At 45.4% G+C, this 142,656-nt stretch overlaps 6 protein-coding genes across 10 annotated transcripts; 3 read left to right on the top strand and 3 right to left on the bottom strand.

The window, feature by feature from the left end:
- Nucleotides 1-385: 385 nt before the first annotated feature.
- Nucleotides 386-4,495, bottom strand: il12ba (interleukin 12Ba). Its single transcript, XM_076162797.1, has 8 exons — nt 4,283-4,495; nt 3,706-3,790; nt 3,028-3,309; nt 2,804-2,906; nt 2,411-2,649; nt 2,151-2,317; nt 1,874-1,995; nt 386-560 (listed from the first exon to the last, which is right to left on the bottom strand). Exons 2-8 carry the CDS (start codon nt 3,788-3,790, stop codon nt 479-481), a joined length of 1,080 nt encoding a protein of 359 aa, XP_076018912.1. The 5' UTR covers nt 4,283-4,495; the 3' UTR covers nt 386-478.
- A 32,203-nt stretch (nt 4,496-36,698) lies between these two features.
- On the top strand, nt 36,699-40,645 carry adrb2a (adrenoceptor beta 2, surface a). Its single transcript, XM_076162849.1, has 2 exons — nt 36,699-36,860; nt 37,166-40,645. Exon 2 carries the CDS (start codon nt 37,166-37,168, stop codon nt 38,408-38,410), a length of 1,245 nt encoding a protein of 414 aa, XP_076018964.1. The 5' UTR covers nt 36,699-36,860; the 3' UTR covers nt 38,411-40,645.
- A 13,522-nt stretch (nt 40,646-54,167) lies between these two features.
- On the bottom strand, nt 54,168-69,585 carry sh3tc2 (SH3 domain and tetratricopeptide repeats 2). Of its 3 annotated transcripts, none has more exons than XM_076162747.1 (22): nt 69,528-69,585; nt 64,558-64,656; nt 63,802-63,933; nt 63,118-63,245; nt 62,931-63,036; nt 62,705-62,848; nt 61,701-61,899; nt 61,500-61,573; nt 60,243-60,438; nt 59,831-59,967; nt 59,671-59,721; nt 59,245-59,549; nt 58,869-59,063; nt 57,924-58,784; nt 57,574-57,794; nt 57,321-57,487; nt 56,995-57,172; nt 56,723-56,873; nt 56,253-56,375; nt 55,938-56,088; nt 55,623-55,819; nt 54,168-55,382 (listed from the first exon to the last, which is right to left on the bottom strand). In XM_076162747.1, the coding sequence occupies exons 1-22, from the start codon at nt 69,568-69,570 to the stop codon at nt 54,444-54,446; spliced, it is 4,797 nt and encodes a 1,598-aa protein (XP_076018862.1). In that variant the 5' UTR covers nt 69,571-69,585; the 3' UTR covers nt 54,168-54,443. The 3 variants fall into 3 exon arrangements, with proteins under 3 accessions (XP_076018862.1, XP_076018863.1, XP_076018861.1); XM_076162748.1 differs by lacking the exon at nt 69,528-69,585 and adding an exon at nt 68,998-69,304; XM_076162746.1 differs by lacking the exon at nt 69,528-69,585 and adding an exon at nt 65,368-65,503.
- Nucleotides 69,586-73,005: 3,420 nt separating this feature from the next.
- On the top strand, nt 73,006-110,013 carry ablim3 (actin binding LIM protein family, member 3). 2 transcript variants are annotated; one of them, XM_076162868.1, is made up of 21 exons: nt 73,006-73,411; nt 80,816-80,953; nt 90,739-90,922; nt 93,723-93,838; nt 96,726-96,852; nt 97,135-97,228; nt 99,554-99,641; nt 99,824-99,882; nt 99,983-100,054; nt 101,064-101,225; nt 101,828-101,857; nt 102,017-102,143; nt 105,779-105,913; nt 106,100-106,170; nt 106,410-106,578; nt 107,785-107,814; nt 108,073-108,128; nt 108,243-108,309; nt 108,412-108,419; nt 108,510-108,590; nt 108,744-110,013. In XM_076162868.1, exons 1-21 carry the CDS (start codon nt 73,399-73,401, stop codon nt 108,855-108,857), a joined length of 1,941 nt encoding a protein of 646 aa, XP_076018983.1. In that variant the 5' UTR covers nt 73,006-73,398; the 3' UTR covers nt 108,858-110,013. The 2 variants fall into 2 exon arrangements, with proteins under 2 accessions (XP_076018983.1, XP_076018982.1); XM_076162867.1 differs by lacking the exons at nt 101,064-101,225; nt 108,412-108,419; nt 108,510-108,590; nt 108,744-110,013 and adding an exon at nt 102,989-103,084 and having other exon boundaries at nt 108,243-108,356.
- Nucleotides 110,014-110,874: 861 nt separating this feature from the next.
- Nucleotides 110,875-132,952, top strand: afap1l1a (actin filament associated protein 1-like 1a). Of its 2 annotated transcripts, none has more exons than XM_076162781.1 (19): nt 110,875-111,034; nt 124,853-124,987; nt 125,075-125,158; nt 125,248-125,333; nt 125,702-125,837; nt 126,050-126,145; nt 126,231-126,445; nt 126,532-126,711; nt 126,814-126,897; nt 127,829-127,904; nt 128,318-128,437; nt 128,513-128,724; nt 128,806-128,951; nt 129,084-129,141; nt 129,800-129,914; nt 130,684-130,851; nt 131,319-131,494; nt 131,578-131,694; nt 132,023-132,952. In XM_076162781.1, exons 1-19 carry the CDS (start codon nt 111,013-111,015, stop codon nt 132,047-132,049), a joined length of 2,253 nt encoding a protein of 750 aa, XP_076018896.1. In that variant the 5' UTR covers nt 110,875-111,012; the 3' UTR covers nt 132,050-132,952. The 2 variants fall into 2 exon arrangements, with proteins under 2 accessions (XP_076018896.1, XP_076018895.1); XM_076162780.1 differs by lacking the exon at nt 110,875-111,034 and adding an exon at nt 120,445-120,583.
- Nucleotides 132,953-133,494: 542 nt separating this feature from the next.
- Nucleotides 133,495-136,194, bottom strand: gabrp (gamma-aminobutyric acid type A receptor subunit pi). The gene is made up of 9 exons (XM_076162782.1): nt 136,142-136,194; nt 135,915-136,027; nt 135,761-135,828; nt 135,375-135,592; nt 135,140-135,222; nt 134,794-134,931; nt 134,555-134,707; nt 133,900-134,093; nt 133,495-133,821 (listed from the first exon to the last, which is right to left on the bottom strand). Exons 1-9 carry the CDS (start codon nt 136,192-136,194, stop codon nt 133,495-133,497), a joined length of 1,347 nt encoding a protein of 448 aa, XP_076018897.1.
- Nucleotides 136,195-142,656: the final 6,462 nt, after the last annotated feature.

The following is a 142,656-nucleotide window of genomic DNA, read 5'->3' as shown; positions in this document are numbered from 1 at the left end:
TACTTTTCACTTCAAGATTGGAACATTGCTATCATCAGTTTCATCTTGTTTTAAAGGAGAGCGGATAGCCTTTGTACACCTACTAAACCATAGTTTTAGTTTAGCTCATTTTTAAGTGTTTTTCCCTTCCACACTACAGTATTTACAGTTTTCTTCAATGACCTAGTAGTAATGTCTTACAGTCTCCCACTGACTGCACTGAACTGATCTGAATTTGTAGAATACACCCAAAGGAACGCGGATCACCTTTTACTTCAGTACAGTAATAAATCATATATCATCATTCATTCTGTAAAAAGGTGAACTGAATGACTGTAAGGGACTGACGGCTTTCATTAGGCAGGAAAAAACACATACAACTGCATTTAAACATGTTTTACTGATTCATTTCTCATTCAGAATAGATAAATATTACAAACGTCATGAACAGATGATGATAAATACAGACAGTTTAATCATATAAATAGCGATGATGTCTTCACTGTGGATGCCATTTATTCTGTCGCATTCTTTCGTGCTGACGCTGACGTTTATTTTCCTTCTTCCCATTTCCTCTTGGTCTGTAATGGAGTACAAATGATAAAGCAATTAGCCATTTGAATGAAATCCATCCATCCATCCTCTACATTATGTGAGCTCTCCAGATAGATCAAGATTGATGGGCTCAAGGAGGTATAGCCATGATATGGAACATATTGTGTATGTACATATTTGTCAGGCCCATGATGGACCTGTTTAAAAACGGTGTGGACAAAGAAAACCAAACTTTGCTAACATGTTCCAGAGCTGCACGGCTGAAGCCAACTTTCCATCACCTCCAACTCTCTCACGATTTAGCTTGAATGTCATTATAGCTGATCGCAGCGTGTTCCAAGAAGCAGTTTTACCGAAATGTCTGGACAACAGATGGGACCACAAGGCCTCAGAACTCCCACAGATACGGAAAAAGGATGGAGCGTCAAAGAGTCGTTCTAGGTTGTTACAGACAACTTCTCTTCCTCCACCGGCAGCACTTTTAAAAAATGAATCCCACTGGACGCGGCCTTCAATAATGTGCTGCCGTCGCTGGCTGTTTGCTGGCAAAGTGGAACGCTCTTTGAAAAAGGAAGAATTTACCTTTCGGAAAAAAGTGCTTTGTCATGCTGCGGAGCAGCAACATGGACGTCTCTCTTGAGAGGCTAGTGATGATGATGATGATGATGATGATGATGAATGCGTTTATGAGTACGATATGACGAAAGCTACCACAACACAACACAAAGTGGCCACCCAGGGACAGACTGGGAGCTGACTTGTTTGTTTTTTGATAAGTGCAGCCCCTTGCTAAAAGTAATTAGCAAGCAAGATAGTTAGCGTGCCAGTCACGACTAACATTAGCATCAAACTGCTCACTGCATGTGTGAACACAGATTGAACTCTGATATCTGTATGTACCTGACTTACAAACACAAATAAATGATATTGTCAATGTTCTTCTAACACAGGAGTTGCAGTTGGCTGTGGCTTCCGGTAAACGGTGCCTGCCTTGTGTGTTCAGCTATAGTGAAAGAGAGAGAGCAGGGGCTGAGGGCGGAGACCACAAACAGAAACCAAGCCGTGTCTGTCTTGGTGATGAGCACCTCATGCCAGAGACATGCAGTACCCAAAGGAGGAAAACGTTTTCTAAATGACAATATTAGATTTTGACCACTCAGTGTTTTGGATGGTAGCGATCCAACAGAACAACACAATGAAAACTGGCAGCATAAATTTGGTGTGCTTTTCTTATCAGCAAATTTATGGTGCACTACTGCTACTTGCGGGTATCAAACACAAGAAGTGCCGACACCCTTTCAAATGTTATTACCACATTACACCACTCGTGGGCGCTCACCTGTATAGGCTCCACTCGCCCCATTGAGAGTCACAGAAAGCGTCTTTGGCTCTGATGCACACAATTTTCACTTTGCGCTTGATTTCAAAGAGACAAGTGCCTGTTGAGTGGATCAGCTCGGTCTATGAGGGTAAACACACACACACACACACACACACACACACACACACACACACACACACACACACACACACACACACAGTGTATCAGTCAAAATGTAAACCACAAGGACATAAAGTTTCTCCTGTCACACCTCCTGGGTCCAGGTTCTTCTTACCTTTGCACCTTTGCAGTCTGTGCACGGGTTCTCAGACCTTCTGCAGTCGTTTTGTGCAATCTGGAAGGTGAGGGGGAAGTAGGAGTGTGGGCTGCTCCAGGAGCTCGGGTAGCTCCACTCTATCATGGTTTTATTGACTTTACTGATCCTCACTGTGTCCGGCTTCACTGCAGAGGGATCAAACAAAGGAAACAAAGAACATTCTCACTAAAATTGGATATACAAGATCAACAGTAATCCCTCCTGTCAGCGAGTCTTACCGATCTCTGACAGGTAGAAGTATTTTGAGTAGCTCTCCAGCAGGTAGAGCCCAGTCTTCACGTAGACGGTGACGTGGATTGGCTGCGTCTCCTCAGCGTATGCGCAGTGCTGCTCATCCACACAGGACAGACAGTGACCGCTACCATCCACCGAACAACTGATATTACGGCGACTTGAGGAGCACATCCAGCGCTGAGCACCAGCGTCCACACAATACCAGGTATCTTTATCTGAAACACTGCACAACAGACAGACAGACAGAGAGACTTGCTGACACATTATTTCTCTTTTCCACTATTGACATGCAAGTGCATTGTCTAATATAAAAAGGGAAGTATTTGTCATTTCAGTCTAAGTCTCTACGGTATGTCACACACTGTCAGCAATCTTACCGTTGAGCTCTGACAAAAGCTACAGTTCCTTCACGAATCGGATCCCACTTCCAGGAACAGTGGAACTCCCCATTGTAATTGTGAGCGAAGCATTTGAGATACTCTGATAACAGAAGTCACACATACAGTAAATGCACAGATGGACAGGAAGTGGAAATTGATCCAAACTCTGCAGAGATAGTCATCAGCTGTAGGAATAATTAAGAAAGGCTAGGTCTTCTGACCTTTATCAGATTTGAGCAGAATCCTGTTTTTGTTGAGATGTTGGATCAGGACCACAGTGTGATTGAGGAGTGATCCGTCCCTGTTGTGGCAGGTGTAGTTGCCTCCTCCGGAGCTCTCCTGGAGCTCCACTGGGTACGAGTTCCCCCTCTGCGTCATCTCTTCTCCGTTCTGTCTCCACACAATGCCTTGACCCCTGTCCTCTCTGCTCAGCACCTCCCCTGGAGACTCCAGGCAGGTCAGCGGGTGGTGACCCCGAGCCCCATTCACCTCCAAGACGAGGACTAAGACGAAATATACACACACACAGACACAAGTATTTTTAGACCTTTACTGATTTATTCAAAATGACATGGGAGCAATGTTCCCTCTAATTTTTCATGTGTCTGGGCATACACACAAGCTCCTTGAGCACATTGAGGAGCACTGTGAGCAACATCTGAGGGGGGGGGGGGGGGGCGATCGTTGCGTAGCGTATGTGACACCTGTCGCTCACTGAATTACATTGCAAAATGGTACAGAAAAGTAGGTTATTGGTCTAATTCATTTACAGTTTATGTTGAATTTTATTTTATGCGCAGCATAAATTTTCTTGTGCGCTGACAATGTGCGAGTAGTGCGCAATTGCGCACGCGCGCAGCTTAGGGGGAACATTGCATGGGAGTAATGGTCAAACGTACCATTAGGCATGAGAGTCCAGTGGCTCAAAGGGTTTTGAGCACCGACATGTGGTAGGAACGCAAAGATGAGGCAGAAAACGATCATCTGAAGAGGAAAAACGCATCAGAAATCATAAATGCATCAGAAATTTCACAAAACAACTTGCTTTATTTTTCCAATATTTTGTACATTTTTAAAGACAACTGACGAAAAATGAATAACTTGCAATCACAGACATCCATTCTCTGATATTCTGTGTGTATATACTAACAGTCAGGTCACTCTAAACTCCTGCTAGATAAACCAGTTTGAAACTTTTCCATCATGCCACAAAAACAAACATCCACCCTAAGAGAATGTAATACTAAAATTGAAAATTAAAAATGGATAATTAATAGATATTATCTTCATGTATTTAGGGTCATAATCAATCTACCATGAGGCACATTTGTGAAAATTACTACTTACAGCAAGCAACATAATAGAGTATAAAAAGCTGACGAACAATAGGAAACGTTATAATGTATAAGGCAGATTTATTCTGCATCTTTTCATTTTATCAGAAAGCTGGTAAACAGAGAGCTGTTGTGTTCTTACCTTTTCCTTAATATCCGTCACTGTGAGAATGAAATGACCCCGACATGCAGCCAGTCTTATATGACATTTAGGACAAATTTCCCCGCAGAGAAAACTCCGGACAGGAACCTTTCGCTATCTCACCGCTCCAGTGTAAACAAACAGAGACACTCAGCCATGGCATCTTTTTCTCACTTCCACTTCCACTATAAGCCTCGCCCAGACAATCCACTCCTTTTTAGACTTCAATTACCCAGAATACACTCCAGGGAGAGAGATATGTGAATTTAGGAGATGTTTTTGATATGCTTCTAGCCTTTTTAGGAACAATAGTTTTTCAAACGTGTGGATGTGTGATGTAATCCTGCCTTGTTTCACTTTTCACTGATGATGTAAGGCAAAATGTGATTGTTTCCTCATTCATCCTCTTTCGTTTTCCTTTGATGTGCGGAACTTTCATGACATGATGACCCGGTTCCCTAAACAGGTTTTTACACATACTTTAGTTGCAACCTCGGTAACCACTGTTTAATACTGAGCTCTTTGTTCATAAAGTTACAGTCACCTGCTGCTCTGTCCCATCACACAAAGTTATTGTTTTTTATGGCAGGCAATAAATGAGGTACCACAGACTAACAACTGTTGGTCTCTATAGAAATATAACTGCGTATAAAATTCCTTATGGGTCCTCTGGCCATTCTTACATATTTAAAGCATGTGGTCCTACTAATATCTCATTACTTAGCTTGTCGTGTTTACCTAGGGCCTGTTGTAAACTAACACAAAACGCTGAACGATGACATCAGTGATGGTGTTCAGTTCAGCTCAGTGTAGCGTACCTGTTGTCAATATGTGTGAGGAAAAAGAAACGTGACAAAGTGAAACCCGGGAAGGGCAGAAAATGGATTTCACAATGTGACATCTGGAAGTGTGAGAAGGACAAAGTAAAGCAAATAAGAGAAAGCACACCATGCAAATGAGATATGATAGAAAAAGTAGAATAAAAGAAACATGAAGTAATTTTCTGTGCAAAATAAACGTTTTGATTGATATTTCAGGTAAACACCACTTGTGCAGACCACTAGATGTCGCTGGAGGACTAAGAGTGTCCAGTGTAAGACGCTGCATCAGTTTCCATTAGATATGAAAAGCTGTCAGATTAGTTGAAGTAATAGTTCAGAAACCTCACCCATTAAGCGCCGGCGGGCTTTCAGCAATTGCATCACGCAGACACGCGCACTTTTTCGGCACAGATTCACATTTAATCGAATGAGGCTGTTGTCCTCACTGAAGTGTCATGAGATGTCGTGCAGCTGCTGTGCGTTACACGGCTGGCCTGCAGACTCTGCATGGGCCTGTGATCCCTGGCTCGCCGCTGGAATTCCTCCCAGATGCTCCCAACCGAAACAGCTGGAATCAGATCAATGCAATGATCTCATTGGTGTGGGTGATGGAAAATTGAAAAACAAAAAGGGAAAGGATACAGTAATGAATAACTGTGGAGAGAGAGAGAAAGAGAGAGAGAGAGAGAGAGAGAGAGAGAGAGAGAGAGAGATGACATGTGGAAGTTCTCGTGTTCGTGACGAATGGCACATTTGTACAGACGAAATGAGGTTGTTTTGGAATTGTTTTGGTTAATTTTCTTTAAACTTGATTGGTATGTGTGAGTGTGCACGTATTTGCTCGTTAAAGTGTCTGGAATAATAACGATCGCATTTGATCATCGACTCAAATACGTCTCTTTCAGGACAGGAAGGTCACAAGTTCCCTCTCTTTATATTGCTCCTGACTGCATTCAGAAGGAGCCTCCCATAAATACAACACCAAATCCATGAAAACATACACTTAAAATAGAAATACATAATAGTTAAAAAAAAGTATGTTTATCCTGTGAAAGACTATCAGGCAGCTGGATGCAAAGGAGGCGACTCATATGCCAGCTACACAAAAACTGGGGGAAACTAAACTCCAAAATAAGGCCTCTGAAATACAAGACCTGCAGAGTTCAAACATCAGATAAGTCCAAAGGCACAAGAAGACGTAAACATGAGTATATAAACATGAGCAAAGGGGTCACAAACACACACACACACACTAACACACACACACACCCACACACACACGCACACACACACACACAGGATCATGACACTATCAAGAGAGCAGTTTGGTCTAGATCAGTATAAAGCTGAAAAATAGTTCTCATGACCAAGTTTGGTATGAACATCAAAGCACTTCAGCGTTATTATGATCATTGTTGTTCCTCCTGTGGCTTCACATCTTGTCTCCTCATCATAAAGACGATTTGCATTAGAGAGCTGAAACAAGCCCTCTCGTATAACAAAGAGACAAAGCTGCGATCAATAAAGAACCGGCTAAAACTTCCATTTCAAAGCGCCACAGTGAATAATTGCTCATTCTATCACCTCTGCGTCCTTTGCATGATCGATCTGACAAGCTGTTTCAAAGATGTTGTACTGTTTGGAAGGCTCCTAATATCAATAGAAGCTTGTTACCCGCCGTATTCACTTGATTATCATAATTGACTGTCACGCTGTTTGTTTGTTTAGAATAATTAGCTTTTAATCAAAACATCTGACAAGCTGAGAAGTATAAACAAACACATTCCACCTCAGGGGTAAATAAGAGCTCAGCGAGTTAGTTACTAAGTTTTAGAGCAGAAGGTTCTGGGTGAATGAGGAGTTCTTAATGAGAGAAACATCCCGCTGAGTCACGCTCTCTATCACCCCCCCACAGGAAAAGACGGGCCAGTGCCGCACCGTTTATCGTCGGCGCTCAGAAGAACGAGGTCACTGAGGGGCAGCCTGGTGGAGAGAAGGGGGACGGTGGATTCGATGTGGCATAATATCACCTTCCAGCAGACTGCCTGTGGAGTTCTGCTTCTCACACCGGGGGGAAAGTTACTCCACAAACAGCTTTCAGAAGACTTTCTCACAATGGCGCAAGAAACTTCTGAGATGTGCCGCTGCTCCGAAATGAGAGAAATTGTCCAACACAAAGACGGAGACGAACACGGGGGGCTGAAAGTGACCATGTCAATAAAGATCTTGCATATAATGGTGCCGCTTTGTAAGCTACAAAGAGTGTTTTTCCCTTTTTTTCTGGCCAATGAATGCCTAAAGAACATTTGAACAATAGACGGGAAGAGCAGATGAATAATCAATAGAGAAACATGTATTGATTGTTTCCATTGTGCACCAAGAGGTAAGAGATGATTATGGGGAATGAGACACGCTGGCAGCTCTGTCGCCAAGAATCGGCTTTTTTTCGTATGCTTTGGATCAAAAAGGAGGCACACGGGCAAAACTCTTACCAACCCAGGCCCTGGTAGGGTTCATGATGATGTGGAAGACTGTAGATCTGTTGTAGATCTTCACAGTGATTGGTATTGCGGTAATTTGAAGTGCATTCTCTTTACTACGGCTTGGATTACTCCTCTGAGATGGATCAGTCATTACATAGCATATATTACAATGTGCCAAACGGGCAGGATTAGTTTCAGCGGATCGCATGGGGACATTTAACTAAAGCCCTGAATGTCCTCCTGTCTTTCAGCAGAGGACTCTAAATGCCTGCGGTGTGTGGCAAGCAGCATTCTGTGGCTGGTACATTGAATAAGGAAGCTGGTCTCAGGGACAAAACGGTCATTATTACCGTCTGACAGCTTTATCAGACTGTCTCATGAGGTCAGTGACTGTAGTGTGTGTGCATGCAGTGTGTGCATCTAAAGTCAAAGAGGATAAACTGCCACTGACTAATCGTCTGCCTTTAAGTGTTATTTTTGCCGTCTGCCCATAACAATGACAGCAGCCAGCCCAATTAACTTTCTCGCTCTGGTCTAATCGACTCCACCTTTGGCCTTGCTTATGCAAAGTCGTTATCTCAGTCTGTTAGACGGCCCGCCAAGCTTTGCACAACGTGTCGCTCGTCGACTCCTCTTAGTTTTTGTGTTATTAATGTGTTTCTTCCTGTTCTGAGGTCCTCACAGTGGCGCAGGTCAAATGTCTGGAGCCTCTTCAGGAGATCTTGGCGCTACGCCTGGGAGCCTTTTTTCATCACTGGGAAGTCAAGAGAAATGTGAGCCCAAACAGACTAAGCCGTACTGTTCAGGGCCAAGTAGGGTAACCAAACCGGACTAGAGCAACCTGCACTGTAGTAATGTTGAAGGGGATGACAGGGGATTGTCATGTCAGTCCTCACAGAGACAGCTTTGCGGAAGTGTTTTTCAGTTGCAGCGCTAGAAAATCTTGCTTACCTTGGAGGTAATCCAGTCTGAAGCATGGCATTCCCAACGTTGTGCTAATGCATTTACACACGTACACACACTTATTCTGCTCAACTGGACCTGCTGAATGATTTGTCAGTTGGAAAGTTGGCAAGAGAGAGAGAGAGAGAGAGAGTGATAAAGAGTGTTTCCACGGTATTTGTAGTGCTTGTCACAAGAACTTTGCACATTGGATTAAAGGTTGTACTTCTCGGATGCGCTCAGAGACGACATGTAATTGGTGTTATTGTTAGCCAACACAATCGGTGATGGAGTATTTCAGTCGAGCCACTCTGTATTATCTGAGCTACGCGGGCTGATAAGAGGAGAGCTTCACTACACGGTGCCAGTGGAAGGTCAAATGTGTAGTGATGCAACGTTATGAACGGCAGAGTCACTCCACAGGCATTGTTTCTGACCCGCGTCGGTGAGCGTGAGTGGGAGTATCGGCGCGGTCACGCGACTCATGAAGATGGAAATGGAGGTGCTGGAGGGTCAGAGTCACACAGTTTGAACCCCCGGGACCTCCCAGGAAGAATTCACTTCACTAGCTGCATAAGTGGTTGACATGGAAGTTATGTATATTTTGACGGTCTGGTCCACACTATATATTAAAATACATATCAAACAGGTCTAACTGCAGTGTGTAAGGCGCAGGGCACAGTAATGTGAATGTGTTGAATAGGCCTACAAGTTTTAAATGTCACTCCATTTGCTGACACCCAAAGCTGTTTGAGCGGGAGTTGTGTTTTGGCATAAATCGGGACCTGTCAGCAGAATGCCGATTGATGACGATCCAGGAGGTAAGATGAGCTGAGGAAACACAGAATCTAACAGCAGAATGAAACCACTCACATGAGAGCGGAGGAAGAATTCTGCACGATTAACAGAATAATGGAAATGCAAGATTCTAGATAAAGACATTATATTTTAAAGCATTAATTTACATGGGTGCTTTTAAAAGACGAAAATAACAAGAAAAAAGAAATAAAAAAGTTAGCATTAAAAGGTTAAATGGAGCCAATATACTGTTTCTGTGACTAAATACTCAACTCTGCAGCAGTGTAGAGTTTATTTCCTGCTTGTTTGAAATCAGCTCTAAATCTAAATAAATATTTCATAATCCGATACTTCGATAAATGTTCCTAATTTCCCATAATCAGGACACTTGAGTCAAGAGACAACAAAGAAAAATATGTTCCCATGGTTATAACTCATGAAGGAAAGTTCATGTAGTCCAATCCATCTGTCCCCTTACATGAACCCTGCTGTTTGCGCTTTCAGCCAGTTTCCATGACATTATTTTTCTACGTATTTTTTACCTCCTTTTCCCCTCAGAGCTCCCACTGCCTCGCCTCTGCTTCAGTTCAAAAGTGCACATTTCCCTTTTTTTAATGTTTAATGTCGTCTGAGTGGTCATAAGAATATGCTGGGGACATTTTTCAAGATTGCCGACTGATATGAATTTGTTCAGGAAATGTGTTTTTGGAATCGTTCGAGGGCGAGAAACTACCTCCACTCAACTCCAAGTCTATACCAGGGAGGCCTACGTGCTGGTATTTGGATGTAGAAGAAGAAGAAGCTTGTGCAAACCTTACGATGATGCAAGTCACATTCTTCAAACATTCTAATGTACAGTTTCACAAAGATCAATGTCCTGGAAAACATGCAATCAAAGTGATAAATAAAAAATACATTTGGTGAAAATGCGCTCTGATCATTTACCGCATTTGAGAGGTTAATTTGTCAATTTAAATTAGAAATGAAAATTAACTCATTAGCACATTAATTATAGTGGAGTTGGTTTGAATTATAAATCATCTTAATAACATTGTGTTTTCGGTCAGATGTGATGCGTTTAAGAGGACATTTAAGCACTTGAGCCAAAGCGTTTCTGTCCTGCCCACACTACTGTCAAACACATCACACACAGCAGGGTTATGAAAGGGATTGAAAACTCATTGATGGATGATTGATTAAACACATACACACTCCCTATAATTATAATTCCTTTGGACAATGCTGGTAATGAGCAGATTTATCCTGCAGCTGCATGATAACACCACACTCCAACCAACACAACTGTACAAAGAATGATCAACATTATGATGTATCTCAGGGCGATAGCGTCCCATTACATTGTACAGGTGTTCATTTACTATTGTCTACTCCCTGTGTATTTAGTCAGATACAACTACTATTAAATATTTTACTCTGCTTAGTTTTTACTGTAGAATGCATGATATTCAATGACACACTGGTATTATCACGTCAACTTGGGTTAACATGAGAAAATGTCAGTCTCTTTTTTCAGAAGAATGACACAAGAAGACTGAGTCACTCCAGACACAAAACTGCAAACACTAAATAAAAGTAGTCATGTTGCAAACGTTGCGCTCTTCAACAACTGCAGATAACGTTCTTCTCATCTGTGATCTTGTTGCTATGGCAACTTCCAGTAAGCGAAAGCCTTGCATCCTGTGTAATTTGTGCTTCAAAAACAAAAGAAGATTAGACAGAATCAGGAGTGATTTGCTGTAAAATTACAAGTGCCATTTGCTGCATAGAGCACAGGCACACACGGTAACAGGTGATTGCTTCCTGCTGTGCTTTATAAACAAAAGGATGAAACTGCATTTCCCCTCCTTCCTGCTGCTTAGGAGACTTTGCTGGCAATTGGGAAACTTTGATTCTATACTCTCATGTGACTCAGCACACGTTCAGATCATTAACATTTGTGATACAAATCTTTACCTACAGTCAAGAGCTGTTAGAGTAACAAAACTATCATGGAAAGGAGAGAAAGACTTGGAATCTTCTCCCTTTGAAACCCTTTGACCCCCTCACTGGTTCAGCTGGGATGCACTCTTGTCTTTGCTTAATATTCCCATTTATATGCAAGTGTGAGAGCAGGTGGATGTTAGTCTATTATCCCTTTGATTGAGATTTTGTAAACAACACGTCAGAGACGAGGGTGGAGATGGAGAGAAATCAGGTTCTATAATTATGTGAGCCCTCTTCCGGAACACAACGCTAATATTAGCTGCTTCTGCTAATGCAGCTTTCAGTTAAATGCGGCATTAGAGGACTCCATTATTCATACGTATGATCTTGGCACAGAGCTGGGTGGGAAAAAAATAAACGGAGAAATCTTCTTCTATATTTTTAAGTAAACCCATCTGAGGAGGGTTTGAACACACTGGGATATCTTAATGCCCATTTAGTGATACATAATGTTGAAGAATAAACAGTGGACGTGTTCCAGACGTCTGTTTATCTGGAACATTTTACACTTTAATCACACACCAAGTTACAGATATGAGTGGAAATGTCATCGGTTTTTGAAAATGTAACTCATATGAGTCATGTTTTTCCTAATTTCTATTTTGATTCAAACATGTCATACAGACTAAGAAACACAAACCAAATCAGTGGGAAAACTGTGAACTTAATGCAGCAGCAGAAGCCTCATTTGGCAACATTTAGACGTCTGCATTAGATTAGAAGCCACACATGCATACAAAATCCTTGTCGAGACACAAATGGAGGGAATAGACGTTCTAAGCAGCGTGGACCGAGGGGCAGACACATCTGCTGTTCCAACTGTAGAAATAGAAAAATCTGTGAACTGAATGCACTCTATTAGAGACAAGAGGAGAGACGAGGAGAGAAAGAGGACAGAAAGTGCAAGATTGAAAATCAGTCTTAGCGGTCCTAACATCCTGGTTTCATGCCCATGACTACATCACCATTTAACTAATTTAAAGCTTCAATCTGTGCAGTGTGGTGGTGTTTGCCTTTCATTGCTTAGGGATGCTCCCCTGCTCTGCGTTTGAGGACTGATCTAAGCTGATGGGTCACACCTGTGCTGCTCACACTAATAAAGACGATGTCCAACTTAATCACCTCAGAACGATGTGCCTGTGTGTATGTGCAACCATCTCATTCCCTGTTATTTTCCCTGCATAGCAATCTCACTCTGCAAAAGCATACTTTACCCTTTGAAAGAAAACAAACATAGCAAAAAGTCAAGTCAAGTTGGATCAGTGCCTGAACTGTTTAATACAACTGTATGACACCTGGAATATTAATACCACAAATTAAACTGGGAGATTTGACTCATTGTGTGCACATTTAGCCTTCTTGATGGACAGCAGGCAATATAAGTGCAAACAGTGTGTAGATGCACTATAATAAAACTCAATTTGTACCTCAACATCGACCTTTTAACCTGTTTATGGTTTTATTAAGGCCTGGAGAATGTTTAAATGGTTTTTGTACCTGAATGAATTAAGAAGTTAGAAGGGCCTGAAAGTATGAAGGGCCCAAAGGAAAGCTGAATGTATTTTAATATTAAATGGCTAAAAAACCTTTCAAATGGGAAGCATTTTCAACTGGCGCTATATGAAAAACCATGATGTTGTGAAAATGCTAAAAAATCTGAAGGAATGAAGCCTGAAGGCCTAAGGAATGGTTTCTGTAACTGAAAGAATGACGTAGTTACAAGCTGTTTGAGTGACAGGTCAAATACTTTCATGCTGCCAATGACACTGCTGAAGACAGGTTGGACCGTGAGAACCAGTAGAACTTCCTGAACGTAGGAGAACTTCCTGAACGTAGGGATGTATTACAAAGGCCAGAAAATAAAGAATTGATGTGTTGGAGAGGAGTTGTCAAATTATTATCATTTTAAACTTGTGATATCTGAAAAACGGTGAATGAGTGGCTGAAGAGAATGGATGATCGCCTGTGCCAATCACAGCAATAAACAGCTTGAATGATCGCTTTAATATTGGGCTGAGTGAGATTCATTATTAACGACTTAAAAAGGTGGCCGTGCTGCGACCAAGCAGCCGATTTTGGGAGCTGGCGGCTTTGCTTCAGCACTTAAGTTCTCATCACGTTAACCAAACACAATCAAGGCTTACATTACCAAGCTTTTACAGCCATTTTGTAATATTCATGACCGGCCTCAGGTCTGATTATAGTCCGTCCACATTATTTCAGCTTTCCTATTTTCTTCCCTTTTTTTCCACTAAAGCCACCAGCATAATCAGGCTTTGGAGGACAGACGTTACACAAGACTTTGTTGAGACTCATTAGACAGCAGCTTTTAAAATAAAGCAGCTCACTCTACCGGATTTTCATTTAGCAACAAGTCGAAACAAAGCACTTACTCTTTCACACGATATGCAGACAGGGACCGCAACTCGGCAACAGTCTAAAGTTTGGGTTTTATCAAAGCCAGGACACTCAAACTGTGGAGAAACTGATTAATAAATGTGTGTTTAAGACTTATTTGCTTTGGAAATTGCTGTGGAAGTATTCTCTCAAGTGTCACAAAATTAAGTTTCATAAATATGTCCATTTTTGCAAGCGACACGGTTCTGGTTTTCAGCTCTCACATGGAATTAAAAACAGTAAAATATATATTGAATGACATATTTTCATATCTGTTTTGGGAGTCTGCAGAGGAAGAAGAAATTCTGCACAACTGGTTTTCGAAAGTTTGTCTAACATACTGTAAGTGCTCAACTTGTGGTCAGAGTGGGAAAAAAGTAAATATTGACATCGGAGAAAGACGAGAGGAGACGCAGAGCAGACGGATCAAATCATTGGTAGCAGCTGTGTGAGTGTATCAAACTAAACCAGCACCATCAGCATCACTCGACCCCCAAGACATGAGACACCAGACCCAGATAAGAGTCCCACTCCATGTTACACACAGATTATATTTAACATTTGCATACAGCAGTAACAAACTGGGAACATTTGAGGAGCTGCCACACCTCAGAAATGCTAATTGAATCGTTTTTATACGCATTAAAACCTTAACCCCCCCCCCAAACTGCTTGTCTTTGTCATGGCTTTTGTTGTTTTTCATTTTGTTATTGTCTCCATCTCTGTGACAGTAATAAATCTGCCAATGCAAATCTCAACCAAAGACGCAGCTCAGATTCCTGTCGCCGACGAGTCACATCTCGTAAAAAGCACCGAACTTTGCCGCTCACGCCCAGCGCAGTATCGCTCATGCAGCTCACCTGCACGCTGAGTGGTTAAGTGTAAACAGGTGCGTGTCGTTATCAAAGCATCTGGGAGCGTCAAAGCTGTGAAATTAGGGAACAAAATGGCTCTGAGTCATATTTCTTGAAAGCTCATCGGCGTATTTGTAAATTTTTTGGCAGATGGTTCTGTTTCTCAGGTAAGTGAAGAAATTATAAATAATATAAATGAATAAGTAATCTGTTCATTTTAAATAGATTTTGTCAATAAACACCCTCTTTATGAATATTTAAGTCTAACTGCGTTTTCTCTCTGCTTCTTATTTTTTACATGTGGACAGTCATGGAAGCTCGTATTTGTTCCGTCAATGCCCCGGCAACAGTGGAACTGCTTTTATCTGATTCCCTCAATTGCTTTGTGATTACATCTATAGCAGGAAAAGCAGAAATTCACTTAGTGACCAGTACAGTAAACGGACCCATTCAGAAACAATGTCCTTTCAGTTCAAATCTTGCTCAGGATATCCATTTGCTTCTATTTAGTTATTTAGTTTTTTACTTTCTCTTTTGGGGAGAAAATGCAAGGCCTCTTCTCCTTAACACCGTCTGTGTGGGCATGGTAACCACACCGAGCTGACACAAAGGTAAACAACAAAGAAACAAATGACTCATCCCCGGAACACTAGTGATGCGCGTCAATTTCGTTCTTTTTTTTTTACAAAAGGTTGCTTAAGAGGCTTTTTGTCCCCGACAACAAACACCGCCCACTCAAATAGGCCCGAACTCCACTTCAGTCCAAACACACAAAGTTATTTATGAATAATACGTCATGGAACGTTGTCTCTGACCTACGTAGTACATTTTGTCATGGAAAACCCTGAAATCTTATTGATCAATCAAACATTGTTGCTAACTCTTTAATTAACCTCTTTCAACACGCAGTAAAGGCACCTGTCTATCCACCGACAACTGTTATTGTTAGGATGCCAGCAAAAGTGTGTGATGACTGCCAGCTGCTAGTGTCAGACAGTCGTTATGGAAATACCTGAGGTTGTGATGTGTAATCAGGCGTTCAAACAGCCTTTATGATAGAAGCATATGCACAATTTTGTTTTGTTTTAAGGTTTGCGACTTGTTATAATTCTGTCTCAGATGTATAATCCTGCCTCAGACATACTTGGCCTGTTTGGTCTCTGCAGGTAGTAAGATAGCCTTTGGCAGAGCAGCATCTCTCTAACATAATTACCGAAGCACTCTCCAATTTAAGCACTTCGCTCAGGCATATGTTGATAGTGAGATTCATTAAATCCGCCCGTCTGAAGCAGCTTTATGCTAAACACAAGCTTTTACCTTAAGAGCTACCGTTTTTCCATCCATTTCCTGACTGAGGTTGCGTCTCCCTGCACGTGTACTCAGTATGTTCACAAGCCACACACACATACACGCACGCGCACGCACGCACGCACGCACGCACGCACGCACGCACGCACGCACGCACGCACGCACACACACACGCATGCGATACAGGCATACGTGCATTGTGAGAGTTTTGCGCCAGTTACCGGTAACTCAACAGACCAGCCAGACCAGTTCAGCTCTTCCTATTCCTGCCCCGCCGGCTACTGACAAACTATTCCAGGTCATAAATACTTGACTGGGGCCATGAGAAAGAGCTGACACATGACAGAGCTGTATTATAGTCAACAAGTTTATGAATTCTGGAGTCGCATGACCATTTGCTCAGTTTGTTTTATGTCAGAATGAAAGAAAGACCACAATGGTTTGCAGTTGTTTGAGGTTACTGCACTTTTAAATCATGACTTGACATGACGTTTGAAGCCAGCAGACTTATCCCTGTTGCAAATATTATGTAGACTTTTCTGTTTGCGTTTGCTGCCCTTTTCATTCTTGCTTTTGATATAATTTGATAAATAAGAAGTCCAAACTTGTGTATTGCTTTGAGAAATGCATACACGGAAAAAAAAAGAAGGCATTTCAGCACAACTTATTTCTTCCTCACAGATGGTGTACAGTGAAGTCTGAAAATGGAATGCCACATTCTAAGCTCAGTGGTATGGAATACAGGGAATGTGTTTGCTCTTCATTCTGCAAAATCAATGAAATGCTGTAGAGCAGGATACTGTGTACACAACCTAAAGAGCTGGACGACTGACTATAAACCCTCATTGTTATTTCTTCTTTGGTGTCGTGTGGTTGGTAAGAAGGGAAGTAGCTTCAGGTATAAATAGTCAGGCTGTCTGGTGGTAGTTTTGGCCGTACGCTGTCCTGGTCTGAACTGGCAGCTATCAGGGACACTCAGGACTGCAAGGGCTCATTTAATCGAAGTGCATATGGTGGTTCAGCGATGGCCCAGAATCACGTGCCCCTGAGCGGAGAGATAAGCTCATACACACCCTCAAGTAGAAGCATGCAGAAACATACCAACATCCAAGCAGGAGACAGAGTTTGTTGGCAGGAGTTACATGTGCACGCATGCACATACATGTGCACTTACACTTGAGTGCTGATGCATTTAATGAGGGTTTCTCTGGGTGGGCCAGAACTTTACAAGCAGTGCTTCTCTGCAGTTTCTGCTTGAATTCTCAACCCTTCATGGCAGAAACATGTGAGCACAGGAGCTGGATTCACTATTGATTCATATGTGTGTGTGTGTGTGTGTGTGTGTGTGTGTGTGTGTGTGTGTGTGTGTGTGTGTGTGTGTGTGTGTGTGTGTGTGTGTGTGTGCTTTCATCATAGGGCTTTGGCCCTTACACAAATGAGTGCATGCAGACAGTTCTTTCAATGTACTCAGTGTTCTTCTTCCTCATGATCCCAAATCATGAACAAATGAAAAGAATGAAGAAGGACCATGTGCAACAGCTTATTTAGCCTCACTTTGAGCAAAGAGAATACACATGAATCGAACATGTGCCCCATTTTAGAACTCACATTAAGATACACTCTTTGTAACGGAACACATTATCTGGATGAGGACGACCAGACTCATGGACATGGCCCGCAACCTTCTCTACTGTCTGGATTCTGTTGCTTTGTGATTGGATTTCAGGTGGGGGTGGGGCTTTAGTCTATTCAATCCCGTTTCCTCTTTGTCAGAGCATCATGTGTTCGATTAAAATAACACAGGAGACAGAAAATGAGGCAGAGTTTCATGTCACACAGTGTCCCAGCTAGGTTGGCTGCATTTGCACCTGGAACACTGTGACTGAAATCCAACAAGATCGACGCCAGACCAGATCTCTGTTCATTCCGCCTGTTTTTATTTGTTGCATTATCATTATTTTTTCGATATCTGGATCCAGGACACAATTTAATATGAGGTGTCAATGACTTCCCTCCTTTTTTTAGCGGCTTGCTAGCACGTCAATGCTAAACGCTAGGCCCCTACAGCTCACTAAATCTGTCATTCTCTCCTGAACTGTTGTGCTATCTCCTCACATGGCATTATCATTCATAAATTTGAGAGCCCCCTAAGACCTTGGTAATCATATATTTTATGAAAGGCTGCTTGTGTAATTGTCTAAGGTAAAGGTATTCCAAAATTCAGTTCGTCCAACATTTTTCTCCATCTTTTTTGCCTTTTTATGACAAGTTTCAGCTAAAAAATAGGTTCAAAGTTCCTGGTCTCGTTCACGGGGCCGTCACATTACCAAACCCAACAAGGGGAGCAGAGTGATTCGCTGCTTTCACCAGGCTCTATTCAGCGGCCACATACTTCTGCCTCTGTGTAGACTGACCGTGGTGCTCTGATTTAGTTGAGCCAGAGCTATAGTTCTCATCTCCTCCTATTCCATGTTCAGCGTCCCGGTAATGATGGACTTCAAAACCGCCATGGGAAAGTGCCGTTAACGGGGGACCTGGCAAAGGTATTCAGGGGAGCTGATGGAGCACTTCCACCAGCGGTCGGGGGGCTACTGTGATAATTATATCTGCAGAAGGTACAATCTGGAAAGGTTATTTCCGTCTGCAGAAAGGCTTATGACGGCTTCCTCTGTGGAAATGGGGACACGGAGAGACAGAGTGAGAGAGACGCACAGGAGACAGAGCGTAAAGGAAAAGATATTACAGGAGGTATTTTGTGTTTTTCTGTGTGTTTACTTGTGTAGAACATCAGACCAACCTGAACGGGGCGCATTGTTTTTCTAACTTCCCCTCATTCTAATGTGTAAAACAGTTGGGAACATTGATGTTGGACCATATAGAAATGCTTCCTGTCAGACAAACCCAAAGGTCTTGAACTACACGGAAAGCCTCATTACACACAACAGCAATGAGTTCCTTTTCAAAGGTCTTTACCAAACTTCTCAGCCTTCTCAGACTTGTAATAACCGGTATTTGTGTAAAAAAAAAAAAGCTTTAGGCACCATTAATCTCGCATGTATCGACGAGGAGCGTGTCCACCGCTGTGAATCTCCTAGCCGTGACATTTGCTGTGCCGCTGGTGAAAAGGTTAATGATATATGAGACTAATTGTACGCCGCTCGAGAAGGAGAGGACATTTGCGGCGCTATTTCTCTCCGACACTGTAACGCGATTTGTTTTCCAGAGTTTTAAGCGACAGCGAGGATGACTCATGTAAAGGCGAGACGAGGTGAAGCATAGTGCTGACAGTTTCACCGATTCGACATTTGTCATCGCAGAGGGTTTATCGTATTATCTTAACACGGCGCGACCACGGCACGATGGGCCGTCCTCACATTCTTTTGTAGCTAGTATTTGTTTTGCTGTACATTTCATGCAAAGATTCAGCTTGTGGATAATTGATTTTACAACAGCCAATACTGAACTTTGCTCTCTCTCTCTCTTTCTTGCCTCACCCAGTCTGAGATATGCTTTATTTGATGCAACGCGGACATTTTTCAGCACTGTGTACTTTAAGGACTGATTGGATCAAAACATCTCGTGTCTCCAGAGTTTAAGCGTTTGGAAACCTTCCCCAGACACTTTGTAATGCTTATTAATACACGGCAGAGGTCCATTCATCATAGAATAAAAGCAGTAAAGTGCAAAGAAAATGAGTTCCAGAATAGATTTGAATTCTGGATTTTATTATATTACTAGTAAAAACAAAGGAGTTTGTGGTACATTCTGCCTTTTTCCAACTGAACAGAGTTGTAAACATACCAAACACCACATGAATCAAGTCTCCATCCCCGTTTATAGCAGGAATAAATCAAAACAAAAACACAACTTTATTAATTTTCTTGTCTGATCATTCAAGCAAATATCTCAGCACAGTTTCTCTGGAGGAGATGGTGTACTTTGACTATTACACATACTAATAAGTGAGTTAAATCTGCCTGTGTGTGCATACCTGCTTTTTCTCTCTCAACCCCACGAATACCTTCAGCCCCAAATGCTGAGTGTGTGTGTGTGTGTGCACGATTTGGGTTCTGTGTGATGACGAAACACATGGAAATAGTTTTGCAAATGTGACGGTTGAAAAAAGCATTTTAAAGCTTGTTAAATCGGCTCTTTCTGAACTTATGTATGGTTTCAGCTATTCTACTTTTCTATATTTAAACCAAGCAACATGATCCGCTCCTATTTTGGTTGGTAAGACACATCATTTTGAAGTGAGTGAGTGTCACGGAATACCCTTGTCTATTATGAACAACCTTCCAAACAATTTTATATTTTGGATTATAAATCACTCAATAAATGAACTTTAATGGGGCACAGTTGATGCAGAGTTGAGTCAGAGTCTTGGCAAAATGGAAATGACCCAATATACTGTAGGTAATGGCTGCATGCTGGTCCAGTTCTGTGCATCTGAAATCCCTGAAAGTGTCCCTGATTAATTCTTTATCGATGTCCCATTATCCTATATAATCTCAGACTATGGGCAACATCCTGATAAAGTGAAGGTTATTCATCTGGTGCTCAACGTAAGTGCACATGTCTGGTTTGCTATCTGGAGAGTGAGTGAAGGCTGTTCTTACATTTCCCATTTACGAGGTTGGGACCAGACAGGAAGAACTCTGTGACCTGGTGAGGGGTGTGTACAGTGAAGGTCAGAGAACAAGAGAAGAGGGTGGGGGCAGGAACTCACCCCAGTCTTAAGGAAATAAGGTTATGGAAAACCTGATGAGAAAATGATGGGGTGAACTTTCAGTGGATGTTGTCCATACAATGCTGAGTTGCCTTTTGACGTATGTCGCAAAAATAGCCTGTACATCAGCAGCTATAAAGTAAAAAAATAAAAGATAACGAATTGCGTTGCGTTGCAGTGTTTTGACTGCTTTGTCTGCTTCTACATGCAGCTGAACAGACACTCCAGAAGCTAAGTCACATATCATTTTGTTTAAGTTAGAGACAGCTTTAAGTGGGTCTGTGTGTTGGATGGCCTGTAGTTTGTATGATTTGCAACTTCACAGAAAAATGTACTTGAAGAACCAGCTTCACAGCACACATTCTCCTGTAAATACCAAAAGTTGTATGTAGCTGTAGTACTACATGTCTAACTAACTTGCTGGTGTACAAGAATGGTGTACAATACAATTAATTTGCAACTTCTGCCTGGAAATGCAGGGATTATGATGGCCAAGCTCTAAATTTACAAATGGAATTATGTTCAGACTCTCATCTATAGACATGAACGTTGGGTAGTGACTGAAAGAATTTGGTTTTGGATACAAGCAGCCAAAATTACATCAGAGTAGAACCGCTGCTCCTTGGTGTTAAAAGGGGCCGTCTGAGGCATCCAATAGGGGGTAGGCTTCCTGGATGAAGTTCACAGAGAGGTATTCTGGGTGCGTCCAACTGAGAGACCTCCGTGCAGAGCCGAAATATGGTACATGGATAATGTTTCCTATCTGGCCTGGGGACACCTCGGGAACCCCAAGGGAGGATGACACAGCCAGGGAGAGGGACATTCGGGCAACGAGCCATCAGTCTTTGGCAGACAGATTGACTAATAAGCGAAACAGTCGTGCGTTTTCAGAGTGAACACGCTATGGCCTATTTAGAATGCGTACCTGCTTTTGGTGGTATGCTTGCTCGTGTTTCTAAACAGTATCATCATCATGTCAAAAAATTTAGAATTTAATGTCAAAAGCGAGCGCTGCGCCTTCAGGGGTTCATATCGTGCCATCTCAAAAAGAATATCACATAATACGCAACAGGTTTTTTGAGATCACATCTAAGTCCTGGAGAGTTATTGCACTACATTTCCAGTGATAACATTTAAGATAAAATTCTCATCAATATGCATCATTTCAGGCTCCAGTGATTGGCCCATCTTAACCGCTGAGAAACAGGAGCAGTTCTTGGAGACGCAATAATCATGTCTCCACCAATTACATACCGTTGCGCTAATCTCTAACATCTGTCAACACATAAAACACTGTGTACAACCTGTTTACAACCTCTGTTCAACCTGTTTACTGGTTGTAAATGTATAGGTAGTAATATCCCGCTCGTAAAACAGCTCCCCTGAGTCAGCTCTGATTCAGATCGATGCTCTAACCAGTCACCTATTAGTCCAAACTCATTCAGGCAGTGTTGCTAATGAGGACAGATTAGTTTTGTAATAAGAATATTCAGGGTATAAAAGGCCACAGTATCTGGTGTCTGCTAAGAATTTGTATTAATTAAGCAGTATTGAACGCTAACACGTCATTCACAATAGCTGCAGGGGGAATTCTCTTTGAGTTTCATTTTGTATTCCTAAATCATAGAGACATAATCTTTCCAGAGGGTGGCAGGGTAAAAGTGATCTGCTAATCTGCTCATCTATGGGAACAGCCACGGTTCTACAGTTCCCGACTTTTTTGATCACGGCAAAAGTTGTTATTGGCGATGAAAGAGGCAATATGGAGAAAATCACACTTTAGAGACAGAATGTACGATTCTGTTCACATCATAGGATGTTTATGATTTAGATATAACACAACACATAATCAGTCAAAGCATGTGTTGTTAAGTACTCAAAGCATTTGTGGCCTCCTTGTACAAACGAGCCAATAGAGAGCCTGAGGGGAAAGCGGGAAACATCATTCGTCATACCTACTTGACTGTCAGGAATGCAATGTGAAAGTCAAGTTGCGCCCCAAGTACAAGACGATGACTGTCTCTTTAACCTCTCTCAAGTAGACACCTGAGAGAGGTTGAAAGCTTTGCACTATCAAATCATTCATCATTCATACTGATCTTCCACTCCTCTTTCACAGGGGTTCTCATCACCTAACCATGGTGTTCTACAGGGATCTATCCTGGGGCCACTGCCTAATTTATATCAACAACTATACCAAAAAGCTCCCAAACATACTGTCCTTGACATTGTTACATTATTTTCAAGGCTTTTATTCAGGGGAGACAACTGTACAAATCCATTCTCTCCAAATGAAACAATTCAATTGTGTTTCTCTTACAAGTCACGAGGATTTTGATGACATCGGGAAACTCCCAGTGTGCAGTGTGACATTGTTTATCTTCGACCTAAGGAAGATTTAATAGCCTGTTCATGAACTTTGGACAAAAGTGTAACTGAGGATGAGGGTTGGAGTGGGTGGGTCCCTTTAAAAACTATAAATACGTTTTTTTATCTTTACACATTCTCTTCTAATATACAGGTAAATCAAACCAAATAACACCCGGTAACCTTTCAGGACGGCACGGTCATGACATGAGGGTGTGGTACACTTCCCACTGGGAAACTGGGGGAAAACTCGGGGAAAATTAACAATTTAGGCATTCTTAATGAGACCATTTTAAATCAATATGTGTTGGTCATATGAAATACCCTAGGTAGAAATGAGCCTTTGTAAAGGATATCCTCAGGTTATTCTTCCAATGAGGCAATACAAGGATTTTCATAGTGTCTTACTGTATTGTGCGTCATTCCTCTTGGAAGTTAGCAAACCTTATGAACATAGATTATGTGCGTGACCATTTGCTGATGCAGTAATTTCCCCCCTCTGATCTAACATGAGCCACTAACTGTAACCCTTTGTGAAGCTTTTACAATACTCTGCTAGTGTAGGCGCACCATCTGCGGATCGAGGCTGACATAGCAGCGTTTGTACTGTGCGGTCTCCATTACCCGGAGCTTTGGTGAGAGTAAAAGTGTAACGTGAAGCTCAGATCATAACCCTTATCAACAATAATCTCTCATCACAGAAAGAGAAGAGGCTCTGCATACATGCAGAAGGCATGTGATCAAGTGTACTGCTGGTGCCAGTGGTGAAACCCTCAAGGGGGTTTTCCAGGACTATCTTTCTAGCTGACAGGGAATTCGGATGAGGCATACTGAGGCCAAAGTCTTTCTCTGAGATTTTCTGCAAACACACACTTGCACACACGTCACACCTCCAAGGAGCATTTTCAAGTTTCTCAGTTCTGCCTTCTATTGCCAGGAAGGTCTGGCAAACAGGCTTTGATCCACACCGAGAAGTTGACAGGATATGTCAAACCATATGTCAAAGAATATTCAGATACTTCCCGCCTGTGTGATTGTCCGCCCCGCCCTGAGTAGTTTCACCTGTTCCTGCTTAACCTCACCTGTTTGTCATTATCCTTGTTCCTTCCACTTGCCAGTATATCTGTGTTCCTGTTCTTAAGCTTTCCGGTGTATTGTCTGCTGTTTGATGACAGTGTTTTGCCTTTTGCTCTTCCCCTGTTGGATTTAGGATTTTATGTGTTTCTCTGTGGACTGAAAGACTTTTTTATTTCTACCTGCTCTTGAGCACTGAGCATTTGAGTCCACATCTGTTGCTACCATTGTTACATTAGTATCCTATAAACCCTTTGTATGTGTTATGACCAAAATGTGTACAGTGATTGCACCTGCGAAGTGCATTGACTGAGTTTCAAAAACACATTTCCTGCCTAAGGCACACAATCACTCACTAGGTGTGTGTTCTTCTCAAACATGTATATTCTCCATACACCCCTCTGTGCTGCCGTCGGTTTGCTAATGAAGTGAGTTAGATGAAAATAAAAAAGACTTTCCTTTTATGACTGCATGGATAAATGTCAGTGTCCCTGAGCAAGATATCAAATCCTCACCAGCTCTGGAACTTACATTAAAAAGAAGAAGAAATGCTGAGAAACCATATTCATCTGAGAAAAACCCTGCAGCAAAACCACACGGAGAGTCGGAGCACATTTGTATCTGAATGGTTTATATCTGAATAACATTAAGATAAGTCATTTTTCCATGGCAATAAAACAAAGTTAAAGGTCATTTTATAAAGCCTAACTAATGCAGGAATGTTGTGTAAGTGTTATTAAAATGGAGTATCCAAACCTGGCCAGACAGGAGTAAACGCAGAACTTAAAGCTGAAAATCTCTAAATGCTGACTACGCTTCAGGAATCACAGACCTGGGATCATTTGAGTTTTGCTGTGATCTCATCATGTTTTTATGAAGCTGTGTTCTGGAGAATTCTATTAATTGCTCAATCAGTACCACGTAAAGGTTGGGAAAATATTTTATTAGTGAGCTCATTGTGTGTCACTGTGGCACGCCAATGTACTTTACCATGCACAAACCTGCCGAACATGTCTATTCTGAGCCAGGCATGACTTCTCATGGATTCATAAGTCATGGACAGGAGGCTTCAAACATTCATTCATACCTTTGAAGAACAGCTTAAAGAAGTCTGCTAATCACCACAGAAACCACACTGTGACATATTTTTACGATGTATTCTGTAGACATTAGGAAGCACCTAGCTCAACATTGCTCAACAAAACAAGGGTGAACGACCCAACCCAACCCAAGCTGTAGCAACTGCTCGTCCGTGAACGGTTATGCAACACCGACTCGCCTCTTCCTCCGGTTGGTATCTGATCAGTGGCAGAAAGTGTGTCTTTTGGTGCAAGAAAAGAGGAATTAGAAGTGATGTCAAAGCAGAAATAAGAAAGAACACCTCCCAGCAGTGGCGACCAGCAGGCCCCAGAATAGAAAGCAGCACTTCCGTTTTGTGCGATTTTTAGACAGAAACACGAACACGGCGTGAGTTCATCGATCACGCGGTGATCCGAGAGTTTGTCCGAGAGGAAATTCTTCTGTACCTCATGCCAGATGGTTGAGGGTGGACTGTCCCTCAGGGAAGACTCGGCCAAATGCAGGAATGTATAGAGACGCAGTTCATTAAAATTGCATTATATTCCAATTCCATACAGACTTTGTGATGAAGCTGTTTAATGCCTCAGCAACCCCTCCAATCTGCACCATCTCACTCTTCATCACACTTCCCTGTTGATTACTGTGTTTTTCCTTTGGCATCCATTATAAATCGACTATTTTTATTAATCCATTCGTTTTGTTTAGATGTCCTGAGCGGAGGGTCACAGATGAGTCATCACCTCTTCCTGTGCTCTTCATCCCTTCACCTGTTTCGATTGTGTCTGGAAATACAACAATGCATCTCTTTACCTTAAATGTGTCAGAAACAAACCCTGCAGCTGCTCCTTTACAAAGCACCTCAGACACTGTTTTCAACAATACAATGGTCTTTTGTAAAAGCCTGGGACAATGAAAGATTCTGCCTTTGCCATTTCCTCATATTGTGAAGCAATACATCACTCTAAGGTGTCCTCAAACGCCTCACCCAAGTCCGTATTTGGTTTCAGGGATGGCATAGAGCTATTATTCAGCATTTCTGGCAAAGGTAAAAATAAAGGTTCATTTCCTTGTTCCGATGTGATTTATTTATTTCATTTTGTTTGTGTCTCTGTAATGTAATATTTAATAGAAAATGCAATATCTGTTAATGTTGGTGTTAATGTTTTTCGTCATAGTGGGATTGGAACACATGTGGGATATGAAACATGTTTGATGGTTTTCTGTGTCAGGCTTGTGGTGGTGAGTGATGGTTTGATTTAAAAGGAAGCTGCACAAATGTCTTATAATGTATTTCCATGGAAACATCAGGCTTTATTGGATTTATTTCTGAATAAAGAGATTGGGCAGCTTTTCTTTTCATTCTGTATGCCAAGTGAGTCCCACACGGCTTACCAGGTTTAACCTTTTGCTGATCTTTACATTACAAGTCAGATCCTCGTCAGATCAACAAAATCTCAGTCGAAAGCTAAGCCGGCAGTCAAGAGTAAATAAACGTTATAACCCGAGCGAGGACCTGTAACGTAATCTGCTGGCAGGCGCTGAGGCGTGGCATTCTTTACGCTCTGGTTCAACTCGCTCACACAGGTCCTGCATTCTTTCACCGTGTCCCAGTCTGTCACACACAATAAATGTGGCAACCTTGGTCTCGGTGGCTCTGTCTCCATTGCTCTGTGTTTGGGTGTGAACATCCCACTGTCTGCATGTGTGTCAGATCTGCACAATTGGGCCTAAGATGAATTACGGCTATCTAAGAGGAAGACAACATGCTGTTTTGTTCTTTTCTAGATGAAAGACAAATGTGATATGAAACAAATACTCTCTCCTTTTTGGTGAGGAAGCGTTGCTGTAAATCTTCTAGTGCAGCTGACTTCACTCTGTAAACAGGGGGAACAAAGCAAAGAAGGCCTATGAGGTTTAAGTTGTGTTTTTGTAGCAGAGCTACAGCAAGGCAGTGTCATTGTGCTATAAAGTCATTAGAGTGATTATGACCTGCAATTACCTGTATCCTGCAGCTTCTCTCTATCCTCTATTGACAGAGATTACAAATGTTCATCACTGGAGGATCAACTCATGCACGAGTCATCTCCATAAAACTCGTCCGACAGAGTCAGTGGAGGGAGGAGCTATTATTGGCTGCATGGCTGTATACTTAAAGGAAGTATGAGGTTGTTGACCTGGGGACTGGGAGTGTGCTGCGGCACTCTGGCTGCTCTGTCCGTGCTCACCGTCACTCACGGCTGATCAAAGCACACAAGCTGCAACACAGTGTGTGCTGACATAGTAAGGATGAGTGAAGACAGGCAGCCACAGTGGGAGTGTAGTAATCTTGTATGTTTGCTTTAACTCGTGCTGCAAGTCTGAATCGTAACTGTTTATATTCACGTTGAATACAGGGGGGCCAAGGGTAAGAGGGAGGGGTTTGTATATGAAACGAGTTCTGTGGTAGCAAAGACGAAACCAACACGAAACCAAGTAAAAGCACATCTCCATTTATTGATGAAAGGCAAAGCATCGTTTTTATTTTGCAAATGACAACAATGGGAATTTAGTGAAAGAAAATAGGTTCTATCATAATGACATGTGCTGTGTTATTTCAGTGCATGAAATGAATCTGTGCACCAAAGTCATCAAAGTCACCAGAGTCGTAACCGCAAAAAAAAAACGTGGCAAACAATGTGTACCAGTTTGGAAAACGCTGCTGGAGTCGGTGATACACATCACACACACACACGCACACACACACACACACACACACACACACACACACACACACACACACACACACACACACACACACACACACAGGCTCACACACACACACACAGGCTCACACACACACACAGGCTCACATTCAGCCTGGCGTTAAGAAGTCTTTGATGATTCAAACAGCGCCACAGGCTTAATGCAACTATGAGACATGAGGTCATGTGCACCAGTATAAAAACAACAAGATGCGCACACGCACACGCACACGCACACGCACACACACACACAAAGACCGCAGCAGATGATTTGTGACGACAGCGCTTTCACTTCTGCATCCCACCACGAGTATGTGGGCTGAATCCAATCAAATATTCTGGTCAGTGACTTTTATAGCTTCGATGTTATCAGAGTCAGTATAAAATCCCTCTGAAACAATGTCTCCACCCGTGGCCGTGATTCCGGCCTCGCTCAGGGATCACAGATTGAATTTGGCACAGGTGACTTGACAGTGTGAGCGTGTGTGGAAAAACCCAGCGACACACTGTTTGATGGTGATGTTAATTTCACACTTTGTGGCCGGTGTTCACCCCCACCTGACCTGCTGCTTTATGTCTTATCGGTTCAAGTGTTGAAAATGCCTCAGAGGAAGTCTTTTGGTTAGGGCTGATTACTATCTGCGTGCTTAAACGTTACGCAGATGACATCAGTGTTTATATAAGCTCCGGCAAAGCAGGTCGGTTTAACGTTTGGGGTTCTTTAAAGATGTTTTGCAGGTTTCTCAAAGTCTGTTGGGACCGTTTTGATCTAAATGTCAAACGGCAGGGTGGCGGTTGTGAGGGTGCAGAGAGGAAACGAGTCGCTCCACTTGCAAATATGCTGATAGACTGAGGCTTCCCTGAGAGGACGCTGCTGTAATAATTTCCCGCGTTTAAATTGAGTTTTTTCGATTAACCTTTGGAGGAAGGCTCAGGCGTGTTCTTCCATAGTGGAAAAAAAGGAAATTGCTTTGGAAAAATTAACAACTTTTTGAAGAATCAAATCATCTTTTGCTTCTGGTAAGAGTTAGTGGGAGAGCTGCGAGTGTGTGCGTGCAGATTGGGGCCTGCGAGTGTGTGCGTGCAGATTGGGGCTTGCGAGTGTGTACGTGCAGATTGGGCCTGTTGGGTGTGTAGCCGCCCCTGTCACCGCACAAGACAACTAGTAGCTTTGACATAAAACTTTACTACATGTGCGTGACTTGACATGGCTAATATTGCTACGGCGCGGTGATGTGTGTGTGTGTGTGTGCGTGTGTGTGTGTGTGTGTGTATGTAGTTATAGGGTGTGTGCAAGTATAAACACCGGAGCCAAAGGGGCCAGGGGAGTCTTTTTTCTCTCACCGAGCCATGAGGAAGATATCAGATGCTTGAATGGCAAAGTGCCGGCCTCACACACACAACCACAGATCTGAGATGAAAGCAGAAAGGAAGCAGTAATCATTGAGAGAGAACAAGGCAGCATCTCATCCCTCTGCAAAATAGTTCTGTCTGCCAGCTTTTGTGATATATTACTCAACAATAGCAGTAGTTCTGCCTCAGTGTGCCTCTGTTAAACACATCTTTTATAACAGTGTTTACAGGCTCCTCTTTTTTATTAAGTTATCAATTCGCCACGGTGATTAATCTTTTATATTCCACGCAATCGCTAACATCCAATTGTGAGCCCTTATTTAGAGGAAGTGGTGGAATGTGCCGCGTCTGTGCTTGTTGCCGATGTGAGACAGCTGAGTGAGCATCTGTAAAGCCGCTGAAATCACTGAGTTTCACATGATAAATGCACACACAGATAAGAGCATATGTTGCCATGTCTAGTGTGTGTGCGTCTCTAAGGACCAGATGGTTCCACTGAGAGTGTGACGTAATTCATTTCTTGCTGGCAGCTTATAGAAATTACACCGAAAAGTATAATGATCTACTTTAAAATCCCAGCTAAATCCATTTAACACAACAAACAATATGTTGATCAATGCCTCATTCACAGAGTGATGTCATCGTCATCCCTCTTGCAGTCTTATTACTTTAGCTTTCACCTCCCTGGTTTGGTTATTTTAAGATCCCATTTATCAAGAATTCTGCGCATCTTTCAACAGCTTCTTGGGAAAAAAATGAAAACGAGTGGATTTCCTGCCATCTGCCGCCAATTTCATGCTTCCCTACACTGGAATACAACTCTTCACGATGACCCTGATTGTGTAAATGCTGACGCCGACGTTAATGCAAAGTGGAATTGGAAGTGTGTCTTGCATTTCAGCGCAAACAGAGGAACCTTTGCACGCAACATGTTAAGATCAAAGTGAAGCAGCAGATTGCAGTCCAAGATAACTTCAATCAAGATAACTTTGGTATCATCTGATCGCTGCTTGGGTTTCTCTGAAAATCTAGTCACACTTCACAAGTCTACACACAGTAGCGGTTAGTTAATGAGTAGTAGAAGAAGAAGTAATTTAAATGGCTCAAATAATAAATGCTGAATAAGGTTTGTAATTTATCCTTCAACCTGATTTTCATTAACTTTTCAAGTGTACAATATCTTCATAAAACACAGCCTGAAGGAGATCATGTGAGTGAAAACAGAGTGAGGATCCGTGAATCAATGCGTCTGGTATTTGAAAGCTATTAGGAAAAGGCCATGTGTCATTGATTAAGGGACGGAGCTGTTCAAAACGTTTAGTGTCAGTTAAGACGCGCCGCTGCTAAGCACAGAACACACCTGGCTGCAAGATGAGCGCCGACCGCGGCTGATCCTGATTACAGTTGAACGGCAGGAAATATCTGCTCGGGTCTGCAAGATAGGCAAACCTCTGCTTTATCGGAGCCAGCAGACAGGGAGAAGAAGAAGGAGAAGGAGGAGGAGGAGGAGGAGAAGAAGAAGAAGAAGGAGAAGGAGAAGAAGAGGAAAGACAGAACCCAGGCCACAATATTGTATTATGAGGGGACTTTTTGGAAACCAGGAAACCCACTTCATTCAAAACATTGCTTTTTCATTCAGTCACTCTTGTTTTCTGTGTGTGTGTGTTTGAATGTGTGTGTTTGAGCTGGCAGCCCGTGTCTCTTGACTGAGCGATGAATGATTAAAGCCAGGAATTAACGAGCGCCTCTCCTCTGTTCGCCGCTCCAGATTGCTGCTGTTAAGGAATGTTGCAAAGTACATAAAGCTCCTACGCCACAGGTTTGTCTGCTCTGCCTTCCCTCTCCCTCCCAGACAACATCTTGTGAATTTGCATGCCTGATTCCCGACTCAGTGCTTCAAAGGAGGCAGACCGTGCGAGACTCCAGCTATTAATACATGCTGGAAGGAGGCCGAGTTACAGGGGAGAAAAAACAAAAACAGACACACTGGGACTCGCCCAGTGTGTCTCTCTCTCTCTCTTTCTCTCTCTCTCTCTCTCTCTCTCTCTCTCTCTCTCTCTCTCTCTCTCTCTCTCTACCCTTTTCTGTAATGAGCTACAGTAACAAGAGGATGCTGGTGGGCGGAGGAGAGCAGAGAGGGCAGGCGTCGGTGGATCGAGTGTCTTCTTTGAGCAGCGGAGGGGAAATCGGCCTGGGGCAACAGAAGAGAAGGACACAGAGCTCAGCTGCTGAATGGATGATGAACAAATGATCAAAGTTATGTTCTTTTTGCATGGTGGAGTATGAGTTTAAAGCCTGAATAATTAACTGTGGCGCTTTAGAAGAACATTTATGAAGGATACACAAACAAAATAGTGCTAAATGACTTCAGTGGCAGTAAGAAGACAAACAGCATTCAAACTCAACTTGACTATGAGGCATTCATTTCAAACAAATATCTGACCTTTCAGATGACAGAGACTGAAGTAAACAAAGTCACCAGTCGCCACGGGTCACAGGTAAACATCCATGTTTCCACCACCTGAGGCCACATGTGAGGACTAATAGTGGAAATCAGGAATATTGTGGCTCTTTGCATAGCAGCTCACAGACAATAACAGTCGCTTCTTCTTCTTCTTCTTCTTCAGAATGATGGAAATGGTTTGTTTAGAAAGAACTGGAGTTTGGTGTTGGTGAATCCATATCTTAAAGTATATAGTGTGGGTACAGAAGGAACGTGTTGTGAGTAAATCAACTGAACCTTGTTTTTACTCCTTAAATATTGACTTTGTTGTTCATATACTGTAGTTTCATTTTGTGAGCAGCTTCAGGGGTTTGGGAGAGCAAAAAGAGGGCAGCTGTTCATTTATTTAAATCTCTATTTGCTGTATTCCCCTCCACTCATCATCTCCCCTGCATTCACCACCAGCCCTGCTCATTAAAGTTTGAAGACCCAAATAGGTTGTGGTGTGAAAATAATTAGCAGCGACTTGCATTAAAACGGCACAAAGAGCTGAGAGGGGATAAACATCACATGACGCCACAGAGACCAGGAGGATTTACTTTAGGATCTGCTTTATATGAATTCATGCAGCTTTAAGTTGAATCTGAATCAAATCAACTGGTGTGTCTTCTCTTTTGACGCTCCGATATGTTTTTTTTTTTTTTTTGCTGAATAAGAACGTCAGAGTAATGAAAAGTGTGTGTCCTGTAGTAATAACTCACCACAGTCTGACCCCATCAGATCAGTGAGTGCTGCTAACATGGGAGGACTATTTAATTCTTCTTCAATACAGGATTCTGTATACTCACTTAACATCATAGGGTCAATCCAACAAGTTGCACTTCAACACTCTTGGACACGTCTGCACCTTTTGTTAAATGTGTGTGTGGATCAATAAGGCAGCCAAACCAAGAGGCCCACAGGAGAGCAACAACTCCTCTGAGCGATCAAGCGGAGAGAGGCTTGGAGAGCAGCTGGGCTTTCCTGCATTGATTAGAACCCTGTTTGTCCTGGATTTACTCTTTTCATTACCATAAATGCCACCCAGTGAGATGCTGCTTGATTTCTAGCAGAGACCAGTGAGGAAAGGTTACGCTCTGACCACTCAAACATGACTTGGCAGTGAAGGAGATTGTGGGTGAGACAAAGGGCGGAATAACTCAAAAGTGCCTTTAACTCTTTGGACACCTTCACAGGAACCCAGGTAGTTTCCTTTGTTTTGCAAAATCCAGGTCATACGCCTGAAACTATCACTCAGTATTTGCTTCTATATGTATACAGAGAAACAGGAACAGCAACATTTCAAGACAATTTAAGCACAACTGCACAAAACTGACAATAAGGTCCAAGCACATCAACCTGTTCACTTTATAGACACCAGAAATGAAAAAGAATTTGAAAATATCTTGCATCGCTGCCAAGAGGGTCAATTAAAAAAGAATACAAAACAGAATAACAAACAAACCACACAGCCCTCATAGACTCTGACCTCATTTGTCTTCATCAAAACCCCAGAGTGCTCCTGGAATGGAGGAAACCTGAAGTAATCACATTAGTTCTTCCTTCTCGGCGACGCAGTTTAAATTAGTGCTGACTTCAATATTAGAATAAATTGTTCTATTCCATCTTCCTGAGACTCCAGCAGGGACAAACTGACCCGAGTTGTCTGCTACCTGCCTGTGACATCAACACAATATTTATGGAGTCACATGTAACTGTGATGCAGCAACCACAACAACAATAACAAGTAGTAACTACTGGGCCACCAACAGGATGCTCACACGCACACACACACACACACACACACACACACACACACACACACACACACACACACACACACAGACACACATACACATACACATACACATACACATACACATACACACAGACTTGTTTTGGGATGGAAGCCACAATCCCTCTGGGGCCTTTGATACATTAGCAGCAATTAGAGAGGGAGTTTTCTTTTTGTTCAGCTGAATCAGACAGAGACATTAATTGATTGAGGAGGACATTTACTCCTTAAATCAGATGTCGTCTGACTAAATTGAACCTGACAGTCATTGCCAAAGAAATATATTTTCACTTTATTGTAATCGGTTTAAATACATTTGCGATGCTGCTTCATTCACTATTTTCCCACAAGGTCACTGCAGTGCAAATTGGACGCTCGCAGAACAAAGAGAGAAAGAGAGAGAGAGGCCAACGTGCCAAGTGATGATATTAACCCCGCTGGTCTGGACGGTGGAATGATTATTTTTATAATCATCATGGTCGTTATTTAAATGGACCATGGAGCATGTGGCAAATGTCATAGCTATAATACTCAATGAACCGAAAAGAGCAACTGAAAAAAACAGAGAGAGAGAGAGAGAGAGAGAGAGAGAGAGAGAGAGAGAGAGAGAGAGAGAGAGTTCAGGCGCTATTATTTCCTCTGGTGCTCGTGAGATGTTCCCCTGGAGGATTAACGCCTCCAGGTATTGTTCTTCGACGATTACTGGGAAAGGGGAGCAGGTGAGGTCACGAGGGCAGAAGTGGTAACACTCTGCTGCCAGGAAAAGAGAACTTAGAGAGAGAAGACAGTGGGGAATGTGCGGCCAGATGATGGAGGGATGAGAGAGATTTAACACTGTTTGACTTCACGGGGTAATGGTCAGTGTCTAACAGGGAGACAGGATCCAAGACACTTCAGATGGCTTCCAAATGTGGAGCGGCTCAGCCCTGGGAGTGACAGGATGCAGGAAAATGCACGTCTTGCGGCGAGGAAGCCGGCGGTGATTAATCGAACACACAGGCTTCCACTTTCCAAAGCTGCAAAACAGGACATTGGACATAAAGCAAAACTCACATGATGTTGGAATCACAGACATCACAAGTAGCCATTACCTCAACACCCATAACCTCAGGGATACAAACAAATCACGCTGGATTAATGAAGTTAGCACGACGAATTTGCCTAAGAAATTCCAGGTTAAGAGATCCCAGGATCAGAACCAAAGCTTTTTATTTCCTGTCCAAAAGGGAAATGTGATACAGATTTCTGTTCTTTTTTCCAACCGCTAAATCAGACTGATCCACCTCTTGCCTCTTCAAGTACTGTCTCTTTAAGACTCACTCTACGCTCTCCCGTAAAGCCTGCTCTGCTCTGATTGGCCGCCTGTGTGTGTTTGTGTGCGTATTAGGCTTGAGCTGCCAACAACCAAGGCCTGCAACAAACAGATACAGGCCTGAGTCGTTGGCTTGCTAGCCCTCACACTCTTGTGGGCGTGTCTCACAAAAGCAAAGGACCAATCAAACACAAAGACTTGAGAGCGCATGCAAATGTATGAGTCGGCAAAATCACTGGGAATCGTCGTCATAAGGACACACACTTCCACAATCCAATTAAATGTATGAGATGCCGGAGAAAACTTGTGATTCACGAGCATGCTGTCAGAAGAGGTTAATTTCTTGTAGCGTGATCTGTCATGTGGACTTTTAGCCGGTGTTTGTGGTCTGCGAACGTCAGAGAACTCTCACATGATGCTCCTTACACACACAGACAAACAAACAAACAAACACACACACAGGGGCCCAAGTGCACATAAACTTCTTGTACTTTTGTACTCATTTATAAGTCTCACTCAATCCAAACATCCATATTATTCACAGGCTTGACCTGCAATCATAGTGTAAGCTAGTGCGTCATTCCGCAACTCTGATTCCCAAAGATTAAAAGAAAATGTAACTGAGCAAAATAAACAAACATAAAACAAGAAATAGCCAAGATAAATCAGATTTCATCCGTTTTGCCTGAGTGGCATTCTTTGCTTGTTCTGGCACAGTGTGTGTAGCGTGTTGATGGACGTCTATACAACTGGAGCAACAGTCCATTCAATGTTGCGCCTCATTAAACCACATACTGGCACACACACAGGTACAGACTCATACACACACGCAGCTTGGGGCATGCCATGACTGAGGTTGCACAAGTTTTGAAACCAAGAAAGAATTAAAACAGGAAATTAATGTGTGAGTTCTGTGGGTGGCACACTTCCTTCCTGGCTGCTATCATAAGTGTGTAGTAGTAGTATCAGTTGTTACAGATAATTCTACAATATGTCGCTCTCTATGTGGTGAAACGACAGTGACTCAAATGCGGTCGGAGCCTAGCTGAAGGCAATGAGAGTGAGAAGGGAAGGGTAGAGAAGAGAAGAGAAGGAAAAAAAAACAGGAAATACACAACTAATTCATTCCGGTAGTTGAGTTTTGTTTTAAAGTCTGGCTGATGCAACAAACATTCAACCACAACATTCACCGTCAATAAAGCGACCTGGTTGTTATCCTGCAGCATGCCTACAGGGGGGAGACGCTCTCCACGCTCCCTCTCACTGATAGCGCGGCTGTGCAAGCGCACAACAGCGTCTTTTCTGAGCCGACCACAGAAAAAACATTATGTCCCAACATTTGCATGGCAGAAAGCAGCACAAAGGCTCCCGGTGGACAGTTTCTATCCTAAATAGTTTGCATGTTTTCCAAACGTCACCCTGAAGCCTAAAGACTCTATTTGAATGTTCAATGTGTGTAAGTATAATGTAAGTGTTTGGTAATGGCTTTCACAACGTTCACTTTCCATAAAGAGTTCAGATGCAAAACAGACATAGTGAGGACATTTTGTTTATTTATACACTCTACATACATGTATATAAATGCTATCTTCATGTTTTAATATACATATATAGGCTTGAAACTTGAAGCCAGTCCTGTCAGAGCTGTAAAGAAGGTAAAGAGCAAGTATGAACAGTGTCTGATTTGCTGTTTTTGCGGTTTTCCCCTCCTGCAGCCCTGCAGCAGCAGCAGTGGCGGCGACGAGGGACAGTGTGCTCAAACTCTGGCAGCTTTCAGCACCCTCCGCCGGCCCGCCCTCCTCATTGGCTGAGCACCGGCCGTGATGTCATCGCTGCACATTATAAGGGCTCTGACAAATAGCCTGGGAGACACATTAGAAGAAACAGTGCTGGAGTGACACGGTGGCAGAGAGAGACACACGGAGATTAAGACACACAGGAGGAAGGACATGTGAAACTGAACACTGGCTGTGCAGAGCTGAACTGTGACATTTCTACTTTGTATGGGAGGCAGCGGACGAGACAACAACCTGTGGAGGTTTGTCTTTTTGTTCTTGCTTTAACACCCTTTATTTTACAGCAGGACTCGATCAAGTGTTCATGAAAAGTGCTGAGCTACATTCTGCTTTTAGATGAGTGGAAGGTAAAAAGTTTCTCTTCTTTGCTGTGAAGATAAAACCTTTCTTTCTTTTACATCTGAATTTTTTTTTTTGCTCTACAAGTAAGAGCACAAGTTTTACAGTCTTTCTTCTTGCGTGCGTCTCTGTGTGTGTGTTGCTGTGTGCACTTGTGCCTGTGTGTGTGTGTGTGTGTGTTTGTGCAATCTACATCCGATCTCCTCAGATGGGAAGTGCAACCCCCCCGGTGTTCCTCAATGTGAGCGATCAGATGATCCCCTCATCGCCAGGACATGCCAAAGATGACGAAGGCTACAGCAAAGCAGAGATGGTGCTGCTGGGCATGGTCATATCCCTGCTCGTCCTGACCATCGTCTTCGGCAACATCCTGGTCATCACGGCCATTGCCCGCTTCCAGCGTCTCCAGAGTGTCACCAACTGCTTCATCACCTCCCTGGCCTGCGCTGACCTGGTGATGGGCCTGATAGTGATCCCTTTCGGTGCCTGTTACATCATCTTTAATACATGGCACTTCGGGAGTTTCTGGTGCGAGTTCTGGACTGCAACAGACGTCCTGTGTGTGACCGCAAGCATCGAGACTCTATGTGTCATAGCTCTTGATCGCTATCTGGCCATCACCTCTCCCTTCCGCTACCAGTCCCTGCTGACTAAGTGCAGGGCTCGCATTGTGGTCCTGCTGGTGTGGGTGATCGCCGCCCTGATCTCCTTCCTGCCAATCCACATGAAGTGGTGGACATCGGTCGACACCGACGCAAGGAACTGCATCGAGGACATCACCTGTTGCGAGTTCAACACCAACACGCCGTACGCCATAACCTCTTCAATCATCTCCTTCTACATCCCGTTGGTCATCATGGTGTTCGTCTACAGCCGCGTGTTCCAGGAGGCCAAGCGGCAGCTGCGGAAGATCGACCAGAGCGTGGGACGTTTTCACAACAGCGAGAACAGCAACCGCAGATCTGTAGACGCCGGGAACAGCCGGAGCAGCAAGAAGACAAAGTTTTGCCTGCGGGAGCACAAAGCGCTCAAGACGCTGGGTATCATCATGGGGATCTTCACTCTGTGTTGGCTGCCCTTCTTTCTGCTCAACGTGGTTGTGGCCATATGGAAGGTGGACAACATTAACCTCACCTTCAGGATACTCAACTGGATAGGCTATGCCAACTCAGCCTTCAACCCGCTCATTTACTGTCGCAGCCCTGAGTTCAGATTCGCCTTTAAGGAAATTCTGTGCTTTAAAAGGAACCGTTTGAGCAACCTAGGGGCCATGAACGGATACGTCTACAGCAGGAATAGCTGGCACAGTGAACAGCAAGGCAGGAGTAAAGGCAACTCAGAGGACAGCGACCCTCACGAAGGGAGTCTGGAGAAGGGAGAGGGGATTTCTGTTGTGGACAAAAAGGCAGACCCAAACGGGAATTGCAGCAAAGGCCTGACGACTGTTCTTTAACCTCGCGTCTTTGGTCATTCTGTCAACTCCAATCCAGACATGTTTACACAGCTATCCTGGACTTTTGACTAAGAAAGGTAAGGCCAGTCACGCTGGTATATGGCCTCTGACTCGAGGAAAGTACAGCAACGGTCAGAGGTTTGGCAACGTCTCCTCCAACAAAGTGGACCAATGCTGCAGGTAGATTATTTGATTTAGATTGTGTCAAGCTCGTAAACTTCACACCTACCTCACCACGTTGTTTTAAGCTTCTTTTTGTTGTATTTTATCTAAATTATTCACGTTGACTCACTGTGTCCACTGGAGCTGGACTAGGGCAGTTAAGTCTGTCCTTTATCTTCTTTATTAAGTGGTTTCTGCATTACATAAATGCTAAAAGGGAGGCTCAAATGGAACACCTGCGTATGCCTTTAGTGTTTAGTATATCACAGTTCAATAACACAGAGAATGTTTTTATATTGCATCAAGTAAATGTTGAAAGAGACCACAGGTTTCCTTTTTGAGTGGGTGGTAACTGGTGTTCAGCACATCAACATGGGGAAATTATCATCAGGAATAAACTCAATCAGTTTGTGCTTGATCTTTCTTTGATGACTTACATTCCATTCCATACCAAACTGAGGTGATAATTGTAATGACTGTAAAAAGAGAGAACAGGTGTGGCAGAACCAAAGCAGCCACACACTCTCTGTTGGCAGCAGATAGCAGCAGAGATACTGTACGAGCGGAGATACAGAGCGGAGGAACGCCTTGGTCAAACCAATACACAGAACACTTCGTTTAGCAGCAATTTTCCATGAGCCGACCATAAATATGAACATCTGTTTTTAGACCAAATCTGAGTGCTTTATATGCTCAGATGTTCCTTGTTATAGGTTCCTGTGCGATCCAATTAGTATCAGTCCTTTTTATTCTTTTATACAACTTAACTACTGGACAGCCAGCTGGCATCTCTCACGTTGACAACACTGGCAGTCGGCCAGTGACAGCGTCAAGGTGGCGTATTTGTGAGATATAAACTTGGTACAGTTCTTTGCCATTGTGTAAGATTAAGACAAACCGGCCGCTCCTCCCATCTCTCCTTTCATGTGCGTGTCATGCTTTTGTTGCTTAGGGAGGTGTTTGTTTCTAAAATTTGGTGGTTGCCATGTTATGGCATGTGCCCTGTTGACTGATCTGAGAGTTCCCTTAGTCATCACACATGACAAAGGACAAACCTCACATGTTACAGAGCGCAATCAACAAAGCAGCGACACAGATCCGGGTGTGTGAGTTGGTTGACCATGCAACCTGAAAAGCAGACACAGCTCGTGATTCGATGCTCCCTGATGATTCCCAGAGGCGTCCTCAGTATAAACGGATGTCTCTGTCCCCTGGCAAAAACGTGGACAAAAGGCAGAGGAGGCCACAGCAGATCCGTGCCTCAGCTGTTCCATTCGTCTCAGTCACTCTCCTTTCCCTTCCCTTCATATCTCATTTCTTCCTCCCCTTGCTCTCTCCTTTCACACCTCTTGGTTTCTCCAGGAGATGCACCCCCGCACCCCCCCCCCACCCCCTCCCGATCCAGCTGCGTCCGGCCCGATAAACACAAATAAAATCCATTATCTCTGCCGCTTATCCGGAAAATCAGATGCGTCCTGCCTAAAAAGCAGCAGTGAAACTCGGTTATTAGATCACGAGGGATACAGTTCCCGCCGAGGTTTGTGATGAGATGCAAAAGGCCAAACTGAAACGCCGCTGTAATCTTTCCCTTTTTTTCTTTTCTTTCCTGGGGTCTGCCGTGTCACTTTTTGACGCAGGCTGCCGTTAGTGGAGGGACGGCTCAGTTTTCAGGGCTTTAATTGCCACACGTCAGCCTCCCAAAATCAGTGACACGGCCACTTTAGGAAGCGTGAAGGAGGTCTCGCTACGGACACGACTGTAATGTTGTGTATGTTCCGATCAAAGTGACAGCGTGCTATATGTGGCTCCTGGAGACGGCAGAGGGTAGAGGGCAGAGGGGGGTTGGGGGAGGGAGGGAGGGAGGGAGGGGGGACGGGGTGCTCCTCCGGGCTAAATCGGAGTGAGTGACCCTTGTGTAAGTGTGCGTAGCCTCTGTAGTGATGTCGGGGCTAACACTATCAAAACTGTGAACTTTGTTCCTTCGGAGGAATCTCTCTGTACTGTATCGCTCGCTTTAGTTTACGCTGCTGTTGACTTTACGCAACGGACGTAAACACGCCGTCTTTGTGCATCTATGCCATGTGAAAAACACGCTTCTGAGAATATTTTGTTTTCTGTCCCTTCTTCGAGGATTTACAAGCTTGGGTCCAGTCTCACGTCTCTGTACAGACTTAAGATCCACTTCTGATTTTCTTAAATGATTAATTGGCACTGAACTGATCAAAAGTCACCGCTGGGTTAGAAACTTAACTCGTGGTCTCTCGTCTTCTTCTGAAGTAGCTGCACGTCGGCTCTGTATTGGTGATGTGTTTGTGATGTGTATGCTCTGCTGCTTCTTTTCATAGTGATCTGTACATTGAGTGTAAGTGCAGCGGGCTGTGATCTATGTCCCCATGCTGCTCCCTCCTGGCCGTCGCCTTTCCTTGCGCCTCTTCTGTCTCAGAGTTTCTGTTCCTCATCAATAACCTGTACATTGGCACTGAAGTCCATGTCTCTTGCGTGTCAGAGGACAAGGGACAGGCACCTACACCCATCCTTGGAACGATTAGGTGACGCTCTGACATTCCAAGCACTGCTGCTATCGCTGGTGTGAAACCATTTGGTTACAGCCGCAACACCAAAGCTTGGCTATAAAGTACCAACACATCACTGCTGAAATATGTGTTCACATTAAAATAGGTGCAGTGCATTCTGTGTTACAAATGTCCCCCAAACAAAAGGCTTACAGGCGGAACAGTGGGTGTAATAAATGAGGATTCCAATTATGAAAACACAAGGACAGTTTTATCAGTTTGACCTTGAGTGCGTATATTGAGGCTTTTGTTGAGTGACAGCTAACTCTCCCTCTCACTTTGCACACACAGGTTTAACCAAATTGAGCTTTGACCTCTTCAGGGAATAGAATGTAGAAGGGAGCAGTGTCAGTAGCAGAAGGGGAACAATGAAGGGGGAAGCAGGAACACAGCACAAACGTGAAACCGTTCCGAGTTCTGCCAAAAGCGGCTCTGGCTGTAGCTAACGGTTAGCTACATTGAAGCTAAAGGGGCGCTCGATGACGTGTCAGTCCCGTCTTGGCGCCCTCGCTCTTCTCCTCGCTCGCCCCGGGTAACGAAGTGAAGGCAGTTTGCAAATTGCTTGCAGCTGATATAATTGTATAACTGCTCCTGTGTTAGCATCCTAAGGCTTAAATCAGCACTGTATAGCACTTTGACAAAATATTTGTGAGCTTTTAAGTGTTAAACCAGGTTTATGTTGATGAAATGCAGCATAGTTATCACGCAGTGTACTGTTCTTGTGGTATTTTTGTGTGTTTTTTTGCTGATATGTGTTTTGAAAGAAGCACTATTTCCTGTTTGAAACTAAGAGTCTGAAAGGATGGCTAGAGAATTTCAACACAGTGATGTTGAAGATGGATTATTCATGAACTTATATATATATATAGATATATATGTCGATGTATGTAAATGTGATTTTTCCATACAAAAGTTAAATATTGCTTCAGCCCTCATACAGAAAATAAACCCACATTATGTGAATTTGTTTGTGGCTAGAGTGAAAATGTCATCAGTCAGTTGAATGTTTACTAAATGTTCCATTTTGCTGTTTTCGCACAAGTTTTTGTCGTCTGTGTTTATTAAGGTTATGGAACTTGTTACAACTTGTGGAGTCTTTGTGGTATTTATGAAATGTGTTCTGTAACATTTGGATTGAAATAATAAATGATGCGTTGTTGCATGAAATGTCACTGACGAGTTGTTGTTTATGTTTTTATGAACAATCGTAATTGTTAGCCTGTCCGCTCACAAGTTGATTTTGACGCTTATGACAAGATGACTGATGGACTTAAAGGAGGGGGATTCTAATAACTTCTCCGTGGATCAAAGATGCCCTATGTTTCATTAAATTAGAAAATAAACAGCTAAATAAGACTGGAAAAGCATTTTGTTATGACTAAATTTAACTTTTCCTCACCTTTCCCAATGTTTAGATTCTTTATTTCATATCTAACTATTATTCTTTCATACTAATCAGATACAAATTTTATGGAGGAATATATGTTGGATTTAAACTTTCTTCCATGCATTACTCATGTATTAATATATTTGATATTTAAGAGAACAAAACTAAGAAATATATACTTAGAAAATATTGTTCAATGTGTATTTCAATTTTGTTACGAGACAGATGAAAGTGTGAAAGTGTGTGACTCAAACACACATTCATACACCGAAAATAGCAACCAAACCATCCTGGTTGAATGAGGTTCGAACTGTGCCTTTGCGTGTGTGTGTTACCCAGGCAGCCTTTGTTCTCGCCGTGTTTTTGTAAATAAGGCACTGGACCTGTACGCAACCGAGCATATCAGAAATATTTTAACCCTCGTGTCTATATTGTAAATGTACATTTTGTAAATTAGGACTCACTACCTTGTAAAATAGTTATATTTGTATCATTAGCATTTGTTTGTTTCTGATTAGTTCAGTGTAATTGGCACTGAACTAATCAAAAGTCACCGCTGGGTTAGAAACTTAACTCGTGGTCTCTCGTCTTCTTCTGAAGTAGCTGCACGTCGGCTCTGTATTGGTGATGTGTTTGTGATGTGTATGCTCTGCTGCTTCTTTTCATAGTGATCTGTACATTGAGTGTAAGTGCAGCGGGCTGTGATCTATGTCCCCATGCTGCTCCCTCCTGGCCGTCGCCTTTCCTTGCGCCTCTTCTGTCTCAGAGTTTCTGTTCCTCATCAATAACCTGTACATTGGCACTGAAGTCCATGTCTCTTGCGTGCCAGAGGACAAGGGACAGGCACCTACACCCATCCTTGGAACGATTAGGTGACGCTCTGACATTCCAAGCACTGCTGCTATCGCTGGTGTGAAACCATTTGGTTACAGCCGCAACACCAAAGCTTGGCTATAAAGTACCAACACATCACTGCTGAAATATGTGTTCACATTAAAATAGGTGCAGTGCATTCTGTGTTACAAATGTCCCCCAAACAAAAGGCTTACAGGCGGAACAGTGGGTGTAATAAATGAGGATTCCAATTATGAAAACACAAGGACAGTTTTATCAGTTTGACCTTGAGTGCGTATATTGAGGCTTTTGTTGAGTGACAGCTAACTCTCCCTCTCACTTTGCACACACAGGTTTAACCAAATTGAGCTTTGACCTCTTCAGGGAATAGAATGTAGAAGGGAGCAGTGTCAGTAGCAGAAGGGGAACAATGAAGGGGGAAGCAGGAACACAGCACAAACGTGAAACCGTTCCGAGTTCTGCCAAAAGCGGCTCTGGCTGTAGCTAACGGTTAGCTACATTGAAGCTAAAGGGGCGCTCGATGACGTGTCAGTCCCGTCTTGGCGCCCTCGCTCTTCTCCTCGCTCGCCCCGGGTAACGAAGTGAAGGCAGTTTGCAAATTGCTTGCAGCTGATATAATTGTATAACTGCTCCTGTGTTAGCATCCTTAGGCTTAAATCAGCACTGTATAGCACTTTGACAAAATATTTGTGAGCTTTTAAGTGTTAAACCAGGTTTATGTTGATGAAATGCAGCATAGTTATCACGCAGTGTACTGTTCTTGTGGTATTTTTGTGTGTTTTTTTGCTGATATGTGTTTTGAAAGAAGCACTATTTCCTGTTTGAAACTAAGAGGTCTGCAAGGATGGCTAGAGAATTTCAACACAGTGATGTTGAAGATGGATTATTCATGAACTTATATATATATATATAGATATATATGTCGATGTATGTAAATGTGATTTTTCCATACAAAAGTTAAATATTGCTTCAGCCCTCATACAGAAAATAAACCCACATTATGTGAATTTGTTTGTGGCTAGAGTGAAAATGTCATCAGTCAGTTGAATGTTTACTAAATGTTCCATTTTGCTGTTTTCGCACAAGTTTTTGTCGTCTGTGTTTATTAAGGTTATGGAACTTGTTACAACATGTGGAGTCTTTGTGGTATTTATGAAATGTGTTCTGTAACATTTGGATTGAAATAATAAATGATGCGTTGTTGCATGAAATGTCACTGACGAGTTGTTGTTTATGTTTTTATGAACAATCGTAATTGTTAGCCTGTCCACTCACAAGTTGATTTTGACGCTTATGACAAGATGACTGATGGACTTAAAGGAGGGGGATTCTAATAACTTCTCCGTGGATCAAAGATGCCTTATGTTTCATTAAATTAGAAAATAAACAGCTAAATAAGACTGGAAAAGCATTTTGTTATGACTAAATTTAACTTTTCCTCACCTTTCCCAATGTTTAGATTCTTTATTTCATATCTAACTATTATTCTTTCATACTAATCAGATACAAATTTTATGGAGGAATATATGTTGGATTTAAACTTTCTTCCATGCATTACTCATGTATTAATATATTTGATATTTAAGAGAACAAAACTAAGAAATATATACTTAGAAAATATTGTTCAATGTGTATTTCAATTTTGTTACGAGACAGATGAAAGTGTGAAAGTGTGTGACTCAAACACACATTCATACACCGAAAATAGCAACCAAACCATCCTGGTTGAATGAGGTTCGAACTGTGCCTTTACGTGTGTGTGTTACCCAGGCAGCCTTTGTTCTCGCCGTGTTTTTGTAAATAAGGCACTGGACCTGTACGCAACCGAGCATATCAGAAATATTTTAACCCTCGTGTCTATATTGTAAATGTACATTTTGTAAATTAGGACTCACTACCTTGTAAAATAGTTATATTTGTATCATTAGCATTTGTTTGTTTCTGATTAGTTCAGTGTAATTGGCACTGAACTAATCAAAAGTCACCGCTGGGTTAGAAACTTAACTCGTGGTCTCTCGTCTTCTTCTGAAGTAGCTGCACGTCGGCTCTGTATTGGTGATGTGTTTGTGATGTGTATGCTCTGCTGCTTCTTTTCATAGTGATCTGTACATTGAGTGTAAGTGCAGCGGGCTGTGATCTATGTCCCCATGCTGCTCCCTCCTGGCCGTCGCCTTTCCTTGCGCCTCTTCTGTCTCAGAGTTTCTGTTCCTCATCAATAACCTGTACATTGGCACTGAAGTCCATGTCTCTTGCGTGCCAGAGGACAAGGGACAGGCACCTACACCCATCCTTGGAACGATTAGGTGACGCTCTGACATTCCAAGCACTGCTGCTATCGCTGGTGTGAAACCATTTGGTTACAGCCGCAACACCAAAGCTTGGCTATAAAGTACCAACGCATCACTGCTGAAATATGTGTTCACATTAAAATAGGTACAGTGCATTCTGTGTTACAAATGTCCCCCAAACAAAAGGCTTACAGGCGGAACAGTGGGTGTAATAAATGAGGATTCCAATTATGAAAACACAAGGACAGTTTTATCAGTTTGACCTTGAGTGCGTATATTGAGGCTTTTGTTGAGTGACAGCTAACTCTCCCTCTCACTTTGCACACACAGGTTTAACCAAATTGAGCTTTGACCTCTTCAGGGAATAGAATGTAGAAGGGAGCAGTGTCAGTAGCAGAAGGGGAACAATGAAGGGGGAAGCAGGAACACAGCACAAACGTGAAACCGTTCCGAGTTCTGCCAAAAGCGGCTCTGGCTGTAGCTAACGGTTAGCTACATTGAAGCTAAAGGGGCGCTCGATGACGTGTCAGTCCCGTCTTGGCGCCCTCGCTCTTCTCCTCGCTCGCCCCGGGTAACGAAGTGAAGGCAGTTTGCAAATTGCTTGCAGCTGATATAATTGTATAACTGCTCCTGTGTTAGCATCCTTAGGCTTAAATCAGCACTGTATAGCACTTTGACAAAATATTTGTGAGCTTTTAAGTGTTAAACCAGGTTTATGTTGATGAAATGCAGCATAGTTATCACGCAGTGTACTGTTCTTGTGGTATTTTTGTGTGTTTTTTTGCTGATATGTGTTTTGAAAGAAGCACTATTTCCTGTTTGAAACTAAGAGTCTGCAAGGATGGCTAGAGAATTTCAACACAGTGATGTTGAAGATGGATTATTCATGAACTTATATATATATATAGATATATATGTCGATGTATGTAAATGTGATTTTTCCATACAAAAGTTAAATATTGCTTCAGCCCTCATACAGAAAATAAACCCACATTATGTGAATTTGTTTGTGGCTAGAGTGAAAATGTCATCAGTCAGTTGAATGTTTACTAAATGTTCCATTTGGCTGTTTTCGCAAGTTTTTGTCGTCTGTGTTTATTAAGGTTATGGAACTTGTTACAACATGTGGAGTCTTTGTGGTATTTATGAAATGTGTTCTGTAACATTTGGATGAAATAATAAATGATGCGTTGTTGCATGAAATGTCACTGACGAGTTGTTGTTTATGTTTTTATGAACAATTGTAATTGTTAGCCTGTCCGCCCACAAGTCCATTTTGACGCTTATGACAAGATGACTGATGGACTTAAAGGAGGGGGATTCTAATAACTCCTCCGTGGATCAAAGATGCCTTATGTTTCATTAAATTAGAAAATAAACAGCTAAATAAGACTGGAAAAGCATTTTGTTATGACTAAATTTAACTTTTTCTCACCTTTCCCAATGTTTAGATTCTTTATTTCATATCTAACTATTATTCTTTCATACTAATCAGATACAAATTTTATGGAGGAATATATGTTGGATTTAAACTTTCTTCCATGCATTACTCATGTATTAATATATTTGATATTTAAGAGAACAAAACTAAGAAATATATACTTAGAAAATATTGTTCAATGTGTATTTCAATTTTGTTACGAGACAGATGAAAGTGTGAAAGCGTGTGACTCAAACACACATTCATACACCGAAAATAGCAACCAAACCATCCTGGTTGAATGAGGTTCGAACTGTGCCTTTGCGTGTGTGTGTTACCCAGGCAGCCTTTGTTCTCGCCGTGTTTTTGTAAATAAAGGCATTTAAAGCCCACTGTGCCTGAAAGCAGCCCTGAAAGATAAACTCTGAGCCTTCTGAATGCATCAGGCCGGCGCACTGATGGCAGCTCGACCTGTCGGGCTGTTTGAGAGTGAGATCCAGACGCACACAGAGGAGATCAGCATATTATGAAAATATGTCTGCTCTCATTTTGAAACTGCCACGTAATCACAGATTCTACAGAGCCGCCCATTCTCCTGCAGAAATCCAGGGGAAGTATTACAGATACAGTTTATCTGCATGTTTCTGTCACAGAGCCGCTCAGGTCCTCATATTTGGCTCCAGGCCAGAGTGGAAAGCTTTTTTTAAGCTTTCCTCTCAAGTTCAGGAAACGTTCATCTTCTGAATAAAGATTTCAAAAATCTCAATGCACAATGCAGCTTTAAAGAAGTCCAGACCAGAATAGATTGGAACATCAGTATATAAGTCAGACCGTATATAGAAGCCAGGAGATTTAATACACTCTGGAAACATGCTGTATACATGAATCAAGTGTTATTGCTCACTCCAGGTTGAGCCGAGCACTGGACTGTGAACTTAACTTTGGGGTGTCTGGTTTGTCCTCTTCATGATGAAATAAACAATCTGAAAGCACTTCACCGCCTCATTATATTCAGCCCCCCCCTTCCCCCCTCCTATTGAATTTCACGGTTGAACGTCAGTCTTGGCACTGAGGCATCTTCAGTGTATAATCACCCTCTTTTGCTCTGGAGAGCTCTTCACTGCTCTGCCGTGATTCATGCGAACCTGTTATTCTCTCATTCATTCAGTGTCACATAGCAATTTCGGGCCTAAATCCCGTCAAGTGACCCTGTGTCCTCCGTGGGCGAGTGGGTGGGCGGCGAGCTCAGTCCATAAGGAGCTCTGCAACGTGCTCTGCGGAGCTCCAAGCCCACGCTACAATGTGGGAAGAGAGAAATGTTGAGAAAAAAAGCACAAAATACACTCAGCTTGTTTTTCCAGCATTGTTAAGCTTTCAAACACAGTAACACCTTTCAACAGGCTTCAGGGACACGTAAGACTGAGATAAACAGGCAACTTTCTCATATCCGGACCTACCATGACGCCGGGGCTGAAAATGAAAGCAGCAGTGAGAAAAATGCTCTGAGGAAAATGAGCTGTTCTGGAGCCAGATGACGATATTCTCATGATGTGTTTATCATGGCGGTGACATGCAGAATATAAAGGGGTGTGAGCATGTGAAAAGTTTGTCTCTGATGGATCGATAAGTCCCCCCGGCTGTCTGGTGACTACAGTGACCGAGGCACCACGATGTCTGCAGTCCGTAGGCTCCCAGAGGCCTCACCAGTGTGTGTGTGTGTGTGCTTTTATATTCGCTTGTGCACGCAGATGGGCATCAAATCATCCCATGTTGCCCCCCCCTCCCCCCTGAAAAACGAGCCCAACTGGACCTGAGGTTATGAAAGCAAACACAACCTCAAAAGACGAGCTTCATTCAGCTTTCAAAGCCAAAGAAAACGAAATAAAACACATCCCTTCAGATGTTTGGGATTTTTTGTACATCTCCAACTTGCAACAGTCCTTGCAGCTCCTTAGGACAGTTATCCAGTAAAATGTGCTCATTTTTCATTGTGTCAGACCTGTTCAGAGTCTCTTATATCTGCAGTCAGCCATGTGCATGCTCAGAATATAACAGAATACTGTGTGTGACGTTTGATTAATGCTCCAGTCACCAGGATCTAAACCCTTAAGATGAAGAGTCCTTAATCCCTCTGGTTAAAGCGGTGCAAGCGCTTTTCTGTCCTTTTAAAAAAAATGAAAAACTTCCCTTGGCAATAAAAGAGATCGTTATTTAAAGAAGCAAAGCCATGTTGATACAAAGTGCGGAACAAAGCAAACCAATCTGGAGAAGCATAAACAGGAGATAACTGAGCGAACGTTACGAGTGTGACGGGGCGGGACTGCCAGATGTGAAGGGTCAAAGGGTTCATCAGGTCGGAAATTGTAGAACGTTTAATTCAATGATAGAAACTAAGAGGTCGGGATTAGGGACTGACAGTGTCCATTTACTTTTGTCCCCTCATCAGAAACTGCCCCTGATCAGAAGCTTTAAGACGCTCGGGAATTCTCTTTTGGCCTCATGCTGGACATATTATTCAACCCTTAAGAACAATTGTGCAAATATGTGTGTCTGTCTGTGTGTGTGACCATATCGGTATTTAAAATCAAGTATCTGGTTCTTGTTCTTGCCCTCTGCTGCTCTCGGACCGCATGGAACGCCTGGGAGCAGAGCCACAAAGTGCATACATCTGTTTGTGGTTTTCCCTGATGGAAGAGAAAGAAAAAGCAACTCTGGGTTTGATTAATGTGGGTCGAGAAAGTCTTTAACTGTGCGTCCACGTGGTCACATGCGATGGGTTTGTGTCAGTTTGTCCCGGACTGCATCTCAACACGGGGGAATTCAAAGGATGTGTTGAAATGTAACCGCCGCCAATCGTCTCTGTCACTCTTAACAGAACGTATGACACAGTTCGTCGCAGGTGAGTCCGGAACAAGGTCATACCAGGACAGATCAAAGGAAACACAGGCATTGATTGAGAGAGGAAGGCTGTCAGAGGACCACAGCACATGGAGGTTCAAAGTTAGACAAAGATACATTGAGGTCTGCGACATTGAGCCATATTTTCTCTACTAATCACTCAATTATCGGACGAAAAAGGTGTCATAATTTCCTACCAAGCGATGGCTTTGGCTGTATTAAACTGTGGGCTGGCACCAGTGTGAATGGAAAGTGTTAATGGAAAGTGTTGGTTGCGTTTGTTGATGGCTTTTTGTTTCCATTTGCACCTCCCTGCTGCTCTACATGCTGCTGCAGTCCATGTGTTCGGTCTTTAACACAAGAGAAGAAAATGTGAAGTCGTTTTTGCCTCGACTCACCCGTGTTTCTCTCCCATCATTGCCGCGACCTTTAAAAAGGAATCGCTTACATTTGGAAACCGCTCGGCAGCCAAGACTGATACATGAAAGCAGTTTGACGAAAATCAGTCGTTGGCCGTCCAATAGGTGAGCTCTGTTCAGGGGACGCAGTGTTTCATCAAGGGGACTGGAAAATGTCGCAAATTTTAAGCCGTCCAAACTAATCATCAAGGCAGGAAGGGATGACAGCGAGGGTTTTTCACAGCGTTCAAGCATCAGACATTTCTGGCTCAGACGTGTCACAGCGGTGGCAGCGTCTCCCTGTGATCGCTCTTCCAAAATCTCTTCTCTGACTTACAAGTTGTTTACCAAATAAGAGTCAAAGATTCCTGTCAGTTAAGTAAACGGAGGCCTAATATGGTTACAGACGGGGACAATGTCTGAGACTGGGGATGTGTGTGTTTGTGTGTGCGCAGCATTGTCACGGTCTCTTTCTCTCCCTGTCAGTGTGTTTGTGTGGGTGATCTTATGGGCTTATGGTTAATGTTGATGTGGCAGAGAGATGGAAGCTATGCGTTGTGTTTAAAACACGTCTTGGGCCAATAGTAAATGTCAGACGTGATTAATGCTTTTTCCCCAGGATGCATCTGTGGAGTGGACCTCATGCAGTAGCCAGTAAGAAAGTGCAGAGGATCTCACGTCTAAACACCACTTTAAAAAATAACAAATCACGACGGAAACCTGAAGAACGACGGCAGCATTAAAAAGTACAGAAAAGAAGAGATCGTTAAATTTCAGGTCCAATTCTCTGCTGAAATTTCCACTGCTTTGTGTACTGGCAGTGGGGAGTGTCTCACAGAGAACCGCTGAGACGTTGGTGTGTTGCAGTCCAAGAAAATAGTTTTCAATCTCATATGGCAAAAATATGAGTAGAAAGCAAACACATAAATATGTCAATCTGCCCCTCACAGGCGTTTGAAGCTTGTTGATTCTTGTTGGATTGTCAGATTGTAACCGCGATGTCAGTGTGAACTTGTTGCAGTAGAGTTGCACGTCTGCTGCTGTTTGGATTTGTTGCAGTGCGAGAGAAAGACAGTGAAAGCAAAGGTCAGACCTTCACCTTCATCTTCTTCATCTCAGCCTGGGAGCATCGTTCACTTACTGCTGGGAGAAAAATTTCACCCTGCAGCCATTACGCTTTGAGACCACTGAGGCCGATTCAATAGCACCCTCAAACGGTTTGTGTGTGAGTGTAGGCACCAGTGTGTGTGTGTGTGTGTGTGTGTGCGTGTGAAGGAACATGAAAGTGAAGTACAGTTAATAAGCTCATACATCAGTTACAATGACGAATGATAATGCAGCCAGAGAAAAGATGTTATCAATGAGGAATGACAACTGGAGGGTGTGTGTGTGTGTGCGTGCGTGTGTGTGTGTGTGTGTGTGTGTGTGTGTGCGTGTGTGTGTGTGTGTGTGTGTGTGTTTGTTAAACTGTACAGCAGAGAATGTATTCATGTTCCCACAGGCTGGTAACTGATACTGGACTGGGACCAATCAGTTATGTTCCCACTGAGATTTGACACTCAGCGTGTCTGGTTAGGGTCGTTAAAGACGCTTTGGCAGTAAGTAATTGGCGGAAACGGACAGCAGGGGTGTGTGACCCCGTGACCTGTGTGATCCTGCACAGGTTTGACACGTTGGTCACACTGATTGGTAACTGACCATGGAATTGCGACGTTAAAACCGTCTGGTCAAAGTACAAGAAGTTAGATAATAAGATAGTCCCTGAAGGAGAATTTAGAAAAATATTTGCAATGTGTAAAATCATGTTGATCCACTTCTACTATTTCTTGTGGCAGCACTACCAAGCAAACTGAGTGAGAACATGATGATTAAGATACTGTATACTTGCTTTCTTGCTGCAAACCTCAGCATATACGACTATTTCTTAATTTCTATAAGTGAAGGAAAACAAATCTAATCTAACAATCTAATAATCTCTAGTCTAATCTGTCCTCTTTAAACAAGCATCAAGGTTTTCATACTGCATTAGTTTGACACTGAGGGCTCAAATCCTCTACATAGAGCAAAGTTTCTCTTAAGTTCGTGCTTTGTGAACTGTTTATTTATTCACAAATGCCACAGAAAATAATCTTTATAGGGACACTTCCTGAAAAATGACAACGTCCAAGGAACATGACGCTCCACTGAGAAGAATGTTTTCTCACATAATAATTACACGACGATTTTGTTCAGTGGCTGCACGTATTTTCCAAAAATAAAAGAAAAATGGTTTTGGGAGAAGGAGCTGCATGACTCAAACACTACTGTGCTTAGATGTGAAGGCGCTGATTAGATGAGAAGACTGGAGTTCTTTTGTGGGTCGTGGGTCCCTGTGATCTTTAAAAGTCGCTGTTACTTTTCAGTGCAGCTCGGCGTCTTCTCTTTAAAAGGCCTCCAGACATTTTTCTTGTCCTTTTTAAGGACAACAGGAAACATTTGAAGCGTTAATTTGCAAAAACAGAACCATTTTATTCAGCATCCAAGGTCAAACCAATCAAAATTGATGCTTCTTGTGTTATGTTCCTTTTTTAGCCGGACATGATTCTGATTAATGTCAGCAGGAATGCCCATTAAAAACAGATTTTCATCATTTTGTAAAAACATCTGTTAGTGAGTTATCTGTTTTTGCAGATGATAAGTTCTTCTATTTTTTCCCGAGGTGAAAGCTGCTCAAAGTTTGCTTTTCAGGCTCTAAACTGGCCTCGGGACAAAAGCAGCGGGGCGTTTCTATCATAAAGGAAGTGTTGGGAATAAGCTTTCATAACAGAGACTCTTCTTTAAATCCCACTTTTAAGCCTCTCCATCTCCTATATGAAAGTAATTAACAAACGTTGAGCTGCACATTTTCTTGTACCTGCATTCACCTCACATAGCTTTGGAGTCTGGTGTTTCTCTGCTGTTGATGCTAATGAGATTCTTTAGCTCCACATAAGTATTCAAGAGAGTGCACGCTGTACGCTTGTTAAGCAAATGTCCCTTAAGTTCATTTGGACGTAACACTGGGAATACTTAATAAGGAAGAACAATTCAAGACTTGTTTTGGCACAATTGTGAACTTGTTTTGGTGCGGAGCCAAACTCTGGCCTGTGGGGGAAAGGAAGGAGTCCTGCAGACTTCATTCTGCATGCAGATCATGGATGCGAGTCCTCACGAAGACTCTCTGCTTCACATTGACCTGGACCCTTTGCGAATCCTCTTTGCTTGGGCTCTCAAACTCCCTCTTACTACCGTCTGTTCAGTGAAACGTAGCCTCATATGTTACAGGGCCACATACTGCATGCTACAGTCTTGTTAATATCTTATTGCTGTAAGTCATGCAATGATGTAAGGCATGACTTATGATGATGAATGATGAAATTATGTTTTTTAAATCCATATCGCACCAAATGTACTGAACAGACCTGCACTGCTGTATACATCTTAAGATCAACTTGTCAGAAAATCTGTTATTAAGTGTAAATCCCATAAAATGAGGTGCTAATTTACCATGAGCTGGTAAATCACACATATATGTTTAACCTCTTCCTTTTGTCTCCATTCTCACCTGTTGTAAATGTCTGCAGCAGCTGATGTAACACAGGCTTTTACTAGGAATGTCGCTGCCTTCAACTGCCCTCCTCTGGCTCAACTAAGGTACAGCACCATCACTCCTCAGAAACAACAACCTGCATTATACTGCCACCTTGTGGTTCCTTCTATACTGCTACTCCCCTCCCCAATTTACACGAACAAAGGTAGTCGGAAAACAAAATAACACGTTTTTAATTTGAATCATATCTTCCAGAGATACAAAACAATGTGTCTACAAAAGACTTTGTAACGAGCACAACGTCATGTAATAAGCACAGATATATTACATAACATTACTGTAGTTTTCACAGAACTTCTGGACTATATTCTTCAAACAATAAGTGCATGTGCTGTGGAACGTTCATCAGTTTCGCTGGCCAGAAGTCACGTGACCAGATGAGGAAGTGTCAATAACGACGCTAAAGTGCATGGAAGAAAGGCTGCTACGTGTAAATGTGATCTGAGTCGATGTGTTCGCTATCGGTGTCGGCCGCCTCAGATTTCTCCCCCTCTGTGTAATATCGAGAGCTCTCCTCGCTCGGAACCTTGTTAGTGTTTGCATTAATGGTCTCTGTTTGGTCAGTATCACACTCATTGTCATCTAGAGAGAGGACAGGTTCTTCCACGACCGTCTCTGTGGTGGAGTTTGTGTTTGGAGCATCAGCTCTCGTGCAACTCCTATGACCGCCCGGCATGCTGCGTTCAGAGTCAAAGTCTGAAAGGTCTTTGGAGGAATGCATGGGCTCGGTGTGATCCGGGTACGTCTGTAAAGTGTCAGTGGAGTTGGTGGAACCGGTGATCTGCTCCTTCGCTGTGTTAAAGGACTCGGTAAAGATACTGTCACTGCAGGACTGACTCGCCAAGAGTTCCCCTTCAGACCCACAGGCGTCCACGTAACCGTCTGTATCAGAGGGAGGTTGATGAATGTTATCATCCTTCCCATTTACGGGCTCGGCAGTAGTTTCCACACCTTCAGCCTCTGTGTCTGCATGGATCGAACAAGTTCTCGAGGCTGAACGAGTATCAGAGTTCTCCTCATCGGGTGTAGAGTCGCTTCCTGTCAAACAAGCACAGTGTGTCTCTTTTCTCTGCGTGACGCAAGAGGCATCATGGCAGGTTTGTGTGCAGTCCAAGATCTTTTCCTTTATTTGACCAGGCTCTTTTCCCGGATCTTCCATATGTTCCTCTCGTCCGTTAGCCAGAACTCTCTTCAGACTTTGGGCTTTGGCTATGTACGTTTGGCAAAGCTGATCGTCCGGCATGTGGTTGCCGTGGATCTCAGCCAGCTTCATGTACACCACGTACAGAGCCTCAGGGTTAGTGTGGTCCTCCAGGGCAGCCGCCAGAGCCAAGTGGAAATACCCCACTGCATCAAACGCATCCTGCAGATAGTACACAGGGCAAAATGTACTCATTATGATTTCATTTTCCAGTTTCAAGGATCAAAGATTATGCAAATACAGGCTGTTAGCAAGCCAAAAATGCAAAACATATAAAACATGCAAATTAAACCAAATATCTGCCCTTTGAACAGATCGTGTAGCTGTATCATGGTAGTGCAAGAGTAAACAGCTTTTGTTTGCTTGTCTAACTTTGACCCGGTGCACTCGTGACTCCTGTACCTTGAGTTTGTGCAGAGTGAGATTTCCCAGCCGGCAGTAGACTTTGGTGAAGTAACGAGCCTCGGCCGGGTGCTGCAGGACGGGCGGACACAGAGTCAGGGACTTGAGGTAGTAGTTTTCTGCCATCTCATACTGCCGCAGGCTGTAGTAGACTGTACCCAACCAGTGATAGGCTGATCTCTCATTTATACGTACCCCTGAAGAAAGAACAACAATGGTACTGCTGGATCCATTACAGCAAGGTGTGCAGCTGGACACACACCCCAATTAACAGTGGAGTGTGATAACAGATACGGATCTGCTTCGACTCAGTACCTGTTTTGCTGGCAATCTGAACAGCCAGTGTTGCATACTGCAGTGCCTCTTCCTGCTCACCCTGGGACATCAACAGCTCTGTCAGTTTGCTCAGCAAGCGAAACTCTGAATGGACGTCTTTAACGCTCCGTGCAAAAGGCAGACTGCCATCCTGCAACAAACACGTGAAACGTTTACTTAGTGAGATGACAGGATACATATTCTGAATTTCCGTTAAGATCAATAACGTGTCTGCCAGTCTGTCTGTCTCTGTCTCTGTCTGTGTCTGTGTCTCTGTCTGTCTCTCTGTCTATTCCTGCTCGTGTGTGTTCTCACCCTGAAGAAGGGAAGCGAGGCCATTCTGTTCCTGTGGCCTTTGAAGTAGACGTCTCCTGCCTCCTCGTAGATGCTCATGGCAAAGTGCGGGTCGTTCATCCTCAGGGCCGTCTTCACTGCTGCCTGTTAATCAACCAGGAGTGTTGATTGAACGCATCATTTGTAAATCCATCATGAGAATGTGAATCTGGGCTTCTGTGTGGATTTTTACACGGCTAAAGTTCAAGGAAGTTTTATATTTGGTAAATGAGGCCATGAAAGTGGCAGCTGATTAAGAATGTAGTCAAACTGCGGTCTTGTAGGTCAGGAATTAGGAGCAGCTACACACTAAAGAACACAGGACAAGTCAGGTTGGCTGCTTCTCTTAGATCTTTGCATGTGAGAGAGGCGAGTACATGTCATAACAAAGGCCATTAGAGAGATCAACCGATCTCATCATCATCAACCGTGGACACAAAAAGGCTCCTCACCTGCAGGTACATGTCTGCCAGCTCGTCCTCCTTGATGAGGTAATAGATGCGTCCAACCTGCAGCCAGGTCTCAGACTCCTCCTCTCTCTTCCCCAAGTCGATGGAGATCCTGAGGCTCTGCTTGGTGTAGTCCAGAGACTTACGAGACGATCTATGCCACACAATCCAGAACTGAGAATTAACTAAACTTACAGGTGGCACAGATACAATAGAACAAAGAGAGAGAAACGAGAGAGTAAGAGAGTGGGAAGGAGGGAGAGAGAGAGACTCACTTCTCCGTGTTCAGCGAGAGGTAGAGGCTGCTGAGGATTTCCAGATACTCTCCTTCCAGTCTCTTGTCCTTCAGCTCTCTGGATACTGACGCACAGTGCTCGTAATAGACGATGCTCTGACCGTACAGCATCATGTCTGCATACAGCCGGCTCAGAACCTTGGCCACCACCATCTGACCTGTGACAAACACAGTAAGCAATGTGAAACTAAACTAAAAATCATTATCAATGCTTTGTTTTAGAAAGATAAAACACACTGGGAAGCATTGTTTTGTTCCCTTAATAATCAGATTCCATCAAATAACAGAATTTGCCTTTTTACTTACTTTGCAAGTTTTTGGCGTGTAATGCAATCAGCAGGCCCATTTCATAGCACGCCCTGGTGTCATGGCTTTTCCCTCTGTCTTTGTAGCTCCGCCCCAGCCAGAGGTAGGTCTGAACATGCTCCTCATCTGTGGGGCTTTCCCAAAGCTCCAGGAAAAGGTGCAGGGATCTGTGAAAAACATTCAGATCACCATCAAAAGTTCCCCCCAAAAAGAACACAATGAGTAGAATTTCCTATAAAGCTAGATATCTGACCTGACCAGGAAGCGTTCTGCGAGCCTGGAGGCGCCCACATCCAGTGCCAGGCAGCCCAGGTTGGACAGCGAGAGAGCCTGGTTCCTCTTGTTACCACTTTCCCGGGAGATTTCCAAGGCGCAGTGGAGATGCCAGCCTGCTTCTGGAACGCGACCCTGCCGCCTCAGACACAAAGCCAAGAGGTTGTGGATCACTCCTTGTTGAGTTTGACTGTCTGTACCCTGGACACACAGTTATCACACAACATATTCACAGGGAGAAAAACAACAGCACGATTGCATTGAAAATCTAAAATGCTCATTAATCCAAAAGTGGATTAATCGTATAGAAAAGCATCATGCTTGTTGTACCTGGAGGGAAGTGAGCAGTGGCTGTAGAATGTTCTGTCCCTTCTCCGCCTCGCCTGTTAAGACCAGCAACCAACCCAGCAGCACAGAGGCCTCAAAGCCTTCCTCCTCATTTATATGTCCTCCTGTCTCCACCGCCTTTTGAGCACAGCACACTGCTTTATCATACGCCCCATACTGCTGGTAGACTGTGGCCATGCCCAGGCACAGATCTCTCTGGGTCTTCAGGTCCTCCCCCTGCTCTGCGATGGCCAAGGCTTGTTGAAGGTAAATCACAATCTGTGCAGGAAGCAGGGAGGTTCCTTCCCTCCAGCATGGGTTCAAACGGACAGAGTTCCTGATAAACAACTCGATCCTCTTGAAGGCTTCTTCCAGGGAGTGGTCTTGTCTGGTGTCCAGGCTTAAAGAAGCCAGTGCGAGGTACGGCATGTATTTGCGATGATAGAGCAAGCTCATGAGCCAGTTGAGGTCTAGGGGATGTATGTACTGCCCCTCTGTAGCGGAGAGAGTCATTGACAGGAACTGAAGTCGCTCAACAAAGGGAAGAGCATCATCCGTCTTCCTGTGAAGCAGGAACAGGCTAGAGGCGAGGTAGCAGACGCGAGCCTCAAGGTGTTTGTCGCCCATCACCACCGATCTTCTCAGGAGCAGTTTGAGGAGTTCCACCTCATCGGCAGAGGTGAAGGTGTGGCAGGGGAGGCAGAGGAGGAGGGCGCTGGCCTTCTCCAGGGTCTGGGGAAGCTTGTCTGACATACGCTGCTTCAGGTAGACAGCCGTGAGGTTGGTGAAGAGAGCGATGAGCAGTGGCGTGTCAGAGAAACCATCCACGCAAATGCTCAGAGCCTCCTCGTAGTAAACCCGCGCCTGAGGACAAGTGGAAACGTCTCAGAACATCAAATGTAAACAGCTGAATGATGTTTTGGTTACAACACATTATGAATCACAAACCTGGGAGAACTTGAGCTTCTTGGCACATAGTCTTCCTAGGAGAAAGCACGCACGTCGATGTGCCCAGTGCATGGCCATCCTCTTGGCACACTCCCTGACACTCTCCAGGTGTCCCAATAAGTCCTCCTCACTTCTCCCACTGAAGGTCACAGACATGAAGGAATGTTGCAGGTCATACAGGGGCAGGAAGTCCTCCTAGAAAAAGCAACAAAATAACTAAGAAGCAGCTAAACAGGAGCCCAGCAAGTGGAAAATGTTTTTATATGTGACAGGGTACAAAGTTTGTCCAGAGTTTGACCTGAGGGAGGCACCAGAGGGTTTGTTGTGAACAGTAAGAGGTAACAGCTTTAACATGCTTGACCGGGACTCATCTGACCTGAAAGTGTTCGTGGTTGAGCAGGGTCAGTGTCGGGTCATGGAGCTCCGACTCCTCCCCCTCCCAACTGTTCTCTTCCAAGAATAGAGGTGGGTCTTCCTGGAACTCATCCAACTCTCTGAACGTGTCGTCAAGGGTGAAGGATAGGCGCTCTCCCTCCCGCGGCAGGAGATTGTAGGAGTGGTAATGGGACAGACGAGGAGAGGATTGAGAGACGGAGGGGCGAGGGGAGGACTGGTATGGCGGTGTCCCAGTGCTTTTCTCTGAGATGACACTCTGTCGGGCACTCGCAGGAACCTTGTGCTCTAGAAGAATCCAGAAATATGACAGTGTAACAGGGCAGATTATAGAAGCTTTAATGTAAATGTATCTTTTTCCCTTCTCATTTGGAACACATGCAGTTATCAAGCTCTTTCAAAGCATTACCATGTGTTGGCTGATTCCTGATATACATGAAGTCAGAATCATCCAGTCTGTCTGAAAGCACACAAAGTAAATAGCTATTTAGGAAACAAGCCGCAGGTCTGACATCAAACCAAACATGACCTCTGTTTCAGTTATGACATGAACCCTGGCACTTCTTTACCGAGCCTGTATACAGAGCTGATATCGGTCGAGAAGAGTCTCTCCAAAAGGCTGCTGTCGCTTGGCTCAGAGCTACAGGGGTTAACCTGAGCCAGGGCGGCCCTCTCCTCCTTAGTCAGAAAGACCAATTGTCCGTCTCTGTATGAGGGACACAAAGGCAGCATTATTATTTCGGCTCAGTCTCTCCGGCCTCCTCACCCGATCCTCCCCCTCCAGACTGCAAATACACTAAACTGGCTTTCATAAAGATTAGCAGCAGACTGTAAACAAGTTTGGAATAGCTACTTGTTTTGGTGTTGTGTTCAAGTTTAATCTAATTCACTATGCGCCAGAAAATAACACGCCGTCAACTGATATCCCTGAGATGACAAAATTGGATTCAATACAATTTAAATGGTTTAAATAATGCTCACAAAGGTTGGATTTCCAGAGGCTTGACATGGGCCTTGTGTACAAATCCAGTGTGTCCTGTGGAGGTGTGTGTGCCAATGAACACGGCCAGACTTCGGACGAGCAGACCCTGGATCTCCACTACGTCCCCTTGACTCAGCTGGACTTCCTCTTGCCCCAGCGGACTGTAGTCCACCACGGCCACACACGAACCCGTCACTGCCAGGTGTGATGTGAGAGAATGAGATAGACTTGTGAAATCCCTCTATACCATAACCCTTAAAATTAATTTGTAATTACATCATGATTGGTATAATTCCCTATTTTTGTTTACAGCTGCAAGGTCCATTAATCAAACTAAACTAAGTTGAATTCACCACTCAGTACTCTTTCATACTACGTGTATTACCGATATGTATTTGTTTTGTAATCAGTTGCCACTCGTTACTAGATACTGGTATGGGTCCTGTCCCTTTAGGAAAAAGGCGCTCATGAGTGACGTCATCACGATACCGCGCGAGAGACTTTTACCGCGCGAGGTACGAAAAGATATTGAAAGGATGTGAAACGAAAAACGCCGGCGGCTGTTTGGGAGAAATCTTCGTCGCGTGTGGTTTAAATTCTGGTAATTTGGCGCAATATTCTGTCCAAACAGCGGTATGTGTGTGAAACTGTAGTTGGAGTGTCGTTAATGTCAAGAACAGCGTGGATGTATGAAGAGCTAATGCCGGCTGCTGAGTGACATGACGAGGTGCTGGATTAGCAGGTCAGTTCTAAGGAAAATGTCTTCTGTGTATGCTCCTGTTTGTGTTTGTACTATTACTGGAAAGATAAACTTTGGTCATCCACTTTGTAAAGTTTGGTTTTTCGTTGTCGTTGCTCATGGCAGAGAGGTTGTACACCCAGGCCAGAAGTAACACAAGTGTAAAGTAATTACATAGTTTTGTATATAATGTTAAAGGAAACGTTGTTGATTGTAAGTGTCATTTTAATGCTTAGCTTTGTCATGTAACAACATTGTCACTCATATTTTGTACTTTGGTTTATAGGTTATTGTTTATTGATTGTGGTTTGTAGTTGTGACTCCTGGGAAGCTTTAAGTCCCCAGCTTGATATTGGAACTGGGTAAATTATTATAATTTCGGAATAAATGTCATTTGGCTTTCCCTGACAAAATATGGTTTTGACTTTATGTAGGAAAATCAATGAGATATCCCTTTAACAATCTTTGAATGACAACATTCAGCATGTGTTTAGTGTGAATGTGCTGGATGTTTTACCTATAGGGTGTTCAAATGGTTCTTTTTCTGTTGGTGAGCATCCAGCAAATCCTGGGTACTTCCTCAGGAACCACCTGACCAAACAGGAAGCACAGATTAAACAGGATAATGCCATCCACCAGCTAATGGGTACAAATGGGTTTTCACACCATTTTTTTGTAAACAGCGAAATTGCTAATTTGTGGAAACGTATTTACTTACTGATAGAAGGGATACGGCAAAGGCTGCATGGACTGGACCGGTACTAAGCCGTGAAGCCCAGTGGAGAGCAAGGTGCCCTCCCACATGCTGTCCTGCCCCGTGTTCCTCACCGTCAACAGGTCGTTCTTTTTGAATGACAACTGCTCTTCGTCGTCCTCATTCTCCTCACTTTTAGACAGTGCCTTGGCAAAGAAGGATCCTGCAAAGACATGGATGGACGTGAACATGCAGAGGGAGACCGACCACCGCCCAAGCTCCCACACACATACACAACAAAGCAATGTTACTAAAAGTCCGTTAAGTTACGGCTCTGTGAAACTCAGACAAATCCGGAGCCGTCATTCAGTCACAAGGGGATTGATGGAGGTTTCATATCCTCCTATTAAGTTAATGCAATTCCCATCGCTGTTTGCCAGTGCTGCATTGTTAATATACGTTTCCGTGAAGCTTTATGACTCAGGGAGTGAGAGGGGGGAGTAGTAGTGTCTGCTCTGCCCAGACAGGAGAAAATCAATACTCTGTACTTTCTTGACGGCACATGGTGTAATACTTTTGCTTAGAAAGCAAAGATACATTTTGCAATACATAGGGAATCGTAGCAAAATGTTGTCCAGTTTCAAGTTGTAGTGGAAATTCTAGAGAAAACAAAGAGCAATGGTGATCACGAATAGGAATGTAATTATATGGCTGACTTGTAACGAGAGGTGTGTTGTAGTTTGAAGTGAGCGGCGTGCCATATTAGGCTCCAATTGCAATAAGCGGGCCCCAATCATGTCAGTCGGGCTTCATTAGGGTTAATCGGGGTCAGAGAAAAAAAAGAACAAAAGAAATTGCATTAAATCGCAGCCGCAGTTTGTTACTGAATAATAGAAGTGAAAAGTATCCAAGGTAGTTATAAACGTAACTGTTAAGAACTGTTCATGAAGTGGATCATCAGTGTTGATGTTCTTCAGAGTTTCTGTAATGTGACTGATCTGCCTGTGCAGTATCACGGCTTTACTGACCCTCCTGATGTAATAGTCCCAGGTAGAGGGTTGCTAGATGTTCCTCGTCCACTGTTACGTTGATTTCCAAGTCGCTGAGGAGCTCCTGGTCCAACCAGATGGACTGATCACACAGGAAGTTCTCCAAGCAGCGGGACACATAGCCTAGAGAACATAAAGTACATCTGTTAGCATGAGGAAAGACAGAAAAGGCCCCGCCGACAGACACAGACGGTCGCAGTCTCACCTAAAGCCAGGTAAGTTGAAAACTTCCAGATCTCCTCCACAGTCTTGAACGTGAGGACAAAGCTGTCCTTCTCGGCATGGACTGACACCAGACGGGCAGACAGGTCCTGCAGAGACGAAGCTCATCAGTATGACATTTGTTCCATTTCATTGCGTCAAATCATGTCATGGTTCCTGATGTAACTGACCTTAAAGAGCTGGATGACATCCTGGCTGTTGCTCTCCACCACCCGGAGCCGCGTGCGAAGCGCCTCCTGCAGGACCCGGTCAGGAAGTACACTGGACCGCCTCTGCCCGGTGAACAGCAGCACGATTTCTGGATGTGACACAAGATTATAGCCATGATTAATCATAAATATAAAAATGAAAGCATTTTTTATTTTTTTATTTTGTGGAGTGACGTGCCAACGAACACATCCCAATGTCGTATTGCAATAAGGTCGTGTTGCAGTCGAGGGTTTGTGTCCGTTATCGCTGTACAAATAAACTAAGACTACGATAGCACAGTGAGCAAAGAGAGAGAAGACTTCCACAAGTTCATTAAAGGATTTTTAGTGGAGTTAATGTTTCATTGAAATGCATTGTGTGCATAATGTTTTCCCTCAGAGGACTACCAAAGCTATTAGAGCTCTAACTGGACTCTCAGTGTGGCCATTTAAATCCATTTGAGAGGAAGAACCTGAAGGAAATTGATGGATGGAACTAACTGCTGAGCCAGGAAAACATAAGTGAACAGGGAAGCGTGCATCATCTCGTAGCATATGCACGCTGAGGTATAAATTGGACGTGATGTATGTGAAATATAAGTAGTTTAGACTGGATAATGGCTAAAGCATAAACAAGTCAAAGAGTGAACTATGGCAAACAAGTACCTGAGGAGTATTTGTCTCCAACGCCCAGCGAGATAGTACTTCCTTTAGGGAAGGCTTCTTTCCTCTTCCAGTAACTCTCTTGCTCCACTCCTCCTTCACCTGATTCCACCGCTGGGCCATCCTCCTCCACACCTGAACAGGAAACACAATCAGAAAAACAAAACAAACACTGGGTCACAGAGCTTATCTGAGGTAACGGCCTCGGCGCCTATCATGTGTTCTCTAGGCCAGTGTCTTGTTCATAGAAGCAGGTGTGTGGTAACTGGAAACAGTCTAATCAAGAGGGTCATCTCAAGTATGCTGCCATTATGACGCAGGGTCGAGACTGTCTCGCAGATTTAGCTGGAAATGTTACCAGATGACACCAGATGAAAACAGCAATTTCTGAGTAAATGTGTGTTTTAAGTCGTGACACAGCCTCAACATGTGACTTTAAGGGTCCTCTGCAGTTAGTAAGTGTGCTTTACAACCGAACATAAACAGGATCCAAATCAATTTCAAGTCTATAAATATCAGAAGGATGGTTGCAAATAATAGCTGATAACTGCAGCAGAGCGGCGACGGGCTTCCCCTGATTTGTCCCATTGTGCAGGAGAGGATGTCCCAAACACTTCCTCAGTGACCACATGTGCTCCACCACGGCTCCCTCTCAAATTAGACTCACCATAGTGTTTGGGCTTTACACTAATACAGGGTTTTCTGATAAGCCGATGATTTAGACTAGATTGAGTTGTTCTCCCACAGCTCATACTCTACCTTGAGTCATGATGTCATGTCCCGGGAAGTGTTCATTTGATCCACCAAAGGTGTACGGTGGTTCCCTCCAAAGAGCATCCAGCTCAGCGGGAGAGATGTCTGTGAAGATGGGAACAGACAGGCGTTTGGTTGAGTGGTTGAGACAATAAGCTGCGAGTTAGTAGAGTTAAGGTCACTGGAAGGAAAGAGAGTGTACTGGGAATGCTGGGGTGGAGCCATAGGTTAGTGTCAGGAGTTAACAGGGTTTTGGGGGATACAGAAGGCAAGATCCAGCTCAGACACACACACTGCTGGATCATACAGCTGCCTTGCTCATGATCACTCACAGCACAGTCACATGTTGGCACACATACAGGCTCACGACAGCCCAGTATGCTGGATTTAAAAGTTTGTGTTTGTTAACGGATAAAACATTCTTCCCTTCTTTTTCCACAAACTGACGAACATGCTTTGTCAGCGTAGAGGACACAAAACACGTTATCTGGACAAGCGTTCACAACAGAGAACAATGCAACAAAAGGGCGCACAACTTACAATACAATGCAACGTGACATTACGCAGAAGAACACAACAGCCTATTCTTTCGCGTCCTACAGTATCCACAACACAGAGCATGGTTAGGACCAACGGGGACTGCTTGACACAAGCACGGTCATGCTGCTATGTCAGGAACACACCCCTTCCCCTTTACCTTCGTGGCTAAGTGTGTTACCCATGGTGTGTATAGACCTACGCTCCTGTCTATGTGAGTGCGGCGGTCCTTCTCATGACCGCGCAGTAGCACAGAGAGGAGAGCAGGCTGGGACCGACCTGTGAAGGACGAGAGGCAGACTTTGATGAGAGGTCCACAGCAGCAGCAGCTGAGCAGCGGTCTGCAGCAACAAGACGCCATCTGGCCCAAGACCCGGCAGCTCCGGGAGATCAATGCCATCCCACCGGCTCCCCCAGCCTCTTTAACAACTCCCTCTCTGGACAGGACAAGCCCCCCCCCGTTTCCCTTCCTATGTCGGTGTTCCCTTGCCTGTCCCGCTCACTCTCTCCCCTCACTGCTTAGTATTTACTGGATGTGTCTCCTCTCTCCTCCCCACGCTTTATCTCTCCTGCTCTCCGTCTGGGTCTCCCTCTTTTTGTAACCCCTCGGTCTCTTGAATTCTCCATCTCCCTCCTCCCACCAGCCTCTCTCCTCTCTCTCTCCCTCTCTCTCTCTCTCCCTCTCTCTCTGTCTCTCTCTCTCGCCTCACTAGCTGGCCGTGTGTGAATGCACAAAGCACTCTGCAGATTGGGATGAGTGTGTGGGGGGCAGGCCTCAGTGAGAGTTTCCCTATATGCTGTGTGTGTGGGTCAGCTAAAATATGCACGGTATGTGTGTCACAATGTGTGTTTGTGAATCTGTGCTAATGTGTGTGTGTGTGTGTTGCAGAGACAATGTACTGCTGAGCCGCTGTAAGGCAATGCCACATAGGGACACACCGCAAGGTCACAGTAAAGCGGGCAGGAGCTGCGTGATGGCAGAGATCAACCCACACTTTATTCACATCACACTAGCCAATGCAAAATATGCCAGTAACACGCGTGACATCATCACGGCAGCATGATGTGACATCACCCTATGAGCTTTTCAGAGAGGAAAGGATGGATTTCAGAAGAGTTTTATGGGTGAAGACTCCATATGAAGAAGATACTGAATAGATGAGGATGATGTTTATACTGGACTAAATGTGCTGAGGCATGCTTTCACTACGTTTCAGATTCTTAAAGGGACAGCTCATTTTCATAGACCCTCTTACTCTGACACTCTATTACAAACTCTTAAAAGAGGAGGGAAGCATTTGCAGGTCAGATTATGAGGGCAGACTAAGTATAGATTGTTTTTCTTTGTTTATTGCTGTTTGTTTTTTAAACCATTTCCAATACCAGACTCAGCCAGAGCGAGCAATATCCATATACATCTGCTGAGTAAATCCACACCACAAATGATTGGTTATGAACAGTTATCAGCTGTGGTTTTGTGTTCTCTGATAGCTTAAGTGCATAAATGGAGGAAACAATAAGCTGGAGTGTGGACATGCACTTATTGTTAGAGGGTAAGAGAACCAACCAGCCTTTGGTTATAGAGTAGGGTTAGGTCATATCATATTAATTCATATATCCATGCTATACTTCTATATTGCTGTGATTGACGTGTTGGTTAGGCCCTCAGCTGTAGCAACAATCCTACCACCCCATGTTTCCCCAACAACTGCTGCTGAGTGAAACATAGTCTTTTCAACGTATCACTTTAAAAGTTCAGAATTGTGTTGAGTTGTAATAGAATGGTTGAGATTTATATCATGGCTGGCAGAAACACCCAGAGGATATTTCTATGGCGAACCTTATCTCTACCTTATATCATCAACAGCTTATCTGATGAATAAGTGCTTTTGTGGCTATTATGTCTTGTATTATGTATGTCTGCTTCAAGGTCCTTCTGTTCAAGTTCAACCTCCTCAGCTGAGTGGCCTTCTTTGTGATCAGATAAGAGCTGAAGTTCCACTGCAGCTGAAACCTCACTACGCCTCCACAAACTGCACTTTATAGTCAATTTAAAAGATTTATTTCATTCCAAACTCTCTGAAACTCTCTGGATTTGCAGGACTACTGGTAGTATCCTCACACCCTCTTTGGCTCTATTTCTTGATGTAAGTTAGGGATTTCAGTGTGTTGTGCGTTTGCTTTTGTTTTCAGAGGGGAAACGAGTGGTTGGCTTGTGGATTTACTTCTGCTAAGCTCTGACACCTTCCCCCAAAAGACTTCAGAGCAGAATGTGGGCAGACGCTCCATAACTGCACACCTGGTCGCTTTATAACACAAGCAGTCATGACTTTTACTTGCTAAATTGTATAATTGCAGAATTGTTGACTTATTATAAAGCCTTTATATGTATACAATATAAAGAGAAGGATTTACACCAGTCATGTTTTTTTCACAGCCAGGCAATTAATAATTTAGTGGGCCTCGTTTGAAACTGCCTCAAAATTTGCTTCGCATTACAGGAAGGACATATGCATGATGTAGGACATGATGTCATCTGCCACTGTTTGAATTTGTTTATCTCAAAGAACCTGTCAAAGCCGAAACACAAGCGTAGAATATCTCCATTGTTTCTGTCCTTTTCTAGCCCATACACACATTACACAGGCTCATATCAGCGTCTGGAACCACGTTCAGACTCTACATGTTGTTTTTGTGACCGAATGCTGATTATTGAATCTGTGTGTGCGTGTGTCTTGTGGCAGTAAACAGGCTGGAGGAGTGTCAGGGCAACAGCCTCTCGGCTCCGTTTCCCATGGTGCATTAGAATGTGTCTAATCTAATAAACACAGGCCCTTCAAGGCTGATATCAATGGTCATAAGTTAGACATTTGGAGCTTCTAAAGCTGCATCAAAGACAACAGTTGCCCGCGGTGACAATTTACATACTGCCACTAAATCTGTGTTAAAGCATAAAGCCTACAGGCAGAACATTTAAACTGATGGATGTTCTATCTGTTGTTTCTCAGTGTCCAAACCTCCCTCCTCTGAATACACACACGTGTTGTTATTGTTACTTTAAAGTCTTGTGTTACATTCCATATGATTAAAGGCATTTCAGCCTCAAACATACAAACAGCCTTTTAACGACAGGGTTTGATGAACTTAACAGCCGCGTAAATGACCACAGTCGCCACGCAGTTTCAAAATGCGGCAAAGGCTAAACTGCAATCGTGACACTCAGCAGTCCATGACAATAACATTCAAACTAATGAGAAACATATGGTGTCAACACAGAGCGGCTGTGTTCAAGCAGGGCTGTCTGAGGTGTGTGTGTGTGTGTGTGTGTGTGTGTGTGTGTAGAATGTGGGTTAATAGATTTGGAATATGTGGCATGGGGGGATAGGAGAGAACATCAGCTGTAGCAGAGAGAAACATGAGACGGAGGTTATGGACTCTAAGTTTAGACTAACCCCCCGTTAGCTCCCTCACATGCCTGTGTGTCTAGGTCAGAGAGCTCCCTGCAGGGAGATTCCCGCACCGTTGCATAAGGGCATTTGTACTCTAAAACAGCCTAAGAGGAACTATAATGTCAAATCTACTGATGTGGCATTTTGAAGTGATCATTTGATTATTACAGCCTCTTATCAGTGCTGCTATCGTCTGCTATCAGTGGGAAACACTGATTCAGGTTGTGGAGTAAGAGTCCAAACTGTGTGGGAGCGTTTGCATACTTTATCAAAACAACAGTGCACATAATACAGAAGTAAAAGAATTACTGAACGATCACTTTTTACTTTTTACATTCTTCACTTTGTGGTCTGACAAGTTCTATGGTTGTTATGACCAAACACAAAGTACAGCCGTGTAAATTTAATGAACAGCTACGCTCGGACAGACAGATAAAAAGCAAAAGAATGCAACTCTTACCTCTGTCTTGGTGCCGGCGCTTCCCTCACTTCATTCCTAAGGTGCGTGGCAGAGAGTGTGTGTGTGTAGGTATGTTTGTGTCTGTGTGTGCCCTGGTTTACAGTCTAAAGAGTGAAGGATCTCATAGCAGCTGTAGTAATCATTGTCATTACCCACAGAGGCAAAGAGAAGGAAACAGCAAAAGACTCCTGAGTATGTACGTAGGTCAGCCTGTGAGTGTGTGAGTGAGTGTGTGAGTGTTTCCTACAGAGGCTCCCCCAGTCCGCATGTCACTGACAGAGGAAGTTTGCTGTAACTCCTCCCCTCATTTCTTTATTTCTTTAGGACAAGGGCACAGCCTCTCTCTCTCTCTCTCCCTCTCTCTCTCTCCCCCCCCCCCCCCCTCCCTGTCACTCTGTCTCTCTCTCTCTCTCTCTCTCTCTCTCTCTTGGTCACCCCTGAAGCACACACACACACACACACACACTGTGTCACAGAAAGACATTTATGTTGTAATCCAGGCTCCTTTAACCCAATTCTGCACCACCCACCTGTGTGTTTCCTCTGTGCAGTAAACACAAGCGGCTTCCTCATTCCCTCACACCAGTCTCACCAGTTCAGTGCGACAGGTAAAAGGCACAAGCGTCTCACCATTCTTCATTCCAGACGTGTGTTGCCTGTGCACATCAGTCCTGCCCATCGGCTCTACATTCCACCAGGACAGTTTGGAAGCGCCACCAACATGCAGTCCACCTTTAATCACGGCCTCACTCCCCCCTTTCTGCCTCACCGTGTGTGTGTGTGTGTGTGTGTGTGTGTGTGTGTGCTCTCTTTATCATTGACTCACTTCCATTTCTGGGTCATGTCCGTCCCTATCTGTGTGAAGGGAGATAATAATCCCAGGGGTGCTGCTGCTGCTGCTGCTGCTGCTGCGTTGCTTTCTTGTGTTTTTTGCCTGCTTAGTTAAATATAAACCGTGGTGATTGTGTATCCACAGCCCCCCGATGCACCGCGACAAAGTCACCCTGAACACAGAATATCAGCCCTGCACATGGGATCATGCAACACTGCAGGACACACACCATTTACTCTGCTCTGCTGGCAGGAGTGAGCGAGTGTGGGAGCAGATTACTGAGGGATGAACGAGTGAGTATGTAATGAGAAATAAATGACTTGCTGAATGAATGGATTAGTGAGTGAAGTAATGAATGGATTGATAAGTAAGTAAGTGAACGAGCGAGCAAGGAAGTGAACGAGTGAGTGGACAAACGGAGCGAGTGAGTTAATTGAGGAGTTAATGGGTATGTGGCTGAGGAAACAGAAAAAGGTTTGTGATTCCAGCTTGGCGGCGTCTTTGCATGTGTGTGTGTGCGTGCCTGTGTGTGTGCATATGCCTGACCGTGCGCAAAGGACAAAGGACAGGAATTAAGAGGGTTAGTGAAAAATGCAGCGTAGTGCTGATCAGCGGGAGCGATGGTGACAAAAGACGCTCTAGTCTACGTGCAATGATTAAGCCTCACAATGATACAACACATGCAGCAACACAACGCACTGCAGCAACACAAGACCCGCCATCATGTCTGCACCATCATGTGACAGTGCATCGCGAAAAAAAGCCTCATTTGTGCCTGGTGTTGCTTTTAAGGAAGCTCTAAGGAAGCTGTTTCCAGTTTCAGGGCCCTAAGAAGGAAAATCATGACATCATCAGTGCACCGGTTTATTCCAGCAAAAATAAATATCAGTTGAAGATCAACCTCCGTGTCAATTAGAGGGCAGAGGCTGGTGGAGGTGCGTTCACAGACAGCGTGAACACTGTGCCGACACCATGGCCTCCTGCCATGGTGCCTTCAGTGCACAGGAAGTCTACCTTCCTGTTTTTCTGCCCGGTCAGTTTGGAGGACAAAAGCATAAGGCAGGATTGACACTGGAGCACAATCAACACCCGCCACACGCCAGGTCCACAGGGCAGCCGCCCACACGGGGATTACACGCACGCACGCACGCACGCACGCACACACACACACACACACACACACACACACTGAGGGAGCTGCATTTATACTGTCAATCATTAAACTCATCTCTGATCCTTATCAACTCTTATCAAAGGGTCAGCCATTCAGAGCAATTTAGCAAATGTAGTAAAGACATAAAATCAGAGGAATTCAGGCCACTTCTCATGCGGTGTGTGTTTATGTTTTGTTTCAGAGACGTGAGCTCTTGGGTCTGATTCAGAGCCAGAACACTGAGATGAGACAGTACACACCTCCGTCTGCTCCACCCAGACTAACCACCACCATGATGATACTCCACCAGGTTTAAACACTCTAAACTCCACACCCTGTTTTCTAAGAGTTTAGTTTGAAACAGAGACACTGAGCATAAACAGCGTGGGGGTCAGGGAGTCCTGCAAAGAGAAATAACAGACAAAAGAACATCTTGTGCAACCCTTGAGATCCAGAAAGGAAAGAGAGAAAGAGTGGGAGAGAGAGAGAGAGAGAGAGAGAGAGAGAGAGAGAGAGAGAGAGAGAGAGAGAGAGGCACCTCTCACATCCCGCCATTGTCCGGCTTCCTCCCTGCTTCAGAACCAGGGTTTCCTCAGTACAGACAAGGCAGCTTCATAAAAACAGCTCATTTTCACACACACACACACACACACACACACACACACACACACACACACACACACACACACACACACACACACACACACACCAGTTTAATGGATTGACCACATGGCATCAAACTCTCATGTTTCTGGGATTCAATATCAAGTTGGACCTGACTTCTCTCACCAACACGGTCCAGCACTGAGGATCACAGGCCACTTAACCCTTTCAGCTGCACATAAACACGTTCCACACACTGATATATGAAGAATCCACTAAAAGGATTTGGTCTCTATTGCATTATAACAATGTGGGTGCAGCTCAGGTCTGTAATGTGACCAGTCTCAGGCAATTACTGTGATTATAGATTAACAGATGCCTCTCTCTCTTACACACACACACACACACACACACACACACACACACACACACACACACACACACACACACACACACACACACACACACACACACACACACACACTCGCTTCACCTTCCATCACAATTTGCTTACCTTGTTTTTCCAGCAGAGGGCGGTGTCACTTAACAGTTTCAGCAGCACAGATCCACTCCGGCGCGACACAAGACACACACCTCTACTAATATTTTGTAAAGCCACTAAAATACATTTTTAAGCTGTTTGACCGTGAAAGCTTTTTAAGGTGTAACGTGCTTCTCATTGCGTATTTCAAGATGACGCCTCGACTGTGGGAAATCCCTACATCGAGCTCTTCTTCTCCAACTTTCACCTGAATTCATATTTATACAGATACAAGATAGAATTTAGGACTAATAACCTTTTCAGCATTTCACAGCTTTTGCAGGTTCCAGTGTCATCAATGTGCTCACAGATCGGAGTGACGTCGCTCAACCCAGGAGGGAGCGCGAGAAGCGTCAAGTTAGCCGGAGGAAGACGGAACGGCCCCGGAAAACAGACAAAGACGCTGGAATAGATCATTGAGTGGGTGGGTGGCTTATTAAATTACTGCGTGAGTCCGTGATAGAAAATATAAAAGCTATTAACGATCGTGACGCCATCGAACAAAAATCGATGTCGTCAAGTAAACGAAGTTGTGATGCCATGTAAACAAACAAGTAACTGATGCCATACCTGTACATCTGAATTAATTCGGTTCCGTTTTGGCTCTTGTAATAATAATTATAGCGCTGATATTAATGATAATAATAACAATGATGATATGTGCCTGCTGTGTGATTGCAATTGATTTATAAATAATGCACACACGCACGCACTTTACATATTCAATGGAAGAAAAAGAGCTTGACATTTATTTTGAAAGTATTAACCGGAACGGGTTTGTTGCGGCGCCAGTGTGAAAGAGGCGCACGATGACAGCAGGAGAGAGAGGGGGGGAGAGAGAGAGAGAGAGAGAGAGCGAGCGCGCGCGGTGGAGCTGGAATGAGCCGAGAGCTAAAATGTGAAGGTGGAATCCGACTGAGCCACATTGCATTGTGAGTGTGTGTGTGTGAGTGTGTGTTTTCTCTCTCTCTGAGCCACAGCTTCACTCTCTCACTCTCTCAGCTCTGATAAAGCCTGGAAACATCCGCGCGTATCTTTGTTTTGCTCGCCTGGTTCCAGCTCCGGTCCCCCTGACTGGAGCGCCGCCGCTGGAGATGCACTGAGCCCCGGGGACGCGTCGCTCTCGCTCCCTGGAAGCTCGCTTTGATTTTTTATTTTTTCTTACTCCACACTTTTCCAGGGGAACCAAAGTGCCCGGTGGAGATCTTCCTGCTTTATGGGATTACATTGTGACGGAGCGGCTTTGGTTGTCGATCGGAACCTTTGGGCATCATGAGTTCCAGTGGTGAGTCCATTCCTGCGCGCTTTATGTCTCCACATGACGCGTAAACACAACACTGCGCCCAGAGTCAGTGAGATCAGAGTGTGTGTGTGTGTGTGTGTGATGTGCAGGTGCAGATGAGAGAACTTAGTGTGGATGAGCTGATTTGAAGTGATCTTATCCTCTGAAATATGCCTTAATAGTCATTTCCATGTGTTTCCCTGAGAGGAGCCCTCTCCCATGTAGGTGTGTGTGACTTCAGTCTAAGTATAGCTGGAGGTCAGAGCAGCATTTGACTTCTCCAACAGCATTTTTGTCATTCTTCATCCCCAATAGCAGCTGTTGCTCTCTGCCTCCCAACATCTTCCTATTGCTCCTTCTGCACTATCTCCCTCTCCTCCTCCTCATTTCTCCTCCTCACCTTCCTCATCTATCTGTCATAACCAACACGCCCCCCCCGGCTGCCTTTTTTAGCGCCTTTGACCTCAGGGGCGAGGACGGGACCGGGACCACCGAGACCACCCAGACCTTCAGCTGTTGTCTCTTCGTAAAAAGCTCCACCTGGCTTCTAGCTCAGCCCGCCTGAGGAGTTCTGAACCCGCTGAGTTGCTTCGGGTGTCGACCCTGAGCCGCGCTGACATCGCGGTGTTGGTCTGGAGGCGGCGGCTGTCATGCTTGTCCCAGAGCGGCTCGGGGGCTCCCGTGATCCTAAGCTGACCTTGCATCAGCTGACTCTGACCCTGATCCTCTGTCAGCTGAATCAGGGCTTTTCCCCCTGTAGGGCTCATCAGCTGTGTGTTCATGTGAGCATGTGCTGCACTGCCTGGGCTTTGTTGTGTATCTGTATCGAGTTGTTCCATCGCTGGTCAGGTCACAAGGCTTGCCCGGATGTCTGGGTTGATGAGATGAGGCACTGTAGCTGGTGGAGGTGCAGCACTGGGATCTCTCCTTACTTCCTTTCATGCCTCTTTGCGCTCAGTGATGCCAGTGGAAGTTGCCAGGTGCTGTGCAAACTGATCAGTCTGTCTGTCAGTCTGTCCTCACTCAGCTGTCCGCCTTGTTTTGTTTTATATTTCCTGGCCGGCCCGTGTCACTGTGCTGTACGTCGCCGGGCTTCAGCTCCGTACAGGAGAGGAGAATATTTAGAATTCTTCTGTTAATCTTAAAAATGCCTTTCTCAGCTGACGGCACAGGGAGACGGGGAGACGAGGAGACGAGGAGGGGCTCAGGCACCATGTGGGCCGCAGCGTGTGTGTGGAGAGACGTGAATGCACACACACATGCGTCAACCTGTGTTAAACCATGTGTAAGCCCCCATTTGTGTGTGTGTCAGTGTTGTCACAGCAGGCAGACGGTGGTGTGTCAGTGTCAGTGATCATGCTTAAGGCATAAAATCACAACACACAGCTGAGAAAAGAACATCTTCTCCTCTCCTCTCCTCTCCTCTCCTCTCCTCTCCTCTCCTCTCCTCTCCTCTCCTCTCCTCTCCTCTCTTCTCTTCTCCTCTCCTCTCCTCTCCTCTTCTCTCCTCCCCTCTCTCCTCCTCTCCCACTCAAACATACACAGCACTTCCCTCCACACTTAACACACTCATGTTATGGGCATGAATGGGCCTGCTGGGCTGTAGTGTGTGTGTGCTGTGGTTTTCTGCTACATTGGGCGTGATAGCCTGGAGGCCATACGTGCACACACACACACACACACAGTAATCACACACAACTCTCCATCGTCTCTCATGGTCAGTGGGTTGTGTGTGTGTGTGTGTGTGTGTGTGTGTGTGTGTGTGTGTGTGTGTCCGGTCAGGCTCTTCTCTGCCTGTGTGAGGCGAGGTGGTGAGCAGGCAGGTTTGCCTCTGACGGGTTGGACCTTCGTTGCCATAGACACGCTTGCATAAGGAAGCACAGGCGTGTGATTATAAATGACAGACAGCAACTTCAGCTACTTAATAAAGCGAGACGTGTATCTGTCCGTCGCCCGGTCCTCTCGTCTGTCTGAGGTGAGACAGGTGATCTACACGTGTGTGTTTCAGGGGAGTGATAAAACACACGTGTTGATCAATACAGTGATGATTGAGCTCGGGGACTTAAGTGGACCTGCAGAGTCATACATCACACACACACACACACACCTGACACCTTATTAATCCTGCTCTCTCCCTGATTCTCTCTCGACCCCATTCCACTTTCCTTCTCCGTCTCTGGCGTCAGTGCGGAGTGTTTTCACGCAAAACACTTTCGAAATGCAATTGCAAAGCGTATTGGGAATGTGAATGTTCTACTTCTCGGTATTCCCACTCGCATTTCTTAACTTTAAAAGCAGAGATTTGAATATGTGCTGGTGTGGAAGTCAGTTGTTATGAGACTGTGATCTCAGATGAGACCAAGAAAGAGACGTTTATGTGAAGCAGCGCGTCGATCACATGGCAGAGGAGCTCAGGAAAGAAGTCTCAGTAACGCAAGAAGCTGGAAAAGGCTTCTGTGCCTCTTAAGTGTTCGTCTATCAACAGCGAGACAATCAATTAGTCTTTTACAAATGCTACAAATGAAGGGGAATTTAGTGCTGTTGCACCTAGAAGTGGGCTCCCTGCAAAGATCACATGCTGAAGAAGACAAGAACAAGAACAAGAACATCCCCAGGGTGTCAGCAACATGAAAAGCTTCTCTATTCAGGCTCCGTTCATGTGACCACCATGAGGAGGAGTCAACCAAGAAGCCATCGCTGTACATCACAAGGCTTCAAAGGACCACCTGGATGTTCCACAAGGCCGGAGGAACAACACTCTGTGGGCACAGGGGACAGAAAGTTCAACCACGAACACCAAAACCTCCTCCCACTGCATGATATAAGGAGAGTCCTGGTTTCCGGGGGGCTCCACTGTTGCCTCAGGGCCTGGACAGCTTGCAGTCACTGAGGGGGAAACAGAGCCAAGAGTTTGTCTTGAAAATTTACCGTCAGCGGAGGAAGTCCAGCACCTGAATGAGAATAGAAGTTGGGTGATGCAAGAAGACAGCAACAAGACTTACAAGTGTAGGAACAGCAGAAGAGAACAGCGCTTAAACCCAACTTGTGTGTCCTGACATGATGATGATGACTTGGATGAAGATCAGGCCGTGTTTGTGTAATTGTGCAGAAAGCCACACAATTCCAAGGAGTGGAAATGGAGTTTACTTAACACAGTAGGGATCGACAATTAGGAATCTGATCCATGCTGGATGTTCTTGGCGTTGTTGCCGTGTTGGTTGTCTTCTTCCTGTTTTATGAGACGCCATTCATCACTCCTGCTGCCAGACGCCTTATAGTTAGGGAGAACAAAGGTGGGAGGCAAAGCGGCCACAGAGCCAAAGCCCAGATGAGGCGTGCATGGATACATGATGCGTCTGTTAAAAGCTACACCAAATCAGACGCACCCTCTCATTCTTCTTCTGCAGCTCTAATTATAACGGGAAAATAAAAAGGCTTTGATTTGAGCTAATTTAGACCTAACTATGTTTAACTTTATTTACAGGATCGACAGCTCATTCATGGGAAAGCTGCTCCTCCATACTGGCGTGTGTGTGAGTGTGTGTGTGTGTGTGTGTGTGTGTGTGTGTGTGTTGTGTCCTCCGTCCTCCAGTTTGTTCCCTGTGTGACCTTGACTCCTCCAAGGATTGAGTGATCCCTCAGGCTTTCAGAGGCAGTTTGACCTCTCTCTCCCTCCATAGAATGACACTATGGCTGCGATACGGCTGGACCCTATCAGCGCTGTGATGAATGATCTTCTCCAAGGTCCTGACACGGAGACAAAGGGACAAAAAGAGACAGAGAGAGAGAGCGAGAGGGCGACACCACACCTGATCATTACATTAGACAGGGATGTGTGTAGTAAACCTCAGTCCTGCTTTTCTGTTCCATTCTGCCTGCAGTGCTTATTTTAAACAATAACATCACCCAAAAGATGAGGAATTGGAGCTGAAGCCCTCTTGTTACGGCACCAAGTGGCTGCAAGTGTCTTTGTCTGGAACAAAGGAAAGTTCCTGAAACACCAAGACACTCTCACCCCTTAATTATTGTGGAAAATGACTTCATACGTCTGGGGAGCAGCTGTGTGGTTTGTAAAGTAACAAAGGCGCCAGACCAGGGATTGCATATTAAAGGCCTTTTTTTTTTACTTTGGTTTCAATTGCTTTTGACATGTTGTTCCTGCTTGCACTCTGCTGACTCCGCAGTCACCCTAAAAACAGAAGCTCAGTGACATTTGGTCAAAACATCGATTTGAAAACCACACAACAGCTGAATGTGTAGAAACCCTGACTCCATTACTCACTATGTTCCACTGAGCCTGACCAGACTTTCATTTGGGCACAGACGTCCATTCTTAAGAAAGTCTCCATTGAAGAATTCCCTTTAATAAATCATTGCAAGTCCTCGTCATCTTAATCTCACTCCTCTCTGATTCGCTCCTCTAGTCTCTCTCTGAATCCTGTATGAATGAGCTCCGGTGTGCTCTCCTCAGGTCTGTGGCAGAAATAGCAGCAGCTTGTGAGTCTCTTGGGGGACCCTGTCAGCGTCTCTGACCCCTGAGCGTCGCGTTCTTATTATCTGTCTGCTACAGGGCTGTATCCTCCCGAGGCTCCTGGCACGACTGTCTTGGAGTGGCTGGATTACACCTGTAGACTGCTTTGGCTATCATTAGAAGAAATGACTCAACACCTCCAGCACGGGAAAGGCTGAATGGTTGTTCTAGAGCTCTTTAATGGGGTTTAGAGCTCGGCCTGCTTTTACAGGATAAGAATGCAGCGATGCCATGAGGTTGAGTTACGTCATGATGTCGCCACAGAGTTCATTGTTAACCTGCATTCTTCTGCGTCGGCTCTCGTGTTAGCAGTTAAATCTGGATTACAGTGTTTAAAACGCACAACATGAGCAGTTACTCAATATTACCTGATTAATAATCCAAACAATCAATAGGTTAATTGATAATCAGAGTGATGGATGATGACAGCTCTGTTTGCCCTGTCGTGGCCTTCCTTCCTCGGTGGCTTTGTTGCTTCTCCTTGTGTCACATGCAGCGCTCGTCTCTCATTGGCTGTTATGTCTGAAAGGGCAGATTCAGATCGTTCAGCCATCGCCAAGTTGAAAGGCGCCGTTCAACTCCATAGAAACCAGCGGGCCTCCCAATCTACAGCTGAGCATGTGTGTGTGTATGTGTGTGTGTGAAGCCCAACACGCCATGCTGCTCCTCTGGTGTCTGCCCGGGACGTGCGGGCACATGTTGGTCATCTTTGCACATTTGTTGTTCCCATGTTGCACTCTGGAGTCCCTAAATGACATCAGATTAGGGACCGTGATGAGATTATAGTGGAGTAGACTGACCTGCTATTTGTGTGTGTGTGTGTGTGTGTGGAGAAGGAACAAACCAAGCAGCATCAGTCCGGGCTGTGCTGAGGCTCACACTGCACAGTATTTTGGAACCGAAGTGGATCTTTGGGCTGTGGAGGCGGAGCAGATGCTGGTATTCAGTGCCAGAGATTTGTTTTGGCCCATTTTCAGAAGGTCACTATTGTAAATAAATGTCCTCTTGTGTTTCCGGTCGGTGTTGGCACAGGCGTGCTTGTTCTGCCATTAGTTCCCATTATCTCTTGTTCACACCTGATGGGATCATTGCTGCTCATTAGGTTTTATAGTAAACAAAGGCTGCCGTCCGCGCTTTGTCTCTCTCTCTCTCTCTCTCTCATACACACATACACACGCAGAGGGTGTGTCATTTTTTTCAACCACTAGCTGGGCACTTATGGAGCTGGGTAGTGAGTCCCAGTGGTGCTGCCAGCGCTGCGAGAGAAACAATGAACTAATAGAGAGTTGAGTGTGGGAGATTGGGAGTGGGAATTAATCAGGTTCACATATTTCCAGTACTCAGACTCCAGGCCTGAGCAGGCACACAAACAAGTACCGCACAGTACGGTGTGTGTATGTGTAACATGTATGTTCTCTGTGGCGCTCCCATGCTCCATGCAGACGCCTCTGTCTCCAGGCATGAGAGGCTGCGAGACGTTTGAGTGCTGCAGCTCCTCTGGGATTCATTCTCTGAAATGGAATCAGTGGCTCTATCACGCCAGAACATACTCTGACTGTTACTCTGACTGAAGCAGCAAAGTCAGCTATTCAGGCAGACAGCGCGGGCCAGCTGGTTACCCTGCTATTACACCCCCTTCCACCCAGCGCAGGACCACTCACATGCTCCTTTAAAGAAGCCGGAGCTAAATCAGGGACTGGAACCAGCTGCTCTGGCACCGTCCCACCATCTAAACCCAATTTCCTTGCTTGTGAATCCTGGAAAATCCATTTTTAGCCCTGATGGAGAGGAGAAGATTTTGTAGAACCTGTAAGAGGTTTTAGATAAACCCATTCTCATCTCATTTAGCTTAATCTTTACTTTATTAGTCATGCTGTTTGTCCCATTGCTCTTAGTGTTAGTTGCCGTCGGTGTTGTGCGAGCAGCGCACGCCTGCCTGACTGTGTGAAATAGCTCTCGGGCTTGCGGGAGTCTGACACGTAAGCTAATGCATAATGAGGTAAGGGGATCCATCCACTTTCTCACTTGACACAGCACAGTGTGTGTATGTGTGTGTGAGTGTGTGTGTGTGCGTGCCAGAGTGTATGTGCGAGTGAGTGGGTGGGGGGTGAGGAATAGAGACAGTGGGAGAGGAAGCCTGGAGCTTACCCGGCTTACATAGGTGTCAGACCTCACAGCTTCTGAGCAAAGTGTTGACAGAGCAACACACTGATCTGATTGTGCGAACAAAGTACAGCCTCGTACTCGCATCACAATCGCCCGGCTTCCACTGATCCACTCAATCTGGAATAGTAGGTTTAAAGTAATACTGCTCCCCTCTGGTTGAAGACACTGCTCCACTCTGTGACCCTGCTGTGATGTTCAGCTGGGGCTCAGGTTCATGTTACACTCAGTTGATGTCTGTAGTAACGACAACAAACAACAGAATTCCAGAGCTCTCCAGGGATTTAAAACCTTAAAAGCCTTTATTTCATTTTCATCAGGCTTTATTTAGGGGATTATTTGATATCCTAGCTTTAAATAAAGGCTGTTTAACTTTAAGTGCCTTGGTTTGTTTTCATTGTTTGATTACTGGAATCCCTCAGTGGGATTTCAAACCGCACCCTGACTGAGCAGCAGCACTTTCTTCATCACAAGAAACCTGACATTTAGAAGATCTGCCCTGTAGTTTGATCCTGTAAGGTTTGTACCTGCTGTGATTGCATCCTTAAAGGGAAACAGCATTTAAGAGAAGAAGCTGAAAGACATCTTGCATTGAAAAACAACACTTATGGGGGGGCAGAGTTTGTAAAGATGTCCTTGTACCTTCAAGTCTAGACGTTGTCACTGTTCCAGAGTGTTTTTGTTCTAACAGTGCGTCTCTCTGTCCTCTGCAGCCCCTTATCACCGCGGCTTGGCGGGCAGCGACCGCAGCTCCGGACCGATCCGGTGCCAGCGTTGTCGGGAGGCGTGCAAAGGAGAGGTGGTGCGAGTCCAGGAGACACACTTTCACGTCAAGTGCTTCACCTGCACCGGTAAGACAGGAACCTGAGGAGCTCCAACACAACACACACACACACAGCGTTACTATGAGCTCACAGGCTCACAGGCGATTGTTGTTAAAGTTACATGAGCTGGAAACTGCGTTCCAGTGGTAAACATCCATCTCGGTCACATTCTTCACCTTCACACACACACACACACACTTACACACACATATATATTGAGGGATTGACCGGCATATAGCAGTCTGTCCTTCATCCATCAGGTAGTGAACACGCTGAGAGTCACTGTGAGGGATCACAGGCGCCTGGCAGGGGACTTAGGATCCCACCAGGTTGGCTCGTTACAGTGGCTGTCATGTCGAGAAGGGATTTCCTCTCTGCTGCACGCTGTGATCTAATGAGACGCTCTGAGCCGCTTCAGGTGAGGACCCCAAGCTGACCCGCTATTGGCTGCAGCGACGGCATAAGCACATAATCCTTTTACAAGAGAGGAACAGTGGGACGCCTTTGTAGTGCAGCGTACTGCAACGCACCCAGAGAGAAATCCCTTGATAAGTGTAGACGTAGGACATCAGCTGCCTCGGGTACAACTGAGGGAACTTACTGTAGTTTACATGCTCATGTACTGAACGCTGAGCTGTTTCTAACCTTAACTTGTTCCCTGAAACGTTTGAGCAGTCAGTCATTGGTTACATTCATTTCAGGACGTAAGGAAAGATAAGTAAGAACAAAGTGAGAAGTAAATGTGTGAATAAGAATAAGAAGCATCATCTGATTCTGAGCTGTGTTTATTGTGCCTGTGTGAGGCTCAAAGCAGTGTGACGTAAAGCAGAGAGGCCCTATGAGAGTCTGAATGAAGAAGAAGAGGAAGGGTTTGAAGAAATGAAGAGAACGTTTGTTTTATTAATATATGAATATATTTAATATACATGTGACAAACACACTGCTGGGTGCAGTCGTGGTCACTTTTGTGTGACCTTTCACCTGCGTCTGATGCTCATTATTCACCTGTTTATTAGCCTTTTCAGCCTTGGCAGAAGTATGAGTGCACAGCATGGTATTGATTATGCTGCAGTGAATATTGGATCACAGTTTAATCAATATTTATACTGTGCGTGTGTGTAATGAAATGATTCAGAGTGGGACTTGTGCTGTGTGTGTGTGTGTGTGTGTGTGTGTGTGTGTGTGTGTGTGTGTGTGTGTGTGTCAGCCCTGTACACACACTTCCTGTGTACACGTGCACGCAGACGGGCACACACACACATGCACAGTCACAGTGGTTGTGAGGGGTTGCTGTGGTAACGGTGTGAAGGGGCACCCGGGCCCTGGTTGGTGGATATTCTCAGCATCTCTATGGTGCCGTCAACCAATCAGACGGCCCCAGAGGGGGGCGCCAGAAAGAGGGGGGGGGGGGGGGGGGGGGGTCGGTGAACACAGGAAGAGAGGAGAAAAGCGAAAAGGGGTGGGGGGGGTCTGTTTGTGTCGCCTAAACATTACATCATCACGTTCATGTAACAACACTCAACTCCACCCACCCAAGGTTCCAGAGAGCTCTCCTCTAACCTGCCCTCCCATGGTGCAATGGGGCAGGATTGTGTGGCCTCCTGACCTGCAGCACCGTGAGGCCCCGCTCATCCAGCACTTCTGCATTGTTGTGGTCCTGCACACACACTTTCTAGCTCTTCTCTCCTGTCTGTGTTTGCGTTGCGGTGGCCGCCTGTGTTTGTTCTCTGAGTGGCTGTGAGCGCTGTATTGGGACGAGACGAACTCTCCCTCCTCCTGCCAGCTTCTTTGGTTGTTTTTGTCTCTCTCGCTCCGTTGCTTTCTCTTTTTCTTTCCCGGTGACGATCGCCGAGGCGTGAAATCAATTTCCCATCTTGGGACCGGGTGACATTGGCATTCAGGGCGTACGATTTGGAGACTAATAGCTCAACGGTATTATGTATTTGTACGCGACTAACCCATTGTCAGCTGCCGGTTGGTGTGTGTTTTTGTTGTGTGTGTGTTTGTGTGTGTGTGTGTGTGTGATTGGGATGTGTTTCAGCATTTGATTCCCGTCTTTTGTTGGACATTCTTTCCAGAGAATCAATGTGTGTGACCGGTTTATTGACCTTGACCAGTGTGCCTCAGTCTATTCTTTCATTTTCACTGCGAGCCTTTGACATGAAATCTTTCCCCTCTTCATCCGTCTGGTTTTCTACGGCCCAACCACAGAGATCTACTGTTAACACACACACACACACGCCCTCTTAAACAAGCATGCAATGACTTTCCACTCAGGGCTACTTTGTGAGCGCACACACACACGCACACACACTCACAGAGCATTCTTAAAACCCAAGCATCCATCTCATCTCTCAGCTCTTCCTCCCTCTCATCCTCACACTTTATCAAACCACATTACCTTCCGGACGCAGCATTATCATCATCATCATCATCATCATCATCATCATCATCATCCCCTCTCTCATGCATTAGTCAGTGGAACAACAGAACACTAATCATGTGCGTTTAACCCCTCATGTGAACCCATTATACACAGCAGCTGATTATAGCGCCCGGACACAAGTCTGTGGAAAACGCCGAAGACGGAGGCGAGCTCGCAGATTTGATGCATCGCTTCCAGACGCAGAGAGGGCGGCTGGCTGGTCGGGGTGGGGGTGGAGGAGGGCTGGGGTGGGTAGAGTCTGTGAATCCCATAGAGCGTCTCGGCGTAGCAGCGTGCGCTCTGGATGATGATGATGTGGTGGTGTTGTGTTACCAGCAGACGGGCTGAATCCTGCATACTGGCCTAATGACATAGTGACCACATTTACTCCGCCTCCCCGAGCATAATTGGCACTCTTGGATTCCAACAGAAACAGCGAAGGCCCGCCGGTGCCACCAGCTCACACACACACACACAGAAAGAGACACACACACGTTCAAATGCTTCATTAGTGCACATTTTCCTTGCACAGATGCAGAAAAACAAATATATAAGTGCAGAGACAGATGCAGACACACACCCACGCCTCTTTCCCAAACTGCTCAGCAGCTTCTAGTGCATATTTATTTTCTGCCACTAAACAGATTCTCGGTATAAAACGCTGCCAAAGACAATAACAGACTTTACACGGACACGTCAGATGAATACTTGACTGCTCTGTTAATGTGCCACTTCCACACGTCGGCGTCTTTGTGTCTTCCTCTGCAGACCCGCTTCAGTCTGTTCGGCCTCCCTTTGGATGCCATTAGCCCCCATCACTCAACCTCTGCGTTAATAACATCAGCCCACTGTAGATAGACGTAGACGGAGGGAGAGACGGGAGGAGGTGGGGGAGAAGAGGAGGTGAAGGAGGAGCACGAGGAACGAAGGGAAACAAAGAAAGAGAGGGGAACGAGAGGTTATGAGGAGAAAGATTGATACATGGCACCGAAAAAAAAAAAAAGTGGGGGGTTACAGGGGAAGGGGAGCTTCCTGTAGCTATAGCAACCGCTGCTACGCTTGTCCAATCACCACGCCAATGGCTGGTTGCTAGGGAGAGATTCCGGCAGAGGGAGAAGGCGGCGAGGCAGGCAGCAGCGCTTTTCCCAGACGACTCGCCACGATCCAGGATAGATGACAGGGATAATCCCCCTGCTTGTCTCTCTCAAGCGTTGCCGTCCTGGGAGATTCAAACACACACATGCACACACACATACACATACATAGACGCCCTGCCTTTTGTCTTTAAGTGTATGAATCTGTGTGTGTATGGCTCTGCTGGCTCTGAAGGACTGATTTCTGAATGATAAAGAGGATCATTAAGCAGCAACCCCTGGAGTGCTGGACAAACACACGTACACACACACACACACACACACACACACACGTTATTACACTACAGCTGCACATGTGTGTGTGTGCAGAGATGGCTTTTGTCTCTTCCTCGTTCTAACCTAAGGGGCCTCGTTGCCACGTGGCTTCTTAAACCACATTCAGTCTGCAGCTTTGATCCGATCCCTGGGTTGTTTTCCCCTCAGCTGAGTCTAATACCAGAGGGGTAAAAGCCGAGGGGCCGGGGCAGCAGGACCCGTCCGCCTGTACGGAGGAACTCCACCAGGCAACCATCTGTCTCCATCACCTACCGCAGCCAATTGCCGGGGAAACCCTGTCACTTCTCTACTTTCCCCCCGGCGCTTTCGCCTTTAGCTTGCCTGCCTGCTGTCTCGCATGTCGCCCGCTTCTTGTGACCACGTCTCCCTCTACTTTGTCATACATCCTGTCCCTTTGCCTCCCTGTCACTCTCCTCCTCTGTTTGTCTCCTCTCCTCTTCCTGTCTCTTTCACTGCCTCCTCTCCCTCCCGGTGTTTTGGCTCGACTCGAGAAAACACATTATTTACACTTGAAGTGTTCCCTGTTTCCTCCTGTCAGAGGGGCTCTGATCCGGGGGTGGGGCGGGGCGGTGCGGTGGGGGCGGAGGAGCCGGGGCCCCACGTCGGCGGCACAGATGTGGGGGTGGATAGGTGAGGCCCCTCCCCTGCTGTGCCATGTCACTTGATTCTGGTCCTACATGCCCCTCCACTAAACCGCTGTGTTTGTGATTATATGTATGTGTGTGTGTGTGTGTGTGTGTGTGTGTCTCTTTGCAACTCTGCAGCTGCCTTTATTGTCTTGGAAAAGCAGTGTAAATTAGCATCATCGCGTCGACGGCAGCAGAAGCACAATTGCTATGTACAGCAGCTCTCTGACACACAGCGCTGTGCCGCGCCTGTCCGTCCACTTAATGGCACATTATTAAGCTCCTAACAGCAGCAATAATGAGCAAAGGGAAGAGTCACGGTGAGAGAGACCAGAGGGGATTCGGGGGCGGGAGGGAGGCGGAGGGCGGCAGAGAGACGCGGTGATGTTGTGAGAGAAAGGAGAAGAGGGGCTGAGCGGAGGATGAGAGGAGGAGAGAGAGAGGAGGCGCCGGGTGTCTTGGTGTGAAGTGAGATAAAGTGGAGCCCTTTTTGCGCCGAGCCACAAAGATTCGGAAGCGGTCTTGAAACTGAAAGAAGGAGAACAAGGCGTGGAGGAGGAGAGGGAGGAGGAGGAGGAGGAGGTGGCGGTGATGTGAGGACGATTTTGGGGTTCCGGCCCGAGCCGACTTATGAGAAGGGAATTTTAATTGCGTGTGTTGGCTGCAGATAAATACCCAATCATCCAGACCCCCTGCGGCTGCCTAATCAGCACCGTTCTAATGACCACAGCTGCAGACACCAGCCTACATGTTCACCTCTGATCTCTAGATTCACCATCTGAGGACTCCACTTCCTGCTTTGCCAAACACACAAACAACAGCAGGAGTGAGATAAGCAGCACTGTTTTATCATTATGACCTCCTTATCACCGCTCACACTCAGAATTAGATCATGAAGTTGAACGGATTAAAACTCGGGGGTATATTTACCAAAACCACCACAAATTGGTGTCGCAATCCTTCAATTTTGGAGGGCGTTTACCCAAAAACACAGCAGAAGTGCTATATGACTCGTTTACACTTCAGTAACGGCTTCATATCCTCACTAATTATGTCCCTTTAAGACGTACACACTGTATATAACCTCCAGCTCCAAGTGTGTATCCTTTCCCACGAGCAGTTTAGGAATAAAATTGATAACGACAACGCCCAAAGACTGTTCAGGGGCCTGTAAGCAGACCGTGCTGGTTGTAGGTTTGCTGCCCTGGTGTGTTGTTATTACGGGAGGACGATCGCGCCGTGCGGTGCCGGTTCTTGCGGCGCTGAAAACCCAGAAGCCTTTCTTCTCCGAGCCAAGCGGAGGAAACGCTACGAGCTCTGACCCGACTCCACCCACGGCAGCTGCAACGTGCGGAGGGATGCGTTTCAAAAGTCCTCGATGGTTCAGACTGAAGAGAGAGAGAGAGAAAGTTGAAAGAAAAGCTGAGCTGCGTTTCCTTTGGGGGCGTTTGAAGAATCCTCTCTTTTTTTTTCAGGATCTAAAAGTTTTGAAGAAACTTCCTCTTTGAATCCTATGCTGGGTTATTAAAAAATTATATTTGTGTGTTTGCAAAGCAGAGGGATATTTCCTATGTGAATGTGTGTGTTGCATCTGTTCAGATTTGTGTTTACTTGTTGAATTCACAGATACGATCTAGCCAGAATGGAAAATATGCTGAAATCTACTGATAGAGCTTTTAATTCGCTCACAAATCCTCTCTAGAATGCCAAATATGAGTAAATAATAAGAATAAATAGGAATCAGACATTTAGGTGTTACACTGTAGACGTTGTGTATCTGTAACAGGTCGTATTTGGGATTCACAGCGACGGATTCAGTCGCAGCGTTCCAAATGTGGCACCACCATAACAACCACCGCACTGTTTAGACTGGGACCAAGCTGTCTCTAGGGCAACCGTGGAAGGTTTATGTCTCCTATGGCAACTGAGGAAGGGGGACGTCCTTTGCGAGGCATCCAGCCAATCGTCCGGTCGGGAGAAAACAATGTGATTAGCCAGAACAGGTGAACCGTCCAGCCGGCCCGGCCAATCCACGCGCCGCAGACGTGGGCGGCCGGCTGCGTCGTGGAGCAGGCGGCCGTATGCTAATGAGGTGCATTTGGCTAATTGAGCAGTTTCCAGTCAATTGAAAATCAATCTGGGTAGAAATTGAAAAGCGAGAGAGAGACAGAGAGGGAGAGAAAGAGATGGAGAGAGAGGAAGAGAGGGGGAGAGAGAGATGGAGAGAGAGGAAGAGAGGGGGAGAGAGATGAGCAGGAAACATTTAAAGCGCAATTTTGTGATTTTTTCATGTCAATCTTTGGTATTTCTCCACAGAATCGCAGATGTGGAAATATTTATCCCCCCGTTTCCTCTCTTTCCATGAAGGCATCAGATAACGTGTGATTTGGGTTTCGGCAAAGTGCCTCGCTCTCTCGCTCTCCCTCTCGCTCGCTCCGGTTCAAAACGCAGCAAAGTCGCGTCGCTCTCTGTGATATTGTTCAGCGGTTCTGGAAATGTGGTCGACACGCACACACACACACACACACACACACACACACACACACACACACACACTTTGACTTGTGCTGTTCTGTTCCCCATGTGTCTCCCCCGTTCTCCGTCCCTGTGCTCCTCTCCAGCCGTCCTACCTTGGTGCCAACGCGCTGTCGCCGTGATAAAGATCAATCATCATATCTCTCCGCACACACTGTACCGTTCCATCATCCTGTCTATCCATACCGCTGCTCCTCTCCCATCAGGCCATGGATTTATGTGTTTCCGCCGTCCCGTGGGAGCTGAGATTGTTTTGTTTTTAAGTGAGCTCCCATTGATCTTTTATTACGCCATTAAGTCAATACGCTCCACTCATAAACAGCTCCAGATTAAACGAGCCCCTTTGAAGGGTTTATGTGTGTGTGTGTGTGTGTGTGTGTGTGTGTGTGTGTGTGTGTTTGTGTGCATCTGTGTCTTTCTGCCAGCGGCGAGTGAAACCTGGAAGCTGCACGGAGACGAATTTAGCAAGTCAGGGTTCTGTGGTGCGAGGCCGGTTTATTACTGCTATGTTGTCGTATTGGAGGAGTAAACGATCTCTATGCAGAACAATGTCGCCGGATTTCAACTTTACTCGTTTGTTTACGGCCCGCCTTCGTTTACCGGCAAGGAAACGTTCAGCAGCGATCTGTGCATCGTCACTTTAACCTGATATTGTTAAACTGATGATTTGCAGATTCTGTTTCCACTCTTTCATGTTGCAGTCGTAGAAACGTTGCTCTGTATGTTTGCAGGCCGTATACACACACACACACACACACACACTGCATTGCATTTCCAACCACAGACCATTTACCAATTTCTAAAATAGAATTATAGTAACGGGGGGAATTTCAAGGCGTGCAGACTCCATTTTGAGCCACATTCTCTTCTGCTCATGAATCATCTCAGTGTCAAATAACACAAACGTCTTTATGTTTTTGCAATATATGATCCGTGTGTGTGTGTGTGTGTGTGTAGATACAACAAACCAAGCCAACCTCTGCTCTCTGTTTAAGATCTGGATTAAATACTCGTCTCTTAACGTTGTGTTTTTGGCTTTCATGTGATCGTTCCAACCTGTCAGTAAATTTATACGCACGTCAAAACTTCAGTTATACTCAGACTGAAGCAATAAATCAATTGAATGCGATCGTAAATCAATCCATTCAGCAGTTTGAACGTCTCAGACTCAGACTCAGGTTACACATCCTCCATGTTTACTTCTGACTGCATTTTCTTCAAGACAAATAAGTGTGTTGAGTGTACGTAAATGTAGACTGTGTGTGTGTGTGTGTGCGTGTGCGTGTGTGTGTGTGCGTGTGTGTGTGTGTGTGTGTGTGCTTGTCAGGGGCGATCTGAGTGATGAATCCTGTCTTCATGCTGCTTAAGGAGATCAGGCCTTGTGATCAGCTTGGGTTGGATTATTTTCTGCAGAGGTTTGGAAATCTTCTCCACAGGTTGGTCCCTTTATGCAGACTGAAGACCCTCTGAGCCTGTGTGTGTGTGTGTGTCTGTCTGTGTGTGTGTGTGTGTGATAATAAAGCAGCGTGGACCCCATGTGTAGTCCAGCTGAGGGGCGTTAACCTGGAGCCCCTCTGGCAGACAGGAACAAGAGACGCTTAAATCTCAATCTGGTTTTTAATGAGCGAAGCTGATTGGTGGGCGTGACTACTCGTTACAAACTGATCGGAGGGAGTGGTCACTGCAAGAGGCGCCATCAATTTGACAAGACATTAGTTTGAATGAAGACGAGGGATGAAGATAGTTAGATGTAATATTTTGTGACTTTTGATTGCGTGTGACCTTCAGTGTGAGGTCACAGCGTCGCCTCCCTCGGTTACCATAACCACCGACCTCTCCCGCTGGCCGACCGCACAGACTGGGCGAAAGGGGAAACCGGCGACCGCACTAACCGCCGATCTGTGCAAACGCCTCTCAGCTCTCCGGTTACAGCGGCTGGATCTCACTCTTATTTACACCAGAGAAGGATAAAGGATCTACAACATAGAGACCTGCTCGTATCACTTTGCACTCACACACACACAGGCACAGGCACCGTCAGCAGATGCTCTCAGTGTGTGTGTGTGTGTGTGTGTGTGTAATGAGTCAGTGTTGTGGAGACGCCGGTGTGTTTGAGGGGAATGTGCAGTCTGTTGTTTTCTCTCCGTATCCACGTTGTTTAGCACAAAATGACTTTTTCACTGAGTATGTCATTACATTCCCATCAGAGCAAATTGACTCACCACAGTCTGCAGAAGAACAACTTCAATGCCAGCCATGCGTGACGACACACTCTCCGAACACATAAACACACACCCACACACACAAAAACACACAAACAGGTAAAAGGTTTAATGTAACAAATGCCACAATACACTGAAAAATGAGGCCTGGTGAAACGTTCAGGGTCGCTCTGTTTTTGTGGACGCTGTGTTGAAATGTGAACGATTAACTTTTAATGGTCGAGCAGAAAACAGGAAAAGCCTGTTTGTCATTTCATTATTGTGTCGAGACATCAGTCAGTCACACACACACACACACACACACACACACACACACAGGTTATTTCCTCTGATACTGATCCAGCTCTGTTCATTTAGAATAAAGAAATGAAAGAAAGATGCAGCTGAGAGGATTCTGATGTGTTTCAGTTTCAGATCCAGAACAACACGATACAGCACAATGAATTTGCATAATAAGTTTTAATTACAGGTCTAATTTTAAGGTGATCATAGTAGAATTTGCCAAAGTAATGAAATCAAAGGCCTGTTGTTGTGTTCTGAGTCAGTGTTCCTGTTTCTCTCTGTGTTCCTGCAGTGTGTAACTGTGACTTGGCGCGCTCGGGCTTCTTCCAGAAGAAGGGCGAGTACATCTGCACCGCCGACTACCAGCGTCTGTACGGGACTCGCTGCGACCGCTGCGACAGCTTCATCACAGGAGAGGTGGTGTCAGCTCTGGGACGCACTTACCACCCCAGCTGCTTCGTCTGCAGCGTCTGCAGGTACACAACACACACACACATACGTAAACACTGCTGCTCAGGCCTGTTGCAGCTGAATTTTATGTTCCTGAATTTATGGCTCCCTTTAAGGGTTTAATGAGGATTTTAGTTTTGGTTTTTTGGTTCCATAACGTCTTTTAAGAACCACTGAAGCCGTTTACATCCTCTCATTTCCCTCTGACTGGCTGGTGGAGGAGCCTCAGCTTCACTTCAGACCAGCTGACGACACATTGGTCCATTTATTCTCACGTTCTCACTTCCTGTAGCGCTCGGTGTCAAACGGAGAGTGGACCTGGTGCCTCTGCTCTTAGCTCCGTCTCTCCTCTGACCCTTATCAGTGTCCCGCCTGCCTTTTATATGAGCTGTGCCCGAAAAGCTCAGAGTCAGCACCTTCACCACCTCTTCTCCCTCACTCTGCTCTTTCTTCCATTATTTTTTATCTCTTTCTCGTTCTTTCTCGCATAAATCTCTCCCTCATTCCCTCTCCTCCTCCTCCTCCTCCTTTCTGTTCATCTGTTCGGCTGATGCTGTAATGTCCGACAGAGACAGTCAATGGAGCAGCGCTGTAATTGACTGGTGTGTGTGTGTGTGTGTGTGTGTGTGTGTGTGTGTCTGCTGTCAGCCAATGTGGAGTCAAACGGAAGAGACAGCGAGAAAGCGAAGATGGGAAGCTCTTCTCCCTCGCTCACCGTGCTCACACTTTCTGCACCTCCTCCTCTTCTTCTTCATCCCCCTCTCCTGCCTTCCCTCCCCGTCTCCCCACCTCACCCCTGTCCTCATCATCACCACCGTCACCCTCCTTTACCTCACGTCTTCTCTAACGTCTCCGCCCCGGCCGCCTTTCTCACTCGTGCGTTGTCATAATTAAGGCAGATCGCGAGCTTCAGCTTCAGTTTCCACGCCGACGCTTTCAAGAAGAATCTGTGATCAAAGCCAGAGGGCAAGTCGCTGGTGAAGACGGAAATAGCCGACACACACACACACACACACACACACACACACACACGGATGCATTAAATATGTAAACAGAGTAAATTTTTAACGTGCTGGGAAAGGCTGACGAGGCGGCGATGTCGTCTCCAGGGAGCGAGAGCAACACACAGGTAATGACAAGGTCAGACAAGTGCAGGGCCCGCCGCCGCTCCATCACACTGCTGCCCCTACTTAAGATGGCAGCGGATTGTTGTGATGCGCTCAGGTGCTCAGGAAAGGGCCCAGGAAGCAAAGTTTGGAAACTGAAGGATAAAACGAAGCTCCAGTCAGCTGTTTTAGTGCCTTGGTTGAATAATTTGTGCGGCGAAATGCAGGAAAGTCTCTGTTGGCTCGTCTGCTCTGCTCACTTTCTTGCTTTTCTTGTATGTATGGATGTTGTTCGTCTTTGAAAAACGTAAAAGCAAGCATGTATACATCTGGGTTGTGTGTGTGTGTGAGTGTGTGTTGTGTGAGTGTGTGTGTGTGTGTCTGTGTGTGTGTGTGTGTGTGTGTGTGCAGACTCCAGCCTCTGGGCCCCAGTTAAGGGAATAAAAGGATTACTGCCTCCTATGTCTCTTAAACATCCTCTGCTAAGCCCTTTAGCTCGCCCGTTCATCCTCTACATCCTCCCCTTCTCGTCATACACAAATCAATCAGTCTCCTTCAAAAACACCAGAGCGCCGGCGACAGAGTGACAAAACAGTGTGTGATGATCCGCTTCATTGCATCGCAGAGGACGGAGTTTGCTGTCATGTATCCAGTGGAGCTGCAGAGTGGAGTCATGACCTCAGGGTGGTGAGGTTGAAGCTGCCACACAGACATCATGAGAGCTTTAAATAGACTTAAGACGGAGACTAACTTTCAATTTTAAAGATGCAACAATAACCTCACGAGAACACAAAGCTTCCTTCACTTGGAGTCGTGTTTCAGAACAACATGATAGAAAGAAGGTTGTACTAAGGAAGGCAAGAGTCAAACTTAAGTCCTAAATTTGCTGATTTGAGACTCAACATCATCAAAAAAGAAGCGCTTCCATTTGAAAACCCTTCAAATATTACTCTGTGATGTCATATCTGAAACATATCTGTATCAGCATTCAGTCAACTAAACAAATCATCGGCACACCGGCATTAAATCTGATAGAGAACAAAAACAAAGGGTCTCAAAAGTGAAACCACAGCAACTTCACTTGTGACTGAGTTGCAAAACAATGACTTTGCCCCGCCACTGTTATTCACTTTATGTAATTCTATAGTATTGTGCCTTCAAAGCTGTTATAGCACACAGGAGAGATGGAGTGAGGTGGAGAGAGAGAGAGAGAGGGAGGAAGGGAAGGATGGCGTTCAGCTCTGTCTGCTCTCCACACAGCCTCACTAATAAGCTTTGGTTTCGCACCGGGGCCGGAGCTTCTCTCCCTCTGGAGGCCCTGGGCGGCGCGGCGTTATCTGCTCTGTAATCACACAGGAGCCAGGTGCTAATGCTAAACAGTCCACGTTCTATTAACCTGCCTGTATGTGTGTGTGGAGCGTACTGGAGACGCTTTATCGGGTTCACAGAAGATGCCTGGATGTGTTTAGCTGGGTGCCCGTCTGATGACTGCCTGTCTGTGGCCGCTCCTGTCTCTGCTTGTACTCCTTTATTAGCTCCATGTGTACACGCCGCCGCCGCCGCCGCAATGCTAACACAACCAATCACTGCAGGCATTTTTATCTCCAATCGTTTGTGTGTTTGCCCTGTGTGCGTCAATATGCACATGCGTGTGTGTGTGTCTGTCTTATCTAATCCTCTCTGTGTATACCCCCCCCCTCTTCCTCTTCCTCTTCCTCAGCAAACCCTTCCCCATCGGAGACAGAGTGACATTCAGCGGAAAGGACTGCGTGTGCCAGCAGTGCTCCCACACACTCGTCAAACCAAACGAGCCGATCAAGATCCACGGGCCCAGCCGTAAGTGGAGCGCCCGCCTCCCCTCTGTCCGCTCTGTTTAGGACCAGCAGGCACGGCGGGGTGTTGACTCCGATGCCAACGCGTCCACCAGGCCCACTCACACACTCATTTAGCTCCTGAAGTGTGTGTCAGATCCCTGTCCCAGCCTGTCGGTCTGCTCCGTCAGATCAGGATTATCCAGCATAAAGAGACTCCTCATCCATATTTACCATCAGACATGAGGAGATTCTGGCGTTTTGTGACTGACAGCTGCTCTGTTAATTAGGCAGGGAACTATGAAGTCATGGGTTTGATTTCACAAGACATTAGAATGGATGAGACCGAGTCTGAAATAGATGAATTTGGATTAAACCGACCTAATCCCGTTTTCTGGATTGGTTAGATTTACTTCCTTTACTTTTTTTTTTTTTTTTTTTTTACGATCATTTGGCGGACGCTTTTATCCAAAGCGACTTACATTACATTATATTACCACCCTTTCGCAGAGGGGGGAGCACTTGAGGGTTCGGTGCCTTGCTCAGGGGACCTCGGCAGGGACTTGAACCGGCAACCCTCCGGTTCTTAAGCGGAAGCTCTACCCACTCGACTACTGCCTCCCTACCCAATTTGAGGTCTTAACTAATTAATGAGGTCTATAGAACACAAAATAGTAATTCAATCTGTTTTTGATGAATCCTTAAAAGTTTTCTTTCCTAAACCACTGCAGCCACATTTGCAGCACTCTGCTCCAGATTCATATTTCATAAATTTGTCTCTATCTATCTAATAATCACTTCAACCATGAAAAAAGATGGAGGTCAATGCTTCTGCCATTGCCCTTGATCAGGGCACTTGGCTGCAGACCTTGAGTTGGCACCCAGACACTGCACCGCTCTGCCCGGTGTTCATAACACTCTGACGGGTCAAATCCGGAGGACGAATTTCCCCTCGGGGATCAATAAAGTAACAATAAAGTGAAAGCTGACCCATAAACTTATACGTGTTTGTATGAGTAAGTAAACATCTAAAGGTGTGTGTTTAAAAAGGAAGCGTGCCGGTCGCTCCTTCCATTTTCTTACGATTACGATTACACAGCCGTAATAGTGATTGATCGTGAATCATTAAAGCCGAGCACACAGACAGCAGGCTGCCGTTCAGTGGCTGCGGAGTAATAACAGATGGCGCAGAGCCGGTGAATAACTGTCCTCCATTCAGCGGAGTCAGATCCAAACTGCTCCCCAGGTACACGTACATCACTTTGTCTTATGAGGAGCCGGCTGAGTGATGGGGAACACGGAGTGCAGACGGAGGAAATGTGATGCGCCCGCTTTCACAGACTGTTCCCTCATCCTAATTTAGAGAAATTAGCATATCTGAGAGCTGCATGAGGAGGGTACGTTCCCCCAGCATGAGGAAGAAGGATGAAGATGATTTGGAAGTTGTTTAAATAGATGTGGAGGTGAGAAGTTTTGTTATTATCAGTGGAACTTTTCTAAGTAGATGACACAAACTCCTCCATGAAGAATGTTGTTTTTCTGGAGACAGTGAGGGCCGCATGAAGTAACCAATCAGTGCAGTTACTCCAGACAGGTCCAACTGGGAGCCGCCCGACTCCACAGAACCGTAATGTGCTTGAGCTATTTCCCAATTGGTCTGGGGATGTTTCGCAATCTCCTGGTAAAAGCAGGAGGAGATAGCTGAGGAGACGGAGATGTGCTGCCTCCATGAACCAAACCCAGATAATGACTAGAAGATGACTGGATGGATGCTGCAGATTGAAATGCCTTAACTTGAACCTTTAACCCCAAACCTAAAGTTAGACAACCTCCAGATTTAAAGGGTTAATCACAAAGATGAGTAAACTGCTGCAGCACGTCCGTCCATAGTTTGGTTCTTGGAGAGATGTCACACTTCTTCCTTCTTCCTGAACTAATGATGGCAGCCAGAGAGACGTTCAGTCGACTGTGACTCTGCTAAGTGGGATCGGTCCAGAAATGCAACATCTGTGAATCTTTTGAACTCATACTAGAGAGCAAAGCAGCAGGATCTTTACACTTAATATCTTTGTTGATTTACCATATAAAAGAATGATTTCACACAGCAGACTTTATTGCATAATCTCTAAATAATCTAATATTGATTTCAGTAGAAGGCTGGAAAACAAAGTGATTTATGAGTCGGGGAGGAAATGGGCTGCCGACAGCAACATTCTGTGAGGCTCAGCACTATCATCACAAAATGACACCTACGATTTATTTGGACTGTGAAAGAAGAACTCAATACAGTTTGGGTTTGTCTTACATGACAGAGCAGAGTGGAGCGGCTCCCTCCTGACCGCCTCAGCTTCTCTATGGGGCAGCAATTTGGTCACTAAAGGTTAAATTAAAGCCAAATGCCTTCCAAATGGAGCGCTGACCTTTTCCCAGCCCCTTTTTTCTAACTCAGCAGCTATGCATCATCTCCTGCTTCGCTCTTGCACTGTTAGCGATGCATGGCGATGTCTGGATGTGTGTGTGTTTGAAGGAGACAGAGTGAGATTCGCACGTGCGTCACTCTGTGTGAGGAAGACTTAATGTAGTGTTCTCACCCTTGGGCTACTTGAAAGGTATTTGCCTTCCTGCCTGCATTCAATCATGTTTAGTAGTGCTTAGAGGTTGAGAGAGCAAGAATCATGGCTCTACATCATCCTGCATGAGTGAGAGTATTGATTAAGTACGTGTGTGCCAAAGGAGGGTTAGAAAAGTACACTTAAGAGCCCAAAAGGTGTTTAAAGATGTGCAATTACACCCTGGAACTCTTTGTCTTTCACTCGGTCAGCACCTCTGTGATTCTATTTTTTAATTTGTCGCCATCCCACCCCTCCTCTCTCTGTTCCCCTCTCTCTTCCTCTCTCTCTCTCTCTCTCCAGACTGTGCAGGGTGTGGAGCCGAGATCAAGCAAGGCCAGTCTCTCCTGGCGCTGGAGAAGCAGTGGCACGTCAGCTGCTTCCGATGTCGCACGTGCAACATGGTACTCACTGGAGAATACATCAGCAAGTGAGTGAGCAGAGAGGAGGAACACGGAGCACACACTGTTGTCGGGGGGGAAGATAAACATTGGCGTCACGAGCTCAGAGATCACTGACACACACGCGGCTTTGTGCTTTTTAAGCCGTGCTCGGGGTAATGATGTCATGCGGTCGCTCCGTCTGACGGTACAGACAATGTTGTGGCTTTTGTCTGGGAGCTGAAAAAAGGGGAAAATCTGATGTTCTCCATATTAAATGTGCGTTGAATACTTAAGCCTGCCTGACTTATTGCTTCTTCACTGCGTTGCAGGGACGGAGTGCCGTACTGTGAGGCGGATTACCACGCCCAGTACGGGGTGAAGTGTGAAACCTGCAGCAGATACATCAGCGGAAGGGTCCTGGAGGTGAGGACGGGGACAGAATTAAGATGATGACAGCTGATATTTAGCTGCAAATGGGATTCGACAGCGGTAACTGAGGATGACGAGCGTTTATTACGATTAAGCAGGAATGTTTAATCTTCGTCTCTGTTTAAGCTCCGCTCTTCTCAAAGGAGTGAGGGACGATTTAAGATGAAGGGCTGATAAACTGTCCTGCTTAACTTTAAGTGCTATTCAACGCTATAATGGAGGCTATTGTAGGGAAGAAAGGGCATTTCATAGGTTTGACTGATGGGAGCAACATTGATTCACAGAAACGGATGGAGAAATGAACAGATGGAGAGAAATTGATTAAATGTGGTGTTTTAAAAAGAGATAGAGGAAAGAGTGGGAGGATGAGCCGGAGAGAAGGAGCGCAGGGGCGGTGAGGAGGACGAGTTTAAGAAGAAGTAAAGTAAAAATAATGAGGGAGTGCAGTAATAAAGTGTAACTGCTAATTAAATGTTTTGGAAGAGTCTCTGGAGCCTCGTGTCGTTTCGGACTTAAGGAGACGAAGAGAGTGCAGTAAAACTTTGTGAAAGCACAGAGGCACACACACACAGGCACACACACACTCACACACGTACTCACACACATGCATGTGTGTGTGTGTGTGCATATCAGGGCCTTGTTGTCCCTGTGCTCCTTTGCTTGTCAGAATAGCTGGTGTAAAGTGCTTTGTTCCTGACTGTCAGCCTCACTGGGCTATTTATAGACACTGGGACATGTCAGCCTCTCTCTCTCTCTCTCTCTCTCTCTCTCTCTCTCTCTCTCTCTTCCCATCCCTCTCTTTTAGGCTGCATTCATTCTTTTCTTTTCCCTACCAAATCTTGATATCGTAATGATCTGTTTGTTCTCGATTCACCGCGCAACCGATACCGGAGTCACGATGATGTGACCCAGAACATGAAGTCTACAAACATGTCGAGCACATTCCAAAGCAGAATGGCGAGACAGGCTATAATTTCATCATGTTGCAGTCATTGTGTCTCTACTCTCCTCTACATCAGAACCCGATTGGCTTGTGAGTCTCTCCTCCAGTCCAGTATCCCTCTGAGGTTGTTGGTTTAATGAGAAGTTATGGAGCGATGGAGACGTGGATGAATCAAATGAGAGAGAGAGAGAGAGAGAGAGAGGAGTATGATGCCATCCTTTCTGTAGTTTCAGCCCTCTTTTCCTTCTGCTTCCTTCCTTCCTTCGTGTCTCAGTTTGCCAATAAATATAGCCGCCTATTAATGCCTTCGGAGGGAGCAGGGGCCTCGTTATGAAACGGTAACGGCAGTTGCTGAACTGATATGACCAGAGACGGTAAACGGCTCTGCTGCTGCTGGGAAAGCGCCAGACGGAAACGCCGGCTTCCAGCATCCTCTCCCGGCTTTCCTTACACAGTAACCTGAGACGGAGCCGGGGGGCGCAGGGTGTTCGTCCGAATGCTGTTTCCTTACAGTTTCGACGCACACATCGCCACTTCTTTGGCGAGAGCTCCTTTTTTTTTGGGCTCCCGTTTCCTGCTGACGACAAGTTTTAGTTTTATGAAAAGCAGGAAAAGACTTGGCAGGGTGGTTCTACTTTGCATAGATGTTATCGCGGTATAACAATAATACCCGACCGCAAACGATAAAAACACAGGAGCAGGAAGCACTTCAGCTCTCCTTGGCAAGCCTCACATGTCAGCAGAGGCTCTATAAATAGACACACGTCTGTAATGGCGTGTCAGGGAGGCAGGGGTGACAGGGCGGACAGAGGGCTTCACCTCAGGCACGCCTCAGCCATCGGCACAGACGCAGGCGCCTTTCAGGAACATCAGAGCCGTGAATCGGGGCTGGAATAGGGAGACAGTCTCAGTGTGGTGACATCATTCCGTGTGTCCTTTTTATGTGTTCACCTGGGCCGTGTGCATGTAAGTTCCGTGTTCCCCAGGGGTCCTCAGAGAAGCCAAGGACGTTTATCCCACTCGGTGTCCTTCTCTTACATGGCCCCTTACTTCACACACACACACACACACACACACACACACACACACACACACACACACACACATGCACATTTCTTCATGCGTATGACCTACAGGGATATTTGCTCTCATTATGCTGTGCAGCAGATTAGGTGAGATCGCTGTATTCTGGCTTATAAAGGCCATGGAGATCCGATAGCGTCCAGCAGGTCCACATGCTCACATATGGAGACAATGAGGCTCAAGCTGGTGTTACAATTTGTAAATTTGCCCTCGCTGAAGCCATTTAATATGTAAATTTATGTTCACTCTCACTCTCGTCTCCTCTCTTCTCCTCCCTTCTCCTCTGCTCTCAGGCCGGAGGGAAACACTACCATCCGACCTGCGCCCGCTGTGCTCGTTGTAACCTGATGTTCAAAGAAGGAGAGGAAATGTATCTCACAGGTGAAACGGGACGCCGCCACTACAACCACACACACACATATGGGTTTAGTTCACACGCCTGTGTAGACGGATCCTAACACCCAATGCCAAATATTCCTCTCTCTCACTCTCTCTCTCTCTCTCTCTCTCTCTCTCTCTCTCTCTCTCTCTGTCTCTCTCTCTCTCTCTCTCTCTCCTTTCAGGGTGTGACGTGTGGCACCCGTTATGCAAGCAGGCAGCCAGGGCAGAGCGGAGACTCAGGGTAAGTGGATTTTAAACGAAACCGTTGAATTAAAAAGAGAAGCTTGTCGTGAGCGGTGACTCAATTTCCTTGCTTTTTCCGCTCCGTCGGTATCTCACAGCACAGACGCCTGTCAGAGACGTCCATCTCGCCACCGGGCTCCTCCATTGGCTCTCCCAGCAGAGTTATATGTGTAAGTAAGCTACGGTATGACTTTGTTGCTCGTGCCGTAGATTTATGAGCTCACTTGACAAAGCACAACTGCCACACTAACAACACAACGCAACACAAGCACCAGCTGTAGACGGTTCCCCTCCAGTCTGAGAGGTTGCTCACTCCCTTGGCCTGTTCACCGTCTGTGTGCCAGTGTGTCCCAAACATCTGTTGTCATTAGGTGGCATGGAAGGATTCACAATACAAAACAAACATCAGGACAAGAAATGTACAGTGACACATTTCTTTCTTTCTTTGTTCACATTTAGTCATCAATAAAGATTAACACAGTATCTAAGTGTTATATCTGTGATGACTCGTTTACAAGTTTGTTTGTAGAACACTGTGAGGAAGGTCAGGGAACATGCCAGGTGTATTTGAGTGTTGTCGCTCCTTGCATTGCAGAGTTTTGACCCGCTTGGTCTCTCTGGGCGTTGCTGTTTGTCGGCAGTATTCACATGTCAGGGGTTGTCTGCATGCAAGTGAGACCCCTCACACACACACTGCACAGCCCCAGCCTTCTCTGCACTCATCTCATAATCAATGACCTTTCTGTTTAAGGTGATGGATGAGGTGGAAATGCAGTGTAAGCATGCATGTTGTCCATACTGTCTACTCTCTCTTCCTCTCCCTCTCCTTGTCTTTCTGTCTCTCTCACACACACACACACACACACACATGCTGGGCTGCTGAAGGTCAACAACCTACACCGCTGTCATGTTCTGCAGTGAACACGTGTCCTTTTGATGAGCACACACACTCGCACACACATGTGCATGCGTGTGCTTCATCAGCTCTTTGGCCTCCTCACTCGCTCCCTCCCTCCTCCTCCTCCGCTGCATGCTTTGCTCATTCGCTCACAGGTGAACTTTCCATACTTGTTTGGTTCCTTTGCCTCATCCATGTCATTGATGTCGGTGTGGTGTTGCTGTTGTCTCTTGTCTTTTGGTGGGCGTGTGTGTGTGTGTGTGTGTGTGTCCTCTCTCCAGGCCAGAGTGGCGAATGAGATCCTAGATTATAAGGACCTAGCTGCCCTGCCAAAGGTCAAGGCCATATATGAGGTCCAGCAGCCAGACCTCATATGCTCCTCATACCAGCCTTACCACAGATACACCTCTGATGACAGGCTAGACACTTACAGCTATGGGGAGGTACTACTGCCACACACACCAGGCCGACCTCAGGAGGCCCCTGGTCTCTGTAGAGGAGACGCTGTGGAGCATCACTGTGATTCATGCTGACAAATATGACCTGTCTGAAGAAATGTGTGTTTAAGACTGGTGCCATAGCCTTTCGTACTTTCAGGAATCTTCTGCCTTCAGAGGGACTCAGCGCTGTGTCTCTGTTTACTTGGCTGCACCTGTTGTTTATAAACAATCAGCATAAACAATGGACTTCAGGCTTCAATCTTTCAGCCACTTGTTCAGCATGCAGCAACCTTTTTTAGTTTTTGAAATAACTTTGTATTTTCTTCAGGGAACGCATTTCTAATTTTGATAGATAATATTAATGAACACTGTGGATGGTTAAGAGTCGACGGAGGCCACAAAAGCAAAATATAGTCCTGCAACTCCCTCCAGTCTCAGATGCAGAAACTCCATTCAACTGATTTAAATTCTTACTACTAGGCTAAATCCAAGCAAATCCAGTTTGGCTCCAGTCTGGTCTTTGTTGTGTTCCTTTCATACATCATTGTATTTCTTACCTTTCTGTGCCACAAATAATAACTTTTCTCTCTCCACTGATGTTGCAGTCTCTTGGGACTCTCTCCCCCTATTCTCAGGTGAGCATTCTCCCCTCCAGCGTGAGACACAGTGTGTGCTTAGGACAGGTTTAAACAAGCTTACTGTTGTCATTTTGGCCTGTCACCAAGCAATCTATCTCCCCACTCCTCCCTGCTCCTCTTTCACCCCCCCACCCCTTTCTCCCCCCCCCTCTGTAGGACTTTGACAGCCTGGATATGAAACAGAGGCGGTGCTCCAGTCCAGGTTATATTGACTCTCCAACGTTCAGTCGTCAAGGCATGTCACCCATCACGCCACGCTCTCCACAGCACTTCGGCTACCCCGGTGAGACACACACACAAACACACACACACGCGTCAAGAAAGGGCTGATGCAGCAAATTATTTCTGCACTTTATGTGGAAAGTACCTTTATTGCAGTTCATTGTAGAGGTTGTTGAGTTTCTGTGCTGCGTCAATTCTCTGCAAATTCTATCCTGGAAGTAATGACTCCAAAATGAATTCATTTAGGAGAAATTGCTTTTCATGCCAAGGGCAAACTTCTGCAAAGGCCCAGCAGTCCTCTGATTGTCTGTTTCTGCCAATATAAGCCTTTTACTACTTGCGACTTCAAATTTATTGTGTGTTTTGCATTGTTGGGAGAAAGTGGAGAGTTGGAGACGAACCTCCTGAATCTGGATCCTCATCTTCCTCATCAAAGTGTCTTTTAGCTCAATCTATCTAACAAACAAATGCTCATAAAAACAAAACCGGCTCGGCGGTCTTAACCAATACACGCTTGTTTAAAGTCACGTTGACCATATATAGAATATGGTGTTGTCATAGGAATGGCACATTCATCGTCTTTCACTACCTTGCAGTTTGTTGCTCACTTCCCTCTAAAATATTTGTTTGGCTCCTATATTCTTTATGCTGCCGTTGCCCTTGCTGCCATTTCATTTGACTCTTACACGTGTGTATTGACACTGTGTACACTATTATACACACCCTATTGTTGCTCTGCTATTGTCAAGTCAACCGCCTTTGTCAGTACACAAGTGGAATAGTTATTCAATACCTCAATGTAATTCTAGAAAAGTATGTCAAGCACCTGCATGGATGAAAGTTGCGTTGAGGCCTTCCTTCATGCTCATGTTTCCTTTGCTGTGATTGGCCGGGGGTTGGCTGCAGGCTCTGAGAGTGGCAGGAGCTCGCCTTGTTACGGCCAAGACGGGCGGTCGAGCACTCCCACCACAATCCAGCCCCCTAAACATTTTCATGTACCAGGTAGGACTCCTCATCTCCTCATTCCTGAATCCCGTAGAGGTCTTCATCAGTCATAGTTCACTTTTCACCCTTAATGCTATTCATTCCGAAGGATAATCTTAACTTTCATGGGAATGGGGTGTGTGAAAAATGTGTATTAGCTCTGGCATTCTTCCCCTCATTCCCCCCTCCCCCCCTTTTTTTTAATTGACCTGACCTGACCTTGTGTTACCTGTCCCTCCTCCATGTCCCTCCCCTTCATCCCAACAGAAAGCCACACCCTCTCACCTCTCCTCTGTCACTCCTCCATGTTTCACCTCTACCATCTCCTTCTTCTCTCCTCAGCCACAGGGGACCCCTACATCTACAGGAAGCCTCCCATCTATAAGAGAACGGGTACAGTGCAGTTAGCCCCGCCTTAGCCTGCCTGTCCTCTTGTTGGTTATAGTCCTGCTGTGTTTGAATACTCTCTAGATGTTTTAGTGACCTTAGTGATGTCTTCTTCTACCGCCCCTGTCACGCTATCGACTCGTATTGATGTTCCAGTTACCAAAGCTGCCACGAACAAAAGCAGATACATGGAAATAATCAATGTGATAATGGAAGAGAGTTAGACTTGTATAGTGGTTTATATAGAATCAAACAGGATCAACCTTACTTAGAGCGTCCGTGCATTAGCCAGGAGCTAAATAAGCAAAGAGCGTATTCAGTATGCGTGTGTTCATACGAGCGCCGTGTCCCATTATCTGCACGTACTTCCTGTAGCATGACAGGTTCTTGTCAGTAAATAGGGTTGGAATAGAGAAAGAATGAAGCGAAGGTTGCTCAGGCGTGACGAGCGTTGAGTACATGAGGACACACACTAGAAATAGAAGGCGAGAGTGGAACTAAGCCAAGGCACAGATAGAAACCAGTATTGCGGCTGTAACGTGTATATATTTGCGATGGATAGAGCCACAGATTGGTCTGTTTAGGAGACGTCATATGTACGGTATGGAGTTCATCTTCACGCAATAGGCAGAATCTGGAGACTGATGTTGTGTTTCTTGGTGTAGAGAACAGAGAGAGAGGTGTGTGTTAAAGGAAAGCGTGAGCTCTTAATTGCGTGCATCCATCAAGTAGTAATGGTCGATGCTATTGTTAGGCTTTGTGCGTGTGATTTAGTGTGAAGAGTCTAAAGGAAAAAGATCCACTATCCCCTCCTCATGTCACATTTAAAGGCTCAGTCAAGACATTTACCCTCCCAGAAGAGGATAGTGCATCTTACTCATTGTCCCTGCATGTTCCCTTTGTTCCGTTTGTGTTGGTATTTGTGGGTTTGTTAGTGAATTATTGTGTCAACGTGTGTTACAGTATAGTGTAAGTAAGTACATCACTGGCCGGGACACCTTTGAAACCATTTGAACAGATAATTGTACGTACACACACACATTTCTGATATCTTTAGGTCTAAGATGAGAAAGTGAAACACATGTATCATTCAGCATCAGCGTTACACACTCTGAAAGCTTCCACCTTGCTTTGTTGGAATACTGCAATCCGGTGCACACGTCACTATCAGTCCTATTGATCCCACCGGGGTAATTTATATCTTCCTATTGATCTTTATTTTCTCTTGTTTCAGCACTAAAGACAATTGATATGAATGCAGACACACGTTACGTTGTGTCCATGTGCATACCAAAGGCCTGTAATGTACTATTCAGTTGAGGATTCTGCTCCTTGTATTTAAAAAGAACAAGTTGTGTTTTTGCCTTTTCCTGGCTCTAAAGCTTTTGTCCTTGTGCTCTTGTTTGGGTAGCAAAGCTCTCACATTGTCACGTCTGCCTCAGGGACGCTCCAGTAATGTTTCCTTTTTCTTTCCACCTCTTTTCTTTATCGCATCCAAAAACCCTTTTTATTCAATTCCCTCCACCCTCTGCTCCACTTTACCCCGATGAACTGACCCCGCTGTAAGTATCTCCCACCTCTCGCTGTTGTCGCTCCGTGCTCGTACTCACTCGTATCTGCCTGCTTGTGTTCCTGTGTGTGTCATTCCAGATCCACCGTGTTCAGCCTGCCTGACAGAAGTTTCACTCTGCTGTCAGGCCTTCTCTGAATGTGCGTGTGTGTGTGTGTGCGTGTCTGTATGTGTGTGTGGCAACTCACTCCAACTTCAAGTCGAAGTGCATCCCCAATAACGAGACGTCGGCCATCAGTGTCATGCATCGTGTTTATAGAAATTCAATGGATCATGGATTGGGGCTGGGGCATGGCTAATGGCTAACAGAGTGGAGAGCCATCTGTCTGACATTACACCGCATGTCGCCCACATCGACTTCCATCGACTTTGCTTTAGTGCAGAGTGGCATCAATATCATATCCACCACTCGTGAAAAAAATTGCTGCGTGACTCAGCCTGAGTAGTAACTGAACTTACTGAAACGCTGGTTATGTTCCTGCTCTTGGCTGAATTATCGATGTTCTCTGACAGGGAATGCTTGCGATAATGACTGTGGTTATGTAGCGTAAATGTACTCTCTCTGTCTCTCTCTCTCTCTCTCTCTCTCTCTCTCTCTCTCTCTCTCTCTCTCGCTGTACATCTTTATGACGACCATTAACAGTTTGTCCTCCACGCCTACAGCACACTGCTTGAACAGAAGTCTGGTTGAGAGCAAATGCATTCGGTTCTTGTCAGTGTGACGGATTGTTGGATTCCCTTCTGTGTATTCGCAGACATTCACGTGGGAACAGCCACCAAAAGCAGGACGAGCGAAGACATCCTCAGATGCTCCGGCCTGTCCACCTACTCTCCCGAGCCGTACACCCAGTCAGAGTCGGACTACTTCGGCTACAGCAGCTCTCCCAAGGGTAGTCGTGCGTCACATTGCAATAATATGTCTTCATTTCACAGTTTAGAGTCTCACAGTGAGCTTTCCACTGGACCAAAGGTGTAAATGTACATTTTGTAGCTCTTGCAGCATGCTGTCACATTTATCCCTATTCCACCCTGTGCTGTGTTTATACCACATCTCTTTTATCTCTCTCACTTGTCAGCCTATTGGGCCCCAAGAAGGAGATTCTCGACAGGAGGAGATGAAGAGAGTTGGAGTCACAGTCTTCAAAGAGTAAGAGCTTCATTATTCCTCCTTTCTACAGCATCAGTTTGCAGCCTCCTAAGACCTAGATATTATGCACTTTTCATGCTATGGCACCTATGGTATGGCACTGGTCTTTATTTGCCTCTCATTCATGTGCGTTTGATTGTGCTGTACATTGAATTAGCTGTTTTCCCCTAACGTCTATGGCTTCTCTCCTCTCCTCTCCCCTCCGTCTCCTCTCTTACCCCCCGCGCCATGCGCTTCAGATTGGGAGTGGCATTGGGAGGATGATCCTAAAGGAGGAGATGAAAGCCAGATCTGGTTCCTATGACAACGACCCCTGGGGCAGTGCGAGGAATTCTCGTAGCGGGAGCAAGGAAACACTAAACACCACAGGCTACGGCACGATACCGAACAACAACACCGTGAACGGATGTAAGGATCCACCCTGCCCCCTACCTGTGCTTCCCTTTGTCTCTCTCTCTCTCTCTAACGCCTCTCCACCACATCTGTGTCCCTCCATGTGTGATAATACTATATAATATGTGAATGTGTGTCTTTTCTTCATGATACCGCAAGCCTCCGTGTGTGTTGTCAGTCAGAGGTGAGGGGGTGTGTATGGGTCAGGCGGGGTCATGGCTGCTGCTGCTGCTGCAAGGTTTATGGAGATGGAGTGAAATGTAAAGCGAAGAGAGCAGCTGCTGTTGAGCCTGTGGTCGGCCCGGAGCAGACGCGGCCTGTCGTTGTTGTCAGGGATATCTGATCACACACAGACTCTGAACATTTGAAGCCTCTGGAAACAGATGAAGTGTTTAACCAGGTGTGCAGTGCCAGATGTGAGGAAGCAGGGATGGAGGCCCAGGCGACGCTCCTCACTTTACCCCAGGAGTTTGTTTGTGTGTTTTTTTCAGGCGAGCTTGGCAGACCAAGCAGCGTGTTGGGCCCGTTATGTTATCGCTTCACACACACACACACACACACACACACACCAGCTTGTCTTTATCTCCAACTGTTCTCTCTTTGCACATCCTTTCTTCGCCTCTTTCATCGTCTTCCTCTTCACCTTGCACACTTGTGATTGTTTTTTTCCTCCTCCTCTCTTCTTATACATCTCTCTCTTTCTCTCTCTCTCTCTCTCTCTCTTTCTCTCCATCCTTCCAGCTCTCAGTGTACCTCTCTATCTCGCTCTCTTGCTCTCACAGCTTGTGTCCCATATCTTAGTTTATTCATGAGCAGTAAGATCTCTCTGGTTTGCAGATCGGGGGAGCACAGCTGAATAGGACTGTACAGTTCAAACAGAACCAGGCACTTGGGTCCATACAAGCTAGTTTTGTGTGCGATTAGATGACACAGAGCGATGGTGTTGTGGGATTTTGTGTTTTCTTACTCGCATATTTACTTTTGCATTTCATTGCCTCACTCACTCTTTGTTAGCCTCTCTGTCTTAATGCTCTTTTGATTTATTATGCTCCTCAAGCAACACAGGCATATAACTAAGTTTGTTCATCAAGCCGCCCCTCTCACTACACAGATGCCTTATTAATTCTGCTTTGAAACAACCCACCCACTGAATCTGTCCATGGGTTTAAAGTTCACACGGCAGGACAGTTTAAATGTTTGATCTCTTCTTTTATTTTGCAGCTCCTCGGTCTCAGTACAGCGCTGACAGTGGTGAGTTTCACATTATTACACAATGTCAGTCTCAAGTGGATGTAGTGAGGGTTTAGACAAGACTGTGATAGTTCACCGGATTCAAAGACTTTATTTCACCAAGCGCCTGGATTATGTTAGGCTTCAGGTGTTTTTGTTGTAGGTGTTGAGCGCCATCTTCTGGCAATTGATGGAATCTATATCCACACACGCCACATGGAACAATAAATCACTGTTGCTATGAAGAAAGCAATGTTTTGTTACTGTTATCTGTTTTAGATTTCGGGTGTAAATCAGCTTCACTGCCAGGATACGGACGCAACGGTATTCAGAGGGTGAGTTCAGTTCAGAAAGGAGATATTTTGAATATATTGCCGAAGTTTTATGAAAACGAGCCTTCAGGCCGTCGAATTCATTATTGTCACATCTCGTCTTCTCTGTGCCTGCAGCCTCAAAGTGCAGACTGCTACCAGTACCAGTATGACAGCGGCAGCGAAGCCAACTGGGGAAGCAGAGGTAACGCCCCTGTTTTGGATCCTCCACGTTAGATTGAATCAAGTACTTCAACATGTTCCTAATTAATTTTTAAATCATTCTCTTTCCCTTTTCTCCCTATAGAATACAAGGTAAGACCTCAACCAAATGGCTTAAATGATCAATTATTAATTCTTCGCTCATCAGTCTGTGCACTTGACTGACGTCCCCGTCCTTGGCAGATTTACCCCTATGAAGACCTCATAGTCACCACCAGAGGGCGCAACAGGCTGCCCAGAGACGTAAACAGGGCCAGACTGGAGGTTTGTGACAGAGATGATCATTGGGTTAAACTGTAATGGCAGAGAATTGCCTGTAATTCTGTCAATAAATGATCATATAGTAGAGAGTTGTGGACAAGGTATTGTAGATTTATGAAGTGTGATCACTGTGTGTCGTCTCTTCTCTCTTCCCAGCGTCATCTGTCCCCAGAAGAGTTTGTCCATGTTTTTGGCATGACCGTGGAGGATTTTGACCGGCTGGCCCTGTGGAAAAGGAACGACTTAAAGAAACAGGCCCGACTCTTTTAATAATCCATGGACACACACTGTATGTCCATGACTGCCATAACAACAGTGAGAGACTCAACTGACTGTGTGAAGTGACAGGAAAATAAAGATAAGAAGATTTCCCCTCAGATTCACTGCCATGGCTGAGAACCTGTTCTAGATCTCCTCATACTATGAACCAAATTCTGGTCACGCCACCATGGACTTCTGGGATACACACACACAAGACGTTATGCACAGATCAACATATAGACTGCTACACGTTTGCCAATGTGATCGTGATCGCTGTGTCTTTTTCACCTCCACCCAAATGGTACGGATGAAGTAGGCAATCGATTGTGAGCTCGGTTGCCAGGACTGTAGTGAAGTGCAGTACTAAGGGACGAGGGCTTGAAAAAGACACTGCTGACTGTGACCAGAGCACCAGTACTTACACAGATTGAGGAGACTTTTTGGCTTTGCCTTATTTGTTATGCTCTCTTAGTTTTGAGTGTGTGCAGCACCAGCAATCTGAGTGAGTCGAATGTTGATCGTTTGAATGAGCCGATGGAAGAATGCGTGAGAGTGAGAACACAGCATCACTTTACTTTTGGTTTTTATAATGAATCATGGATGCATAATGTTTACCTGTTGCCCTCTTTTTGTCAACACTCAAAAATACTGTGTATACTCAGTAATAGAAAGGAACAAGCAAACTGGGGTGGACAACCATTTTAATTGTGTGTGTGTGTGTGTGTGTGTGTGTGTGTGACCTGCTTTGATTTGTGTGGACATGAAAACCAAAGTTAGAATGCAAAATATACAGATTAGCAGATCACTTGTGTAAAGTACTGGTTAAATAGGGTCACAGATAGAGATGAAGTTTCCAATGTAACTGTGGAAACCTGAAAGAATGTGCAATGGAGTAGATCAAGTACACACCTCCAATACAGTTGTCTTTTATTCCACTTTTACCAGCTCATTAGGATGATATTTCAGAAGAGCTTTTAGAATGCAGACAGTAACCATACACACATTCACAAACAACTTTCTACCTGCAGAGATTTTATTCACCTATTGTCAAATTCTCTGCAAGGTATATATAAAATGCTGACTAAAATCCAGGGTTGTTAGAGACTTTTCTTCCTTTGAATAATGTTATTTTGATTTTGCCACAAAAATTAAACTTAAAATTGAATTCTGTGTTCTCTTTTTTCCTTTTATTATTGTTAGATCAGTTCAGAATTGACTCTAGGTGGCACTGTTTCACAATTTACACAGTTAAAGTTACAAGTCCTCCCGAAAATGAAGCTTTAGTAAGTTTGGAGCGAAGGTTCTTTCAAAGTAAAGTTCCGCTGGTGTTTGGCAAATATCAAGAGGAGTTTTTGCACTATTTTGCCAATTTATGAGCGAGTTTAACACAATGGATACACTCAACTGTCACCTTAAACACCTTTATAATCTGTTAAATGTTGTATTTCTCTGCTTACATTTGCCTAAAATTTCCAAGGAATTTACTCTGAAAGGCTCATTCCAATCTCGCGCACCTGCCAGTTACCTAGTAAAGCTGCGTCATGGTGCAATTGTCCCACTTTCTGTAAATAAGACAATAGCGCATGTGCAACAACTTAACATACAATTTAACATAATATTGTTTTTATTCTGTGCTTTACACGTGTGAAACCCGTGCTTTTGAAACCACGTTATGTAGAAAGGCAGCTCCAACTTGTGTCTGTATGATTAAGCTAGCGCCGCTGTCGTCATAGCCTCATCATTAAGACTTGAGTTCATACATTTTAGGAAAGTTAATTGTTTAATGTAACTCAATGTTTATGTGGCAGCACCGCTTGTACGACAGAAAAAGTATATAAGTATATAACTCAGAATATAGGTAGTTTCAGTCTGATGCCCACATTTATAATTGCAACCGCCGCTACTGTAGCGATGACAACCAATGTGTGGCTGTCAACTCCATTCAGAGAGGAACTGCCTTTAGGACCCAGCGGATGACGCGCCTGCCTGAAACTCCCCAACCTGCAGATCTGTGTAATGTGTCGACTTGAATCTGTCAGCCGCGGATCGTCCCCATGCGCACACACATACTTTTTCACACACACACTCATGGATGTGTGTTAACTTCTAACCCAAGCCTCCAGGCAACAGCAACTCTCCCCCGGACAGCATCACCACCGGCGGAATGGACACAAGCAACGCCAAATGTAAGTTCACTCACACACACACTCTTGGTGCACGACGTGTAAAAGTTGGATGTGTGTGTTGTGTTTGTGTTCACATTTGTATTTGTGTTAGAGTGTGTCAATCAAACGTGTTGCTTCTCGTATTTGCCCGAATTTGTCCAACACTGGTTTTGCTGGCATCTCTCTCTCTCTGTCTCTCTCTCTGTTTCTCTCTCTCTTCTGGGCATTTCTCAAACACACCTGCATCTAACATGGACGCTGCTGCTTTGAGTGTTTCAGTGTTGATCTAAGCTTTGATTGATTATCATAGAGAGCCAGATCCATGGATGTGGAGCAGAGACATTATGAGACTTAATTGTCTGATATTGTGCTCAGCCAGCAGTGAGTTCTTCATGCTGATGATCCCTGGAGATCTGCTTTTGTGTTGAAATGGCTAGAAACACAAAATGTGTTTCCTCCCCTGTGTTTGCTCTGGGAGGGGTGTAGTTACCCCCTGCATGGTGCAATAAATTTCCACATTGTAACTGAAAACAAACACTCTTGCTCTCCCCCAGTGGGCTTGTTTGAGGTGACAAGTGCAAGCAAAGCAAAGTCTGATTCATCCATGAGAATCTGCATGATGAGCTCGTCCTTTCCAGCTGCTTATACAGCTATAAAGACTTTTCATAGACTTGCTGCCAGCCACCAGGCAGGGTTAACATGTGATGGTGATTATAAGACCCAGCTTTATAGACTTTAACTTCACTGTGAAGAAGTGAAGGAAATTGGACACACTGTTCACCAGAAATAAAAAAAGAAATCTGGACTTTGTTCCTTTGCCTCCTCAGAAAAGCATTCTCCCTTTTTAATTTGCAAGCGTGGCCATCTTCCTTCCCTGACAGTGATGTATCTCTCTTTTTTCTATCCTTCCTCACCTTGTCAGCATATGTGGATTACATTCACATGTTAAGTACTTTATGTACAGGAAGTACGGCTTGATGAGAGAAAGCTTCCTCCTCTGTCACTCCTGTCTCTCCCCAAGACAAGCACAAACACACACACACACACACACACACACACACACACACACCACACACAAACACGACACAGGAGTTTTGCTTGACTGATTCTCTTCCTCAGCTGTTTGGTAAACACAAGAGGAAACCCAATGTAATGTCTGGTGTTGCTGGTTGTTTCTGTGGCCTTTAAGGTCCTGTTTCACTGCATTCTGAATGATTCCCTGTGGTTTTCTTCAAATGTCTTTATTTGTGGTCCCAGAAGCTTGCAGAGAAGTTTGCTATGAGTTCAGATATTAATCTGTCGGGGACACTGTCCAGACCAGCTGGAGCAGTCATGAAAAAAGGCTTTACAATCCATTATGAGAAGCAGAGCATCATGTGGGTGTGAGAGGGGAGAGGTTGTCCCCACAGAGACGCATTGCAAAGGTGGGATTGTCTGAAACGTACCCCGGCTTTGCTGAATCATAGCTATTGTCATGTTTGGGAGCATATGGAAGGACTTGAGGACAGAACAGTGATCTGTTGTAGAGGCCACAAAAAATGCCTGAATGAAACCTACTGCTCATGTAGACACAAGTCTGCTACATACACATGAGACTCCCATCCATCCCTGCCTGTCGTCTAATGGAGTGCTCTGTGTCGCCACAAGCCACAGATAAATCAGTGCAGAGACGACGTGTGTGTTTCTATGCAAGTCTGCATTTGTGTGCAAGTGTCTGTAGATTTGTTATATTCCTCAGATTTGTTAGTCCCGTAGAAAAGCAGCAGTGGCTCTGAGAGATTATTCATTTTTACTCTATACAGATCCCTTTAGGCTCTAGAGAGAATGTGCAGTATTTATATGAAAACAAGGTTTTGAAACAGAATGAAATGCTTAATGTGATTTTAGTAGATATGATTCAGCAGGGGCCATAACTCCAATAAGGAATGCAGTCTGCTGTGGTCACTGGCCTAAAGGTCAGTCAGTCTGTGTGTGTAGAACATGTTTCTCATTAGGAATCTAGTGATTTGCATTTACACATACATGTGTGTGCTAAATGAAGTTAATACGCTCAACATCTTTGCTGTCTGTTAGTAATGTTCCCTTATTCATCATATTGATCTCAGTATGTGTTTGGGCTTACACACAGCATTGTATTCAGATTGTTATCATTCCAATTTTCTGTACCACAGCAGGTTTCAGGTTTCTCCACCCACTCCCTCTCACTGGGACCTGTTTGCACGCTGTTCTATGGACTAATTATCATTCTAGCACACAGATAATTAAGATGCCTTACATAGATATCATATGCTCTCATTAAGAAGCCCCACCACTGCACGGCTAAAAATATTAAGATAAGATAGACCCCCCTCTGTGCAGCATCTCCTCCATGAGGGGGGTCTCCAAATTTGCTACATTTGGTACGGTAAAGACTTTCATGTGGTGATGGATTGATGTTGACAGGATAAACACCAAATGTACGTGATTAAATTTAAACATGTGCAACTGGCTCACTGCCCAATTGGGTTGACAACAAAGTATAGCGTGTCCAAAGAGACATGCGCCTCAAACCTGTTCTGACAGCGACAAGAAATGTTCCCATGCCTCATGTTTGATCTTATACTCAGACTCTGGTGTGTTGCCTTGTCTGATGGCTTTGAGCTCAGCACTGCGAAATCAAACAGCAGCACCAAGAAAGCCCAAGAAGCTGTGGAAGACAAAGTGAAGTAATGGTGTGTAATGTTCAACAAGCTCCCATAGCAACTGCTGTTCATACTTCAGGTTAAGAGACAGGTTTTGAAGTTTTCCAAAGGCTTTTATTCCCTTGGTATCTCTGGACTCTTCTGTGACTAATGCTGTGTGATTATAATATGACCTGTAGGTTTACACTACAAACCAAAAGGACCACAATAAGACCGCGGTTCAGCAGGCACATTATAGTTCATATACTGTAGCATTATAAAGTATCGTATACCCCCACCCCATGAGCTGTAAATCTTGGGATAATTGTGGCCCGGCCCTGTAAGAAGTGGAATTCCCCTCTTTAACCCAAGTGAGATGAGGGTATCGCAATGATTCATATGGCCGAGATGTGTATGGAGTGCGTGTGTGTATGTGTGAGTGCACATGCAGCTTGTCAGGGCTTGGGTCACTGCCTTTACAGCCGTTTGTTGAGTGTTACCATGGGGACAGGGTACAAAGCATTACAGCAGGAGACCGTATAGAATGTGTGACAAGTTTTTTTTTTTTATACGTTTGGGAAAGTGGAAAGTGTCATTGCCTGCGGTGTGTGTGTGTGTGTGTGTGTGTGTGTGTGTGTGTGTCTCTGCACACACAGGTAGACACAGTCACACGGAAAGTTCTGATTTACAGCCGTGCTTTGGCACAGAGTGAGAGTTCTGGTTAGAACACGACTCACATAACGTGTTATCAGGGTTTATGGGTTTGGGTTCGAATTTATAACCCATGTTGACAACAGCCATTATTTTTGCATTGTTGGATACTTCAAATCAAATGTGTCGATGTTGAAATGCTGCTTTAAGGGCCTCTCTGCTCCGGTGTGTAGAGATCAGATGCAGTTGTACTGATTGATGAGGCCATGGAAGGTGTGTGTGACACTGTTCTGTTGTTCTCCACTAGATGTTTGAGGCAGGCGGTTGTTGCATGTGGAGGTATTTGTCTGTTTAGAGAGTGGGGGCATAATGACAGGGCCACATCAGCCCTGTAGGAGGAAGCTGCTCCCCTGAAATGCCCTCATATTCCTTGATGATGATGGTGCGGGGTAACGAGTGCACGAGCGTAACGACCTCCACGAGATGAGCAGCCGCACCATTACAGAGCCTCCTCCCGCCGGGGTTAACTGCTTGCAGCAGGCGTCGTTAGCCAGAATGAGACAGGCTGAGCTGAAGGAATAACTGATTATATTTCTAAGAACTGTCCTCTGTAAACGTTGACCAGTTGTGCCTGTGGTATTGAATGGACAATGGCAAAGTATAAAAAAGACAGTATCTATTATATATTGCTGATTGCACATAGATGTCTTCTGTAAGCCTTAAATATTCAGATTGTTTCTCTCCTGCCAGTAGGTGCATGTTCCTTTTTAGCCTTTGTTTGCCCTTTGGCATTGGCACAAGATGAAGTCTCTCTTTAACAAGTTGACATAAAACAAGGAAAATAGCCACAGGCACCTTTGGTTGTCTTTAAGGAGAAAGTAAAACCGACATGAATGTTAAACTCAGCAAGACAACAAGAATTATGGGATGTGAAGAGCCAGTCTGCCCTAGTTGGCCAGCGAGGAACTAAACTATTGACTGCACACTGATCAAACTCCCATTAACATGAAACCTCCTTAATGGAGACAAAGCGGCCCATTTTCCCTTTGTGCCTGTGTGTGTGTGTGTGTGTGTGTGTGTGTGTGTGTGTGTGTGCATGTGTGTGTGCATGTGTGTTTTGTGTATATTATACTCATCTGAGCGACGGCAGTAGTCCAGCGCTTCCCCTTGCAGAATAGCATCTTTCTCAGCATGTGTGAGCACTGTTCTGTGAGTGAGACATAGCTGTGTGATGATCTCATGCGGCTGACGGCAGATAGGGGATCTGAATAATCCTGACCGCTCTGTAGCGCCTTTGTCTGTCAGCAGGCTGAGTCAAGCCCTCTGTGCCATCTCTGACCTGAATAATGCACAGAGCGGCGGGTGAAAAATGACAGTCAGGAGAAAATGAGATTTAAGTAGCAGACGGAATGGAGAGAGAGAGGAGAGGAACTACATCCTGGTCACTTCTACGATCTCTGACCTCTGCTGTCACTCCATACTGACAAATGGCCAAATTCAACCGTCCCCCGTCCCCCCCGGCTGGCTGGCATTATGAGTTCAACCAGACACTCCTGACCCACATTGCTCTTGTGTATGAGATTCTGAACTACAACAATGCAGCAGCTCAGTAAATGTTGGATATCAGAGGAGGAAATGAGCAGCAGCACTTTCTGACCTGACTTGAAACCAGGGTCCTTGACTCTTTCACGGCTGAGATAGCAACTCCCTGATACCACGGCTGCTTCCCACATTACTCAAGTTTATGTGTGTGTGTGTGCGTGTGTGTGTGTGTGCATGCGTGTTGGCACACACGCACAGTGAGTGCGAACATCAAAGTCTTACTGCTCCCTAGTCGGCCTCCCAGCCCAGTTAATGCTTAAACAGGTAAGGAGGAGTGCACAAACCCATAATTCTCCTACTCCATCACCATGGAAACGTCCCGGCTTCTTAAGGAGGCTACCGACTTTGAGTGTCTCTCGCTGTGACGGGCTGGTTGGTGTAATAGCCTAATTAGAAGGAGTGAGGGAGTGTGTTTGAGCTACATGCATTTACACAGGAGACGTACAGAACACACCTGACTTAAATGTTGCCTAAAATAATTGCAAGGATGCGAGCCTAAGTTTAATTTAGGCATTTTTCCTTAATTAAGAGGAAATCTTTTCAGGAGTTAATTACGCAGCAAACATGATACAGGCTTTACGTTATCATCTGCTTTTCATGCCCAATTAGAGCTCATGAAGTGTGTAAGTAACGTGTCAAAATGCACAATTACCCTGTCAGTCAGTCCGTCTGTTAGTTACGGATAGAATAAACTACAGTATCTAACGGTAACGGCTCACACGGCACCTCTGAGCGTCTCTCCGTCCTTGGACAGTTTCCATCACTTGTGGGTTTAAGTTGGTGCGCAACTGTGAACATCATGGAGCGCCAGTTCCTCTGCCATGTTTTATGATAACCTGGAGCATCTTCCCGTCTACAATAAAAACAGTGGGAAGAACATGTTGTTGCTCTCTTTCTCCTTAATTTATTCACCTTTATGACCGAATAAGTGTTCCCACATGTTGGCCTCACCTGCTGCCCATATCCAGGAGGTTTAGTTGTGTGTGTATCGAAGGGATGTTGTTTGTTACGGGTGTTCGTCTCCATGAGAAAGAAACCCTCACTCTGGAAGGGGGAATACCTGGCTAAATAAAGGTTCACAATAATGCTGCATTCAATGGCTCCATTATATTGTCATTCCATTGAAATACAGCTGTGGCAGCGGTCGCATTCAATTCTATCGACTGCAGGATCTAGTAGTGCATTGGGAACGGGGTCACAAGAGACAGCGTAGTAAAAAGTGGGATTGGATCACCTGATAGGAAGAGGAAACAGAAGGCCGGAGGTGATATGTGATGTCACCAGAGCAGACAGGAAGTCCATCTCTAAAGGGGGCCAGGAGGGCCATCTCCATACAGTTGGGCAGCACCATTAATTAATGTACAGGAAAGTGAGACCAGATGGGCAAACTTGGCGAACTCTGGTTAGAACGCCTCATCCTGTCTGCAGTACGATTGGTTTATAGTCACATTGGAATGAGTGTAGTTATACAAGGAAACAATTGTTGCTATCCTTCAGACCGTGACTGCATTGTCTGACTGATTACATTGAGATAAAAAGAACTGATAGGTATCACACGAGTGTTCCCGTAAGTACTGTCTCATGTGTGAGATAAGGTCTAGGGCCGGTAAGTTGGTCCTAAACTATTGGGTCACAGTTGTAGCCATTGACCTTATCTGTGTCATCTTCCCATTGAACCCATGATGTATGTATCCACTCCTCACAGACTCACACAGGTATGGTCCTGCCAGTGCCCAGACACGTTTTCTGCAGGCGAGAGGAGAACCGTCACACTTGGGAAATGCCTGGAATCTCAAGGAGCAGCGTGGGAGGAGATGGGGCAAAGGCTGGCCAGGGAATACATTGTTGGCACAGCTGATCTGTTCACATCTGGTTTACCTCACTCACTCCAGCGTGTTTCTTTCCACACACACCTCAGTGATCTCTGCTGCCATAGTGCTCTTCTAAGCCTGTTGGGAGATACCACACACTTCTACGTCTCTGTTTTGTTCTGCTGTGATCTTCAAGCATGCCTGTCTCAGCTTTGATGAGTCTGATTGGTGGCAGTATTTTGATAACCGTCAGACGCCGTGGAGATAACGTTCAACCCCGTCTCTCAACTCCAAACACTCCTGTGGGTCACTTGATACGATGTGAACTAATGCCGTTTTCATGAATTTGCAAAAAATCAGCTTTTCTTTCCTTTGAAAAGTGTTCGGGTCATGAGCAGGCGGCCCAGCTGATGAGCGAGCGAGAGAGAGAGAGAGAGGCTCCCCAAAGCCTTTAACCTGCAGCGCTCTTTCATGTGGGATCAGGTCGAGGATCGGCTCCACAGCCAACATGTCCAACCACAACAAGGAAGGGGAAACTTCCAAGACAAACGCGAGAGGTTTTATTAGATACTGATCTCTCTCAGAGTCACAGATGGTACGGTCCACCCCTCTGAGCAGGAAGGACTTTGTTTTTGTGTTTCATACTTACTGTATATTTATTTTATTGTCCATTTCCTAGTATCCCAGTATCTTGTGTCTTCTTCTCTCACTAAACACACATTCTCCTGATGTGCTGGAGCGGCAAATGTTGAACACTGCAGATTTAAACAAACACATGGCAGCTGATGTCTCCAGGTGCAGTAGGAATCATTATTTGTACTTTGCACCACTAAGTTTTTTCCGCACTCTGGTACCCACGGTTCTATGTGAGTTCACAGCTTTACGATGGAGGTCAGGGGTCAGGCGGTTTAGTTCCAGTGAAGATGTCAGCTCGTCAGGCCGTGACCGAACCCAGCCAGGGCGTGTTAGCGGTGTTGGAGCTAGAAGGAATGTTGGGAAACACAGGATATGGTTCATAGAAAGCTGGAGGTGTGTGTCATGTTAGTTATTTAGTAGAGATGCTCCTGATGCCACTGTGGTGATGAACAGTCTAGAACAATACGTGTCACTTCCTGTGCCTCTGAGGCTCTTTCCATTCAACCATCAACCTGACAGGAACTGATGACGTTAATTATATGGCAATTATTCAGATAGATGATTACAGTCAGCACCCTGTAATCATCTCTGCTTTCATCTTAATGTCCTGAATGCAAATGAAATTAAAATCCTATTGTCTTCATCTGTCACTCGGATTAAGTCGATTTTGATTTACGGTGATTTTAATCCGCATGTAAAGGTGCTGAGTGAATGAACGGACAGGGTGGAGATTAAAGAAGGAGAAGAAGAGGTTAAAGGAAAAAAGAGTGCAGGTGTTCCTCAAATATTGCAACTTCAGCTGATCTGCCAACTTTTGCGTCCTTTGCAGAATGTGGACCTGTCATCTGTGAGATGGATGCACACACACACACACACACACACACACACACACACACACACACACTGGGTTCATTGTGCTCAGACGTGATTGTGAAACCGAGTGGAGTGTGGTAAAAGCAACACTAATGCACATGGGAGGTGTGTGTGTGTGTGTGTGTGTTTGTGTGTGTTTGTATTCCTCTAAAAGTTTGTATCTGTTTAGGTGAAAGCTTGTTGTCCATATGGCTGCGTGTGTGTCATACGTGAGTGTGTGTGTGTGTGTTGGCTCCGGGGTTTGTCTGCGCGGCGTCAGAGCAGACGTGATTGGCGGCTGCGTGTCGGGTCGTGCTGCGGCCCGGCACGTTCGCCCCCCGAGGATACGACTGGTCCGTGTGTAACTCTGAAGAGTCTGGACTTGTCTCTCCTCTGCTCCGCTCTCTCTCTCTCTCTCTCCAGCTTTTACTGCCTGGCTCGTGTCGTTTCCTTTAAGCACCACGTACACTCGCCACAACCTGTGCCAAGGTCACAGAGATCACTGGGTCCTTTCATCTCCAGAGTAACGTCATCAAGAGGCTGAATTGGCATTAAGTATCATTTTAAAGTGCTTGTACTTAAGTACTTAAGTTTTTATGCTGTTTGTATACTCCAATACTTTCCTCAGACAAATATTCCCCTCAATCCTCACACTGCACTTCTTTTGACAGCCTACATTGCAGGTTACGATTTTAGATTCAAATATTGTTCTAGTTGGGTCAAAACCTTGTATCCTACCTTTTTAAAGAGAATGTACTTATTTACCACTACATATTAAAGTGTTGTTTGCAGTGAGAGGTTTTAGTTTTCAGTCTATTGAGTAGAATTTACTGTTAATTGTAGGATTGTAGTACATCGATGCTGTGTAGTTAAAGGTTAATAAAGTACTGAGGAGGGAAGTTGAGGTAAAGAATGTGAGTTAGCTATTAGTGAACTGTGTGTGTGTGTGTGTGTGTGTCTGTGTGTTTACATAGCAAGCCTTTCCCAGGTGCCACACAATCCTTTGGGATTAAGGCATAGGGGGATTCAATAGATGCAAACACACACACACACACACACACACACACACACACACCACCATCTCCCTTCCCCCCCAAAGAAAGAAAAGAGAGGAGGGAGATAACAGATCAGAGGGAGGAAGGGGGAGGTTGGGGGAGTGTGAACTCACCAGCAGGCAGACCATAGCTCACCTCCACTACAAAGACCTGGGCCAAGCACCCACCCACCCACCCACACACACACACACACACACACACGGGGAGACGCTGGACTATCTGTTGTCTGCACTGTGCATGAATGCAGTTTGTCTTCTCTGTAACGCAGGAACATGGTGGGACTCTCATCTTCTGCAGCTGAGGGTGAGTGATGAAGGAAGGAAGGAAGTGAACAAAACACAGCCGCTAAGATTCCTATAGATATGCAAATGTGGACAGATGTTAAAGGTGTGTGTGTGTCAGCAGCGTGTGTGTGAGTTTGGTGTAAACATGAGATTGAATCTGAGATGTCAGGTAACAAGGTTTGGTTTTTGTTTTTGCCAAATTCCTCCCGTCTTTTTCTCGCAAAACCAGCCAGCTCGCTGAAATACCAGGGATGGAAAGAATGTGGGATCGGAGAGGAGAGAAGGCAACCGTTTATCACACAGAATCACCAGCAGCATGTGTGTGTGTGTATCTGTGTGTGTGTGTGTGTGTGTGTGTGTGTGTGTGTGTCTGGCATTGTTTTCCTGTTGAGCTTCTGTGAGGAGATCTTTGTTGGCTGAGGGGGAAAACCTGGGATTCTCTGCACAAAAACAAGATAATGGGAATGTAGGTGTGAGGAAATGTCTTAATATTCTGCGTGAAGTTCCACTATGAGTGTGTGAGTGTGTGTCAGCATCTCAAAGCTCGGCATGAAGAAATCCTTTGCTGGTTAAAGAGGGAAAAACAACTCTGTGCCCCAATCCAGGTCACATTAGTCTTCAGATCAGGATTTGCTCGACATGTTAGCACAGGTGCTCAACGCGCTGACAGCATTCATTTCTCTCTCTCTCTCTCTCTCTCTCTCTCTCTCTCTCTCTCTCTCTCTCTCTCTCTCTCTCTCTCTCTCTCTCTCTCTCTCTCTCTCCTCTCTCTCTCTCTCTCTCTCTCTCTCTCTCTCTCTCTCTCTCTCTCTCTCTCTCTCTCCCCCCCCCCCTCCACTTCCCTCTCAGTTTCACAGAGAGCATTGTAATGAAAGTTTAGTTGTCTGTCTCACCACTGTCCAACAAATGCACTTTGCTGACACTTGCACCATTAACAAGCTGAGGAATGTCTCTCTCTCTCTCACGCTTAACAACAATTGTCGGAGTGTGTGTGTGTGTCTGTGCGTGTCAGAAGGTAAATGTTTGAGTGTGTCCTTGCTGTGAATAGGTGGTACATTCCTGCTGGTGCTTTGAAGCGTTGCAGTGGTTGTGTGTAATGGTGCAGCACCTCCACCCTGGTTGTTCATTTTCTTTTGTGTGTTTCTCTTTCTTTATCATATAAAATCTGTCAAATGACTTCTGTGTGTTTTCTCAGCGGTTTCGCCCTGGGCTTGATTTTAATCCGGTTTGTTTTGATGTGGCATTATCAGCCTTACAGGTGGAGTTTCGCTGAGATGCTTGTCTTAGAATCTGTTGTGTTTGGATCTGACAGACACACGTGCACACACACACACGTGCACACACACACACACACAGCACAGTGTTCATGTACTCTCTTCAGGTGCAGCAGAGATTTAAAGGCTCATGTGTCGGTTTAGATGTGTGTGAACCCGTCTGCCCTCTGCACTGGGCGCTGTGGCGTCCATCAGAAAGGCTCGACTCCCTTCCTCTTCTTCTCCTCACCTTCTTCCTCATCCTTAAGCTTGATCAAGTCCACTTAAGCACTCTTAAACACCTGTGCTGACCTACGCACTTAAAGGTGTCATGGGAAGCGGCGGTTGCTCAGGGTCACATGTTCTCACCGCCGTGCGAACCGTACTAATCTCACGCTGCGTTCACATCTCAAAACTGAGCCTGAGGGTTTTCAGCTCCATTCCGGTTCCATGTGAGCTCTCTCTCTCTCTCTCTCTCTACGGCTGCAGCTCGTTGTGACGCTGTCTCCTCAGTGGACTCATAAGCGTCCCCGCCTTCCTGTCCCCAAGAAGAAGAGACAACACCCATGGCAGCTTCTTGGAACGACACCTGAACACACACACTGTAATTGTCCCCCTTGCCAACAGAGAAACTTTGCGGTGCCTTTTTAGTGACTCATTTACATACATGTTGAAAACACGCCGACGTCACGGCCACAGATAGATTAACCTCAAATATTTTAAATCGGCGTAAACAATCTGGGAAGGATCTCCCTCCTAAGCTGGTTGAGCTCATCGGGCTCAGAGCCGAGAGTAAAAGAAGGTGCAGAATGAAATCATCATGTCTGGAGCACAGGAGTGTAGAGTCCCACTTTGTGCCCACACCGTGTAGAGTCCCACTTTGTGCCCACACCATCGCCTCCATTCCATTAGATTTAGAGCTGAACGGTGTGGATTTCATCTCTCTCTCTCTCCCCCTCCCGCTCTCTCTCTCTCTCCCTCCCTCTCTCTCCCCCTCCTCACGCCGTGGGGAAGGTTTTGTCTTCCACTCGGTTCAGGGGAAGCCCCGGTCAAGCTGCAGAGCCAGAACCTAAACAGCTGGAGCGTCTGGCAGAGAGACGGCATTGACCGGGGCCAAAGACGTCCCACTTCTTTCACGAGCTTCCTCCCCCGCCTTCCACTTCCCATCCCCTCATGGTGTGTGTGTGTGTGTGTGTGTGTGTCCGTGTGTGTGTGTCCCCCAGGGTGTGTGAGCGAGGGCCTAATGAGGAACATAGAGGCTTTGTGTCCCGGCCCGGGTCGCTTCTTTCGTGCCAGCGTCTCTTTTATGACAATGGAGGGAAACCACGCTGGTGAAAAAGACAGGGGCACACACACACACACACACACAGAGAGAGACACACACACCTCGCTGCTCCACTTGTGTCTCCTGCCAAGTTTGCTCTTGATTGTAGCCTTGGCAGGGCATTGTTAAGCCCAGAGGAAGACCCACCTCAGAGAAGTATGTCTTAAGGAGTGGATGCAGCCTCTCACTCTCTCTCTCTCTCTCTCTCTCTCTCTCTCTCTCTCTCTCTCTCTCTCTTTCCCTCGCTCTCTCGCTCGCCCTCATTGACAAACCCCAGATACAGATTCTGGCTTATCCTGAGTGTGTGTGTGCTTGTCACTGGTGATTATATAGATTATTGTACCGTGTCAGGATATGTGGTCATTCTATGTAAACTCCTGAATAGAGTTTATAATCCCACACACACACACACACACACACACACAGAGACCGATACACTTTTCCATTGACACACACCTACATGCCACGCCCTAAATACATAGTGTGTAATAAACATTCCTGTGTGTGTGTGTGTGTGTGTGTGTGTGTGTGTGTGTGTGTGTGTGTGTGTGTGTGTGTGTGTGTGTGTGTGTGTGTGTGTGTGTGTGTGTGTGTGTGTGTGTGTGTGTGTGTGTGTGTGTAGCGCGACAGGTCTTGTTGCCAGATGACCACCCACCGGACAAAAGAGCGTTCGGGCTCAGCGACCGTCCTGCCTCTGACCCCAGCAGGAAGTGGGGTTCAGCAGGTCAGATGAAGGGGAGGGGTCAGGGGGTAAAGATGGAGGGAGGTAGAGGTGAGGAGGAACACATTCATATTCAGATCAACAGGTTTTCATAGGGAGAGAGCGTGAACAATACACCTCCTAGATACAAAAAGGAAAGAGTGAAGAACACAATGGAAGTGATGGGAATGATAGAGAGTGGGAAGAGCGGATAAAAGAGGAGGAGGATGTGAATCATATATTCCTACATCCCCGTGTCCATACAGTGTTACAGAAGTGTGTGTGTGTGTGTGTGTGTGTGTGTGCGCGCGTGTGCGCGCGTGCGTGCGTGTGTGCTGCAAGCCCTTCAGTTTGTCAGCTCATCTGTCTTTAGTACAGTCTGAGCTCCAGTGTGCTTTTGTGAGTTGATAAAGATCAAATCCCCTCTGAAAGGTTTGGCCCCCGTCCCTCATGCGTCTGTAAGTGGGGCTTTCTGCTCCTCTGTCAGAATCTCACATTTCTGCCAACATCTTAACAGCATTTTCACCCCACAGTCAAATCGCCCTCTTAGCATTAAGGTTGACAGTTGATTGAACTTTGGGCCGGCGTCCCATGTGCCTCTGAGCCAACATCAGCAGAGTGCAGCAGAAGGCTTCCCTCGCTCTGTCAGTGGGACGTTGTGTTGTTGTGCGATCCCTGAGTTTAAATCCTTTCTGGAGGCTTCAGTTCCGCTTTGCTTCCAAGTTAATGAGCAATTAGCAAAGTTGTTGTCGTGTCGGTGGCGTTGTTTAGTCTGTGAAGGTGCAGATGGAGGAGGAGAGGTTGTCGGTTTGATCGCAAACTGACACACTGTTTCATTCCTGTCACTTTTTTTCTTTCCCAAGCGGAGCTGAAGGGAGCGATGGTGTTCCTGACACGCGGGGGGGAGTTTGTTTAGTCTCGTCCACCTCGACCTTTGCCCTCCCGCTCTGCCAATCTGCTGACCACCCGCCCTCTGACCTTTACCCTTCCTCCCCCCTGTCCCCCGTGCAGCCATGGAGGTGCTGGTGAGCGAGCTGGGCCTGCTGCTGAAGATGCTGGACCAGGAGAACCTCAGCTCCTCCACTCAGGAGAAGAAGACCTCCGTGCGGAACCTCCTGCAGCAGATCCAGCCGTCGGGTCAGAGAGGTGAGGAATGACGACGACGATGATGAATGAAGAAGAATAGACGTAGAGATGAGTTTGCTTTAGGTTTGTTTGTTTGTTCTCTTCCAGTGTCAGGATCAGACTACATCTACATGAACTCCTCAGTCTACAGGAACGGCACCAGCTTTGTAGAATCCCTCTTTGAGACCTTCGGTGAGTTATGGACGCTTAAAGATGTCGACGCTCTCTGACATGTGACTTGGGCCGGTCTGATCTGAGTGCCACGTTGTTGTCATCGACAGATTGCGAGCTGGGAGATCTGAGCGACGTTACCGAGGAGCTGAAAGAGAAAAACACACAAACTAATGAGCCGGCCGCTTTACAACAGGCGAGTTTTCCTTTTGATTCCGACTCCAACTCGCTCTCATCGTGCTCCTTTCAAATTGTTTACAACTTTAACTTTAATAATAAACCAAATACAATGAAAGGGTTTTTCCACACACACACACACACACACACACACACACACATGGAGCTCAGAAATAGACTCTCTCTCTCCTCACTGGATCCTCCCTCCTGCACTCTGAGCCAATGTGTCTGATTTATGGATTCTGTTACAGTTTGCACAAGCGCTCTTTAACTAATCCCAGAATTTGCCTTTTAATGATGATCTCCAGCTGTGAATATCTGCAGGGGAATAAATCCGGCTCTGTAACGGAGGAAGTTTGACTGTTTGCGTGTCTCTCCCCGCTGCAGAACTGCGCCGACTCCCCGGCTCCGCGTTCGTCCGACTCCCCTCCCCCGCTGCCCACCACCCCTCCTCCTGAGGAGTACTACGAGGAGGCCGTACCCCTCAGCCCGGGAAAGATGCCCGAGTACATCCTGGCACGAGGTCTGTGTCGTCCCCCCTCTGGACTAAACTCAGTGGCCCTTGTTTCATTCTGCTATAAAACCCGTTGAGTCCTCATTACTCAGCACTTAAATGACTCGAGCTCAGTCGTATAGAACCTTTCCTAACCTTATTACACAGCACTTGTTAAATTCATATGGATGACGGAATGCGAGCACATATTAGAGCTTTCTTTTCATGTCCTCCGTTTCCAGTCAGGTCCAGCCCTCCCAACTCCATCGAGGACGGATACGAGGATGCAGAGAACAATTACCCAACGACCTGCATCAACACACACCGCAAGAACTCCTGTGAGTCAACGTTGTTGCCCAGCGGCCGTCTTTAATAGGTGAGATAAAACAAACACAATGAAGATTTTCTGTCTTCCCTCCCCAGACAATGATTCCGACGCCTTGAGCAGCTCCTACGAGTCGTACGAGGAAGATGAGGAGGAGAGGAGCCCCACCAGCAGGCTCACTCACCAGTGGCCCTCGGAGGAGAGCTCCATGCCGCCGGCCAGAGACTGTCGCATCTGCGCCTTCCTGCTGCGCAAGAAACGTTTCGGCCAGTGGGCCAAACAGCTGACGGTCATACGGGAGAACAGACTGCAGGTGAGACGACGCAGAGACCAGCAGCTAAATCATCCACACGGGCAAATCCCCCGCAGTCCTCACACTCTTTTCCCTCCGTCCTGCAGTGCTACAAGAGTTCTAAGGACATGTATCCCTACGTGGACCTGCTGCTGCCCCAGTGCACGGTGGTCTACGCTCCCAAAGACAGCAAGAGGAAGCACCACGAACTCAGGTTTACTTTACCCAACGGAGACACGCTGGTGCTGGCTGTGCAGAGCAAGGAGCAAGCCCACAGGTGGCTCAGGGTGAGGACGCGCTGAGATGGAGTCAGGAAACAGGATTAGTTCTTTCCTAGATTAGTCACAAAGCAATCGAACGTAGACTTAACGAGACACAAATCCCCACAGGTGGTGAGAGAGGTGAGGGGCGAGAACGTGGGGCCGGAAGAATCCACGTCTCCCATCATTCCTAGAAAGACCGAGCTGGACAAGGTGAGAGAACGTCTCTGCATGTTTCTGTCCTCGCATTCCTCACGTCACTCTCACAGCTCAAAGTTGGTGGCAGTAACACAGTAATTGTGTTGTAACAAGCAATTTCCCCCCCATGATTGTTTCGGTGCTTTCCTCATCCTTACTTGGCTCTGGGAACAAAGTGGAGATATGAAGTGTAATGTGGTGTTAAGACGGTAATGACAGGGTAGCAGTGGAGTCGGTGTCAGAACACATCTACCAGCTTAGCACGATGTCATAAATTACAGAAGAGGGGGAGCAGCGGAGAGGTGGGGAGGAGGAAGAGCCCATTTCTCTCATGATGTCATTCTCTTTATGGGTACGGGAGAGATTTTAGGGTTTTGAAAAACATATTGGAAACAGCCCTCTGTTGTTCTCAGGGCGTGTCTCTTTGTTTACAGTGCAGAAGTGTGAATGACAGAATGCTCTGGACTCCATTCAGCTGCTGGGATCTGACTCAATCTGACTCAATCTGACTCAGTCTGCCTCGTTCCAATATACAAACGTTTATTATAGTAAATACACAAATCAAGTTGGTCCGATTAGAAACAGATTTAGATTGTTTTACTTCAAATAATGATGAATTAATGAGCAAAGCCGTCCAGGGATCTTAAGTTGCTCCCATACACTAAAATGTGCCGATTCGTCATCCAATCAGACTCAGTTCTCGTCGAGTCTAACTGAAAAATACATTGAATAGAAAGTTCAGTGTGAAAGCGATGAAGCACAAGCCCAAGAATTGTGGCTTTGGTTTCAGCTTGTAAATGTTTCTGCTCAGACACAAACATCAGGCTCAGCTGGGGTTTGATCCCTGAGTGACATGGAGCTTCTGTGGTGGACTTGGACACTTATACTTACACATATACTTATAAGATGTGGTCTGAAGTTATTTCTGTGTGTGTGAAACCTTCAGAGGTTGTCAGCCGACAAGAACACGTCAGACTCAGACAGCATGGGCGTGTCCACGGGAGACAACTGGAGAGAGAATGGTGAGAGTCGAGCACACACACACTGACATCACTATAGCAACGTCTTTATTGCTTTTCTCATCTAGCCCAAAGTTCAATTTTCAGCTGAGAAAAATCTTGTACAACTTTTTGAATTTGCTAGTTCTTCGTTAATTTCCCGTCTTTCTGGACCTTCAAACATCTCTGCGTTCAGGAAGTTCTCCTGGTTCTTATCAGCCAACACCTTTTCACATAGCAGCTACAACTTTAGCATGAGAACCAACATGTGGCTTCTGCCTTCAGACTGGCTCAGTTCTGTGTCGCCGCTTAATTGGCTGCACCTGTTGTTTGTAAACAATTTGTAGCTTCAAATGTTTTGAGCTTTAGCTTTCGTTCAGGACATTTTTCAGGCCTTAAGGCTTCAATCACATCGACCGTCTCTTCCTCTCCTGTAGGTAAGGTGAAGCGTGGGGCGTTCGCCGCGGGCCGCAAGATCACAAGCATCATTAACTTCTCCAAGAAGAAGCCCCCTCGGCCTGGAGAGCCACGCACAGCCTTCATCGACCCTCGACGAGGTCAGACTCCTCTTCACTCTCTGTTTAAGGTCACTGTTTGTGCTCGTCTCTAATGTCTCTGTCTCCTCCTCCCAGGCTACCTGTCCATGCTGCTGAACCAGGTGTGGAGGGAGCAGTACTGCTGTGTGTGCAGAGGCTCCCTGCACTTCTTCCATGAGAGAGGAGACCCTCGTGCCTCCATGCCTGCTCTCTCTCTGCACGGCTGTGACGTTCTCCCAGGGTTTGGACCCAAACACCCGTTTGCTTTCCGCATCTTACGGGCGAACACAGAGGTGGCTGCTCTGGAGGTGAGACAGCTTTCTTAAGGTGGTATTATTAATCTCATCTGAAGTCTTTGGAGATATTTAACTCTTTCTGCTTCACTTTAGGCGGCGAGCTCTGAGGAGATGGGGCGGTGGCTCGGCGTCCTCTTGGCAGAGACGGGCTCAGCCGCAGACCCGGAGTCGCTTCATTACGACTACGTTGACGTGGAAACCATCGCAAACATCCGCAACGCCGCGCGACATTCCTTCCTGTGAGTGAGACAGTCAGCGGGGGGGTCGGGACACTTGGGTTGGGGTCAAAGCCGGGACGTGACCTCAGAGCTGTGATGTCACTGCCTCGTTCAACCCTAACTCCTCCCCTCTCTCACCTCCTCTGACCTTAGGTGGGCCACATCCTCAGACTCCAGAACGTATGACGACGTCCCAAATGAGGAGACGCAGGTGAGACACATTTCCCCCGTGTGTGTGTGTGTGTGTGTGTGTGTGTGTGTGTGTGTGTGTGTGTGTGTGTGTGTGTGTGTGTGTGTGTGTGTGTGTGTGTGTGTGTGTGTGTGTGTGTGTGTGTGTGTGTGTGCAGCTGTCGAGCATCGTCGTCTCTGTCTGAGTATGAATCCCATGATCACAGACCCAAACAGACGGCGCACTGTTACAGGCCTATCAATGATGGCTTTTTGTAGGTCAAAAAGAGAAAATGGGAGTGTGTATGAGAGAGTGTGTGTGTGTGTGTGAGAGCGGGAGAGAAAGAGATCCAATAGAGAAAAAGCTGTCAGACTGTTGAATGGGAGGGGAGAGGTCACAGCGGTTTTACAGGCAGTAAACCTCCTCTCTTAACCTCACTGACAGAAGAGCCCTCATCACCTCACACACACACACACACACACACACACACACACACACACACACACACACCTCAAAGCTCTCAAGATAATAAATAGGAAAATCAGTTTTCAACACATACGGTTGGCGTCATAAACATTTGTCCTGTCTTCCCTCCCTCCTCCCCTCCTTCCCTCCTCCCTTCCTCCCTTCCTCTCCTCCTTCCCTCCCTCCCTCCCTCCCTTCTCTCCTCCCCTCTTCTCCACCCCTCTTCTCCACCCAGTCGGAGGAGAACCACAGGCAGCAGTCTGGGAATCAAGGGAAGAGACGCTCCAGTTTCTCCAGCAGCGACTCCGACAGAACCAAGCCGGTCGTTACGCTCAAACGCTCAGGCTCAAGTAAGAGATTGAGCACTTTACAAAAGTAACAGCAGCACATTTACACAAGTACAGGGAGTAAGACCATGAAGTATTACTGTTCCCTTATAACTGTAACCCTGGTTGAAGGGTTTAGGAGAGATGACATCATGTACAGAGTCATTCTGTCACATTTCTTTATGCTCATCATAGAATCCTCTTCCCTGTCATAAAATCTGAGCCTTCATCTGTTTCCCTCATTCCTCATCTTCTCACTTTCCATCCTCCATCCATCACTTCCTTCCTCTTCAACCGTCTCTCCCGCTTCCTCCGTTTGTGTCAGATTGCCGTACAAAATGATGAAGACGAGCCTTGTGGGTAGAGGAATGTGATCTACTGGTCTCAGTTCTGTTTCTCAGGCTTCTCTCCCTCTGACGTCGTCACACATCAAAGACCCTGAACGCTCCGGACCCCAGAGCTCCAGGATGTAACCTGAGATTTATTGGACACTCGCATTAGATCTGCCGTCTCACCTCCTGCCCTCTTCCTCTGCTCCGCTGTGTTCCGCTCTTATTTATGCCTCCTATCAACGTTTCCAATTCTTGTTTAAATATAAAAAAAGCTCAGGTTCTGTATGAAACCGACCCAGCAGGGAACATCACACTCCTCCTATGACTGTGTGTGTAGTATCTGATGAAGACGAGCAGACACGCAGACAGACAAATTGGCGTGCGATGGTATGTCCTCTTCCCGTGACCCCCCTCCCTCCATATTTGACCCTTAACCTTTGCTCTCTCCTCTCATCACTCAGATTCTAACCAGTACGGGCGGTATGGGAAAACGCGGGCGGAGGAGGACGCCAAGCGCTACCTGAACGAGAAAGAGGAGCTGGAGAAGGAGAAGGAGGGAATAAGAAGCTCGCTGGTGACGCTCAGACAGGAGAGGAAGGAGCTGAAGGAGGAGCTGAAGACGGCCTCTGGTGAGCCGGGGGGGCGAGGAGAAATGGATGCAGGAGTATTCAGGATTAGAAAGATGCATCAGGGTACTGAATAGAGCAGGAATCCAACATTTTCCTACATTATTACAGCAAGATCAATCTAAACTATAGAAATGGATTCATTAGCTCAAAACACTCCTGCAGTGTAAAAGAAGCTGCAGAGGTCAGTCTCTCTCTCTCTCTCCCTCCCTCCCTCCCTCGCTCTCTCTCTTTGATGTCACAATAGCCTCTCTGCGGTCGTTTCCACATGCTGAACACCGATCCCCACGGTCCACACACTGATACTGTATCTGTGGAATCCCCCTTCAGCAGGATCTGTGTTTCCTCTGAGAGACGATGATCAAAACATTGCCTCATGTTACACCGGCAGCCTCAATGTGTTTTTTTCTTTCTTCCCCTTCTTCCTCATTTCCCTCACGGTGCCGTATCTGTGTGTTCCTGGCGAGTAGAGAAACGGAAGCCCTGGCTGAACGAGCGCGTGTCCCAGCTGGAGGAAGCTTGTCGAGGTAAAGAAGCCGGGCGGGTCGACCTGGAGCTCCGACTGACCCAGGTCAAGGAAAACCTGAGGAAGAGTCTGGCAGGGGGAACGTTGGGCGCACCGGTAGAGACCAAACCACCCATTAAGGTACATTTGCTCCATGTTTACACACACACACACACACACACACACTCACAGAATATGTTAAACCCCTACTCTCGTTCCTGCAGGGTCAAAACAAAAAGGCGTTGAACATCTACAGCGACTCTTTACCAGTGAACTCAGAGTTGCGTAGGAGGCCGCTGTCTGTCTACGCCTCTGCAGGGACCGTCATGCAGAAGGCCAAGGTAACAACACACACACACACACACACACACACACACACACACACACACACACACACACACACACACACACACACACACACACACACACACACACACACACACACACACAGGCTTCATGTTATATCAGAGATGTGTGTCATCATCTAATTGGGTTTCACAATTTCCATATAGATGCATTATGAATAATAAATCATGTGTTTGTTGTTCCCGCTGTGAGATTCATCATCCTACATGTGTGTGTGTGCATGTTTGTGTGACTGCAGTGTGTTAACATAAGAGCACAAACTGTTCTCTGGTTGGGTCGTTAATTTGCTTGTTTTCTTCACAGGAGTGGGAATCAAAGAAAGCAACATAAGAGAGGAGGAATGGAGAGAAAGAAAGAAAGAAATGGAGGAAAGGATATCAGCAAGTTGACTGTTGTGACGCCCATAAAAGGAAAAACCATCGCAAAGGATCCACCTTGTTTCATTCATTGTTGAGCATCAGTGAGGAAAATGTTGTCCAAGTTGTAATGAATGACTTTATCCACTTGGTGGAGGTATATCTCACCTTATATTGACCAAACAGGCCTCCAGTATACCGACTGTGACAAATGAGGGGATTCTATGGAAGCGTCCGTTAGAAAACCGCACATTATCTTTACACACAAACCTTTATATGGTCCAGTGTGAGAGGAGGAGGGAGAAAGATGGGCGGTGAGATGTCAGGGCGAGTAAAAGACGAGAGTGTCGTGCCCTGAGACTCAAAGTGAAATGAGAGAGCAGGAGATTGTGTCGACGTCGGTGTTGCATAAAGTGAAATGATCGATGTGAGAGGTGTCATGACGGTTTAAGTGCCTTTTTGTATCATGTTGTGTTGTGTTCTGTGTGTACATAGTGAGCCATGACTACTGTTTTTATACTGTAAGGTTTCATTTCTCTTCAACATATGACGTGTGTGTGTGTGTGTGTGTGTGTCAGGGGGAATTCAGCTGTTGACCATGAGAGCATAAATGTATGTAGATTCTTTTTATCATTACAACACAAAATCACATGCAAAACATTAACATTTAGCTGGGCCCAAAGCTTACACACACACACACACTCGTCCCTCCGTGGCTCTCAGCTCAATCCCCCCTGCTGTGGCTAATAAGTGACTAACAAAACGGTGCTCTTCTATCATATAAACCCCTTCTTCTCCAGAGTGGGATCATCTCCTTTGTCTCATTTTAACAACTTCTCTGCTAAACCTGTGGTTTGACTTTTGCACTTTACTGTTCTCCTACCTGGATAAGGGAAAAATAAATCTGTGTCTCAAAGGTTTGAGTCTTTATGGAGGAGTTGTCCATGGAAATGCACCGACACACTGATTTCTTGTTTTAATTTCACTTTAACTGCTGTGAAGTAAATATATGGTCTAATAACTCGGATATATATATAAACAATGTATGAAAAGCAAAGAACAAATGCAACATCAACATGAGTCTCTTCATGAAGGGTTACACTCACACTGCAGTGCTCAAAGCAGTGCAGTGTGATGCAACACAGCTGGAAAACTTCAACTGAGTTGTTCCAGTTGTCAGTAGAGAGACAGATGGAAGCGTTTGTGTCGTTACAACTTTTACACAACATATTGTTTGCCATCCATTCATCAGTAGTTGCTTTCAGTGCTGAATGTGAGTGAGTAATGTTCTCCTCTGCCTTGTCTGTGGTATGATTACGGCCTGAGGTGGGACGGTTGGTTCAGATTCCGGTTTGTCTGCCTGGTGAAGAGGTAGGGACAGCCCTGGATGGTGACCATACATCAGTTTGGAATCAGGACTTAGATAAACAGGTAATAAAGCCAGTAGAGGATATTGACAAAAAGGAAGGCGGCGGGGAAAACGGTGCGAGAGTGGCGATCAATGTTGTGTGGATTCCTCACAATGAAGACGGATGCGACCCTACGGGATGCATCCTTCACTGTCGACAGGCCGCAGCCTCCCCCCGCCCCCTCCTCCTTCGATTCAGATATGCTCTTCTCATCGCTCTTAGCCGATTGGTCCGAGGGCTCCGTGGAGCCGATCTCCACAGACTGGTTTGGTTGGCTGGAGCTGACCAAGCGCATGGAGCCGTTGCCATTGGGTATATTCAGCTCCCTCATGAGATCCTGAGAGAGAGAGAGAGATCGATTAACATGCAGTAATAGAATAATCAGGAGGAGTGAACAGGCAGACAGGAAGCTGACCCTGTGTATGTCCTCAATGGTCTGGTGCTGCATGGTGCAGAAGTGGGCACATGCGTACTCCAGCAGAGCGCCAAAGATGAAGGTGAAACAGATTCCCAGGTAAACGTCGATGGCTTTGATGAAGCAGTTGGCATTGGGCAGGGAAGTGCGGGCGCCCATCATCAGTGTGGTCATCGTCAAGACAGTCGTCACTCCTGCAGCAGAGATCACAAACGTAATCAGGTCATCCCCCTTCATCCTCTGAGACCTCCCTTCTTCCATTCTAAGCCTTGATCTTTGGTAATGTGCTGTTTTCAGTGTTTGCTCTGATCAGTCCTTAGTAGCTTAATCAGGTGAGTTCTAGGTCATCACTTTGTTTGATCTCAGCTCCTCGCTCCCATAAATAAAAACGAGGACAGTGGTTTGGGTAAATACCCCTGGGATCAATTTAACTGATCGTGATAGATAAATATTTATAGCAGGTAGCACAGAGGAGCATCACTGTACTGCATAGTAACAACACACAACTCACTACACAAGTTGAGGAACATTATCTTTCTTGAATTGATCATTGGGAATCGTGTTCATGCTTGTAGGGGAGAGTGAGGGAGCCACTTAGGAGCTTTGATTATAAGGAAATACAGTAGAAACCTTATGATTATCAAACCATACTGACCAATACAGGTCCTGGCGGGCACAGAGGACTGACTGATCCAGAAGGAGACCCAGGACAGAACCACCAGCAGGGTGGAGGGGACGTACGTCTCCAAGATGAAGAACAGCACATTCCTCCGCAGGGCAAAGTGTAACACCAGTTTGGGGTATCTTCCTGTGAAGAGACACACAGAGACACAGCTTCCTCTGGTGTCCGTCCATACTTGAGTAAACTCTGGTTGTGACTCGTCTCGTCTGTACCTGTCTCATACACGGCCTCTGACACCGTTGTGTAGTAGCTCTCGATGCTGTACTGAGCCAGCCGCAGTGTGTTCAGACCCTTGACTGAATCGTTCCCTCTGGTCCAGTAGAACACCACATCCTGCAGGTTGTAGCCCCCTAACACATACACACACACACACACACGCAAATGTTTACATTTTGATGGATCTGACCTGTCAAACATAATAGCGTCTAGACGATGACGCATTGATACTCACTAGACTGGATGATGGTGATGAAGATGTTTATGATGATGATGCATTTCCATACACACACTGAGAGGTGGGGGTGTGTGTGTACAGGTGTGTAGGTCACAGGTACTCACAGCTCTCCAGCTGCAGCGTGCACACCTGTCTGTCCATGGGATACTTGGTCAGGTCCATGTTACAGGCGATAGTAGCTGTGATGCTGAGAGGTTTCATAAAAATGTCACCACAGAAGCATTTAGGGTAGAACAGTGCAAAAACATCTTTCATCTATTCATCACTGACTTGTTAGATCTCAGTCTGAGCTTTAGAGTCACTTATTTTCTGTCTGTCTTGATGCTGATGCTGACGTACCGTAGGGCGTAGAGAACAGTTCCGTTACTGAAGATGCGAATGAGGCGGTTTTCCACGGTCACATCATGCAGGAAGGAACGCTTGGAGTCTGGGATGAAGGTGTCGGGGATCCACAGGAGGGAAACCAGCCGTCCGTCTACACTCACACTCTCATTTCCTGGGAACACCAGCCTGGAGTCACGCCACCTCTGACGGAGGAAGATAGTCGCTGTGTAGTCCTGGAGAAGGATGGAGGAGATGCTATCAAATGTTCTTCTTCAATTATTCATTCCTTTGTTTCCTTTGTGTCCTCACACACCTTTACATGCTCCCTTAACTTCATTCCCCCCTTAATTAACACACAGACCAGGCAGCTTCCCACAGAAATGTAATAAAGAGGAGTATACCATATTGATTTCTGAGATTGCATCAATGCTGGCAATGTCAAGGCTCATTCCAATTTCCACAGGACCCTCTACAAAGACACAGACACACACACAGCTGTGGACATGGATCTACTGTATATATGTTAAAGCTTTCTTAGTCAAGACCTGCTCCTACCGTTGAAATTTGGTCTAAGGTAGCGATTGTATCCCTTCATCAGCTTCTGGATGGTTGGCTGAAGCTGAGAGTCGTTCCACTCGCCCCAGTGGTGGTTGGGGAACATGCAGCCACTGACAGTGACAAAGTGGGATGAGAAGGAAATCAGAAACATATTGGTGCAGAGCGTTTCTGATCAATATGAGTATCACAGTGTGTCTGTAACCCTTTAGCAGCTCGTCTCTCACCTTTGTGTGATGGTCAGGCAGAGGAAGAGCAGGGTTTGGAGCTGGACATTCATTATGGATCGGTGGGCAGAGGTCATCAGCTGTGGTCAGGGTCAGGAAACACGGAATGTAAGCCAATAATCAATCACAGATCAATCCTGACATTTACCAGATACACTTTGCTGCAGCCGGGATGGTCGGCTGAGGTTGCAAGAGGTTAAGGTTGAGGTAGAGTGTAACCATAGAAACCACACTAAACACCACCTGAAACACCCTAGCAACCACCCTAGAAACCACCCGGAGCACCGTAGCGACCAACCTATCAACCAAACTGAACACCATAGTTACCACCCTACTAACCACACAGGACACCATAGCAACTTCTTCACACACCAAAGCAGCTGCCCAAACACCATTTCTAGCTCGCCCCTTCATCTCACTTTGGTTCCATCTGAGCCTGAGTCTTTTCCAACCTGTCCACCAGATGTTATCACCGAGTTTCCTGCTTCAAACTGACAGTTTTCAATCCCCTGATCAATGTCTGAGTGTCAATAGAAGCCAGTTTGTCCTCTCTCAGGTGGTTGTTTTAACTCTTGCCTTCTTCCTTTTGACCGCCTGCCTGATCTTCAGTGTACTTTTGGATTTGTTCACGTGGTCTGCCACTTGGTACCTCATCATAACTCTGCCTTACTGACCAGATTTCTGTCTGTCCATTTCTTTACCACCTCTGCCTGTTTTTGGTCACCTCTCAACAACTGCCTGATTGCTTTGTAGGGGCTGCAGTTACCTTCACCTCCTGCCTGGATCCACTAATGGGACTGAACAGCCCCCTACAGTCACACCCACAGGTATGATGACAGCTCCACCACAGGATGGCAGCACTCAACCTGACTGGTTGTAGAAGCCTCAGGGGTGAAGCTCAACACTGCAGCCAAATCTGCCTTCTGGTGTCATCAGATCGCTCCCCGTTGCACTGCCTGTGAAATGGACTGCAAAGTTGTATTGAACTCCCTGCCTGCTCTCATGAATATCTCATCTGCTACTTCACACACGAGAAGGTCAAGATAAGAGAGAGTGAAAGCACTTTTGTATTTACATAAGGGTGCCTGTGTTTGTGTGTTTGTGTGTTTTGGGTTGATAAACCCTTGTGTGTCACAGGTTTGTCACCTGCTGATGTACGCAGCTACGACTCCATGTATTATTCATACCCACTACCTGGTAACTAACTCAGTTACTCAGCACGGCTTCTCTATAGCCTCATTGCTTTCACCTCCTCTTAATTTCTTTGTCAATCATCGCCTCCCGCTTTCATGCAAAGCGGCACAAACGTGCACATTGGTTCCTGCGTCTCAAGTTATTCCCAAAAGCTCTTTCTGCATACGGAGCAATCTCGATACGTCACAGCCTGCAGAGCCTGCTCACTTTAGGGAGAACCAGGGTTTCATTACATATTCCATGTATTATTCATAGAGACACACCAATATAAATGGTTACACATGAACGCCATTGATTTATTTTCCAAATGGCCAAAATCAAAATTAAAGAAAGCCCGATCTGATGGTTTGATGAATAATAAATTCTGATACATTTATATTTATATTTACCCTCCATATTTCTGTTAACCTTCACTCTCACTCTCTTGCCTCTCTCCCTTCAGACATACAGCCATCAACTAAAGAAGAAGAATGTTTTTTTCTATGCATTACACCTGGAAATAAACATTTTCCTACGCATTTCATCTGTTCATCTCACTTTAAAAGGAAGACGTCTTCCTCTCTCACTGCACTATGTTCTCTCATCTCATCTCCCCATGGCCCTCACTCTCTGTCTCGCTCTCTCTCACTCTCCCTCTTACCTCTTTATGCTCTTTTTCCCCTCAGGTCACTTCTCTCTCCTCTTCTTCCTCTCTTTCCTTTGTCTCTTCTTCTTCTTCGTCCACTCTTCTGCTCTCTCCTTTCTGGTCCTAAGTGTTGCCCATAGACAGACGCTGCTCCCTCACCTGGCTTCTTCTTGATTACACCTCCGTCTTCACTCCATCCACCAGTAAATCACTGCTGCTTGTAATATTTGGTCCTGGTGTGTGTGTGTGGTTTACGTGGGTTGTGTGTATGTGTGTGTGTGTGTGTATGTGTGTGTGTCCCTCCTTCTCTCTCTCCACAGCTGTATTCATCTCCACATATTGCTGCTCCTGCTGCTGCTGCTGCTGTGCTCCCCTCCCCTCCTCTTCGTCTCTGTTTATGCCACTCACCCTCTCATTTGTGTGCTGCATCCCTCGCTTTTCTCACTGCCCCCCACTTCCACACACTCGCATTCTATACATGCACCTCCCACACACACACACACACACAGACACACACACACACACACACACACACACACATACACCCATACATCCAGTTTGATCCTCCATACATTTTCCTTTCTTCTCATTCCTCCCCTCCCACCTTTGACCCTTAATCTTCTCAGCTCCCTTTCTTCTCTTCGTCTCCTCCCGGTGCCGAACCTCCATCTGAGCTCCTTGGCTCTCCTCTGTTTCATTTGCTTATTTCCCCCCTCTCTCCTCACCTCTAACTCTGTTCCTCCTGCATCAATGTCAGTATCTGAAGTAGTTTTTCTCCGCTCTTCACATCTACAGAATAGCCCCTGTGGCTCCCATATGAGGTAGAGGAAGGGTCATTTGTAGCCTTCTGTCACCTTCCTCTGGTTATTGCTCATTGAATTGCATTGAGGCGGGTCCTCCCATCTTTCTTCCACCACTGCACCCGACAAGATTGCACCATTTGATCATTTGAACCTTAGAAACTCTTTCTCCTCATTGCAAATGAGGAGAAAGAGTTTATGTCTGTGATTCAGGAAGATCAGGATCATCTGAATGGATGTATAGGTGATAATAGACGCTACTGCTGCTGCTGCTGATGTTGACGATGATGAGAATTCTCACACATCAGCTTATATACAAGATAATCAATCAATCACTCACTGAGTCAGTCAGACTTCACTGTGTGTTGCTAGTAACTGTCAGATCTTCGTCTCCCCCTGGTGCCCTGGGAGAGCTTCACCTTTAATTATCTGCAGGTTCTGTCAGGGGCTCCAGCGTGTCTGGGAACTCCTCAGAGATAAACAGCTTAATAACGCCTTATGAGATTTTACTGTAGGCACTGCAACCTTTCGCTTTCTCTGTCCATAACACCCAGTGCTTATTAATGATGACTGGTGGCTAACAGGCCCAGGTGCTGCTTATTTAGCTCATCAATCTTATTCTTAATTTTTTGCTCAGGTGGTGATATTCTAGAGTAAAATGTCTCTTTTTACACTAATTTGTTGTGACATGTATGATTGTGTTGTCTCGTCTGTGCCTTCATGTTCTCTGTGAAACTCATATTCATATTCAAATCTGTCCACCTGCCCATTTCTCCTGCTTGTTTATGATTGAATCAAGTGAACATTCTTGTAAAGTGCACCGCGTCTCCTCGGCTCATTAATCTCCCCTTTTCAGGTCCAATTATGTCTGATTTCCGCAGACCGCTCAGCTTTAATGTCCTGTAAAGATGCAGATGTGCCACAGGTCTGTTTATGTTATGTGCAGGTTTGCAATTCTTTCCACTCACTGGTTTGGTTTGGTGACTCGCTTTCTTTATCTATTATTTTAAATGCTCTAAAATGCCGCAGTGACCAGGCTGCATCTTCCATTCTTCACTATACAGTTGATCATTCCTCCAATGTCTGAACTAACCATCCATACATGCAATTTTGTGCAGAGATCTTTAATTGATTACATTTCTGTCAGTGTGACAAAGTGGAAAAGCTCAGATCTTCCTGCTTCTGTTCAGGAGCGAACTCTCATGAGGCAAGTAACATCATCACAGGAAGACAAATGTCAAAAGAAAATAAGAAAAAGCCAAAAGCTGCCATCTTCAAAAAAAAAGATGAAGAGGAGGATTGACTTACTTATTTAGACAGACATAGAACATCTGATGTGAAGAAATGAGGAGTGTAACTGTTGTGTGTGTGTGAGAGTGTATGTACCCGTGAGAAAAGCTCATAAAGTGAAAATAAAATACGCTGATGCTGAAAGTCTGAGAGATGCAGCGATGCCTCACGGAGCAATTACTCTAAATGTGATGATTTTGAGAGGAAAGGCTGAGCTTAAGGATGAAACAAGTGGTAAATCAAGTCTCTGCCACATAAGGAGGATGTAATTAGTCAAATGTATGTTTTTAAAAGTTAATTCTATGTTAAATACCGAGCATTGGAGCTGTATATGTAACACACACACACACACACACGCACACACACACTGCTGCTTTAAATCTCTGCTCTCCTCCATCTTTGCCTCTTTGGCCCATAACTGTATTTCTCTCATGTAATATCGAAGCAAATAAACATTTTGATGACACCAGGTAACTCCGGCCTCATGTGCGTGGGGGCCGGGGCGGCGGCGGCGGCACGGGGAAATGGAAACGTCATTGCCTGTGCATGGCGAGGTGATTTGTTAGGTGACGAATGGAGGTGTCACAGAGGTGCCCAGCAGAGGGGCGGACATAAATCTCTCCTAAAGCACTCTGACAGCTGCCATGACCAGGAGGAACAGGAGGAACATGAGGAACATGTCCTGATTATTGAGCGTGGTGTCGATCCACTCGTGTTGTGTGAGATGGATAAGATCCTTTTATAATTCTGCATATCCACAGAATAAGAGATTCTAATTAAACATCCCTGTCTTGTACTCACTCACCTCCCCCCCTGGCCTCACCTGTGGTAACACTTCAGGCAGCTTCTTTAGTCGCTTCAGTAGCTTCTTCATCATGTCTCAGATAATGAATTGACTCCAGGCTTGGCTCTGAGCTCAAGGCCTCTCCTCTTTCTGTCACCTTTGAGGCACAAAGGGATCTGACAGTTTTGTTTCCTTGTCAATGATCAAACCTCATCAAACCGTCAGTCTGGTTGCCGCCTGTTTGGAAGTGAGAGTGGGAGTAGAAACAGAAGCAGCCCTTTATTAAGTGTGCAGACCAGCAACAACATTACAGAATATTAGCTGCAGGGCTCAGACGGCCGCGGCTATTATTATGTTTGAGGCTGTTATTAAAGAGATCTGGCAGGTAAACTGCACCAACCTGACGAATAAGGAAGGAACGAAAAAATAATCCACAGCTCATCTTTACACTCCAATGACGATGAACAACATTTTAAATTGTGGATCAGCGTCACCCACTGTCACCCAGGACAGGAGAGAGAGAGAGAGAGAGAGAGAGAGAGAGAGAGAGAGAGAGAGAGAGAGAGAGAGAGAGAGAGAGAGAGGGATAGATAGATAGATAGATAGATAGATAGATAGATAGATAGATAGATAGATAGATAGATAGATAGATAGATAGATAGATAGATAGATAGATAGATAGATAGATAGAGCGACTTGTTCTAATTAAGAATGAGCTGCATGTTTGGCAGGCTGAGGCCGAGCCAGTCAGAGCGGGTAGGACAGCTGCACGATGGCGAGAGCTATTTCCTCTGCACTTTTAACTACACAACAGGACACAAACCCAACCTGTGAAGTAGCGGGAACTTCTTCAGACGAGTGAAACACGTGCCTCTCTGAGCCAAAAACAACCGCAGGAACAACAGAACAACTGCAGTTTATAGCCTTTAGTTTGGAGTCTGATTGATATCTTCACAAAGTCCAAACTGACATCGCTGCCTGTCGGTAAATTATTGCATCCACCTGAGTAAGTAAGTCTTGGAGTCTTTGATGTGAGATGCGACTGGTAGAAAGGCAAGAGGAAATTTGCATGATCTTAACAGTTCATCTTTCCCTCCAGATGGAATAATTACCCATCTGCTTCTAATCCAATCCATATCAAACAAGCACTGATCCTTTTATCCCCGGGAATCACATCACACACTCACTAATAGGCAAATGATGTGTTGATATAATAATAATAATATAATACTGATTTTACATGCTATTACACTAATTCACTCTGGGTGTGTTTTGGCATTGAGGAGGCTCCAGAGGAGAAGCTGTTATCAGTTAATACTTACTGTATATGCCTGTGGGCAGCCGCAGGACCCTGTTGGCCACGGGACTCTTGCCTGCCTGCCCCCCCCGGGTCCACTAGGGCTGTTATTAGAGCTGCTTACTTGTTCTTTACAGACATGTTCTATCAGACTTTATCCCCGACGCGTCAACGCTTTCCCTTCATTTAAATGTGACTTCATTCAGAGGAGGTTTGGTTGGACCATTTTGCAACAACGTATAACAAATCTATCAGTTCATTCAGGTCAAACGCAACAGTATTCACAGGAGCTGTCGTTCTCCACCTGTCCACCAGCTGTCACTCTTGAGTCTCCGGCCCCTGACACGCTCACCTGCTCCCAGTTTCCTGATCAGCAGCTACTTTCCTTTTGTCTCTGCCTGATCAGCAGCCATGTGCAGCAGCTCTGACACCCGAGATGCAGCCAAGGTTTGTTGTAACTGTCCGCATTTGGGTCCGACCTCATAACATCAGAGACGCAAGGTTCTACCATTCCAATCTCTCACT

The sequence above is a fragment of the Genypterus blacodes genome, unplaced genomic scaffold (assembly GCF_046128005.1).
Source record: "Genypterus blacodes isolate CSIRO-AG114 ecotype Tasmania unplaced genomic scaffold, CSIRO-AGI_Gbla_v1 ptg000128l_1, whole genome shotgun sequence".
NCBI classification, from domain to species: domain Eukaryota; kingdom Metazoa; phylum Chordata; class Actinopteri; order Ophidiiformes; family Ophidiidae; genus Genypterus; species Genypterus blacodes.
Note: the sequence above shows the minus strand (reverse complement) of the source record. Positions and strands in the feature narration are given on the sequence as shown.

What these genes read in the sequence shown, in the direction of transcription:
- il12ba (XM_076162797.1), bottom strand. Translation starts at nt 3,790, where the DNA reads ATGATCGTTTTCTGCCTCATCTTTGCGTTCCTACCACATGTCGGTGCT. An exon ending in TCTGCTCAAATCTGATAAAG is followed by an intron (nt 2,907 to 3,027) that starts GTCAGAAGACCT and finishes TTCTGTTATCAG; the next exon opens with AGTATCTCAAATGCTTCGCT. An exon ending in CTTCTACCTGTCAGAGATCG is followed by an intron (nt 2,318 to 2,410) that starts GTAAGACTCGCT and finishes ATCCCTCTGCAG; the next exon opens with TGAAGCCGGACACAGTGAGG.
- adrb2a (XM_076162849.1), top strand. Translation starts at nt 37,166, where the DNA reads ATGGGAAGTGCAACCCCCCCGGTGTTCCTCAATGTGAGCGATCAGATG.
- sh3tc2 (XM_076162746.1), bottom strand. Translation starts at nt 65,488, where the DNA reads ATGGCATTGATCTCCCGGAGCTGCCGGGTCTTGGGCCAGATGGCGTCT. An exon ending in CTGCCTCTCGTCCTTCACAG is followed by an intron (nt 64,657 to 65,367) that starts GTCGGTCCCAGC and finishes CCATCTTCACAG; the next exon opens with ACATCTCTCCCGCTGAGCTG. An exon ending in ACCATTTGAACACCCTATAG is followed by an intron (nt 60,439 to 61,499) that starts GTAAAACATCCA and finishes CACACCTGGCAG; the next exon opens with TGACGGGTTCGTGTGTGGCC.
- ablim3 (XM_076162868.1), top strand. An exon ending in ACTGGAGAATACATCAGCAA is followed by an intron (nt 96,853 to 97,134) that starts GTGAGTGAGCAG and finishes ACTGCGTTGCAG; the next exon opens with GGACGGAGTGCCGTACTGTG. An exon ending in CTCCCAGCAGAGTTATATGT is followed by an intron (nt 100,055 to 101,063) that starts GTAAGTAAGCTA and finishes TCCTCTCTCCAG; the next exon opens with GCCAGAGTGGCGAATGAGAT.
- afap1l1a (XM_076162780.1), top strand. Translation starts at nt 120,553, where the DNA reads ATGGTGGGACTCTCATCTTCTGCAGCTGAGG. An exon ending in TCCCAAATGAGGAGACGCAG is followed by an intron (nt 129,142 to 129,799) that starts GTGAGACACATT and finishes TTCTCCACCCAG; the next exon opens with TCGGAGGAGAACCACAGGCA. An exon ending in AGACCAAACCACCCATTAAG is followed by an intron (nt 131,495 to 131,577) that starts GTACATTTGCTC and finishes TCGTTCCTGCAG; the next exon opens with GGTCAAAACAAAAAGGCGTT.
- gabrp (XM_076162782.1), bottom strand. Translation starts at nt 136,194, where the DNA reads ATGAATGTCCAGCTCCAAACCCTGCTCTTCCTCTGCCTGACCATCACA. An exon ending in CCTTAGACCAAATTTCAACG is followed by an intron (nt 135,829 to 135,914) that starts GTAGGAGCAGGT and finishes GTGTCTTTGTAG; the next exon opens with AGGGTCCTGTGGAAATTGGA. An exon ending in AGAGGCCGTGTATGAGACAG is followed by an intron (nt 134,708 to 134,793) that starts GTACAGACGAGA and finishes GTCTCTTCACAG; the next exon opens with GAAGATACCCCAAACTGGTG.